This window comes from Adiantum capillus-veneris, chromosome 21, assembly GCF_014529385.1.
Source record: "Adiantum capillus-veneris isolate H3 chromosome 21, ASM1452938v2, whole genome shotgun sequence".
NCBI lineage: Eukaryota > Viridiplantae > Streptophyta > Polypodiopsida > Polypodiales > Pteridaceae > Adiantum > Adiantum capillus-veneris.
The window spans coordinates 97,040,359-97,184,537 of record NC_140951.1 but is presented as its reverse complement, the minus strand read 5'-3'; the positions used below and the strand labels follow the sequence as shown (position 1 = coordinate 97,184,537).

The following is a 144,179-nucleotide window of genomic DNA, read 5'->3' as shown; positions in this document are numbered from 1 at the left end:
GTGGTGCATTACCACTATGTCAGGGAGAGGCTCTTAGAAATAGAGATTAGCTTGGCTTATGTGCCAACACATGAAAACCTTGCAGATCTTTTCACAAAGGCATTTTCTAGTGAGAAGTTCAAAGCTTTTTGCAAAGCTTTTTGGTGAGAAGTTCAAAGCTTTCTGCAAAGCTTTGGGCTTAATCCCCTTAGTGGATTGATCAAGTCCTTGTTTTTTGGAACTTAGCACTTTCTAGAAATCATTTTCAATTTTTGCAAGGCACACAAGAAATTTGTTGCTACAAATTTGTGTCTGACTCCTTTCGTCATATAAACGCTACAATGCTTTTAACACAAATGCTCACATGTGATCAAAACTAGTGTTAATTTCTTCTCATGAGAGGATAGTTTAATTTCAATAATCTTTCTTCTTTGAAAAAGGGGGAGATAAGGTTGGACCTCACCCCCCTTTCTTTTCCCTTGTGAGACTCATGACGCTACCCATCTCTTTCACATTTATACATGATCAAAGAAACTATGGTCTTAGTACAAATGAGACAACAAATACAACCCTAAACAAAGAGGCTCAAGTTGTTAAATCTTTTCCTTGTTGTCAGAAGAAGATGTCCATCCAACTTTTAGTCATAACTAGACTCTTTTTTATGTGATAGGAACTGTTTATGTGGATGGTGTCCTTGAAATCCCCAATACTCAACTTGAGTATGGCTTTGACCACTTCAAAGCTAGGAATTAGCATTTTTGAACTTGTGTATACTATTTTTGTTAGCTCATTGATTGGTGGCTTTCCCGTCATTATCCATGTGCCATGACATTAGATTCCTTGGTGCATAAGGACCTATTATGTTTGAGCATGTGAGTTTGAGCCATATTTCTCTATATATGCTAAATTAGATCACTGCCAAAGGCAATCATTATTTTGTCTTATCCTCAGTCTTCTCTGTATTTTGAGATCTTTGAACTTCCACTGTAGAACTTGGTTCTAGAGTCAGATTCTTTGAAACACGTCCTTTGTTTTTCTTTTACGTCATGATCCATGACATTATTTCTTGTCTCACCTATTCTGCTTTCATACTCAGAAGTTTTTCTAGCTTCCTTCAATACCTTTATCCTAAAACAAGGAGTTATGTCATAGCCACTCTCCTCACAAAACTTCATAGGTGTTATTTTATTTATGCACACATCTAGAGTAACCAATATTTTCTCCCATACAAAGGGTTCAAATAAATTGTTTGAAAACAATTCTTGATTGTAAGCTTATCTCTCTAGGATGCCATCCCCTTTTCTTAGGCTCCCACATCTTGGATGCTCTACACATCAAAACATGCAATGGCTTCATCGGCCAAGCAGGCAATTGTGTTTTAGAATCAGTAGGTGCACCAAATTCTTCCATTGGGATTTGATTTACATCTCTATAATTATGTTCTTTATGTTGACCCTTATTGTGACACCCTTATGCATGAATGGTTATCCCAAAATAGCCTCAGAGTTGTTACCTTTTCCAAATATAGCAAATATATGCTTGTACTCTAATTTGAAGAAAGATACAATAATTTGTTCCAGGATTACCAAGGGTCTCTCCACATATCTATCTACCAGTTGTTGTAACTTCATGTACGTTTCCTTAAGAGCTGGTCTTCCCCATTTCTTCCAGATTCCCTTTGTAGAAATGGCTATTCGAGCCCCACAATCAAGTATAGCTATCACTTTTAATCCTTTGTACTCTAGTGGTAAGGTGGTGTTCCCTTCTTCTCCTTTGCAAGAGTCACCCACCTTATTCACTGGTATCAGTGTTCCCTTTGGTTTCTTGGATTGAGTGGTACCCATGTTTTCATTTGTGAGTTTTTCATGTGAAGGGATTCTTAATCCCATATTTTCCAAGTTTTTGTCCAAATGGTCCATAGATGAGGTCTAATTTTTAGCAACTCTAAGAGAGAAAGTGTGTACAATATAAGATACAACATCAATTTGTGCAAGCTTTTGGTATCCATCATTTTTGGTGTGGATTTCCACTGGGATGGTACCACTCTAACCTCAAATTTTTCTTCATGCTCTCATAAAGGAAGATGGAAAAGTCTGTAGAGAGTGTGGTTTGCTTTATTTAGATGCTATAGATCCGGCGTCCCCATATAGAGATTGTATATCTCTAGGATAGAACTTGTGTTCCATGTTGATCTCTGGGATAAGTATTCTAAAGTAGCACTATCATATTTTTTGTTTTTGATTATCTTCCATAAGGGTCATGGCCATGGCTTGTCCACTTCAGGAATTGACAGCATCTCATGAGACTTAGCATCGTCTATATGTTTGCCACTACCCTTGTATCCAATGGAATTTCATTCCTAGGTTTACTTGGTTCACTCATTTTGTTTTCTATTAGTTCTCTCTAATCCTCCTTTTTTGGTACAAGCACTACTTATTAAGTGAAATTCAATATTGTAAGCTACATTAGAGTGTTAGCTGTCTCTATGAGCCCTTTCACATTTTCATTTGTCTGGTTTCATTTTTGGATGTGGATATGTCAACAATATTTGTTCTAACGTCCGATTGGGTTTCAATATAGCCTCATAAGTTTGCAACATGGCATCCAATAGCTCATTAAATTTTTATACCAAGACGCAACCTCCCGATGAAATTTTGGATGATTTTTCTTTTTTCGTTCATTCATGTTTTCCTTTTCTTGTTTTAGCTACTCTTTGGTTTATTGCAGCTTGATTTCTAGGGTTCTTTTCTCTTTCATCCTTTTTTATTTCATTTTTTTCATTAGCTATTGGTCAGCTGGAAAGCCTCAGCATATTGATGCTAGCAAATGAGAACCATAGACACAAATTTGTCAATCTGTGGAATGTAGCTGACCCGACTAGTGCATGGAGGCTACAAGAAATAGCCAATATCTCAAAAAACCCAAGTCTAAACCGTTCCTACCTATCTTAGTCTCAAATGTGTGTCAGACATCAAAAGCTAGTTTCCTTACCGCAAGCTTTTTTTGATGATTTAGTACAACTACAAGTCTTTGAATGCAACAAAAATTTATGCCTAGCATGAGCAGAGTATCCTTGACACTCATGTACTCAAATGTCATTTCTGACATTCGGAGAAAATTGCACCTAAGCTAAACAACTTATTTTAGGTTAGTCAGTTCCGACCTGGTTAAGCACTCTCAAGATTCCTTCAAGCGTGCTCTACATATTCCTAAGGTCAAAAATCAATTCTGGTGTGTGTATGGTGCATAGTGAGCAAAATCACCTTGTAGACAAGAGAACTAAAATCACACTTTCATCAGAAGAAACTTACATAAAATGGAAGAGCTTTCACTTGCAAATGGGTTGGTATGTTTAGAATAACAATGCCACATCGTACGAGAGAGACACATAGATTCAAAGAAAACAGTAGACTCACGTTGAGCTTCTGCAACAAAATGCTTAACTTCACTACCCAAAAACTTAGGTTTTTAATTACAAAGGTTGGCTTTTATACCTTAGCCAAGGTTCCAAGAATGGATTGCTAGCTATTTGGGTTCAATGCAAGGCTTATAAATTGCATCTGATCACAAACTTGGATGCCCTCAATCCCCTTTAGACTCATTGGCAATCAATAGTATTACACTGGCTTTGGACTTTGCGGGATTTTTCTTTGATACATTCATTCGGCTCTAAAAATGGGTGGCACCCCTTTTTATTCTCTTTCTCCTGCTATTGTTAGCTAAGCAGCTAACATTTCTCCCCTTCCTTGTGTCATCCATAACACAGCTACTTACGACGCTAAGTATTGGTCGGGCTTCTTGAACACTATCCTTTGTGCGTGTTTCTCAAGACCCTGTTGGTATCTAAGTCGGAGTTCTTTATCTGTGGTTGACGTAAATTGTATGGTGACGTTATTTCTATGCTCAACTGTGGAGTAACGGATAAATTTTGCCCATAGATTGGTGATGACGGGGCCAAATATCTTAGAGCGATAAGTGAAGAAGCCTATTACCACACCCAACCCAATCCAAAGGAGCCTTACTTCTAGCCAAATTCTTTTCCTCACCTCTATCCTTAACACTACTCCGTTTTTTACGATAACTAACCCACCAAATTCTTTTCCTTACCTCTAGCCTTAATTAACACTACTCCGTTTTTTCCGATAACTAACCCATCAACAATCAAGATTTCATCAACTAAGCTCTATGATAAGCTCTTATTCAAAACCAATTTTTCCTCAAAGTTTGCTTAGGAATTAATCCTTGCCCCTCGCTTGTGAAAGATTAGATGTGATCATCTACATATTAGCCCCTTGTTGATCTTGTTCCATTGTCCCAAGTACTCTACTACACAATCTTTTCCTTTTATAGAAAAACTCAATTAGCCTAACAATTAAGATACTCATTTCTTTCTCAATCATAAACCCAATTGACCACTGGAAGTCATCTTTTTGAACACCCACATCGACAATCTTGTCAAAAATATCTAAAGTAAACCTTGAGTTGGCCTTGTATCCCTAGTAATCTACTCTTGGGGGTTTTTAGCCTCACTTTATCTTGTGTCTAGTTGGACGTCCTTGTTGAGACTGTATATTAACCTTGGGGAACATCTAGTTCATTACCTACCACCATTTTCTCACAAAAGTTTGAACCCATACTTAATGACTCTGTGTACAATGTGTACAAGAGTTATCACCCCTAACATGGAAAAATCAACTTTCACTTTCATAGTTTGAAGTTTAAAAGGAATATTCAAAGGCTTTGTATTAAACCCTGAAAAGCACTTTACCTAACCTCATGAAGAATTTTCTAATCTACCCAACCATGGTTAATTGTTGCAAACCTAAGGACCACCTCTATATAAACCAAACTAGAGATTGTATTCCTTTGCCTTGATGAGACCCACTTAGGGTCGAAACGAGTTGGCCCATAAGAATTGCAATCTCTTCCCTCCCCTCTCTCTCCTCCATTCCTTTTGTTTGTGTGGAAAGTTTCACACGTTGAAGGTTTACTTTTACTAAACTTGAGTTATGAAGATGATAACCATGCACTTTCCACATTTTATTTACCCTTAGCTTGTACCTTTAGATCCTCTATTTTATACCTATGATTAAGACTTTCCCATTTTGATAGCTTTACGTTGTTGGGAAACAAGCAAACTCAAACACCTCTATAGCGATGTCACCCAAGAGCGTTGAGAGAGAACTACAAGACACCAAAAGCTTTGCAAAATCCTTTTGAAACACCACAAGTCCAACAGGAGTAGACCCTTGGGAATTTACTAGCCGTCGCCCACCCAAGAGACTATGTCACATAGGAGCAAAACCCTGCCAAAACATGGATTTACAGCACACGCCGACCAATGCATATGAATACAAGATCCTCTCCTTTCACAATTAAACATCACAAACCCACAACTTCAACATCCATTCCACAATTCATACATACATACCCTCCAATTCTGTCAGCACACAATTTGCCACTAGGCTGCCATAGCCATAACCTTGCAGAGAACTAGTCGTAACCTGATGAGCACAACTCCAATTGGGGCACTTTAAAGCTTGAGAGAAAGCTTGAAAAATGACTGGCGAGAAAGCTGAAGATGACTAAAATTGATTCCATGCACCCCAATGAGAAAAATTTACGCGAACAGAGAGCTGTCCAAGCACGACTACATGTAGAGAAGGCTAGTCGGGGCAAAAAAACTGCATCCAAGAGCACCAAGGAGACAAAACGAGCTAAAACCTGCAAAATTATGATCTTTGGCTGAACGTTTTTTAGTTTGTACATGAGTTTTAGTTATATACAAGGCTCAATTCAAAAAACTCACTCACGGGCACTTACAGTAGCCCGACAGCTGTCACTAGACTAGCGACTTGCAGTGCATGTACATGTGCTTGCTAAAGCAAGCTAAAAAACCCACAAAACGAAATCCCACACACCCTTTTGACATCGGGCATCATGTCCATATGTACAGATTTACAAAAAACGGGGTGTCAGAAATGCGCCCAACATAGTTTGCCACACCCCAACCTGCTAGATCATTCATGATCAGCAGCACAAAAGAGATCCTGTAAACCACATGAGGGAGTCTTCACCTCATCTTCATCATTAACCACATGATCAGAAAATTCTTCAAAAGAAGGCTCATCCTCAATCACAGTCATCAACGTCCTTGCAATATATTTTTTCAACCTGTAGCCATTCACACGTGCTTTATGCGAGGTACCATCCAAGTCAGCAAGCTGATATGTGCCATTCGGAAGCCTGTTTAAGACCAAAAAAGGACCTTGCCACTTGATTTGAAATTTCTTTTGAAAAGTGCTATCAAGCTTACTATTGTAACGAAGCACCATGTCACCCTTCTTGATGTCCTTGTTCTTTACCTTCTCATTTGCCTTTTCTTGACTCTTCTTCAAGACCTGCTCATAATGCTCAAAAGCTAACACCCTATCCAATTGTACACATTGAAAATATAAAATTCTTTCCTTGAATGCATCCTTGGGATCTTCTTCAAGCTTTAGAATCATCTTCAAGGATGGTATCTCCACCTCAATAGGAAGTAAAGCCTCTTTGCCAAAAACTAGATGGAAGGGAGAAAAACCAGTACCTGATTTGATGGCAGTCATATAAGCCCATAAAGCACAAGGTAGCTCTAAAGCCCAAGTCTTCACATTGTTTCTTGTCATCTTTGTAAGCATCCTTATGAGCTCTCCATTAAACCTTTCATTCATGCCATTGCATTGGGGATAATATGGAGTAGTAAACCTGCAATGCACATGAAGCTTTTCACATAGATAATCCACCAACTCTCCCCTGAAACCTGGACCCTTGTCAGAAAGTAACTCCAATGGAATGCCAAATTTGTAGCAAATATCTTCATATATAAATAAGGAAACATCTTTACTCATGATGTGCTTAACAGCTTTGGCTTCGGCCCACTTGGATAGATAGTCAACAGCAGTAAGTATGTAACATTTGCCTCTAGCTGTCATAGGTAGAGGACCTATTGCATCAATACCCCACTTCTCAAACACATCATAAGCCACAATGGTGCCTCTAAATTCTGATTTGAGAACCCTATTTGCCATGCTTTGACACTCTTTACAAGACTTGCACCAATGATGAACATCACGTTGAACACTTGGCCACACATAACCCTCCTGCAAGACTTTATGCAAAGTGATCTTTGCAACAAAGTGACCACCACAATAACCCTCATGATTCTCCTCTAAACTTTTGTAAATTTCCTCTTTCCAAGGCACTTTCCTCATCACAAGATCATACCCCTTCATATACAAGGCATCACCAAGTAGAACATACCTTTTGGCACGACGTAGGAAGGCGTACTTTTTTGGCTTTTCCAACTCTGATGGAAGCATACCTGTTTGTAGAAACTCTTCCTCCCTATGTAAAGCTTCCCTTCCCAAATAAAGAGGAGAATCAGCCCTTATCACATACAATTGCCCAATTGAAGCTTGCGCTGCACCATGTGCTTCTTCATTTTAAGACCTGTCCACATGCCTTAAACTCCAAGCTTCAAAATGCTTAAGCAGATTCTTCACTTGAAAATACATATTTTTCAGCCTTGGATTCTTACTTTGCCACACCCCAAGTACTTGCTTCACTACCAAAAGAGCATCACCTCTTACCCTCACACGACGCATGCCAAGATCAAGGCAAAGGTTGAGACCTTTCTCCAAAGTAGCATACTCAGCTTCATTGTTGCTTTGTGCTGTAAGCTTCAGACTCCTTTTAGTTACCAAAGAACCTTGAGGATCATAAACTACCACACCTCCTGAAGCTTCACCATGCGATTTCCTATAAGAGCCATAAAAAAAAAATAGATAGGAATTGTCTATGTCAGGAGCTTCCATGTGTTGCTTCTTCACTGCATCCTCCTTAAGAAGAAGAGGGATTTCCTTATAGGTAAGCAAATCAGCCAATGTAGCCCTTGTACTCTCCTCAACAAGAAAAGAGAATTGAAATTCCTGTAGCTCCACAATCCACTTCATGAGCCTCTTTGACAAAGTAGGTCTATTCACCAATTGAGGTAGAAGAGTGTAGCTAGTGAGGAATGTGAATGGTTTAGGGAGAAGGTAGTGCCTAAACCTTCTACATGCATAAATCACACTCACCATAATGAGCTCCACCTCAGTATAGCCTCTCTCCACCTCTAGCTTCACCCTGCTAGCACAATAGATAGGCTTCATGTAGTGGGAATTGTTACCTCGTTGAAGAAGCATAGCTCCAATAGCATCCTCACCTACTGATGGGTTCACATAAAACTCCTTATCCCAATTAGGAGCTTGCATAGCAGGAAGAGAACCAAGAACCTCTTTGATACCTTGAAAAACCTCTTCACATTCATTTGTCCATTGTAGAGGATCCAACCTTGCTACTTGTTGTAGAGGATAAAGAAGTTGAGAGGACAAAGGAATGAACCTTGCCATATACTTCACCTTTTGAATAAAAGTAGAAAGTTTCTTTGTATCTTTAGGTGATGGGAGGAGCACCAAAGCCTTCACTTTGTCAGGATCCGCTTCAATCCCATTCTCTGAGATCATATGCCCCAAAAACTTCACTCTTGGTTGAGCAAGATGACATTTCTTTGGGTTGAGTTGACCTCCACTTTCATCATATTGCTTCAATGCCATCCCAAGATTTGCACAATGATCCTTTCTAGAGCTATAAATACAAAAGTCATCAATAAGATCCTTCACAAACTTGCCAAGAAAGGGAGAAAACACCTTGTTGACGCGCTTTTGATACCACGCACAGCCATTCATAAGACCAAAAGGAAGTACACAATAACAAAAGCATCCCCATGGCGTGATAAATGTGGTCTTCTTTCGATCTTCCAAAGTCAAGGTGAGCTGAAAATATACAGAGAATCCATCACATACGCTATACCTCTCATGCCATGCAATAGAATCAAGTATGTCATCTATGAAAGGAAGAGGGTATGGATCCCTCTTCATGGCTGTGTTAGAGGCTTAAAATCAACACATATCCTCCACTTTCCATCCTTCTTGGGTGTGACAACAACAGGACTCACCCATTCTACAGTGCTCACAGGACATATGAAACCTGCTTCAAGAAGCTTGTCTACCTCTTCCTTTAAAGCATTAAGTTGTACATGTCCCATTCTCCTTAGCTTTTGGTGTACGGGCTGAGCCCCTTCCTTGATTGGAATGTGGATTTACTCTCCCTTAAAGCCTCTAATTTCCTCATAAGCAGTGATGAATAAATCGGGAAATTGTTGTATCATATGTAGGTACTCACTCTTCTCATGACTAGTCAAGTCGGGAGACAACATGCCTTGTATCAGCTCCTGTTTGACATTAGGTTGAACTTTGGGTTGCATCAGCTCTTCAATTTTCTCATAAGGACCAGAGATATCCTCATTCTCCATAAGGCCAAGAAATCTTTGTTTCTCATAATGCTCTTCTTCAAGAAACAAGGAGGAAACATCTAGATCACTATCGCTGCTATCGTCCACTTCACTGCCCTCATCCCCATTGTCTTCTTCTTCACTTGAGTACTCTTCTTCATCACTTTTCTCATCAAAATCAGCATCCAAAGATTTCTTGCTGGCCATGTCAAACCTCTTCTTATCACCCCTTCTATTGTAGAGAGTGATGGTACCATGTCCCCAATCCTGTATAGCTTTGGTTGCCTGTAACCATGGTCTTCCAAGGATGAGAGGGAAAGCACCAATACTCGCGGGAATAACATGGCAATTGACCAGCACTTTAACATCAAATACATCCACCTCCAAGTCCTTTATAACTCCCAAGCACCTCACCCTTGATTGGTTGGCAAGCTTTATGCGAAAACCTGAATTCTTCACCATGTTGAGTCCCAACTTTGATACACAAGCTTGAGTAATAACACATACCTGTGCACCTCCATCAATATAAGCCTCTCCGATGCACTTCCTCTTATGTCATGCATCCATAGTAGGGCATATATCAGGTAGCTCATTCAAAGATAGGACTCTCACTGACCCCCTTGTAGGCTCCTTCTTGATGGGATTGACTACGTGCTTCCATTGACTTTTTAACTTGGGACACATCTCCATGAGCTGCCCAAAGGTAACATCAGCCTTTCTAACCACCAAATCAGCCCTTAAACTATAATTTGGTTGCCCTTCTCCCAAAGGAAAGTCGGATGCATTGTAATTTTTCCTGGGCTTTCTCTTCTTCTTCTCTTTACCTGTACCTGTTTCAACCTGTTTCCCTCTTTTATGGCTGGGACTTGCATCACTCATGTCATGATCTCTTGTAACACTCTTACCTACAGGCATGACCACAGCTCCCAAATCATCCTCTTTCTTCTCCAAACGGATTATGCTTACCACTTTTGTTTTGCCCTTCTCTTCTGCTGTCAATCCGCTTGGTCCTGCTTCCCCTTTAATCTCAATACCATAATCTTGAGCTCGAGAAGGAATTTGTGGAGGAAGAGGAAACATGTCGCCACCCATTCTCTTTGGCTTGTCACATTGAGGGCTTTTATGACCCCATTCACCACAATTGTAGCATTCAAACATATCCCCTCTTCCAGCCATGCCTCTTCCTCTACCACCTGTATAACCCTCATTGCTTCCATATCCATAACTCTTGATCATAACTTGGCTCCCATATGAGGACCCTTGGTTGCTCTACCACTTTCAATTCAAGCTTTGGCTCGACATTGATTCCAAGTTGATGAAGACGCTCTGCTTTCCACTCTTTATTCTTTGCAATTTCAACTGCCTCCTCAAAGGTCCTTGGCTGCTTAAGCTCTACCTTCAAGACTAGGTTACTCCTCAAGCTTGCAAGAAACCTGTCCTTCTTCAACATGGCTGGAGGAATTTCAGCCCCCAAAGATGTACACCACTTTGCCCATAACACATTGAATGCCTTGACAAAGTCTTCTATGGTTTGGCCTTCATCTTGTACTAAGCCTTGAATAGACTGCCATACCTTTTGTGGGTCTTCCACCTGTTGAAAGTGTGTAAGAAAAGCATGCCTTACCATTTCATAAGTCATAACTTGAGGAGGTTGGGCTGATTGTAGATCCTTTTCGTAGCCTTCCAACCATTCCCTAGCATCTCCCTTCAAACAGAAGTAGAAGATTCGTAGCACCAACGCTGGGTCTTGCTTGTCAGCAAGAAGGCAAGCAAACTCCATTCTCTCAATGAAAGCTTTGGAACTTTCATTTGATTTCCCACTAAACTCCGGAAAATTAAACGCCATGTCTTCAAAACCTGTAAATTGAAGGTAACTTGAAGCGATTCCTCGGTGGCGGGCACCAAAACACTATTGGGAAACAAGCAAACTCAAACACCTATATAGCGATGTCACCCAAGAGCGTTGAAAGAGAACTACAAACCCCTTTTTGCATACACCTCGCTAGTCTTGCTCATGCTAGCCATAGCGGATATACTACGCTTCATGCAATTGTAGTGCTTGCTTTCCTGCTACATGGATTCCACTCTTCCTATCTTCCATTTTTTGCCCTTCTCCTCAACCAGGGCTGTTTTCCATGTCCAAGCCAAACACCTTCTCAGTCGGCATCAGTTTCATGGTAGCTGATTTACCGTATGGGGATCCACCTTTTGCCGATTCTTACGATAACTGCTTCACCATATGGGGATCCTCCTTTTAGCACGTATGTATGAGATCAACATCAACGCCACCCCTCAACCATGAGATAAACACCAGTGCTACTTCCCATCATTCAATGCTAGCTTCCGTGTCCTACCTAGCCAATCACCTCTGCTAACTTTCATGCCTCCTTAGTCAGCATCAATTTTTCATGCTTGTTGTATCTGAGCCACAGGTTTTTTCTCCGGCTATGCATGTGTGCATAAAGGTGTTGTATGCCTACTTGAGAAGCCTTTCTTAGCTAGTGGTTGCGAAGGTTTTGAAAGAGATGGAAGGACAAAAAATTCCCAAGAGCTGGTCCTTTCAGGTTCTCTTATTCATTCCATGTTGCACAACTCAACATCATGGACAAATCTATCTTCGCCTTTCTCAATTTTGCAAATTACCACTACTGCCTTCCACACCCACTTAACTATGGGTTTTGTTGCCTAGCTTTTTTTCCCTTAATTGTATCACCCATCTATCTTGATCACGAAGAAGGTTTGATTTATGGCCTCTATTGTGTCCTCACCTACCCATCTTTTCCTACTCACTTGTGCTTTGGATCCTCAACTTCCTTATCTTTGGAGCCTTCATTGTTTGTGACACAAAGTACATCAACCTCATATATCCTCACACAGGTATGTGATGGGTGTGTGGATCGTCCTCTCTTAACCCTCTCTCTATGGGGAAACTATACGCAGCAAAGGAATCTCTTGCAACGATCTTTTACCTCTCCCAACCAAAGTCTTTTATTTTAAGGACTATCCTAGCTTTGAATCCCCCGCCTTCATTGATTCTTTTTTCCAATGAACTTGGAAATCTTGGATTGATCCACTATCATCCCTCATCAATTGCCTAGCTTTCCTCATTTAAGTGCCAGTTCCAAAACCTTCTCTATGCTCTCAAACAACCAACACCAACGTTGTCCTTGTTAGACATGGTTTACAAATTAACCTTAAATCATCAAGCCAACCATCTTCACACAACCTTTTATTCTATAAGGATGATTGGTCTCTCCACCTATTATCTAGAATTGCTCAGCTCATGCCTCTTTCATGCATGATGTGTTGTTCTCCTTGAGGATGTATTCCATCTACCCATGATGGAGTCTCTTGCCACACCACTCTTTGTTTATGCAGCTCCCTTTCAAAAAATGGCCCATCTCTGGTGTTACAGACTCCCTAAAGTATTGCCCGCACAGTCCCTTCCAACAACCACCCCATATCCTTGTTATAGATTCCCTAAATCCTTGCCTAGCTTACTGCATCTCCATAAAGACTTACCGATTGTACTGCATCTCCGGGAGGTTCTTTTTCCTCTATGAGTATGAACCACTTAAGAGCACCATGCTACCCCATACCAAACTCTCACCACAAGCCTCCTTTCATAGTTCTTAATGTGGCCATCACCATTTTAAAGGAATGTACTTTAGCCTGATCTTGGAACCTCCCTCATTAAATTTTTGATAGCAACATACATGCTTCATTTCACCTATTTAGTTGGAATCTTTCAAATTTTCTTTTTTTTAATGGCATCACCCTTGCAATTGAACATTGAAATACACCTCCAGAGCCCAACAATCAAGCTCATCACCTTCACCTCACGAGAGAAATCTCCGCTCTGAGATTCCCATTAAAGAAATTGCTTCAAATCGTTATCACAATGCTAATATCTAAACCCTTTTCAAATCTTTAGCTTTTTTAATGGCCACATCATCCTTGGAATCTTCCAGAAGATTTTGGCTCATTTGAACCAACCACCACCTTGGAGATAATGTCACATTGTTAGGCAATTGAGCTTCTTTTTAATGCTTGCCCACTAGCATATCCTTTCCTTTAGATTAATCACCCTTTTACACCCTCACCTCATGGGGAAGTCCCGAGTGTGCATTTGCTATTTCAGCCCTATACCCTCTCACAAAATACAAGATAATTGGTGTACTTCTTGACTTTAGTCTCTTCGTCATTACTACTTTGCTACCTTCAACTTTCTCTGAGTGATGGATACCTTTGCCCTTATCTTTCAACACCTATGCTTTGTAACCTCAAATTCTTTTGACTCGTCTTAATCCTTTCAACAAGACACCATTAACTTTCTCTCAGTGATGGATACCTTTTCCCTTATCTTTCAACACCTATGCTATGTAACCTCAAATTCTCTTTACTCGTCTTAAGCCTTCTAGCAAGCATTGTAGAAACCTTTGCTTACTCTTGAGACAATGTTGGTAGGTCTACACCTAAAAGTCTACCTCTATTGGGAACCTCAAATTCTCTTTACTCTGGTCTTAAGCCTTTCAGCAAGCAATGTAGAGACCTCTATTTCCTCTCGAAAACATGCTTGTAGGTCTACACCTAAAAGTCTACCACTGTTGACAACCTTTTTTACATCAACAAAAATGTTACCTCACCCAGCCCACAACCCAAAGGATCCTTACTTCTAGCCAAATTCTTTTCCTCGCCTCTATCCTTAACACTACTCCATTTTTTGCGATAACTAACCCACCAAATGCTTTTCCTCACCTCTAGCCTTAACATTACTCCGTTTTTTATGATAACTAACCCACCAATCAAGAATTCATCATCTAAGCCCTATGATAAGCTCTGTTTCAAAACCAATTTTTCCTTAAAGTTTGCACATGAATTAATCCTTGCCCCTCGCTCATGAAATATTAGATGTGATGCTCTACATATTAGCCCCTTGTTCATCTTGTTTCATTGTTCCAAGCACTGCACTACACAATCTTTTCCTTTTATAGAAAAACTCAATTAAACTAACAATTAAGATACTCATTTCTTTCTCAGGCCTAAACCCAATTGACCACTGCAAGTCATCTTTTTGAACACCCACATCGACAATCTTGTCAAAAATATCTAAAGTAACCCTCGAGTTGGCCTCATATTCCTAGTACTCTAGTCTTGGGGGTTTTTATCCTCACTTTATCTTGTGTCTAGTTGGACGTACTTGTTGAGACTCTATATCAACCTTGGGAAACATCTAGTTCATTACCTACCCCCATTTTCTCACAAAAGTTTGAACCCATACTTAATGACTCCGTGTACAATGTGTACAAGATTTATCACCCCTGACATGGAAAATTCAACTTTCACTTTTATAGTTTGAAGTTTGAAAGGCATATTCAAAGGCTTTGTATTAAACCCTGAAAATCACTTTACCTAACCTCATGAAGAATTTTCGAATCTACCCAACCATGGTTAATTATTGCAAACCCAAGAACCCGCCTCACGAGCATTTTAACTTTAGATTTGTTGGACAATAGTGTATTTGGATTGCATTGCCAAACTTTTTTTGTTGATATGATACATGATATAGTTTTGAGAGAGAGATTGGGGTGGTAAATCCCAATGTGTTGCACCTAAGTGTTGGGTGGCCATACACTAACCGGGACTAACCATTCATTATACATAAAACAATAACGACTCATAAACCTAAACACCATTGTGTTTGGAGACCACCACAACCTGTGTCTCCCCTCCTTCTCTCTCCTCCATTGTTGCACACACACACACACACACACACATGCTCTTGCTCATGCACTTCAACTGTTATCAGAGCTTGAGGATTGGAGAGAACCATTGGAGATCGACAAGAAAGCACACATGGAAGCAACAAAAACTGGAGCACGGTTTTGAAGATCTATTTTGGCCTGTCAAAAGGTTTTTATTCAGGCCAATTATCGTGATTCCTGACCGATTTTTCTTTCTCTTCAACTTTTCATAAGAAACTTTTCTCAGATATTCACCAATTTTGAGATACGTCACTCAGACTGCCTATAGATCGTCTATGACATGCTATAGATTTTGCAAGTCAATTCTCTCTTGGTTAAAATCAACATTTCAAGTTGATTTCTACATGTCTTAATCAATTTTGTGTGCTCTACAACACAAATTCTACACGGTTTGGGAGATATCCACTTCAGATAATAGGGTGGTCTACTTTTGTCGGTTCTTCTGCGTACAAGTTCTAGTTACAGACTTGAGTCTTACGATCTTTGTCACATGCATATTTTTTATGTAAGATCCTGAGTGTTTGTTAAGTCAGACAAACCGCCACGATAGTTACAAAAAAGGGTTTTTGTGGTTGATAAAAGATCGCTATTGACAAAAATGTGCAAAGCCTATTTTTGAGGGTCATGGTAACGTTTTATTCAGCTAAGGGATTCTCAAATGTGGAGATCCTTTCGATGATATAGGTTTTGGAGCGAGCCCCCATATCCCCATAGTTTTGGCATTGACATAGGATGTATGTTTATGCGATTAGTACAGTATTGGTGGGCATCTCTTGACCCACCATTGTTTGCATTGCTAACATGTCTTTATGCATATGCAATTGACAATGTTCAATTGGTCAAAGACACTCTTCTAGAGTTGGAGACAGTGATAATGACATTTTTTTGAGATTCTATCTTGCCAGTTTAGCCACTGTTTTAGTCATTGTACATGAATTGTTTTGGGTTCAGAAGTCAATTTTGTAGGGAAAACTCTACTGAAATTTTTCAGGTGTTCAACATATCTTTAACTTTTTTTCCTTGTCAAGTGAGGGCTTCAATATTGGAGAACACTTTATTCAACATTAAGAAGTTAGATGGCACTAATTTCCCATTTTGGAAGGAGTAGGTTTACAGTGTCTTAGTATAGAATAAGAAGATCTGGTTGATAAGAGGAAGGGGATAAAGCCTGAGGATATGGATGAATATGATTGGTAGGAGTTGGATGAGCTTGCTAGACTCACCATCATGCTGACATTGTCAAATGATGGGTATTTCAATGTAAACATAGAAAAGACTAGCTATGAGATGTGGAAAAAGGTATGTGACCTGTATGAGAAGCAAAGTGAAGCATCCCATCAAAGCAATGTTTTTACTAGTTACATTGCCAAAATGTTGGGATACTTTTTGCACAGTCTCAACACCTCCTGATGATTTAACATGTACTAATGTTGAGGAAAATTTTCTTATTGAAGATGTTAGCAAGAAGAATCTTGATGCTTCTCATGGCACTAGCAATGCTCTCATTGTTGTGGTCGATCATAGGAAAATGGCAAGAAAAATTAGAGAGGAAAATCTCATATAAAATCACATGGCAAAAAAGACATTAAGTGCTATCATTGTCACAAAAAGGGTCACATGTAGAAATTTTGTCAAAAGTGGAAACAAGAGGAAGGTAAAGACAAGAAGTAGGAAAAAGGCAAGACTAAAGAAAAAATTATTGATATTGAAGAGATGAACAATGTTTTTGTTGAAGGTTCTGATGGAGACATTTATCTTGCATCTGCCATGGATTCAACATTAAGTTGGTTGCTACTGCTGATGAGTATGTTTTACATGATTGGGTTCTTGAGTTAGGTGCATATTTTCATGTGACTCTTCATAGGGAGTGGTTTAGTACATATGATGCAGCCCATAAAGGTCATGTTCATATTGGCAATGATTTTGCTTGTGAAATGGTTGGTGTCGACGTTGTGCAGCTGAAATTTCAAAGTGGTTCTTCATTTATGGTCAAGAATGTGAGACATGTGTTGAAGCTTACCAAAAGCTTGATAAGTACAAGACAAGGAAAAGGCTAAAATGGAACAAGTGCCTTATTCATATGTAGTTGGAAGTTTGATGTATGCTATGATTGCTACACGTCCTGCTGTTGCTTTTGCAGTGGGAGTCGTTAGCAAGATATATGTCAAATGTAGGCAAGAAACATTGGGAGGCAGTGAAAGGGTTTATGCGATATTTGAATGGTACAAAGGATATGTGAATTTGCTTTTGACAAAAGGAAGAAGAAGAGGGTCAGATGACAAGGAGGAAGAAAGGATTCATGCATTGAGATGCTTAGAACACTCAAGAGGGTAAGTTTATCACCGCCGCTGGTTTTATTGGAGCCCTAGCCCCCTCAAGGAACATGTAGTGCTTGAGGAAAATTGTATTCTTTTTGAGTTAATATGAATTCTCTCAACTCACAAATGTGATTATGGCAAGAAAATAAGATAAAACCAATCACTTCCCAAATAACTGACGAAGAGAAAAAGAGTTACATTTTTGCAAAATAATGTTATAATAAATCTCATTATTTCTCTTTTTGAAGAAAAAAGCTAATCAATACTTTTAATTGGCATCTCTTCCATCATTACTTTCTTGGCTCAAATAAAAATCTCATGAGGATTTTGGACTTACCTCAAAAAAGGTGATCTAAAATGATGACTTATGCATGTTAAAACAAGTAAACCTTTCATAAAAAAGTTTTTTAGATTGTTCATTGTAACGAGATTAGTTTTCACTCTAAAGAAAGCATTTGTTAGGGATGGCAGCGTTTCTTAGGGATGGCAGCCCTGTAGGGGCTTGTGACAGCTTCAGGCTGTTTTTATGAGTTGAAATGATGTACAAGATGTATGGGTAAAAGGCCCCTGTAAAGCCCCAACTTGTCTCCAGACAGATTTGCCTCTTTGTACCGCCCTGGCTCGTGTTGAGCAAGGTTGTTGCTGTAAACTTTCTTGGTTTATTAATTTTACATACTCACAATCTGTTAGTTTTGCAAACAAAAAATAAATAAATGAATTTTAGATTATAAAATTTTCCTTTAAAAGTGCAAAAACCCTAGATTAAGTGAAGGAGAAGATGAAAGTTTGAAGGCATTAGAAATATGATTATCATAAATTTGAGTCTCCTATGAATGTATATATGATATAAGTCCATGCAAAATTTTAAAAATGGTATCAAACTGTTAAAAGTGTCAATTTTAGAAAATAGTATTAATTAATCAACAAATAATGAAAATTTTGAATTTTGTAGAAGAGCCTTAAAGGAAAATGTGTATTTTAAGTATATGATTTTTCAAATATAAATTCAAAAGAATGATGACAAACTCAAAAAGTGAATAAAACTTTGGAAGGTAGCCCTTCAAGTAAGACCCCACACATGAAACTATTTCCTTTTAGATTTTACTTCTTTCAAACCCACGGACACATATCAGACACCAAACACCAAATATGAACTACCTTTCATGCTTCTCATTTAGGAACAAGCCAAAAACATATCCTCTCCCGAAGCCAAAAAGTATCAATCAAGAGAGTTTGCAAGTCAAGTAATAAGTTTTACGCTTGTCTCACAAAAAATATCTCTGATTGTGTGAGATTAAGGTGGAAAAAGAGGATTGGTTGAAAAACGTAGTCACTACTCTACGAAAACACCCAGAGCAACCTCCTTGCCTATCCATGCTTCATGGGAGACATGCTGGAAAGCAGCAACTTGAACTACTTGGTTGGGGTTGAGTTGACAACGTCGTGCAACAAAAGCAAGTGATATAGTATCTTGTTTGTGCCCATTTGATGGCATTCCTCAATTAAAAACAAATCATTATTTTTCGTTCTCACATGTGTGATAGTAGGGTGGTTGTCCATATTTCCCTTTTAAGGTCATGTCCAATGCTCTCATCTAGCATCGGCCTTAGATGTAATCAAGTTTATGGTAGGTTGAAAAGTCGCTGCTAATAAAGTCGAAAGCCCATTTGCTATTTGGTTAAGGTTGTGTCGAAAATGTTGTGCAACAAAAGCAAGTGATGTGTCATCTTGTTTGTGCCCATTTGATGGCATTCCCTACTTTAAAAAAATATTTATCTCATTGTGCTTTGTGTGATAGCAGGGAGGTCGTCCATATTTTCCTTTTAGGGCTCTGTTTGATGCTGGCATCTAGTAGGGGCCTTACATGTGGCCAAGGTCATGTTAGGCTAAAAAGTGGCTGCTAATTACTACTACTTGATTTGCTCATCATTGCAGCCAAGGAAACATCACCTCTATTTTCATAGGGCTATCTTCTCTTTCAAATGGAACACTATCAATAGTCTCTCTTGTAAATAGTTGCATAGCTCTGAACCATACCCCTCAAGGAACATAATGTGCTTGAGGGTAATTGCACATTTCTTTATGGGTCAATATAACATCTCCACTCACAATTGTGAGAATGGAAAATAAAGATTAGGCAAGCAATAGGTGGGTTAAATTTTTTAGGGCTTACTAGTGACGAATCTTGCACAAGATGCAAATTGTGAAGGACAATGGAAAAAGGAAAGGGAGAATAGTGTGCATAAAGGGGAGATTCAAGGTCTATCACTTCTTGGAGGTAAACAATTGCCTACAAAGCTGTTTGCAGATGATTCTTTGCTCTTCATAAAAGTCATGTTATAAATGCTAAGAAGAGCCCTTGAGATTGTTCAACTATTTTTCTATTGCTTCCGACTCAATGTGCAATATTGAGAAATCAAGATTGATTCTCTCTCAAAAAGTGACTTGTGAGAAGACAGAGTTTTGTGCTCCTCCCCTTCCACAACAAAGCCACTATGATTACTTCTTTCATGATCCCTTACATTTCATTCGTATTTCCACTTCTAAAACTAAAGAAATCCAATTGGAAAGAATGTTTGAATCCTATCGAATGGTTCTCGTGGAAAAGCAACACTAAAGCCACAACCCCTTGCCAATGGGGAAGATGGGAATGGGTAGTGAGACCAAAGAATCAAGGCAACAATGGGATCATTGACCCATGGTGCATGTAGAGGCCTTGTATGTCAAACTAGTTGTCTCGTTTTTTTGACATACCAAAAGCTAGAATGGGCTATCATGGCATGGGATATGATAAACAAATGAGACCTTCACAAAAGGGGGCACATCGAAGGAGGCCACAATGCAAGAAAATATTTTAGCGCCTCTTTGGACATTCCTTAAGCTTGGTGGTTGCACAGGGGAGCTAGCACAAAAGTGTAACAAAGTAGCTTCAACCCTGGAATGGGGGGAAATTTTTAAATACTTCAGGGGATCCTCTCTCAATTGGTCTCCCTGGCTCTCCAAACTTGGAAGGGGTTCCTTGAACCCTTTTTGGAGGGAATTTGCATGCCAGGTAAGCAAAAAAGTAATTTCTAAACTTTCTCATCTTTGGGATCACAGAAACCTATGTTGGGTGGAAGAATGTGGAGCTCGTAGTGCTTCATCATAATTTGGGTTTGTACAAAAGGCTTATAATAAGTAGACTCTTGAAAGTGCTATCATACTCACCTTCACTTGTCCTCGGGCTAGAACTAGGTTGAAAAGCCTAACATTGATCGAAAGATAGAGTGTTCTCGCTCCCCAAGACCCATGATACTGATAGCCGTTTTTCGGTTATTCAAAATTATCATAGTGAGCTACCTCACCCTACAAAATTCACCCAAACACTATGGCTATCCCTACCATTTCACTGTATATAGGCGTGTGTGAGTTAGGGGACTTTTCCCATATTTTCTTAAAAAACCCTAAATTAGCTAGTCACTGGGCTAGTTGAGTAAAAAAATAAAAATAAATATAAATATTATGGCCCATTTGTGTGTAAATATTTCATTATATATGTGGCCTAAATATAGTGATTTTTATAATTATTTTGATATTTATTTAAATATTTATACCTAGGTGTGCGTTTTATTAAATTTACCTTCTTTCATCCTCTTGCATCATTAGTATATTTTTTGCCAATATGTACATACTCTAACCTCATATTTTTCCTTTATACAAATCACTCCCACATTTTCACCCTCACCCTCGTGAAAACAAAAATTTGATTTCTACTCATTGGTCACGTTTATTATATTATTTACTTGCATACCTTTTCCTCTTTCACCCAAAATAATACAAAGAGGGACCATATCATATGATTCCAATATCTTTGCATATCCATCATTACTCCATATTTTTATTATTATTTTTACTCATTATTCTAACACCATGTGCTCATTGAGCTAAAGTCCATGAATAGTCCATACACTAGTCCCACCATGTATATATTTCTTTATTCACCAATAATCCTCCTCCATGCATGTGTCAAGGTCAACTTGGATGTTTTGTATTATGATATGACAAAGGAGGGGCTCACTCTTGGATGCATTGTACAAATTCAACAAAGGTGGGGGCCACTAAAAGACTTTTGCAGGCATAAAAAACAGGCTTTTTGGTGAGATTTTTGGCACCCATCTCCACTCCGAATTTGGAGCGGTGGTCAAAAGAGAAAATGTAGCCAACGCTCTAAGTAATCACCTCAAAGTTTTTCATGATTTTTGGAGTAACCATCGGTGAGCTATGATTTTTTGAGTGGACCCCAGTCTGCCTAGTTTTCTCACAAGTAGCCCATAGTCTTCTCTCACCTCTTTCCACACTTCTACACACAAACACACACACATTTCTCTCAATCCCTCACTCAAACCTGCACCTTCAATGGTTTCTCTCACCTTCTTCACCATTAACCTCCCCACTTACTCCCATAGCTCTCATATGAGCTCTCCATGTACATACATCATCTCTATGCCTCTCTCTATTATCTCCAAAGTACAATTCCATCTTACTCCTTATATATATACATAAATTCAGCATGTGTACCATGCTTAACCTCTGTAAATCAATAGATCTCATCAACGGAATTACCATTTTCATCACGATAATCAACCTTGGCGGCGGTGGCGTAAAGAAGGGAAGACGAAGAAGAAGATCGATAGTCATTTTGAGAACCTACACAAGTAAGTCCAAAACTTCTTCAAGCTTCACCATCATAAGGATTTTCTCACTTAATTCGACCATCTTACTTCAACCATCCACCCCATTTTAGCCATTGTAAATATATCATTAACTTTCTAGTGATTACTAACACTAACCACTAACATACTAACACAAAATAGCATTGACCTAGCCATAAAAGACACCTCACCTCAAGACATGTACAAGTAACTCTCTCTCTCTCTCTCTCTCTCTCTCTCTCTCTCTCTCTCTCTCTCTCTCTCTCCTTACTTAAAACTTTACTTTCACCTTATCTACCATCAATAATGCTCTTTTTTGAGCCCACATCCATGACTCAAGCAGACAAAGAAGGCCCGCAATGTTTTGATATTCAAAAAATCATAATCCTGATTTGTTAGCTTGTAAATTAGGATTTCTAATAATCTTAATGAGGGGTCTCCAACCTATAAATAGGCCCCTCTCCTTCTTGTAAAACAACCTCCAATATCTCACATAGCACCCCAACACTCTATGCGTGAGGAGAGACTTAGGTGTAGAACAAAACTGCTAAACATTGCCAAAACACACACACACACACAGTCTTAGGGTGTGGGATACATCTCACCACAATACCCTCTTACAATGGACAAAAAACTGGCAATGAAAAACACACTAAAACACTTTCTAAAATCAAGATCAACCGATAAAAACTCAAAATACACAAGTCACCTTGAATTCACCAAACCGTATTGCACAAATGGAAGGACGAAGATTTGAACGTCGAATCACGCCTTTGATGCACCAAACCTCAATTTATTGATGATGAAGGAGCATATACAATAGTGGTTTTGAGATTTGTGGAACTCACGCTCTCTCACTTGCAATGTGTAGCTTGAAGGCTTCTCTCACATCAAGAGTGAAGCTCACAACCATAGCATCATAACGAACCATCTCCATTTGCAAGTCACAAATAAGGTATTATGCAAGATCCTTTCCTCTCTCTCTTCCCTTTGCTCTAGCTCTCTCTGGTCCATTTCATGTGTGTCTTGGTGTGAGGTTGCTTGTGTGTGTTGTGTGGTGCATCTTCTTGGTTGTGCCAAAATCTCTCTTGCGTCCTAGTTCGCATACCATAACTAGGTGGTGCCCCTATCTTGTTTGGGTTTGGTTGTGGGTTTGTTGTTGTGTTGTGCTTGTGGTTGCCCCAGTCCCAATTGAGCAGCACGGGAGCCTTGAGGGGTGTTTAGAGGTCGATTCTCTTGTTGCCCGCCCCGGACCGCCTCAATTTTGGTGCCCCCACTGAGGACGAGCGGTTGTGTTAGCATACACAAGGTAAGTCTTCAAAAACTAGTTGTGTTTACATGAACAATCCACCACCTCCTAATCCTGGTCGTGCAATTCAATTTCATCAGTTTCATTGGGTGCAAGGGATTAGGATAAATGTTCGCATTGATAGAAAAATCTTTTTTCAACAACGTATTGTATTCCTCTTTGGTGCCGAAGCATTAAGAGATATTCTACAATCTCCAAATCCTATTATACTCCCACTTGTAGACTATAATGTCTCTTTTGATGTACATGTGTTTATCTTGTTTTAGCTAGGGTAATGAATCAAGAGGACTTGTATCGTACATTCATTCCTTTGGCTAGACAAGACGTGCATGTAATAGTTGGCACAAAGTTACAATTTCAACGTGTTTTCCGTCGTATGTTTGAACCTAGGCAAGTAGCGGCTATCAATGCCTCAGTCAATCCGTTCATTTTGCCATTGATTCGCTATGATCTAAGATTTGACGTTTATATTTTCATTCTACTTTGAAATTTGATTTTGCAACACAAAAAATAAAAAAAGAAAAAGAAACTTTTGAGTAAAATCAGTAACATGGATACAACTAGGCAAATGAGTGGAGAGTCTAGGGAGGATGCAGAATTATTCTTAGCAAATTTCAAAATGTCTTGCCGTATCAAGAGGATAGTAATTGATCAAGAAGGTGTAGAAATGTTTGAGGTGGTCCTTAGGAAAGATGCTAACACTTGGTTTGACTCTTTGCCTGAGGAAGTTAAGGGCAATTACACATAAGTTTTGAATCGTTTCAAGAAATACTTCTTTGATCCCCAAAACACTCAAAAACTATGGCAAGACATTGTTTCTCATAAGCAAAAAGACTTAGATGACTACTACTTGTACAAACAAGAGTTTCTACGTCTTTGGGCTGTATGGGTAAGAAATGTCGCTAACCCTGGTGATGGTGCAGAGTTCCTAAAGAAGGAGAGGTTCATAGCCGGTCTCTTTCCCACACTCAAGATAAAAGTTGAGTCGGGTGCACCTGCTACCTTTGACGTAGCTGAAACTAGAGCTGTTGAGAAGTATAGGAAACTCAAGTGCCTAAGAGGAGAGGTTCCAATAGAGGGTCCTAGACCTAAGAGAAAATTACAAGCATCAACATCCAGAGAGATTCCGGAGGTAACAGCAGAGGTAATTGAAAAGTTAAATGAATCCTTAAGTAACTTGTCAATTCACCTTGCACAAGTTGTAGGTCCTAAGGGACAAGCAAACAAGTCAGAAGAGCGAGATCCACCACGACCTAGGAGAGTCTTGCAATGTTGGAATTACGGAGATTTTGGACATGGGATGTATAATTGTCCTTGGCCCCGTGGGGAGCCAGGGACACCTAACTTGAATTACCCAGTGATGAATGCAGGTGATGGAACTAGTCAACAACCACGGCTTCTACAAAGGCCAAACGGAGCAAGACCACCTCCACGAGGAGTGGAAGGAGTTCCACCTTTTCCAGATCCAAATGTGCATGTGCTAGAGGTGACAAATTCCAGTGAGGTGGACATGGAAACAAATGGCATTAAGCGTGGCCGTGGAAAAGGTAAAGAGAAAGAAGGAGTCATGTCACAAAGTGACCATGGACGAGAAAAGAAGGCAAAGGAGACCAAGGAAACAAAAAGGACTCGACGTCTTATCAACCTCCAAGACTTCCCTCTTGGACATGGTATGGCTCCGTACAACTTGTTGGAAGACATGAGAGGTAAGGGTCCTGATATCTCATGGCCTCAATTTCTTGCATTATGTCCACAAATTCGGAGAGATTTAAGAAAGGCAGTTAGCACTAGGAGAAAGGTAAAAGAGAGTGTGCCTGTTGTAAAAATTGCACAGGGACTCATGCAAAGACTAGGTATGCACATCCATGAGACACCTGAAATCAAAGTGAAGATGGCAAACAATAGCAAAGCTAGGTGTGTAGGCATTTGTAAAAATGTTTTTGTAGAGGCTTTTGGCATTAAGAAGGCGGTGGATTTTTATGTTATGTCGACCAAGGGAAGTGGTTATCCATTTATCCTAGGAAGACCATGGCTAATGAAAATGCAAGCTTTGCAGGATTGGGAGAGTGGAAAATTAATTTGCAGGAACGACAATTATAAGAAGGTTGTCGTTGACATGAAGGAGCAATGCCAAGAGGAGCTCCATGAAGAATCATCTCAAAGTGAGACGCAAGAAGATTGAACAGATAACACTTCAGAAGAAGAAAGTAGCGGCAACATTACTAAAGAGGAGTCTTCCATCGAAGTCATGGGGGTAAGGTTTAAGCCAACCAACCAAGAGACCTCTTGTCAAGGTTTGGAGGAGGTAGGTTTCCAAGAGAACCAAAATGTGGAAGAGGAAGGAATGTTAGAAGGTATGTTGTCTACAACACTTACAAAGGATGAAAGAGAGGAGTTCAAAGGTGTGTTAAGGAAATTTCCTAGGCTTTTGCTAAAGATTACACCGATGTGCGTGGAGTAGATGCTTTCCAATACAAAATTGAGTTGAAGCCAGGGGCCACACCTAAGGCTCAAAAGCTACAAAGGTTAGGAGTCATCAAGGAGCAGGCTTTACTCAAGGAGGTAAGAAAGCTTCTAGCAGCAGGTTTCATTTATCCAGTGGAGAATTCAGAGTGGGTCTCTCCCGTTGTTGTCACTCCTAAGAAAAACGACAAGTGGAGGGTGTGTGTGGATTACCGTCCACTCAATGAGGCAACAAAAAGAGATCACTTTCCCCTCCCATTTCAAGATGAGATACTAAATGAGGTAGCTGGTCATGAGAAGTACACTGTGTGTGATGGCTACTCAGGTTACTTTCAAATAGGTATCGCATTGGAATATCAATTGAAAACAACCTTTATCACTCCTTGGGGTTGTTATGCTTTTAGAGTCATGCTATTTGGTCTGACAAATGCTCCTGCAACATTCCAACGTTTCATGAACATGGTGTTTCAAGCATTCTTTGGAAAGTCAATTAGGGTGTTCATTGATGATTTCTGCATTTATAGCTCAAAATCATTGCATCTACAAAGGGTAGAAGAAGGATTGAAGAAGCTTTATGACATGGGAGGTCAACTCAACCCGGACAAGTGCCACATAGGTGAGGATGAAGTGATCTTGCTCGGTCACAAGGTTTCCTATAAAGGCATTGAGGTGGATCCTTCGAAGGCAAAGGCTCTTATTGAGCTCCCATCACCGAAGAGTCTTAAGGAGGTCATCTCTTTCATTCAGAAGGTGAAGTATATGTCACGCTTCATTCACTTAGCCTCAGAGTTTCTTCATCCTTTGCAAAAGTTGACACAACAAGTAGAATTTGCATGGTCTGATGAGCTTGAAGAGTATTTTTGTAACATTAAAGTCATTTTGTCAGAGCTACCAACACTCATGCCTCCTTGTTGGGAGTACACATTCTTTGTTAGCTCTAGTGTTGGAAGGGAAACAATTGGTGCTGTGTTGCTACAACAAGATTCCCACAGTACCAGGATGCGACCCATCTACTTTGCTAGTAGGGTCATGAATGCCTTGGAGAGAAGCTACACAGAAGCAGAACTCATGATGCTTTCTCTCATGTTTGCGGTGAGAAAGTTTAGATCGTACTTGCTACCAAAACCTTTTGTAATTCTCACTGCAGAAAATTTGTTTCCTTGGGTGTCATCTCAAATGAATCTTAGCACTAGGATCTCAAAGTGGATTATGGAATTGCAAGAGTTCCAATACTCTTTCAAGGTAGAAGATAGTGTGCGTGCACAATTGGCAGGGATCTTTACTTATAGGGTACATGAGAAGGTGATTAAGGTGCCTGAAGTAAAGACCCTACCATTACCACCACCTAAAAGTATTCCTAATGCTTTTACCTTATTCTTTGATGGAGCTTTTCGACAAGTCACGGGAAAATCACGGGGAGGGCTAGTATTGCTCAACCCAAGTGGAGAGGTGGTCATGAAAGAGAAGGTCAATCTACCAGGTTCAACTAGCAACAATGAAGCAGAATACGACACACTACTTCATGGTTTGAAGATGTGCATTGGCCAAGGGATAAATGTGTCATGGTAAAGGGAGATGCACTTCTCATTGTTAAACAGATTTTCGGCATTTGGGCATGCAAGAATGAAAGCTTAAGGACAAAAGTTCATGCCATTCGTAGGATGTTTAATCAGTCTGAAGAAGTGCAACTATATCATATTCCGAAGAAACAAAATGAAGATGCCGATTTACTTGCACAACAAGCAGTTACATGTGTTGAGAAAGAAGTGCAGGTCATCATGGTGGCAGCAGTTGTCAAGCAACCGAGATACCAAGGGTTGGAGTCATTGGGTCCCATTATTGGCTACATTTTGGAGGGCGAGTTTCCACAAGACTTCACTAAAGCTCAGAAAAGGAGACTCATGAAGAAGGCAAGTTTCTATCTCTTACTAGAAGGCTCCCTCTATCAAAGAGGGAAGGATCAAGTGTGCAGAGGAGTACCAACTATCGAAGAAATTCCAGCCATTCTAAAAGGTTTGCATGAAGAGGCATGTGGTGGTCATTTTGCCCAAGAATTAACTGTGAAGAAGATTTTGCTTGCGGGGTATGTTTGGCCAAGTTTGCATGTGGATGTTCAACATTGGTGTAAAAGCTGTCACAATTGTCAGATAAATGGAAATAGAAGGTTGGTGCATGGCCCGAGGCAAATAGTGCTTGCAAATGGACCCTTTGAAAAGTGGGAACACTAACACTTTCTCTAGTTGCTAATCAGATTTTGACGACACCCTTCATCTAAGAAAGTGCCCTGTCTCACGGGAGCTAACCGCTAAAGCTTGCAAATGGGTACGAAAGACTTGAAAGATTATCTTCCTTATTGATGACCTGACCCTGAAAGGTCGTGTATTCCAAAGCCAGGTCATTTTGGTGTGCACCCACATCGCTATATTTTGCTACTTGAATCAAATCTAGAAGTTTAACAATCTATTTGAGGCAAAACAGGTTGTTGCTCAATTTAATGATATTTTCTGTTTGATCACTGAGCTCCTCCATGGTGTAGGAGCAAAGGGAGGGACAACAGTCAAGGATAAAGAGTGGAATCATGCATTGAGTTTCCCGAAGCACTCAAGAGGGTTTTTGTACACCCATGTTTTGGTTTCTATTTTGTCTATGTACAAGCCCCTGGTGGAACCTTTGCCCCCTCAAGGCACATGTAGTGCTTGAGGGCGATTGCATTGTTTTTGAGTTAGTATAAATTCTCTCAATGTACAATTGTGAGTATTGCAAAATAAGGATAATGGAAAAAGAAAAGGGTGTGAAAACATGACGCGTTAGATAGGGGGGCATATTATGGGGAGCCAATGACACGAGACATTGACACAACTAATGGGATTTAAAAAAATAATTACCTCTTGAATGCATGTGCTATAGGTGATTTTTGGAAGGTGGGAACCAAAACCTCCCCCAATTCTTTCACCTGACATATGGACTTCAACTAAATCGAATATTTGACTTTGAAACTTTGAATTACCTTTTGTATGTCTTGATTAATATTGTTTGGCCCTAGTAATAATGGGTTTGCCTGGCGTTAAGAGTGATGATTGGGATTTTTTGTTGTTTTTGCAATACTTCCATAGTAATTTAGTATAATAAAAGCCAAAAGAATTAAAAAATTAAAAATTAAAAGAATTACAAAGCAACCATGGTTAGAATGAGCCATGATATCACCATAACACAAGAATACATAGCACAATACAAGATCACCATCCAAGATCCACAAAAACAGACTTCCAAATTTGTAAGTCAAAAAGTAAACAAAGACTTGAGAGGGTATTCCACCACAAAGGGGGGTTCTACCAACCTATCCCCATATGTCCACATCATCGATGAGCATACCTTCAATCCTATAACTGATCACATCATCATCAAGCCCATGATTACATCACCATCAACCATAATCACCAAGCACCAACCTTAACCAGTAAGAACAAGCCTCAAAACACCTAAATAGCATTAAGAATACACACCACATAGAGCAAATCAGGCATGGCACCAAAAGTTCTCCTCTAGTTAGAAGATAGAGGAATACCGCCTCCAAGGTGATGGTGCAGTAGCAAAGAGGAGTTCTAATGGTGTTGGGTGGCACATCCATGGACCGCCACTCAAGGTTTTTTATTATCTGCAAGCATTACACTTCACTGTCCCATCGAGATTTTTTATAAGATTCTCACAATTGTGCAAAATGTAATTTCTTATTCTTTAATCTATTTGTAAAGTAGTTGTGGATTTTGTTTTATTCCATATCTTGCTATTTGATTCTCACAATTGTGAAAATTGTTATCTTTTACTCGTTATTCTATTTGTCAAGTAATTGTGGATTTGTTTTTTTTACATGCTTTGTCGTGACATTATGTGCCACGGGGTCTTAATGACCCCAAGGTGGTGGGATCCATGACGCACAACATTTTGAGTGGACCTCGAAGAGTGGAGACGAGACAGGAAAAAAGTCAATAAGTTGACCCATCCCTCTTGTGTTCATGTTCTAAACCCAAGGCCTCACACATGGCAAACCAACACCCTAACCATGTGCCGCTGTGGGTTCTTGTCCCCTAAGCCTCTTCCATCCCTCATAAAGTGGATCCAAACAAGAAAATCAAAGGGAAAAGCGAACATGAATAAATTGAACGATGTTTGGGTTTCGCGAGAGATGCCGCTTGGATGTCCTTTCTTGAAGGCGCCAAGGGCCTATGCTATGATTTATAAGTCTAGCCCTTTGAATACGTGCTTCATGGGTTTTATGCTGGGGTGATGTTTCTAACATCCTACTACACATGCTTCTCCACTTATCGCTCTAAAATCTTCCCTCTACATAGGCTTCCTCACTTATCACTCTAAGATCTTTGGAGCCGTCATCACCAATCCGCGGGAAACAATTATCAATTACTCCGTAGTTGAGCATAGAAATAAGGTCACCATACAATTTATGTCAACCAAAGATAAAGAACTCCGCCTCAGATACCAGCAGGGTCTTGAGCAGCACACACAAAGGACAGTGGTCAAGAAGCCCGACCACTACGTCTTAGCACCCTAGATAGCTGTGTTGCGGATGCCACATGCAAGGGGGGGGGGGGGGGATGTTAGACAATAGCACAAGAAAGAGAATCAAAAGGGGTGCCACTCATTTTTAGAGCCAAGTGAATGTATCAAATCCCTTTGTATCACAGAAAAATCCCGCAAAGTCCAAAGACATTGTAATACTATTGATTGCTAATGAGTCTAAAGGGGTTGAGGGCATCCAAGTTTGTGATGAGATGCAATTTATAAGCCTTGTATTGAGCCCAAATAGCTAGCAATCCATTCTTTGAACCTTGGCTAAGGTATAAAATCCAACCTTTGTAATTAAAAACCTAAGTCTTTATAAAGTGAAGGTAAGCATTTTGCTGCAGAAGCTCAACGTAAATCTATTGTTTTCTTTGAATCTTCATGTCTCTCTCGTATGGTGTGGCATTGATATTCCGAGCATACCAATGCATTCGTAGGTGAAAGCTCTTCCATTTAACATAAGTTTATTCTGATGAAAGTGTGATTATAGTCATGTTATCTACAAGGTGGTTTTGTTCCCTATGCACCATACATGCCCAGAACTGATTTTTCACCTTAGGCGTAGGTAGAGCACGCTTGAAGGAAGTTTTAGAGTGCTTAAAAGTCCAAAATTGACTAACCTAAAATAGGTTTTTTATCTTAGGCATGATTTTCTCCAAATGTGAGAAATGACATTTGAGTACACGAGTGTCAAGGATACTTTGCTCATGCTAGGCATAAAGTTTTGTTGCATTCAAAGACTCGTAGCTATACTGAATCATCCAAATAAGCTTGCGGTAAAGAAATTAGCTTTTGATGTTTGACACACATTTGAGATTGAGATAGGTAGGAACGGTTTAAAATTGCATTTTTCGAGATATTGGCTATCTCTTGTAGCCTCCATGCACTAGTTGGGTCAACTATGTTCCACAGATTGACAATTTTGTGTCTGTGGTTCTCACTTTGCTAGCATCAATATGGTGAGGCTTGGCAGTCGATCGATAGCTAATGAAAAAAATGAAAGCAAAAGGGATGAAAGAGAAAAGAACCCTCGAAATCAAGCCGCAACAAACCAAAGAGTAGCTAAAACAAAAAAAGAAAGAAAAATAGGAATGAACGAAAAAAGAAAAATCATTCAAAATTTCACCGGGAGTTTGCATCTTGGTAGAAATAGTTAATGAGGAATTGGATGCCATGTTGCAAACTTAAGAGGCTAGATTGAAAACCCAATTGAACATTAGAACAGATGTTGTTGACATATCCACATCCAAAAATTGAAACCAAACAAATGCAAATGTGAAAGGGCTCATAGAGACTGCTGAAGCTATGACGTAGTCCACAATATTGAATGTCCCTCAATAAGTAGTGTTTGTACCAAAAAAGGATGATGAGAGAGAACTAATAGAAAACAAAATGAGTGCACCAAGTAAACCTAGGAATGAAATTCCATTGGATACAGGGTGGTGGCAAACAGTACAAACGATGCTAAGTCTCAGGAGACGCTGCCAATTCTTGAAGTGGACGAGTTGTGGCAATGACCCTTATGGAAGATGATCAAAAGCTGAAAATATGGTAGTGCTAATTTGCAATACTTATCCCAAAGATCAACATGGAACACAAGGTCTATCCTAGAGATAAACAATCTCTGTACCGGGATCCCGGATCTATAGCATCTAAAGAAAGCAGACCACACTCTCTATAGATGTTGCCATCCTCCATAAGACAACATGAAATACAATTTGTGGTTAGAGTGGTACCATCCCAGTGGAAATCCACACGAAAAATGATAGATACCAAAAGCTTGCACAAATTGATGTCGTCTCCTATACACTACAGACTTTCTCTCTCAAAGTTGCTAAAAATTAGACCTCATCTATGGGGCCATTTGGACAAAAACTTGAAAAATATGGGATTAAAAATCCCTTCACATGAAAAACTCACAGATGAAAACATGGGTATGATTCAATCCAAGAAACCAAAGGCAACGTTGATACCAATGAATAAGGTGGGTGACTATTAAAAAGGAGAAGAAGGGAACACCACCTTACCGGTAGAGTACAAAGGAGTAAAAATGATAGCCATACTTGATTGTGGGGCTAGAATAGCCATTTCTACAAAGGAGATCTGGAAGAAATGGGGAAGACCAGCTCTCAAGAAAATGTACATGAAGTTACAACAACTAGTAGATAGATATGTGGAGAGACCCTTGGGAATCTTGGAACAAATTATTATATCTTTCTGCAAAATAGAGTACAAGCATATATTTGATGTATTTGGAAAAGGTCACAGTAAGGGTCAACATAAAGAGCATAATTATAGAGATGTAAATTGAATCCCAGTGAAAGAATTTGGTGTAACTACTGATTCTAAAACACAATTGCCTGCTTGGTTGATGAAGCCATTGCATGTTTTGATGTGCGGAGCATCCAAATGTGGGAGCCTGAGAAAAGAGGATTGCATCCTAGAGAGATCGGTAGAGGATGAAGCTTACAATCAAGAAGTGTTTTCAAACTTAGTAAAAGTAAACCTTCAACGTGCAAAACTTTCTTAAAAAACAAAAGGAAAGGAGGGGGGAGGGGGGAGATTGCAAATTCTTATGGCCAACGCGTTTTGACCCTAAGTGGGTCTCGTCAGGGCAAAGAAATATAATCTCTAGTAAAAAATGCAAAACTTGGTGGGACTATGGCCCCACGCCCATTCTCATTGGTGTAGAGAGTATATTTCAAAAACATCTTTGACCCTAAGGGGCCCTTTTGGGGTTCCTATTTTCCCTAATGTACACGCTGAACCCAATTCAGGTAAATTTTGTAATTAAAATTGATCCAAGCTCTTGCTTCAAGAACATGAGTGTAACATTGACAAAGAAATGTTAGGCCATAATACATCCATCCATGGAGTGTACTGATATATTATGTCTTCTTGACTTCTTTTTATTCAACACTTGTAATTATAACTAGATAATCAAAAATTAACTTCCATGGGAGCTAAGGAAGAAAAAGCTTTGTGTGTGTGATCTTGCATTATGATTATTATCCCTAGCATCCAAGATGTATGCGTGCATATACAAACTTATGTTCCAAACTCCATATCAATTACACAATGTTGTGAGAATCAATATATTTTCCTCCTTCATATTCTCATGAAGGCATACCTACACCATAGTTCTAAGAAGAAGGAGTTATAACTTTATACTCGATAACTCCTGTCTACTTTGAATTCAAACTATATTCGGACAAATGATTTTGCAAAACCACTTATACTAACGGGTACACTCTCAAAAACAATTAATGTCTCATCTTCCACACATTAAGTACTTCCAATTTGAAATATGTTGCTTCTTTACTTAGCAATTGTGGTCTTTTCATGTTTGAATTCACCCTACCTTATGTCTATTTTAGAGATACACTTGCCACGCTGTCATAATTTTCCCTTACACCCATTGTCACTGTACATTACTACGCTATCTCCAATCAAAGCTCAACTTAGTTGATGGTTCTTAGGGACCCAGATCCCCCCCCCCCCCCCCCCCCCCCCGACCTCTTGTGTGAACTCCTTAAAACTTAGTTGATTCCATTCTAGAAATACATAGCCTTTTATTCATAACTAATTTTGTTTTGTTTGACTCCCTATGTGCATCAACTATGCCATCTAATTCTGAATGATTCTTAGCAATGGGTAAAAGCATACTAATGTGACATGCTTTTTGTGCTAGTTAGCATATCCTAAAAAAACTTAGGCGCACGGTAAATTTTTCGCAAATAATATCAAAATTTATTGGAGCTTGTACACTTAGATTCCTTGTTTTAAGAGCTTTCTGTTGATATGTCATATGTCATAGGTCTTAGAGATCTAGCTCATGTTATTATACTAGCTATCATATGTCAAAATTGTGCTAACTAGCACTGTCTAGAACAACCAAAAACATGTCACGTTAACATGCTTTCACACCATTACATGTCATTCTCTTTGCATAGGTTAAAGAAGTTCAAAGTATTCCCTTTCTGGTCGGTTTGTCCCACTCTAACGCATTCACTGGCAATTTCCAAATAGAAGAGTCACAACACTTAAGATTCACAAACACACCTTCCAAAACATCAAAATACAAACACACTAAGTGTGTTATATGAAAACTTTTCATCTCTTTTTAGTATCCCATTCTATATAGTAGTGGAGCCTATGGTGGCAACAGGGTGTGTGTGTGTGTGTGTGTGTGTGTGTGTGTGTGTGTGTGTGTGTGTGTGTGTGTGTGTGTGTGCATGTACATGCACACGTTGCCCTTACTCCCATAGTATGCTACTCCTAGATGGTCAAAAGATAGCTTTCAACTAAGAGCTCAAGCTACAAAATCCACTTACACAAAATCATGTCATTCCCTCTACATGCAACCAACTTCCTCAACCATCTTGGTTCTTGATCATTATGTATCATTTTTCAAATATGAACGAGAAAGATAAGAGAGGCAAATATATCAGCACACACACACACACTCACACAGTATAGAGCATGGGAAAATCTCAGAGGATCTTTCTTTGAGAATTACTCCACCTGCGCTGGCCAAATGACAAGCATGTTATTGTCTAATACACTACCTTATATTCATGAGCCTATCAACTTAACTTTTGATGTGGGACCCAACATTGCGTGCTAGGGAAGAGTCTCTTTGTGCATGCAAATTATATTCCTACAAGTTTGAGAGTCTGAGCATTCAAGTAATATTTTGATCACATTTGAGCTTGCTTACCTCAAGGTTTTGGCCAAGACCACCCCTACCTACCTCTGTCTCTCAATTTCCAACCTCATATCCATAGTTCTCAAGCATAGAGCATGTGACAAGCTTCATTTGGCACCATAGGTCTTATTTGACCTTCAAGGATGATAATGCTCTCTCTCTCTCTCTCTCTCTCTCTCTCTCTCTCTCTCTCTCTCTCTCTCACACACACACACACACACACACACACACACACACATTCGCTCATAGATAAAACTTAAGGCTTTTACGTGTCTTTGAGTGTGTAGGCTTTTCAATCAGGTCTACCACTATCAAGCCTACCATGTCAACATTGGTTTGTCACACTCACAATGGTAGCCATACTCGAATGTCAATGAAACTCACAACATCACCATACTTGGACCATAACACCCATCAACCAAGGCGGTACTTTCATTGCCATCGAGAAACTACTCACATAATGCATACATGCCTTCAAATTGCAAGCATAAATAATTACATTTGAGATAGGCCCTTCCATTTGCATCGACTGGAAACCGTCTAGAGCTAATTGAAATAAAATCAGCTAGAGTTCCTTTGCCCTGCTTGTATGGCACTCTGCAAAAAGTTTAATCTAAATGAAAATGAACGTGTTATGTTGTTCTTTTGGTCCTCTACCGCAACTCATTGGAAAATGAGACAAAACACATTGTCAAGAGTGATAGCTAGCCACCAGGATGCTAGGCTTCATGTGATACAACAATTAACATGCCTGACCATTTATGCATCATTCACATAGATGCGCATACATTGCATCCAAAACCAATTGGAGGAAAATCTAGGGATGGACTGTCCTTCTTGTATGGGATGTAATCTTTGAAAAGTGTAGCAATTGATCATTAAAAAATGTTTGTTTTTTGGTTCCTCCATCAAATTCTTCTTTCCCAAAAGAACATTGCTATACAACTTGCCATGGCGCTTGAGGCTTCCTTATGTGTCCTCCCCAACAAAGCTTCCCTACACTCATCACAATATGATTCTGGTTGTTTTGAGCTTGATGATGGATGCAGAGTAAAAATGCATCCATTTGAATATGGCCATCAAATTTCTCTAGCATTTTTTCACTCGTACCATACCCATTTGATTCCAAGCAAGGTTGCAGCTCGCGAGACTGTCACATAACAAACTCCTCCACACAGACACCTCTATGGAGCTTCACACTCTTGATTGCACCACATGCCTATTACATCATAAGCATAGGACCAAATTCAAATCACGACAGCCAACATCAGAAACTATGGCTATGGTGGTACCTACATTCTTTTACTTAGTGCCAATGCTGCTTCTTCCCCTCCTCTATGTGATTTTGGTCATGTTTCATTAAATTAACTTTCCAATAACTTCTTTGCATTTGAGGTCAATGTAGGCCTCACCTTTTACAAAACCACTGCATCTTTCTTCTCCAATTGCAAAGACTCAATGTGGGTTCATGCCTAGAATCAATCATTTAACCTCCTCTTCTCCTACCTACATAAAATATATCAACTCTACAGTTTCAACATTGATTACTTCAACTATGCATGGAAAGAAACTTCAAGTACAGATGCTCAACATCACTTATGGTGCTCACCCTCCAGTCAAATTTTTATTTGTGAATATAGATGCGTCGATCACTACATGGGTCTCTACAACCCAAATTGGATGGGACCTAGTTTGGCCTATTGATAGCTGCAACAAATACCAAATAATAGGTAGTGAATGTGGCTATGATATGCAATACAAAATTCAATTACTTCACTACTATCAAGCTTCAATCACACTGCCTTACTAGTTGTTGTGTCCCACCTCTGTCAATAGCAGCCATCGGTCGAGCTCTAAGAAGAGCTCTAGAAACTTGAAGAAGAATCTAGAAGCTTTCAACAACATCTAAATCAATCTAAAATGTTTTGGAATAATCCAACTAGTGTATCAAGTTCTCCTAATCAAGCTTTAGGTATCAATACAAGGGTCCTACTGCTAAGAGCTAGGAGCTAAGAGCGTGCCCCAAGTTCTAAGGCTAAGAGCAAGAGGCTTAAGGCCAAAATAGTGCCATGTGGAAAGATATTTCTATTTATAGCACTGGTAGGCAAGGGTTTGGGCTATATATGGATACAATAGGGTGGCGCTTTGGTGGCACAACTCCCTCTGCTTTATATTGGTATCAAAGCTAACATTCTATTCTTGGGGAGAAGAATTGTGCTTTGCATGCGTGCAAAGGGGGAGAGGTCGAGGAGCTTGGAGGAGTTAGAGATGAGCGTAGGCGCACACACACACACACACACACACACACACACACACACACACACACACACACACACACACACACACACACACACACACACTCTTAGGTGGATCATGTGCTTCAAAATGGCCACAAGAGGCTTCACAAGCTCGCAAGGGGGATGCGATAAATTTCATTTCTTGAGCATCTGTAACCAAGGGACGAGGAGGACACTAGGTTTCTCATACCCCCCTTATTCATTTTCATTGTCTCTACACCGTCAGGGAGTGGCTTGATTTCACATTTATTCAATTTTTGGTTGCACCAACTTAAGGGATAAAGAGTCTCTTCTTATGCTCAGAAAACTTGAGGCGTGTAGTGTCATTGTTTGTGAACAGCAAGGTTTGCAAACTTTGAGCTTCATATATTTGATGTGTTTTGAAATCTACAAAAAACATAGGAAATCAGTAAAATCTAAAGATTCCGCATATTAGCCAACGGGCCGTTACCATCAAGCAAAGAAGAGTGATTCCCAACAAGGTTCAAAGCCAAAGATTGCAACCAACACAAAGCGAAAGATTTCAACCAAGGCAAGGCCTAGTGTGGGCCTCATGCTTGAACATTTTTCAGAGACGAATATCTGGAGTAATAATCGGCTGATCTTAGCTAGTACGTTAGAGTTCAATATTCATAAAAGCTTCTCCAATCTGACTTTGGTATGGAAATTTGATTTTGGTAAGAAATTTGGGTTTGGGCAAGCTCTCAAGGTTTTCAAAATCATATTTCAGACATCTCACAAGCAAGTTCGGAGCACCGAAACACGCACGGCTTCACTTTTGCATCGGGATTGATCTAGAAACAGTCGTCTCTCGACAAAGGAATTTTGTTTGGAAAGGCTAATCAAATTCCATAATTTATTTTGTCTTTATCAACAAGGTTTTTTACGAATTTAGGTTTGGGCAAGCTCTCAAGATTTTCAAAATCATACTTCAAACATCTCTCGCAAGCTACTTTCGAGTAGTGGAGCTCACAAGGCTTCACTTTGAATCAAAATTGATCTTGACATAGTCATCTCAACATAGGAGTTTGATTTGGCAAGGCCAATAGAGTTCCATAAATTATTTTTTCCTTATCAGAAATATTTAGGACGGTGGATTTTATATAAGTAATTTTTCTTTTTCCTCTACCATGGATTCGGATTTTAGCCCTCTTGACATGGATCTTCTCAACCTGGATCTCCCCAAAGATCATCTTTTTGATGTTGAGATCAATACATATATATCCTCTCCTCCTCCATAGAGTGTCCTGGATATTCTGGTGGAGGATGACAGTGGTATGTATAAAGCACAGTAATATCTTATTTTGCACAAGTTAGTAGGATTTCAAAGCCCGTTATTGTAAGTTGGCAGTACATGTCTCTTTATTATCAAATTAAGTGGATACACTTAGCAAAGTTTTAACACTAGAATGGTAACCTAGCAGGACATAAAAGTGTCCTTTCAGGGTTTTGGGAAAAAAATCCAAAACCATAGTAGATCCACTCATTTTGAAAAATCCTATCATGAGCTTATAGTTCAATAACTACTACATATGGAAAAAATGAGAAACTTGTAATTTTTCTCATCCCTTGGTCACTACAAGCCTCCAAAGTTGATGGACTAGTGCATTTTGCCCAAAACAGCAATTTCTTACGGTTGATTGCATATAAATAAGAGTGGGGATTTTTGTAGGACATGAGATAAAATGACCCGTTAACTTCAATGGGTTGGTGACCAAAACGTATGGTTGCTTTTACCTCACTTTTTTTTTTGGGGAGGCAAAACAAATAGGTACAAAAAAGTTCCATTTTTTCCATTCTGCGGACCTATCATCAAAGTTTCTATAGTCACGCTCAATACAGATACTATATACACGTTTTCTTAGTTCCCTTTGGGCCTTTGGATTCAAAAGGAGACACGGAGCATGTCAAAAGGATAATGGATCTCTTACAATTGGAACCTTGGGGGCAATGATAAAGTGCTAAATACAGCAAACATGAAAAAACTGGGTTTAGCATTATGACCTCTAGAAACCCATAGAAACTACTCAATATCTAGCCAAGTTTGTAGTCTATGATTAGATATGGTTACTACCTACAAAATACACACAATTGGCCTAAGAAACTAGCAATATTGAGAAAGTTATACTTGCTACTCTAAAATGTATCGTATTCTTCTGCAATCAAAAAACTCAACCATCATCATATACTATGCTATATAGCATATTAGGTCCCCCAAAACTCAAGGAAGATTGCTTTATGTTATACATTACACTTACACAATCAAAATTGAATTTGGATATCAAGAAAGCCACCAAAAAAATCATAAAAGTGCTAATTTTGGCCAAAAAACAGGATTATGCAATTCTTGTAAACTGGTCATACCTTTCAATTTTAACACTTAGCTCTCCCTACAAGCATCAAAACATGTTGAGAACTATGAATGCCTAACCTCTAGCCATCTAAACCTCACAAACATGAAGTTTAGAGTGGTATAGTTGCCAAAAATTGAAAAAAAAGCCAAAAACAGGACCCGTTTTTTCACACAGTTTAGGTTCAAAAATGTTGTGCAAGAGTAACGTTAACACTAGGTTGGTAATGGGACACTTTTATGTCCTGTTAAGTGACCATTTTCCTTGAATTATGTCAAGAGTTTCAAAATGGATTTTGAGGTGCTATCTATCTAGAAAGTTGTCTCATGAGCTGAAAAAAACTCGTCATTTTTTTGGAATATCAATTCCATCTTTACCCTTGTCCTTGCACAACATTTCACAACCTAAACTGTCTGAAAAACCGGGTCCTGTTTTTGGCTTTTTTCAACTTTTTGCAACTATACCACTCTAGAATTCATGTTTGTGAGGTCTATAATGCTAGAGAACTATCTTTAGTAGTCCTCAACATGTCTTGATGCTTATAGGGAGAAATAAATGTTAAAGTTGTAAGTTATGACCAAATTACAAAAATTGTCAAATCCTGTTTTTTAGTCAATTTTAGCTCTTCTATGATTTTTTTGGTGGCTTTCATGATATCCAAATGCAGTTTTGATTTTCTATGTCCCATATTGTAACATAAAGCTAATATTTCTTGAGTTTTGGGGCACCTAATACCCTATTTTGCATCGTAGACAACGATGGTTGATTTTTTCAATTATAGAAGAAAATGAAACATTCTAGTATATCAAGTATAGCTTTTTCAATATTGTTAGTTTCTTGTGACAACTACATGCATTTTGTAGGTAGTAACCATATCCAGTCATAAGGATCAAATTTGGCTAGATATTGAATAGTTTCTATGGGATTCTACAACTCATAATGTTGAACCCAGTTTTTTCATGTTTGCTGTATTTAGCACTTCATCTTTGTCACCAAGATTCCCCTTGGTAAGAGATGTATTATTCTTTTGACATGGTCCATGGCTCCTTATGAACCTAAAGGACAATAGGAAACTAAGAAAACATGCATATATTATTTGTATTGAGCATGGCTATAGAAACTTTGATAAAAGGTTTGCAGAATGGTAAAAATTCAACTTTTTTGTGCCTATTTCTTTTGGCAAAACAAAAAATAGTGAGTGAGAAGCAATCATATTTTCTGATCACCAACCCATTGAAGTTAACAAGGGAATTCATCTCAAGTCCTACAAAAATCCCTAATCTTATTTTTATGCAACAAAACGTAAGAAATGACTGTTTTGATGAAAATGTACTGGTCCATCAACTTTGCAGGCTTGGTGTGACCAAAAGATGAGAAATTTTACAAGTTTCTTATTTTTTCCATGTGTAGTAGGCCTTGAACTATAACCTCATGAAAGGATTTTACAAAATGAGTGGATCTACTATGGTTTTGGAGGTTTTTTTCAAAACCCTGAAAGGACACTTTTATGTCCTGTTAGGTTACCAACCTAGTGTTAATGGTGAGATCGATACTCCAAAAAAAATGCTAAGTTCTTTTCAGCTCATAAGGCAACTTTGTGGATATATAGCACCTATAAATTCATTTTCATACTCTTCAAATAATTCAAGAAAAATGGTCACTTAACAGGACACAAAAGTGTCCAAGGACATAAAAGTGTCCTGTTACCATTCTAGTGTTAACCTCCTTACTCACAAAGGAAGAGCCAAACACTATCATCCAATGATTTACCCAAGGGGTAGCGTTATCAGACATTTATCCAAGTCCAAATCAATAGTAGATAACCTCTATGCCACTTGTGACCGGCTCCGCCAACATGGCAAAGAAGAGACTATCATCCATGGATTTTGAAAAGTCAAAGATGCAAAAAGTATGTCTCAATTTTCTGGGACCGCATCAAAATAAATATTTTCCTCATTTGCTTGGTCTATAAAACCTTCATAAGTGAAACTTCAGAAGATGCATCTAATTCTCTATAAATAACCATTCAGGTACGTAAGTTTTTGCTCAAAATACTTATTTACTAGTATATATATAGAGCAAGTAGCAAGGCAAGGCTTTGTAGAAGACGCTTCCCTCTTTCATGTTTCCTTTTGTAACATGTACATATGATGATTCTTTACCGATGCAATATTCATTTCCCGGTTGTTTGGCACTTTACTTTCATACATACTATAATAATTAAGTGTCAAGACATGGATGTTTGGATGAGATAACCGCTTGAAAAGCATACTGCTTAACTTGGTTGAATGGTGTGCATGGGCAGTGAGTTACTTGTTGCATTTTGGCTCCGAGTTGTGCACTTTAACATTGTTTGGCACTTTACTTTCATATGTACTTTAATAAGTAAGTGTCAAGACATGGATGTCTGGATGACAAGGCCGCTTGAAAAGCATACTCTTTAACTTGGTTGAATGATGTGCATGTGCATTGAGTTACACATTAATGTAGTTTTGCTCCGAGCCATGAACTTTAACATTACTACTTGACCTAGAATAGTAGTATACGTACATATTTTCCAAGTATTATGCTTCTTAAAATGCATGATCACTACTCTAGCAATGATCTTTAATCATACCAGTTATTTATTGATGCATATCTATTAGATGTCTCCTTTGTATTTAAGTGCATAGCAATAGTATAGCTACCCTATGAGCTACATTGTTATTCAACCCATGGATAAAGACTCTATAAATTTATGCTACATAGGAAAAAATAGTGCAATAGGAAAATATATGTGCATGGAAGAACTTTGTGTGTTGCTCTCAAAAGCTATATATTCCTTTCATGACATGATTTAGCAACAAGAATCTCATATGGAAATGTGGAACCAAGGCGTATGCATAGTCCATGGGTTCACATTATGATCTTAAAAATATTGTGCTTGTGAATACAATTCTTACCTATCTAGCTTCAATTGTGAATATGATTCTAGCTTATATAGGTCATATGTATGTTCAACCGGCATGTTATGCCTATCAATCAAAAGTATACCTTGTGAAAAACTAAGCTGATGCATGAAGCTTACTTCATGAAGCTTACTTCATAGATAAGCTCTAAAGAATATAACAAGTCCTAGCTAAGATGACCAACATTTTTTTATCTTCACTAATCTCTACTTTTAGTGTTTTAACAGGACAAAGAAATACTTGGCCCTTTGAGGCTAGGATTTTTGTAATGTACCTTTGGACTTGAAAATTGCCCTTGACATCTAGGTAAGTAGAACCTCATAGTAAGCATATAATTTATTTATTTTTCTTTCCTTTGTATGATTTAATTCAACTTTACAAGTGGGATGCATAGGCTATGAATCTTCATTCACTTAACTCTTTAGAAACATTACAAGGTCATGTATGAGTAAAGGATTTTGGAAGGTAGTGTACCAAGTACCACCTCAACAACTTGTTACTTTTGTATTAACTATTCATTTTGATAAAGTAGAGGGTTCACTCCCTATTGCAACGGTTATAAGCCTACAAGGTAGGGTTTCGTTTGGCACATGTTGTTAGTTACAAGGTGTGCAACATGGTCGAGGAACTCATGGATTTTGGTTGAAACGTGTGTGGAGAAAGATTTATGAGGGTACCTCTCACTCATGTTGTTGAGTGTTTCCAATTACATCCGCAGACAATTATTTCTTGTACTTGACAAATGTCACATTTCCTGACATCGCTATATGCGACATACTCCACATGTGGAAAATATGGGTCCTTGGGATAGTGATACTGTGCCTCTGCTTGACCACGACCGGGAAACCAACCATCCATCCGCTGACCACACTAACATTATTCTTCATATACCAAAGAATAAGCAGCTCCTAATTTCTTGGAGGTGGGCTATGCCCACACATAGTTCACTCTTCTCCTCTCTCCTTCTTCACACCACATCTCGCACACATGCATAGGCACTCTTTCAACTGGTATAAGAGTTGCGGTCTTCTACCTGCTTCTCGATGTGCGTGTAAAGGCTTCCTAGAAATCTTGTTGATTATGGTGGATCTTGGAGCTCCTTGCATGTGAAATTCAGCAAAAAGTGCAGCAGATCTAAGAGGCAATGTCTATTGAAGCTTGACAAAGCTAGAGCTTTGAGCGGATCAGAGATCCAAGAATACCAGCGTGTGTAGTCCCACTTGAGGTTCAATGGAATCTTAAGAGTTTTTTGGGGATCTCTATGTAGGAGTAAGTTGTTGTAGAGAGAATAATCGAGCAATTGAAGTCAAGTTTGTAGAGCTTGAGGAACTCTACAAAGCTTGGTGAGCATCAAATCCACAACAAAGTTGAGCAAATCTCGAAAGCTTGGGAATTGTCCAAGAAAGTGAGCAAAGCCCGATAGATCATGAGCAGTATAATCATGCAAGGTAGCACTATAATCTCATCAATAGGTTGCGAGCTAAAACTGGGCAGCCAATGTTTTTTGGAGTGTTGTGCAAGCAACACAGACAGAGCAATATTTTGAAGAGCTTTGGCATTGTGGATGTACAAAGGGAGAGAGAAGAGCAAAGGGAAGCTAACAGTTAGAAGAGGAAAAGTTTGTGTGTTCTTCACACACACACACACACACACAAAATTCAATAGAGAACAAAAAATTAAGAATATTTTTCCCTCCTCTAAGGGTGTGTTCACACAGTCACACACATAATCTCTGGGTTCAATGAGAAAAAAGAGGGAGAGTGCTCAGTGTGTGTGCATACACACACACACACACACACAGGCACTATGTGTGAGAATCAACGAGTAATCCCGACCATCCCCTAGAATTGCCCCGACACCACTCCAACAACTTGAGCATAGAGCAAAGGACCGAGAGAGAGCCCATTGACTCCTCTAACATGAAGATGGATTTGACTACCATGTTCTCAGCTTTTTGCGTCCTTCTCGTCAATGCGTCTTTAGCGGTTACAAGATCGGTGAGCACAGGTCATTCGGTGACCATTTCAGAGCAAATTTCCCTTGAGCACGTTCAGCTCTTGGAAAGCATTTACAACCACATGCAACTAGTTGTTTCATGTGTCTAGTTTTGGGTTTATGAGCTTTCTAACTAACGAGGTAGTGCGCACCAGATTCTAGGCTATTTTTTTCATAGGCTGCACGTTCTTGCGGTTGCAAACTATGCACCACAAGTAGTGCTCATGTATCACTATGTGGGTCAATCTAGAGCGTGTTTTGTAGCCCATTTTTGTGCAACTCATGTTGTGCATACATTTGCAGTGGATGCATCATGAGCTAGCTATAGCTTGCAAGTGGCAGATTCATAGGAAGTTTGAACAAGTACAGGTCCATAGAGCCACTTGTTTAGGAGTGAGCTAGTTTGCCAATCTCTTGGCAGTTTATGTATGACATAAGTCGTTTCTCTACTGAGACACTAAGTGTCTATTCATGCTTTATGCGATTCTAGTGAGATTTTTAAGTTTTTACTCATTTTTCAAGGCACACTATGTCATGTTTTTCCTAGAAACTTGCAATGTTTTATGCGTACTTGTAGTCTAACTTCCATTTTGGCAGGTTTTGTCAATAGCATATGCTCGGGTGACTACAGATTGCATGCCTTATAGGTTTTACAATTTTTGTAGATTTTTGTAGGCAATTTTCTTGTGAGATGCATTTTGGTCATCTTTGCCCACTACTTGCATCTATGGTTATGCTCTTTACGCTTAGTTTACTTGTTTGTCCTAGGTATGACTTACTTGGTTTAGTGATGTTGTTTATGCCTGTAGATTGTAGAGATATTTTATGCATATGCAAGCATCGTCCTTGATGGGATTCATCATGGTTTTGATGGTCGCGTTGATCTTCCACTTTGACATTCACTTATGGAATTTGACATGTGTGATAGTTCAAACTCAACAGTGATGACTCATGAGGCATCACTCTTTCAGACATATGAGGCAAAACAGGATATGTATGCATGATGCATATGAGATTTTGATACATTTTTAAGTGGTGGCTTCATATCCCAGTGATAATGATGTCACCTTAATCTTTAGTGTACCTCCTCCTCACATGTCTTAGAGAGGTGACACTTCTCCCCGAGGTGAGGATGCAGTTTTCTACATCACTCCACATTGTGAGTGGCTTAGCATGTTTTCTAGTTGGAGATTTGGTTGATGGTTTGGTGTTTGACATTGTAGGTGCATGATATATTTTCTTGTCATTGCCCAATGGTGCATCCTATATGCTACCACATGTGCCTTATATTCCTCAGATGAGATAGGGTTTGATCTTAGTGAGACTGTTAATAGATTGTGGCTGTCAAACAATGCTTAGAGAGCAGTCATTTGTGATGCAGTGCAGATCATTAGTAATTATCAGGGGTACAAGATCACACACTCTTGGTTTGTTTGTTGGCATCTATTGAGAAAAAGTCGAGACGTGTCTCCTTCACTTGTGAGCTCCACCATGATCATGAGATAGAGCATTTAGGTATGCAACATATGTCAATAGACTATGTAGAGATAGAGGTAGACCAACATTGCTCTAGTGAGACACAGTAGTTGTTTGGAGAGTCTGTGCAGGTAGAGGTAGAGTGTAATGGCTCCCTAGAGACACAGGTAGAGATGACATACATGGAGTTCTTTGATATGCTCATACTAGAGGTTATGAGTTGATGCTAGGACACACAATTCTAGGTTTGTGCTGATTTTGTCAGTGTTCTAGTGTACGACCTCTACTAGTATCGAGGCCCAACCTAGAATGTACAGTGGGAGAATTTGCAACAAGGATCTTCAGTCGTACAGTGATTGATACTAGAAAAATGCATTGTGGAGCTCTACAGACCCTACAAAGTTGTTTGAGAAATTTATATGTAGGCAATAGCATGGATACACATGCTCACCGATCATTAGAGTTAATATAGCTACATGTAGTGCGATTGAGCGAGCCAGTGGGCATAGGGTGACATATTCTCTCACCTAGTTTCTTGTACATACTATCATTTTAGCTAGTAGCACTTGTGTATTGGTGCATCACCTTTAAGTGGAAGGTTGAGGGGGTAAAGGTGTTGTGCCTTCATCCATAGCTGACAGTTGGACAACTGGTTTTCCACCCATTGACCACACTAAACTTATTCTTCATATACCAAAGAATAATGAGCTCCCCAATTCTTGGAGGGTGGCTCCACCTACACACTCTCTTATTCCCCGCACCACGCCATGCACACACGCACTTGGTGCATACACGCTTTGTCACCTTTTCCTTAATTATGTGTCACAATAGAGTCCCTACGCACTGTTCATATCCGTTTATTAGACCAATTTAAGCATGGGGTATGAGGAACAATTTCAGTGGTATGACTTGTTAATGTTACAAGTACTCTTACACAACATCATTAACAGATGGTTGTTTCAACTTTTAGGTTGCAATTCTTTATACCTATTATGTTACTTGTTGTAGTTTGACTACGTCATATCAATGAAAATGTTTCATTTTATTATACCTAGATATTGTTTATACTCACATTCTATTGTGGTTCAAATATATTAGCATGGCTCTTTAGTGCTTGTTTCATGTGAATTGCTATGTTTCAAGGTGGGAAGTATTTAATTCTTTGTATAAGATCTATTTACACATCTACTCCCTCAAGTTTCATGTATGCTATGAGCATAAACAATTTCTAATCATGGAAATGGAAGTTCATATAAGTTTTCGCTAATTTATGCACACTAAGTGTTATGGGCCCTAGTGTTTAGCAGCCAAATATATGTAGCAACATGCAAATTTATGTATTTGATCGCTTGTTAACAATTGTAGTATCTCTATAGATTTATTATAGGTCTATCAATCACCGTAGAAGGTCTTGACTTGGTATGGATAATTGTAGATAGATTAACTAGACTCCAAAGTTAGCCACATTGTTTGTTGACAATTTGTATAGGTCATAAAAATTATCCCAAAATATTGTGATTGATCATTCTTTCCAAGTTTAGCAGCCACATTGGGAGGGATGTGTTTAAACAATGGGAAACACAACTTAGTATCAATTATATGGTTCATTCTTAACTGGATGGGGACACTTAACATGTTAATCCATTTCTAGAGGATATGCTACAAGTATATGTTGGCAAGAAGGAATTAGCTTGGGAAGGTTATCTCCCCATTTTGGGGTTTGATTAGATTCTTGTATGTCATAAAATCTAATATCTAACCAACCCAAATGATTTTGTCATATTAAACTGATCATTTAATGTGAGAGAATAAACGGGAACAAGGGTTAGAATGTAGACATGTGCTTATGGATCTGTCTCAACATACGGCCAAGGGAGAATAAACGGGAACAAGCGTTAGAATATAGACATGTGCTTATGGATCTGTCTCAACACGGGGCCAAGGTTAAAGGAGTCCAAATGAGAGATGGTCTATTAAAGAGTAATGCTACCTAATTCCGTTATTCTCAAAGTTCATAGGCTATTTCCATTACATTGGTATCAGAGCATTTGGTTTCTCTTTTCTTGCTTAAGAAGAGAGGTCCTTAAGTAGCCTATTAACACTTGCTTTTGTTAATTATATTAGGGTAATTGGGATTGGGATCTATTATTGGTTTTGTTGAGCCCACTATGTGGGATATGGTGCACACCTCGAAGTCTTTGGTCTTAATAATGGGGTCTTTTTAGACTTACCTATGGGTTTACCATTATTGAGCCATAATAAGTCCAAATGGAGCTATCCCATGTCAATTTTGCTATGTTATATCCAGCCCACTAGTATCTATAATTAACCAATTCGAGCCGTGGGTGTAGATATTACTAAAGTTCTTATTTTCAAAGGCTAAGAGGAGTAGCACCTAAGGTTTTGAATCGCCAAAGAATACACTAAGTAAACACATAAGTATAATTAGCATGGCTGACAATAACCAAGAGAGTAGAATGAACATTGATAACTTTGATTTTTCACATGAAGGTGCTAATGATGATGCCCCCATGTTTATCATTCACCTTGTTACTAGGTTTCGTTAAGCTATGGGCAACCCTACTTTGCAAGCCAAAGTTACTCAGCAACTTCGTGCTTATGGGATTCACCTTCCTCTCCAAGAGGAGAGAGAGCTTAGGAGGCCTCTTGATGAGACCCCCAAAAGAAGACTCCCTCCCATACAAGAGGAGGAATCCAAAGAACAAGAAAGTAATGAATCCCTAAGTTCCTCTAAAGATGTGTCTCCACAAAGACGGTTGTCTATACAATCACCAACTCCTACCATGAGGAAACGGTCAACACACACTACAAGAGGCTATTCATATTAGCGACGCTCACACAGCGACACTCAAAAAAAAAATTCCCGGCGTCGCTATGAGCGTAGCAAATTTACAAGTAAATTTGCGATGCTCATAGCGATGCCGGCTGGGCTAAAAAAAAAACAGAGAGCGCCCAAAAACTCAGATCTCAGATCTGAGTTTTTTGGCGCCCTCAAGCAAGGAGCAGGTAACGCTCTCCCTCTCTCTCTCTCTCTCTCTCTTTCTTCTCCACACACACACACACACACACACGAGGAGAGGAAAGAGAGCCAGGTATGCTCCTTCCCCTCCTCACTCTCATGTTCCCTTCCCCTCTTTCTCTCTCCCTCTCTCTCTCTCTCTCTCTCTCTCTCACACACACACACACACACACACACACACATAGTTTTTTTTTGAGAGAGAGAGAGAGAGAGAGAGTACAAACATAAAAAAAACGCGCACACACATACATAAACAAAGAATGCACACACACATTGAGAGAGGAAAAGAGAGAGAGAGCATGCATAAACAAAAAACGCACACATTGAGAGAGGAAAAGAGAGAGAGAGAGCATGCATAAACAAAAAACGCACACATTGATAGAGGAAAAGAGAGAGAGAACATGCATAAACAAAAAACGCACACATTGAGAGAGGAAAAGAGAGAGAAAACATGCATAAACAAAAAAACGCACACACATTGAGAGAGAAAGAGAGAGAAACTAATTTAACGTCGTAGGAAACTAATTAAAATTAAAAGACCTAAAGATCTAGCCGACGAGGAGTTGAACTCAAGACCTATTATTCAAGAGGGAAATGGCATAACCAATCTATCATACTTGGCATGGGTGATAGAAAGGTTATACCATTTATCTCTTTTTATTGGCACACACATCCACACACGTGCACACACACAAGAAGAAGAGAGTTATAACGTCGTAGGAAAATATCCTAAAAGACGTTAAAGATTAGGTTAGATGTAGACTTACGTTAAATTAGATTTAGGTTTATTTAAGTTAAATTAGATTAGATTTAGGTTTATTTTTAGTTAGATTTAGGTTTATTTACGCTAGATTTAGATTTACGTTATATTAGATTAGATTTAGGTCTCCATAGACTGCGATGCCTGCATGAAGCGGGTGAAGAAAGCCCTCAATGGAATATAGGGTATTGCTGCCTTCACTCATGGTGGGCTCCGTCGATCCAAAAGTACTGGTGAAATGTCTTCAGAAGATAGGGAAGAAGGTGGATCTTCAGGGCGGCAAGAGTCACTACATCCCCGACAATGACCATCTAGACAACCTCTAGTCATTCAACAGCAACTTCAAAGTTAGTAACAAAAGCAAGAACGGTCCAAAGGGCCAATTGCTGTCATCAGATGTGGATGGAGATGAGGCAGCGTCACCGCTGGAAGTTAACTCTCACATCTTTAGTGATGAGAATGCCAACTCTTGCCGAGTTATGTGAAAAATTATGTGTTAAATCAGTTTTAAGGTTCTTATAATCCCTGTTAGTTTAGTTCTTTGTTTTTAATATAACATAATTTACGTTAGATTTAGATTTATGTTATATTAGATTAGACTTAGGTTTATTTAGGTTTACCCACACACACACACACACACAAGCAGAAGAGAGTTTTAACGTCGTACGAAACTATCCCAAAAGGCGTTAAAGATTAGGTTAGATGTAGACTTACGTTAAATTAGATTTAGGTTTATTTTTAGTTAGATTTACGTTTATTTAGATTTACGCTTATTTACGTTAGATCGAGTCCACGCAAGAATTACTTACGGTTTAGGGTTTAGAGTTAGACGAACAGTGAAAAGATCTACTGTAAAAAGATGTTAAGATGCTGTGAAGTGCTACAGCTAGAGAAGAGGCAAAGGGGTTTTGTCCACTACATGCAGTATCATGTAGACGTGGGTCTGTAGATTTCTTGTACCCACAAATATAGGTATTGACCAATAAAGATGAGATTATAACCCGATGGTTCTGATCTCCGTGCACCTCTAGACCGAGGTGTGCGGGGATTGGACATGACTAGAGAATGTGAGGTAGAGAGAGAGAGATAAGACGAAGAATTCCAATAGAATATTAAATTTGTTGTCCAGGTTGTAAGATTTTTATCCTCATTATGAGTAGTGACGAGGATGTGGGACCGTCCAACCGAAACACCTATCTCTCAACGAGGGTCTTATGTCCTTGTAATCAATGCAAGCATGCTGTGCGACGGACAAGACGTGTTTCTTTGCAGCACGTTCGCGAATTTGGCGAGTTCGATCCATCTATTATAGATCGAGTTGTTGCCAATTATAACTCGTCGGACTCTGACGCTGGCCAACAGGAAGCAATCTTGCAACCCAATAGACGTGTTCGCAGGCGCTTTGGTCAAGCAGCATATGTGAGGCCACAAGATGTAGCCTCTGACAGCTCGGGGGATGATCATGCAGAGCACATTCCCAACGAGGCAATGTTTGAGCAGGAGATTGATGAAATGATCGAGACAATCATGGATTCAGAAAGGCTTATCTATGATGATATGAAAAGTGAAGCCGATACGCCATTGTATAATGGAGCACGTATGTCTAGATTGAAAGCACTCCTGGTTCTTCTCAACATGCAGGCAAAGTTTGGATGGAGTGACACTAGCGTCACAGCGCTTTTCAGGTGATCTATTACAATTAATTTACTTTAATAAAACTCTAAATGTATAATGATCTGATAGATTTTTACACGACTGTATCGTATTTTTATGTTGTGTAGATTGCTTAAAGAGCACATACTACCAGCAGACAATGTGATGCCAGATTCCCGAGATGAAGCAAGAAAGATTTTGCGAAACTTGGGGATGTATTACAATTCTATCCACGCTTGTCCTAATGACTGCATTCTTTTCAGAGGGGAATACATAGACATGGAGAAGTGTCCGAAATGTGATTCCGAAAGATATCGAGTAGATCTCCACGGGACAAAAATTCCACAAAAGGTTTTGCGACATTTTCCTCTGCTTCCTCGCATCAAGCATTTCTTCGAATGTAAGTCCATGGCCGCCCTAGCATCATGGCATGAGGAGAATAAATCTTCGGATGGTGTGCTACGAATTCCTGCAGATTGCGCAGCCTGGAAACATATAGATGGAACATGGTCGGATTTTGCCAAGGAAGCTCGAAATTTGCGCTTAGGCCTGGCTATGGATGGTGTAAATCCATTTGGTCAAAGATCAACATCTTACAGTGTATGGCCCGTTGTCATCGTCAACTACAACATTCCCCCGTGGTTGACTACGAAGAAGGGGCACCTATGGCTAAGCTTGATTGTGCCAGGGCGATATAAAGTGGAGAATATGGATGTGTATCTTCGTCCACTATTGGAAGAGCTACAACAATTGTGGATTGGCATAGAGGTGGTGGATATGAGCCGACACACAGGACGACGGAATGCTTTGATTAGAGGCATTCTAATGTGGACCATGCATGACTATCCCGGGCTAACAGAATGCTCAGGTGATCTATTGACACTCCTCACTCAGACACTGTAAATCTTGTTTTTTCCCATAGTTGATCTATTATCATGTGTATACATGCAGGGCTTCAAACAAGCGGATACAGAGCATGTGTCACATGTGGACCTAGACTGAATGCACGTAGGGCTCCCTCACTGAAGAAGCAAATCTACGAAGGTCATCAAGCGTATCTTCCAGAGAATCATGTGTTACGCGACGGCTTTTTGGGAAGAGAGCCACCAAGGATGTCTGCACAAGCATGGTTAGAGCAGAAGGAGATGTGCGATGACGGATTGCCTCCAGGGATGAAGAGACTATCTCTATGGTACGAGTTACCATACTGGCCCCGACTCATGATCAATCACTTGCTCGATCCAATGCACATATTCAAGAATGTGGGTAATCTACTATGGGACCATCTGACCGGCAAGAAAGATACTTTGGGAGCCAGAGTTGACCTTAGAAATGTGGATCGTATGGAGCAATATTGGCCGCAAACAGCGTCTGATGGATCGATAAAACTCCCTAAAGCACCATGGATTTTCACAGGAGCCCAAGAACACAAAGTAAAAGAGACCATTCGATCTTTGTGGACCCCCACTGGCGTAATGCACTCGCTCCGAACGTGTTTTACTAAAGAAGGAAAGCTTACCGGTTTGAAGTCACACGATTGGCATAAAATGTGTCAGGTACGTTCATAGTGGACTTTAATATCATTGCATAAAATGTGGACTTTAATATCATTGCTGCACATACTTTATAGTTTATTTTACCGGTTGCCATTGAGGGATGTTTGTCTCTCGAGATCCGTAACACAATCTACAAACTTGCAAAGCTGGTGCAATGGATCTCACAAAAGGAGATCAACGTAGACTCCATACCATTCGCCAAACTAAATGCTGCGGAGCTTGTGTGCATGTTTGAGAAACATTTTCCTACTACCATGCTAACCATTCAGGTGCATCTTCTTGTTCACATAGTTGATGAGGTGGAAATAGCTGGCACAGTTCATTCCAGATGGATGTTCTTCTTAGAACGTTTCATGAAAACGCTTAAGGGATATGTGCGTCAAAAGGCACGTCCGGAGGGTAGCATGGCAGAAGGTTGGTCAGAGTCCCTAGTGTACATTGGAGAGTGGCTAGACGGATTTGATAAAGCCCGGGACACGCTATGGAGAACCATAGATTATGAGCGCATATCTGGGATTGTCATGTGCAATCTCGGTGTTGAGAAGAAGATGACGGAAGATCTAGAGGCTAAAATCAACCGATTTTTCATGCTTCACAATCCAGTGATGCAAAAGTGGATTTCACAATATGAGGATGCAAAGCAAGAGCGAAAAAGGGCATGAATCGAGTGGAGACGGGGAAGACGACCACCGATGCACTATCCGACGGTTCTGGAGAGCCTACCAACATTCATGAGCTTAAGATGGTTGCACAACCAATTGAAAAGCGCACAACAATGCGGTGACAAAGTGACTGAAGAAGAGTGGGAGTACTCTCGGGGTTGCGCGACCAAGGTAAGTTTGCAATGTACGACTAGCTAGCGACTTTATTTCTAAACGTTTGAACGACCACTCATAATCTTTGTTCGTTGTAGTATAAGTCATACACAGCAGCATGGTGTAAAGGTCGACATTTTAGGGTGGAACGGATCGACAAAAAGCGTTTTACTCAAGATTGTGGAATCATGGCAAAATTTGAACAGTCTAGTCGACGACGTTCCTCTGATGCAGATCCTGTGGTGGCGGAACTCACTTACTTTGGCACGCTACAAGAGATTTTGAGGATCGATTACAGAGGATTTTTTGTCGACTTGTTCGACGTGCAATGGTTCAAGATAATCATGGAGGGTTGCAACGCTACTATGCGTAGAGGAGAGTCTGGTTTTCTTGAGGTGGATTCTACTAAGAAATGGACTGACTTAAGAGACACTTTCGTACTACCCGAGCATTGTGAACAAGTATGTAAATAGTTAACATCCCCCTTTTACAAGTTATGTGCTTGAAAGCTCTCATGTAAGTTATGTGGCTCTGGCAGGTAATATTTCATCCTACACAGTCTACATCAAACTGGTGGTACGTCATAGAGGTAGCCCCTCGTAGTGCAAGGACGTATGAAGGCTACCATGTGCCAATCACAACGGCATCAATGGAGGAGATCAAAGAAGATGCTCAATCAGAAGCCGCTGCAGTGGTGCCAGACGAGCATCAAGATGCTACTACTCTATATGGGGTGCATGCAGAGGAGCTACAAAATGAAACAGAGGATATGTGTTTAAATGGAGAGCTCTATATAGATATAGGAAGTTATGCTGAGTTATGCGAGGATGAGAGAGAGATCTCTTAAAGCCACAAATATTGTATTTGAACAATTTTGCTCCGTGTTGTAAAAGCTCTGGCTCTCTAAGTACCTTCCATGGTGTATAACGCTCTTTTCTACTCGCGCTCACATCTTTTGATTGAAAATTCTGAGTTTTCGACTTGCCTCTTCTATCACTCAATTCATTATGTCATTGTATTTATATGCGTCATTACGTCATTGTATTTAATGGTCTTTGCGTCATTCTCTACTCTATTCATTCAATATTAAGTTTAAATATTAGTGTGTTTAATGCAGGTATGGATGATGAGGAGTTTCTTTCTTCTTTGTCACCGCAGCAGAGACAGTGGTACGTGGAGCGTCATCGCTCTGGCGCATCATCGCGTGTTCCTACTCCATCCGCATCTCCCTCTCTTTCGGAGCATTCGGCGCGCTCCGAAGCTTCGGCGTCGACGAGACGATCTTCACACTCGTCTAGACACCGGCGCTCGAGTGGTGGTGGTGGTGGTTGTTGTGGGGATTCCGCCGCTGATGCCTCCACACCGCCTCGTGTTCGACGAGGCTCTTTACCCTCCCCTTCTTTGCCCGCCCCCACACCAGCCACAACATCGCCATCTACGCTAGGTTTTGCGTGGCTGACTGTTCCTAGCAGCTACACACCTCTACCTACTCCGCCAGGAGCCACCTCAGTCGACACTCCTCGCTTCGGGGCCCAGACGCCAGTGGAGACACCTGACGTCCGTACCCCCATCGACACATCGCTAGAGACCCCTGCCGGGACACCCAGGTTCACGCGTCACCGGCCAGAGGGCTTGCCTTACTGTGTCGACTTCAGCGGCGGCATCATCATGGATGATGACGGCAAGAAGGTGATCTCGCGCATGCGTGGTCTTTGATCTCAGCTGTTTAGACACTACATACTAAACAAATGGAGTGAAGTACCAAGTGATTTAAAAAACAGAGTCATCAGCATACTTCATGATGAGTTTCCCGTTCCAACACGGGATCAACGCTTCAATGAAGACCTGATGAAGATTCGAATGCGCGAATACTGCAAACACAAGCGTTCCGAAGTGCAAAAAGCAATCAAGCATGGGTGGAACAGGCCAGATTGGCTGGCCAAAGAAGATTGGAAGAATGCGAAGAAAGCAGCGCGCGCGAATCCCGACAAGTGGAAGCAACAAAAGGATGCAGCCAGAGCGCGAGTAGAGGCAGGGAGCTTGCACCACTTGGGGAGCGGTGGATGGGCATCATTTGAGGCCGATTTTGTAAGTGTTTTCGCATTGCTCTTTATGTTCGATAGTTTAGGGTTTATGAGTTTTTTAATTCTAACATAATGAAATCTTTGTATGTTTTGACAGTGGTCGATGACAGGACGTGATCCCACACCGTACGAGCGCGAGTACGCAGGCAAGAAGGGCTTAAACACCCTTATGGACATTCTCAGTTCTCGCGGCGGCATGGTTAGTATTAGGGTTTACTCTTTTCTATTTTTTGTATTGTTTTATAAATGTCGTTATATGTTTATACTTACTGAAAGCTGTCTTATAGTCTTTTTTTGCAAAATCCGACAGATACGCCGCTTGGACGCGATGAGACGTCTGACTAGACGACGTCAGTTTAGCCGTAGCTAGATAGCATTAGTTTAGGGTTTCTCATAGCTTATGTATCATGAGACGGATTTTATACGTCTTTTTGAACCATGTATATTATTACATTTGTCACCGCAGTTCATTTTGCCAATCAATTCTTTATGCCTATGATGTTGTACAATTGTCATTATTACATTTGCCAATCAATTCATTTTGCCTATGATGTGTACAATTGTCAATTTTACGCTTGTCAATTTTGCAAACAATGCGTCTTGTGGGTGACTATTTTGGGTCTATTATCTACCCTTGCACTTTTTTTAAAAAGTGAATCAAGTACAATATGGTTGATGGGTGAATGCCTTGTCACCAAAAAAAAATTCTCTCGGGCGTCGCTATTACCGTCGCTATTTATGGCTCTGGAGCGTCGCTATGAGCTTCGCTATAGACTTCTGTGTAACCGTCGCTATGACCGTCGCTATAAGCGTCGCTATATAGCGACAGTCATAGCGACGCATATAGCGACGCTCTCGTAGCGACGTTGTAGCGACGCCGGGGGTTATAAAAACCCAGTGTATTTCCGTCGCTAACAACGTCACAAGAGCACACAACCTCTTGTAGTGACACAGTCCTTTTCCTCATCACTCCAAAGGGAAGCGAGGAAAGAAAGGAAAAAAAGGTTAAGAAAGAGGTCACCCCTGTTCACCTTCCTCCTCTCCTGACAAAAGTTATGGCTATTCTTCTAGAGAATACAAGAGGGGAGGACATCCCAAATCATACCGTGCATGGAAAAGATCACAAAAGTTCAAGAAGTTCAAAGAGGGAGGAAAGTGTATCTCTTTTTGGTTCCACCAACAAAGTATTGGCCTTCATCCAGCAATTTGATGTGGCCTTTGGAGACGAGGGCTTCACGGATTCCTCCAAGCTATGCCATGTAGCTATGCAATTCCAAAAATTGGCTCGCCGATGGTGGGCTAGCCTTCGTGGCAACAGTGAAGCCCCAAAGACATGGAAAACTCTACGAGTTCCATCATGAATCAATTCCTTGCAAGCGATGAAAAGGACAAGGTACTTACTGAATGGTGCAGTTTGAAGCTTCTCTCATATGAGTTTATTCAAATATGTGGACAAGTTTTGGGGTTTACATCTCAAGGCTACTGCTTCCAAAAGATAGAGTTTGTGGAGAAAAAGCAACAAGTTTGTGTGGGATTACATGAAGAAATGACTGAGTATGTCAACTCCCAATAGCCTGGTTTTATCACCGAAGTAATCTACCACACCATGGCTGCTTCCCGCATCAATTTCCAACAAGGGGCTATACAGAATGTCAAGCCCATGGAAAACAAAGACAAAAGTAATGAAAAGGGGAAAACCAATGCCCACCCAAGGCAATTCCAATAACAATAACAACAACAATCGGTCCAAGGAGAAGGGAGTTTACAAAGGTAAAAACAATATCTTTCATGAAGAGCTTGCAGCTTTTTGCAAGGACATAAGTGTTTTAAGTGTGAAGAGAAAGGACATGGCTATTGTTCTTGCCCCAATACAAATTCCTGCAGTGAGACTCCTAGAGCTTCCACCATTGAAGCTCCAAAAGAGGATACTCATTGCAAAGGATCACCTCTCTCCTATGCTTGGGGAAAGGTATATGAACATGATGCCTTTATCTTGTTTGAACCTTGCTCTACTCACAACTTTATATCAATGGAGTTGGACACCAAGTTGGAAATTCAAGCTTTTGAGATGGGAAATACTATAGCTGCTGACGCAACTTTCAAGGACAACAAGCCTCCGTTACTCCCTTGATTGGGAAGTTGAGGCTTTATGTCCAAAGCTATATCAACAAGGAATACTTTTTCATCTCTCCTCTCCAACATGAGGATGCTATCCTAGGGGCACCATGGTTCAATTGCATTCCTTCCAACATGAAGTTCCGTGAAAGGAGAATCTAGGTCACCCACATGGGAAAGAGCATGTATATAGATGCTAATGAATATGTTCGTACTATACCACTTGTAAACCAACTTTTGATAAGTCAATGAAAAGCTCCATTTTTGCATACATGATTTTTGTCAAAGAATCCACTAATGATGCTAATGATTTATCAAATGAAAATGGTAGGAATCAAGAAGATTTAGACTTGTCTACTTTTCTAAATGGATTCCAAGATATTTTTATCGATGATATCCCTATGGACTTACCTCCAAAACAAGGGGATGATGACCATCAATTTGAGCTCCTACCAGGAATTTCACCGCTTAACAAGCCTCCTTATTGAGTTTCCCAAGCTCAACAAGAGGAGATCATGAGACAAGTACAAGAGTTGGTAGACAAAGGGATGATGAGTCCTAGCTCCTCTGCCTTTTGTTCTCCAATCCTTTTAGTTGCAAAAGAAAGAGGTTACATACCATATGTGTGTGGACTATCGAGCACTAACCATATCACTATCAAAAATAGATTTCCCGTGCCTCGGGTAAAAGATTTTTTTGATAAGCTACAAGACTCTAGCTACTTCAATAGGATTGACCTCAAAAGTGGCTATCATCAAATAAGGATAGTGGATGAAGATATCCTAAAGACCCTGTTTCATACAAGGTTTGGTCTTTATGAATATCTAGTCATGCCTTTTGGCTTGACCAATGCACCAACCACATTTAATTATTTGATGGAGAAAATATTTAGACCCTACCGCAAGCTCATTGGAGTGTTCTCTAATGAAATCATCATCTACTCCAAGTCCTTGAAGGAACACAAGCAACCAAGAAGATTTATTGGTATGTGTGCATACTATAGATGCTTCATAGCAAAATTTTCTCAAATAGAAAGACCATTACATGACTTAGCAAAGAAGAACGTTAAGTATTCATGGACTACTAAGGAGAAAAATGCTTTTGAAAAGCTCAAAGAGAAGCTTACCTCTCATCCTTTCGGATCTCTCAAAGCCATTTGAGGTCCAATGTGATGCTTATGGTGATTGCCTTGGAGCAATCTTGCTTGTGCATCCAACACGGTGGTTAGCAACAACCAGAGACAAGGAATCTATTAAATCCAATCTCCTTGCAGTGTGACGTGATGGTCAGCAGCAACCAAGGACGATGGAGTTAAAAATACTAAACCCCAAGGACAATGGATTTGACAACCTTAAACCCCTCCATGCAGTGCGACACGGTTGTCAGCAACAACCAAAGACGAGGAATCTATTTTTTTAAATCCGATCGTCCAATAATGCAACACAATGGTCAGCAACCAGGAAGAAAAGATGTAAGATAGCTAACTCCTCCCTGTAGTGCAACTTGGTGGTCAGCAACAACCAAGGATGAAAAGTTTAATTGTACAACCTAAGCTACTCCCTGCAGTGCGACACGTAGTTCAACAACATTCAAGGATGAAGCATCTAAAGTCGCTAACCCCCCTTGCAGTGTGTCACGAGGTTCAACACAGTCAAGGGCGGGTGTCTAAACCTGCATACTAACACTGGGGTGCGAGCAAAGCTCCACAACAACAATGCTAGTAGAAAAAAACAAACAAACTAACACTGAGGTGCGAGCAAAGTATTACAACAACAGCGTTAGCAAATAAATTGCACGAAAAAAACATAAACCAGTACAAGAAAAATCACCTGCTCTCTCTCTGTCTCAACTCGTGCCTGCTGTGCTCTGCCTCTAGAACTCCATCAACTCTTTAGCTCTCTCTAGAAATCACAATCATGGCAGTTCGAACGAACTACCGCGGCGCCTTCTTTTATAAGTCTAATCATATTTCGATCGAAACTTATTTAGATCTAACTATAGTTGATCAAAATACATTTTATTTGAATGTGCGCGTATAATACAGATATACAACGTATAACTCCATAATATACGTACAATTTATAATATACGGACGTATAAATGCAACTTAGTTAAGCTGTATACCTTACATCCATCTAGCATCTTCAAAAGGATTAATTCTTTATCTTAATAAGATACCGTCAGATAATCTTACAATGTTGTAGTACCTTGTCTTCATGCCGAAGGATAGCTTCGGGTTGTAGCACCTCTTCTTGGTCTTTGATTTCTGGAGGGTCTTCAATAATTGGTTCTCTTGGTGGCTTTGCTTTGTAGGGATTAAGTAGGCTCACATGAAAAGCATTGTGTATGATCCAATGGTTGGGCAACTTGAGTTGATAAGCCATGTCATTAATTAGCTTCAAGATTTGAAAAGGACCATAGTATATTTTTGCTAATTTAGCATAATACTTTTGATGGCCGATAGGATTTTTGCCCATTGTTTGCCTCAATTGAGCCTTGGGAAACTTAAGTAAGACCCAATCATTTTCTTTGAACGTTAAGACCCTTTTGTACTTGTCAGCAACAAATTTTTTCCTTTGTTGAGAGATGGATATAGCGTCGTTAACCTTTTAAAAGATTCTTGTAGGTCACGGCTATACTCATCAGCAGCAAAGATCTTCCCGTGTACTTTAAGTAGCAAGGTACATTTAGGTCTTCCCTCTAAGATCTCAAAAAGTGCTTTTGCCGTAGTAGGATGGATAGTACTATTGGACGCATACTCTACAAGGTACTTCTCTCATTGTGATCGTTGATCTACTTCTGTAACATAAGTCTTTAGTAGATCAAGTACCGTAACATTGGCTATCTAACTTTGGCCACCCTTTTGTGGGTGATAGGCTGAAGAGAAATTCAATCTTGTACCTAGATTTCAAAGAGACCTTTCCAAAAACCACATTCTAGGATCTCTATCTGACACGATGGATCTTGGTAATCCATGGTGTTTGAAAATCTGAGATAGATGGTTGCCATTTGCTGTGCCTTAATAGTTTTTTTGACAAGAATAAAGTGTGCTTGCTTGCTAAACCTGTCGCGTATTTTCCATATTCTTGTATTCCCATGAATAGACTTGGGTAATCCAAAGATAAAATCCATGGATATACTCTCCCATGGTGAATTAGGGATTGGCAATGGTTGGAGTAAATCCAACTTTCTTCCCTCTATCATACTTAGTCTTTTGGCACACCACACATTTTGAAACATACTCTTGTATATCCACTTTCATGGTAAGCCAATAGAAGTACACCTCTACTCCTTGAGGAGTAGGTTGAATGCCTCTATGCCCATATAGAAAGGAGCATGGGATTCATACATGACTTTCTCAAGAAGGGAGCAGGTAACACATAGCCTATTTCCATGGAGAAGATAACCATCCTACAAGGTGAATGGTTCCTCTTTCTTCTCCAAAGCAAGGGCTAACATTACATCTTTATAGTCAGGGTCAGTAGCATAGTCATCTATCATAGAAGATAGATCATCGTGAGTTTCTATAGACACCACATTGACTTTTGGTCATCGTAAAAGCGCATTGGCCACTTGATTGTGCTTACCAACAATGTGAGCAATATGAAAATAAAATTGCGAAAGAGAATTTTCCCCCACATTTGTTTGTTGAAAATCTTGGTTTGCATCATGAAGTACTTGAGACTTTGGTGGTCTGTTCATAAAATGAAAATCTCTTTCTCATAAATGCCTCGTTCATATTGAGCCTTCGGGTCTCATATGCTATGGCATGCCCTTTTATGCTGGCTTGGCTGGTTTTTTGGGTGTTCTGATGCTTGTTTGTCATGAACTACAGCCGGTTCTTGCTTACAATGATCCCGGTGGTCGATGGATGGTGATACAATGTATGTTGCATGATCAAGTGTATGAGGTGGGTGGCATTTATGCGCATACAACATCTGGGCACATGGCTATCTTGTGGCGAAGAAGATCCTCCGTGGGGGTGCCAAAAGAATGTGAGCGGGATGGAAACACACACAACACCTCTATAATGACCCAACACACTCTTGGGATGATACACACACACACACACACACACACACACACACACACACACACACACACACACACACACACACACACACACACACACACGCACGCACGTACGTACACACACACACACACACATACTATGGGGCACCTGGCCGAGACATGGAACACACCGATGGAGTGAGAGGAGAGAGACTATCCATTTGTCCACTCAAAACAGAGACACACACACAAAAAAAACTCAGCTCAAAAGAGATATTTTTTATGTTTACATACAATTGAGCTTGGGCCAACACCAATGGGGCAAATAGCTCACACAATATGGATGAAATATGCCAGAACACACGTGCAAGAACCCAAAACTTTTGACTGACTCAATATCTAGAAACTTCAATGGAGCTCAACTTTAGATAAGGACAAACACGTGCACATCAAATGAGTTTTCATAATTAATCATCGGAATTACATGTTCAGGCAAAGGGCATTCGAGTATCTCTCTTAATCTTCTTGGCCCGAACATAAAGACTATGTGCTGTTGGAAAAAAATCTTCCTGGACACATGAACATTTATCTGGATTCTTTGAGTTAAATGAAAAGGAGTGAATTGAGGGCCATTTTGATCATCCATTAAAGTCAACCATGCAGCTCCCAAGAAAGCACATCTGTCTTATCCTCTGATCTTGCCAAAATTTCAGTAGCGTAACGGCATAAATGGATTAAAAGACCAAAAAACCAGCCATCATAACTTGGAAAAATTTTGGCAAAGTTTTCCCAGAAGTAGAGCAGTAGGAACCCAAAATATAGACTGTATGTATATGCATAAACTACCAACAATAGAACCCGAGCATCAAGTAGGAATCCCTAGTACATAGCCTATGGCGAGGTCACGAAAAGGGTGCTCCATCCACCTGTATCACCAAAAGGATCTCACATTTGAGAATTACCCAGCTCAATAAAGCCTCACGCTATCGACCCTCTCACGAAGGCTTATGCAAATTTCATATAGTCAAGTCTTAGAATGACTATCTTCCAGACCAAGTCTCAGAAATGGTTGGGATTGCCAAATAAAACCAAGTATGACTCCACAAAGGCATGCAATGGCAGTTTCCACAACTAACGTACAATACCAGCAGACAATGCGCTCAAACAGGTGCCAAATGATTCATACCCACGGCAATTGCAAGTGACTCTCATTGCCAGTGTATCACTCTACTCCACCTACCTGTACCTATGTGAATCAATTGTACCTGTACATGTCCCTGTAACTTGTAACGTGTAGTCTGCAACCCGAATCCCGAATCTCGAATCTCGAAGCTCAAAGCAGAAGGTACTCGAAGAAGATCCTCCGTGGGGGCGCCAAAAGAATGTGAGCAGGATAAAAACACACACAATGCCTCTATAATGATCCGACACGCACTCTTGGGATGATACACACACACACACACACACTATGGGGCACCACTCGGCTTACACAACCTACCTGGCCGAGACAGGGAACACACCGATGGAGTGAGAGGAGAGAGACTAACCATTTACCCACTCCACACAGAGAGAGACACACACACACACACACCCAAAAAAAATCAGCTCAAAAGAGGAGAATTTATGATTTTTAGATACAATTGATCTTGGGCCAACACCAATGGGAAAAATAGCTCACACAATATGGGTAAAATATGCCAGATACAATCACAAATTGGAGAAGAAGCTTCGCTCATAGGAGAAACTTACACAGTCAAAAAAACAAAAAAAAAAGTGAGAAATTTGGCAAAATGGACAGCTCCATCGCGTCCGGAATGGCCCAAAACCTTAGTCTACAATGTCAAAGTGCTCAAATCCGACTTCGGATGAGCAGTTTATGGCCAAAACAGGCTCCAAAAACAGCAAAAACACAGTTGGGGCTGTTCCTCCTCTTCTCTCCATGTTTTTTCTGGTCTTCTCTCAGTTTTTTTAGTTCCCACACTTCATTTTATCACTTGCGCACCCTTGGACTTTTCGTTGACCTCAAACGGACCCCGAACAGGCCAAAAACTGACCTCGCAGTGCATAGTTGTCACCTTTTTGCATCATCCGCACACCTAGCACTCAACTTTTTTCAATAATGCATCCCACAACCACATGAAGTGGCCCCAAAATATGGTCCTCATGATGACCTTTCTGCATAATTATCACAAGAAAACATACACGTTGTGTCCGTACTTATCCACGTGCAAGTCTTGACCCCATTCGACCTCATGACGCTACTAGATGCCATCTGACGCACCTACTTACCTCATGTCATCGGCCTGCGGATAGCTTCCTCAAGAAGTTTTACGCGCTACCAACTCCTCATTATTATGGGGAAAACACACTGATACTAGTGACGATGAAAATCGATACACTATGTACATGCTATCCTACCTGTACACATGTGGGCCCCACGTAACCACCTGGCTTTGGAAAATGGGCAATTCTTTATTTTATGCACCATGCATGTGTATATACATATGCACAATCCCTTGCTCCAGAAAACTCCTAACAAAGTCAGCTACTTACTTTTAGGAAAAGTTCATAAGAGGTCCTTAAGTGTTCTAGAACCTTCAACAAAAAGTATAAAAACAAGTCATCCATCTAGTTTCCTCTACAATGTTGTAACATTTTGAAAATACTCAAGCAAGTACAATCGGTATTTCATGTAAGCCATTGAAGAAAATGTTTACTATAGAACAGCAATGTAGTCGATCAAGGAGTTCTGGTTGATTTCATTGAGCTCCTTCTTTTATCTTATAAACTGGAACAAGTTCTAGATTTTGATAAGTTATTTAAATGGCATCAAGTTTTCCATCAAGCTTAAGGCAAGTGGAAGCACAAACCTAAACAAGGTGCCACTTGGAAAAGCATTAGCGTTCTTGAGGAGAAGTTTCTTGCTTTTGTTTTCGAGGAGGAAAAGCTCTTCCACAAGGGGCGAGTAATGTCCTCATGTCCAGACAAGGGTCTATGGCTAAGAGATGGGAGCTAAGAGCTCTTCCCTAAGCTCTAAGGCTAAGAGCAAGAGGCCTATGGCAAAAACAGTGCCATGTGGAAAGGGTTGCCTACACATAGTAGTCCTAGGGCAAGGTTTTGGGCTATATAAGGATACGAAACGGTGGAATTTTGGTGGAAATGTTCCCTTTGCTTTATACTAAGTCTTGTAATCAAGATTAAGTGTCATAATCAAGATCCAAGATCGTGTATATTGTGATCGTCTTCTCTCACCCTGCTCTAGCTCAAGATGTGCTCATAACAAATAGTCACCTTGTTGAAAGCATCTATCCATGGTACCCATTGCCTCCTTGAAGTCCATGCACTATCTCAATGCACCCACAACTCGATGGGGCATTACGTTTTACGTGGAAAGTGCAACCTTATCCGTCGATATCAACACCAATCATCGCCTTTCACAATATTCATGTTTCAATCAATATGTCGTACCAACGGATTCTTTGATACCTAGAAGCGCTTATGAGAACCCCACTTTACAGTAAGGGCCTCTTTCAATGACAATACTTAGCTCGCATGGTAGGTTTAAAGGCTTTGTGGGAGTCTCTCTCTCTCTCTCTCTCTCTCTCTCTCTCTCTCTCTCTCTCTCTCCCCCCCCCTCTCTCTCTCTCTAAACACACAGGTAGAAACACATAAAAAATATTGTGTGTGTGTGTGTGTGCACGTATATGTATGCAGGCGCACGCATGCAACACACACACACACACACATACGCAATATGTTTGATGTGAAAGCATACTTGAGAGAAATGTGTGAGGTAAGACGTTTGCAAGGCTATAATTAAGAACACAGGTTGAAGCTTGCAGGGAATAGGCTGGAGTAAGCAAGAACCAGGTGGACGTGCAATAAATTCGCAAGGCCAATCGTGAACATCCAAAGGAAAATTTCCTCTATGAACAGAGGAAGTAGATCTGTAGAGGAAATGTGTAATGGCAATCGTGAACATGCAGAGGAAATATGCAATGGCAATCATGAACATGCGGAGGGAGTAGATCTGTAGTGAAATCCATGGAGATAGAAGACCATGGTTTGCTAGGGATGGACAAAGGTTGAAGTGGTCCATGTGGGCAATGCTGTGGAGCCTTGGCCCTATTGCAATTGTCCAAAAGATTGGGGTTATGGCATGCCCAAGAGTGGAAATCAAAGAGATTCATGCACATATATGAAAGCCACCACTAACATCTCTCTCTCTCTCTCTCTCTCTCTCTCTCTCTCTCTCTCTCTCTCTCTCTCTCTCTCTCTCTCTCACACACACACACACACACACACACACACACACACACGCGCGCGCGCATGCACAGCTTGGTTTGCTCCTTCACCTTTGCTTGTCTTCATTAGGAAGAGAATGGGGTCTAGGAGGGCCTCCCTATTTGGAAGTTTAAGGGACTCAAACCTCTAGTATTAAGAAAGCAATCAAAAGACAACTTTTGAATTCAAACATGCAAAATGGATAGTTTATTTGAATTCAAACATGTAGAATAGCTAGTTTATTTGGATATAAAAAAAAACTTGGGCGCATGGTAAAATTTTCACAAATAATATCAAAATTTGTTAGAGTTTGTACAATTGGATTCCTTGTTTCAGGAACTTTCTATTGATATATCATATGTCATAGATCTTAGAGATCTAGCTTGTGTTATTGTACGAGTTAGCATATGTCAAAATTGTGCTACTAGCACTATCCGGGACAACAAAAAGCATGACATGTTAACATGCTTTCACTAACAACTATAGTTCATGTACATCCTTGAGATGGTCGTTGATGTCCACTAGAACCACTATGAATAGCACTTATTGATATCAAAGCCTAACCGGCTCATTGAGAAATAGAAATACCAATCCTACTTTTTCATAGTGAAACTCTCTCTCTCTCTCTCTCTCTCTCTCTCTCTCTCTCTCTCTCTCTCTCCCCCCAAAAAAAGACACACACACACATAAAAAGAGATAATGAAGCTTGCGCAAGAAGATTTTGATGTTTTTGCCCAAAAGGGGCATTTGCTTCTTGCCTTTTCCGAAAGTAGTCGAAAGGGTGAAAAGGTTAACGCATGCTGGTGCATCCTCTTCGCCATTATATTTTAGTAGTAGATACTTGAAAGATTGATTTGCAAGATATCTACACAATGGTATGTGTCATTTGGGCCAACAATTGGTAAGAAATGGGACATGGAAGATGGATTATTCTCATGATTGTTTTAAAAGACTAGTCGGATGTTTACACATAGACTGCGCAAGTTTGGGTTATAGGTGTGTATATGTCTCTATGGCTACTAAGTGCCAAACTCTGCTCGCTTGCACAAAGAGGGAGTAGCCCATATTCTTGGATAGCCGTCATTCGCTACAAGATTTTGGGTGTGTGTGTTTTGAAAGACTAGTAGGATGTTTACACATAGACTACCCAAGTTTGGGTTATAGGTGTGTATATGTCTCTATGGATACTAAGTGCCAAACTCTGCTCGCTTGCACAAAGAGGGAGTAGCGCCCCATATTCTTGGATAGCTGTCATTCGCTACAAGATTTTGGGTGTGTGTGTTTTGAGGGGGTGGGGGGGAGCACTGAAAGATGACACTAATTCCACTAGTAGGGCGGTCCTTTGAATGCAAAATGTGTTTTCTTTATTTTTGTTGTGAACCACACCCATCAATCTCTTTTGGGCAGAGCATTCACCTAATTAGTGTGCAGTTACTAGTTACCATTAGGATTAATGATATGTGAAAAAGAATCTAAGCTTTCAATCAACATTTATAAGATGATGATTCCATGGAAGTAGCTAAGTTCCCATAGATAGTCCAAAAAAACAGGATATTGATCATCGCCATTGGAAAACAAAGGACTGTGAGGAGTGGAACAGGAGCTTGGGCGCTGCAATGATGGACTAACATAGATGAAAGTGTGGGATATTCCTTGTCGTGGGGTGGGTCCCCCTTCAACCAATGTATGTATGAACCATTGAAGTGGTCATGGCTCGTCACGAGCATGGCAAGAATATGTAATTTTTTTGGGTTTATCAATATAATCTAGCTACTCACCATTGTGAGTTTTCAAAAAAAAAGAAAGAGATGATGCTCAAATTGGGTCCTACTTAAATAAAATTACTTTGTCATGGGGTGCTCCAAGGGGACAGAGACAAGGGGAAGTGTGTGTGTGCATGCACGTACTATGTGGGAGGACAATGAAACACATTGCGCCCAAGTAGTTCATAGACATGAGCTAAAATCCCAAACTTTTTTTTTTCCATAAAAGGCGATTGGAGGTTTGTATTAGAAAAGAAACAACATTACATGTATCTGGGAAGATGGGGACGGGCTAAACTTGTTTTGCCATGGCAAGGAGAGGAAAAACTCAGAATGCAGCACTTCAACGGCCTTCCTCTAATTGCGCACCTCCAGGATGTCCTGAGTTCTCTGCCGAGAAGTAGTCGGGTGCGATTGTAAAGGGATAATGAAAGACTGTTGTAATTTTTTGTACGTGAAATCTCAAACTTGTCACAAGAGGCTAGCTTTTAAGATTACCTCGTAAGCTTTTTACACAATTTGATGTAAAAACCTAAAAATCCTCCACGTTGTGACACCCTAACTGATGGGGTTTGAACTTTGACTGGTGTGACGTGTCCTTTTTCTCACTTGTTGCAGGAATTATTGTTTTATTTTTTGCTGGGTTTGTGAGTCGTGAGCCACTAGTGATCCAAAGATATAAAGATGGATAGCTCGAGGTGTTACATATAGGTCAAAAGAAAGGAATAGACGTTGAGTAATGAGTCGACGGTAGGACGATAGATGATCGGTGGACAGGCTGGATACGTTTTAACAACTAAGTGGGGCAAGCGGGAGCCAGCACTCAGCAGGCCTCACCAGGGGTTTGTGTTTTTTATATAATCAGCTCCCTTTCATGGTCATTGAAGAAAACAGGATCGGATCATACTCACAGTACTACGTAAGTGGGAAAAGCCGGCGCGGCCCGTGTGCTGAGTGCTCCTCCTCCGAGTTTGGCTGCTGCAGTATCATGGACTCTCATGATTCTCATTTTCTGTCGCGCCTTTTCCCCCGCGTCTCGTCTGCGTTAATCCCACATGGGCTGCTGCTTGCTGTCGTGCTTGGCGCTCTTCTCTGCTGCCTGCTGCACTTCCGACCCTTAGCCGAGCGGCGCAAGCTCAAACCCGGCGGCCATCAACTCCCTCCCGGCAGCCTTGGCCTGCCCCTGCTCGGCGAGACCCTCCAGTTCGCCTTCTTCAGCACCGGCCCCATTGGCACCCCTCTCCCTTTCTTCTCCTCACGCTTGCGAAGGTACAGCAACCTCTCTCTCTCTCTCTCTCTCTCTCTCTCTCTCTCTCTCAACAAATGTGCCACACACATACATGTATGCACGCACAGAGCTTATTGATACTCTCAACCCAATGCTTCTCTATCAGATATGGTACCATCTTCAAAACCCATCTCCTCGGCCGGCCCACCGTGGTGTCCTTGGATCCTGAGCTTTCCAAGTTTGTTCTCTCTCAGGATGATAAACTCGTAGACGTCTTCCTCCCCAAGTTCTTCCTCAAGATCTTGGGACCCACCATACACCTCCACGGCCCCAGGCACCACACCTTTCGCGAGCTGGCGAATCTGAGCGTAAGCGCCAATGCGGTGCAAAAGCTTCATGTAGACACAGTGCAGGAGCATTTCTTGAAGTCCCTCAAGTCTTGGCAGCAGAGGCCATCTCCGATTGTGGATGCTCAACAGCAATGCAAAGAGGTAGCTTCTTTTGTTACGTATTACATTAATAGGTATATTCCAAATTAATAAAATGACATGCTGTTGTCAGATGGAATATTCCTCTTCTAGTGAGCAATGCTGCAATGATTTATTTGCATGGTAATGTCATTGTTTTTGCATCTTATATTGTGAGCAGTGGGCCTTCACCTACTCTGTGAAATATTTTGTGGGTTTGGAGCATGACGACCCGACCACTGTGGCGCTAATGAGAGATTTCTTCATACTACCAACTGGCTATAACTCGATCCCCATCAATCTACCAGGAACCAGATTCTACGAGGTGCTCAAGGTAATTATTACTACTATTGATTGACACCTCAAGGTTATTATTACTACTATTAATTATTCCTCAAGGTAATTATTACTACCATTGATTGTAATTACAGTGGCCTACATATACATAAGGCAATGCTTAGCTTACCCCTGTTAAGAGGGAAAATGTTTCCGGCATTAGCTTCCCATCATCCCATGTGGCACTAATCGACAAGCTTTATCCAACGGTTCACAATTGCCCCCAAAGATTAACTCTGTCTAATAAAAAGAAAAATCTTAATGCTCAAACCTGAATCCTGAATGCTCTCTCCCTCCCCCTCTCCCCGGCGGCATCCTGCTTTACATGCAGGGCAAATAGAGGGCAAGTTGGCAACGATATGACAACTGGCATTCAGCAAGAGACAGAAGTTTCTATGTCAATTTCCGCCACGTGGCTCACGATCTACCTACGTGGCAAAGACGGGAGGTCAAATAAGGAAGAAATTCACACGTCCGTACAAAGTACTGTCGCTGCAGCAAATGTGTCACACAGGAGGTCCTGCAAATCGAACCCATGACTTGCATCACGGTCTCCTTGCCTTAGCGCCCTCAATTTTGATCAAGCCTTGTACATTAGCGCGAACGCATGAAGGGTTTGTTGCGGACGACATCTCATCTCCATTTCCATGCTGTACCAACCTCCACGAGTACAATTACCAACTCACTCCGCGGGGCTTCAAGCCAGTGCCCCAAGAAAAACGTCCCCTATAAATTTTCAGATTTATCATTATAGAAGGTGAGAAAACCTACTTCACCGGGTTCCAAAAACCGGGGTCGAGTGTATTTTAACCGGTTGAATTTCTTAAATCCCGGTTAGATTTTGAGCTTGCCTTAAAGAAAGCTGGGAAATTCTCACAAATTTTAGTGTAATTACCAACAAAAGCTTCAAAATTTGACCTGAAACCGTGAGAACTTCAAGTTTGCCCTTATTTTCTTGGGTTGAGAAAAATGTATTTTTTTTAGCTCTAATCCGGTTGCCCACTTTGGACAAGAGAGACAAAGTCAAACCTTCTTATAGGACCCTTTTGACCCCTTTGAGAGTCCAAATTTTTTCTAATGGTTCTCTTGCCTTCCCCTAATTAATTCAAAATGCACGTATGGTAACAACATGACCGTGTACAAGCTGTGCTAGCAAAGGAAGATTTTGCAGTCCGTCTGTCATTAGTGTGACATGGAAGATGATCTAGTAAGTTTAAAGTAACAGGGCCATACAAGGACACTTTTTCTTCACTTGAGGACAACTTCTTAAAAGCCTAACGGCTACAATATTTAAACTGGGTTTCTCTCATTGGTGTTTGAGTGGGTTCAATCCCTTGTAGCAGCCATCTTGGTGTGTCTCCTCACTGGAGCCGTTTTTTGTTACACATGATTATGCAAATCATGGCATAGTTTTCCGTATACATATCAAACAAGGAAAAAAACGATATCCTCTTGATGCCCTCGACAACACAGTTCTGGAGAGCATTCCTCACCTCAAAATTGAGCTCGACCGAAAAAGATCCAAGTGCATGAGGTGTGGCATCTCTGTAGATCATCTACCCTATGCAGGGTGCTTATAAAGCTTTCTAACTCCCATGTTAGCAAGCGTATTGCATTTTATTGAAAGATACTCCAACATTTTTCAAGAAAATAAGTGTATTTGCTGAATGAAGTGTGTATTCAAAACGTTATATTTCTGAGTACAAACCTATTTAGGTCTCCCAATTTTCGACAAATAAAAATCCTTTCAAAACAAATGAGGATCAATATAGGAAACGAATATCTCGTGAAATTGGAAAGTCAAAATACTTTGCACTTCTATAGAAAGAGGTGGTCAAATGTGCATGCAATGCGTGTCTTTATTCATTTTCTTCAACGTTTTTTCTTAAATTAAAATTCCCTTGCACTATGTATTTAATATTGAATTTATTTTTAAAGCCATTAGGATATAAATTAAAACAAATTTAGTTATTATATACTTGTTTGAGGGACAAACAAAAGATACCCATATATTATTACAATGATGGAAAGGACCAAAAATAGAGAAACAATAGTTTGAATTGTAGTCAATTAATCAAAATGTATATAAGAACTGACACTTGGATGTTGTTTTCTACTAGGCTCGTAAAAGAATCGATTCTACACTAGTAGGACTAGTGAGGGCAAGGATATTGGAAGCCCGCAAAGAGGCAAAGGATTTTCTTGATGTAATATTGATCAAGCGAGCTGATGAAGGTGGGGAGTATTATGGCGGGTTACATGTGGCAGATTGGATCTCTTCATACGTGTTGGCTGCCTATGAAAACACTGCTGTGCTTTTTGCAAATATATTGAAGTTCCTATCTGAGAACGAGCATGTGGTTGGTGAGCTCAAGGTTAGTCGCTCTCAATCTCTTTCTACAAAAATGTGTTTGAAAAGACATATGGATGTTGTACATGTATGTGTACACACACATGTGTGCGTATATGTGTACATGTCACTGTATGCAGATGTTTGTATATCGATATATAGCTAGATGATAGATACATACCCATGCACATAAGTACACTTATAAACATCGATATATATATATATATATATATATATCCACATACAATTGTCTTATGTGTACATACACATGTATGCATACAAAAAAATATACCTATCTCTTTAATATATGTGCTTGTATACATGTAGGGGCATACACAAAGCTCTCTCTCTCTCTCTCTCTCTCTCTCTCTCTCTCACACACACACACACACACACACATAGGTATCATGATGTATGTAATTTGCGGTTGGCATTCATGCATGTATGTATATAACACCAACACTCATACATAACATCTCACATTAGTGTAAATACCCATTGCCCTTTAAGAAAAGAAAGTGAAAAAAGTAATAAAATCATCATGAGGTCTGCCTAATACACCACCCCCACGAGCTAAATAATTATATGAATTTGTTAGATTTACTTCAAAAGGAGAAATGGTGATTGTACAAACGAGCCTATAATGCGCAATCTCAGAGAACAAGCATCGGGTGGTAGTCTACTATGATGTGTGGTGTTGTAATGACTTGCTTATTCTCAACGCCCTGGATTTTGGAGGACCTCTCTCTCTCTCTATCTCTCTCTCTCTCTCTCTCTCTCTCTCTCTCTCTCTCTCTCTCTCTCTCTCTCTCTCTCTCTCTCTCTCTAGCACAATATGTGCATGAATATGGGAGTCAATCGCTAGACCAGTGGAGCAAGGTGGTATCGGGATTCTCGACCCATTTGTGGTCTCAATGGCAAATCCAGACCGTGCATGGGCCATGATGACAAAGGACATGATTGACAAGGCAAAAATCTTCTCCCAATGTGGCTAGTGGAAAGAGTTAGAGGTGCATGACAAACTGCTAAGCCTTCGATGGTCCAACCTAAGACTAGGTGGCACAATGGGTGAGCTAGTATGGAAGTGTACCAAAGCAACCGAGGCTCTGGAGTGGGGAGATCAGATAACCAAATATTTTCAAAAATCCAAAGCAAGAAGAAACTTATTAAACCCATTTTCGATAGAAAAGACTAGAAAGGTTAATAACAAAGGACTTTAATGACTTTCCCATTTTTGGGACAGTAGCATCACGAGCTGGAAAGAAACATACCAACTTGCTACCAAGATTCACCTCAATGGTACTAAATTATTCTTGATTAATAGAGATATAGAAGGGCTAGACAATCGCTTGATGCCTGTATATGAATCTAAGTTTGAGTGGAAAGCCTTGGCAGTGGCCCAAGTTTAGACATTTATATAAACCACAAACCAAGGATATCTACCACACTCTAATGTTCAAGAGTGATTGGTTATCCCCCCTTAACAAGTAGTGGGGAAAGCAATGGCCAGAATCAAGATGGGTGGTGATAGAAAATAACATTTGGATTCCACAATGGGCGCTTTCGATGATGATTTTTTTGTGGAAGGTACTATGGGGTATTGGATCATATAGGTGCTCGGGGTGCAAGCCTACAAGTGAGGACCTCCCTCACTTATTCAAGGAGTGTCCAACAATGTGTGGCCTAGTGGACAAGATATGCAAATAGATCCAAAAGACCTGGAAGATAGGGTTCTTTAAGAACGATTTATTCTTAGGAGAGAAAGTGGTGAAAAGCCAAGCGCTTCCAATATGTACACAAATTGTTAGATTCTGCTATTTGGAAGGCCAGCTCGAATTGTCCAATTTTCAAAAATGTGCTCTCAATAGCTATCTTTTCAAACATTTTCCAATAAAAAAGGGATGTGATTATTGCCATTGGTAAAAGGAAGAACTCGGATGAGTGGAATAGGACAATCCTCCCGATCATGATCGCAAATTGCTATTGATTGTATGGGATCATGGCTACCACAAGATCATTAACCATCCACAGGGTTTTATAGGGATCCCCGAACTCACCTACAAATCACAATGAGTGCTTACAATCACACATCATTTCATTTTTGTTGTGTTTTAATATGAAATTGTATTTTTTACTATGCACACATAATCATAGATGCTTTATATGTTAGGAAGTGCCCCACTTGACACTCTCAAACAATCGCATTGGCTTCATCCCCACTTGATATTGTTTCTTCAGTAATATCTAGAAGGCCGGTAACTATCGTATATTTTATAGAGACCTCTCTGTGGCTAGCTTCTCAGAGATTATTGTAGAAGAAAGTAAGGAGATAATATATGTGATAGGTAAAAGGAAAAACTCGACTGATTGGCTTAGGATGACCCTTGCCATCTAGTCGAGCTTTGCTAAGTAAAGGATTGGGCTTTTGGTAATAGTACGTTACTAGGTACTTCTAATGTAACCATCTGTCCCTCAAGACTCGAATGAGTTTGAGGCTAATTTATATATTTCTTGGTGGCGTTCTAATACAATCACTCACATTAGAAAAAAAAAGAATGTCCCACTTAAACAACAAAGTGAAAGGATCACATTGGCATTCTAAAATTAAAAAAAAATCAAAACAATAACTTTAAAGCGAGTCTTCAACAAACTAAAGCAAAGGGATATTTTAATGCTTTCGTTGAAAAAAAGTAGGTCTAATAAGTAGGCCGGACGAAGGATGGGTGGCAATTGCAAAAAATATCTAGATTCCACAATGGCCATTGGTGATGAAGCTCTTTATATGGAAGGTGTTATGAGGACATGCATTGCCGACCAGAGTACGTAAAGATTCATGCTAGAGGGATTGGCTTAGTCAGATGCTCAACGAGCTACAAAATGAGTGTCCGATTATTAGCGTCCTTGCACAAAAAATGTGCCAAGTGGGTACGTACGACATATTCCTTGGAAGGATGGTGATGAAAATCCAAGATCTTCGAGTATGCACACATATTGTTAGTTTCTACTATTTTAAGAATATCTAGAAGTCCATGAATTGTTAGGTGTTTGAGGATGCTCTTGTAACTGCTAGCTTCATGAAGATCTTCCAAGAATGTAAGGAATTGATTGTTTCCATTGGTAAAAAGAAGGACTCGAACGAGTGGTATAGGGCCATTAATGCCGTGCTGACAGGACTAGAGACACCCAGAAGATGGTGCCTCTTTGTGAGGCCGCATGCTACCTGTTCGTTGTAATCTGATATCCCTCAAGGCTCGAAACGACCTTGAGGTTGCTCTTTACATTTATTTTGGTGAATAAAATACATCCTTTCGCTATTGTGAGTTTGAAAAAAAAGGTAGGTCTTATAAGTATAAGAAATAATAAAACAACTTAGTGAAATGAATCTTTACGAGGTCCTTCAATGGAAGGACTCTTTCAAAAAACTAAAATCTTTTTTAATCTAAAACTCACAATGGTGAGTAAATTATATTGACAACCACAAGAAATTAAAATTTATTGTCATGCTCGTGCCAAGCCATGATATCTCTGAGAGGTCACTGATACATCGGCTGAAAGGGGAGCCACCCTACAGAAAGCGTAGGGCCCTCATCAATGGGACTAAGCTCATGTGGTGCCAATGAACCTGTTCCGTTCATTAGAGTTCTTATGTTTCCCAAAGGTTATGATCGCCCCCCTGCTTTCTTGTATTATCTATGTGAACCTGGTTGTTTCCATGGTGTTGTCAAATATACGACCATTCCTAGCCTTCCAGACTTGTTTGAAGTAGCATAATCTAACAATTTTTGTTGCAATAAGCAACTCTTGGATTTTAAGAACCCTCACTCCCAAAGACAGATCATTCTTATAGAAGCCTAATATGTTCCATGTCCTTTGCACCCATTGCATATCTTTCTTGCTAGGCCTCTGATCACAAGGCATTCCTTGAAGAGGTGGGAGAGGTCTTTGCTAGTTGTTCTGCATTGACATCATCTATCCGGGCCAATTCCCCTGGCTAGAACCTTCACCCCAGTCGCTAAGGCTCCCACAGTACCTTCTAGAGAAAGACCTTCAGATTATTGAGCGGCCAATGTGAGCACCATATGTTCTTAGTGACTACATCCCATTTCGACTCTTGCCAATTGAGGCCCCACTGTTTGTTTAATAAAAAGAATCAATCCATCAAATCCATAAGTGGGTTGTATACTTCTTTGTCATTTGGGGCTTAACAAAGTTTCTGTCTTCAGTCCACCGCCATGCTTTCCACTCAAACAGAGACTCACAGCTAGGTAGGCACCAACTATCCATCCATTTTAGGGCTCTGCTAAGTAGTAGTCTTTTCACTCCCAACAAGGTTGTATTGGAGATCCATATGGTATGTTGTTTTCCATCAATTGTAGCTATAATCACACAGTTGGGTCTAGATGTCGGATACCTTTGTTATTGATCTTTCTAGCAGTTTCCCTCCAAAATGGATTCAGAGAAATTCTTCACACCTTAGACAACCACGGGGACCAATGAGATGCAGAGTAGTGACTATACCTTGTAAGTTCTCCCCACCCCAAAGTCTCCACTGCTCTTGTGCATTTCCTAATGTGCTTGCCCGTCGCACCCTGAGCTTCATGCTAGCCCACCGAGGGGCAAACAATTTTTCATGCATCGCGAGCCCTTTCCACTAACCACCTTTGCAAGCAGAGCTTGGAATTTTCCATCATAGCCTTGGCCATAATAGCCCACGATTGGTCTTGCTACATGAGTGTGACCACAAACTTAGCACACTAAGCCTCTGCGTGGACACTAGGGTTAAGAATTCCGAGACCGCCTTGCTCGATGGGTCTTGCAATTGTATCCCAGCTAGCCCACAGCCAGTGCGTCGAGTCTTTAGTGTTGTTATTCCATATGAATCTTTTTACCAATTTAAGGAACTCTTTCCAATTGCATTTGGCAAGCTTCAGAGTAGGGGACCACTGAAAGCTATATACGGGAGCATGAATGCGTTAATCACTTGCACTCTGCTTGGGAAGGGAAGAAGCACATACTTCCATCTATGCATCTTGCTTCTTATCTTCTCCATGACCCACGTGAATTTTTGCTCGTGGTTTACATCTACCCCTAGCGGGGCTCCGAGGTGTCTAAATATCTTTCCTTTTGACATTGCCTCCCCGGACAAAAAATAAAATCTTAAGAAAAAATTCAAGGCGTCAAAATCTCACATCATGGAATCAAACTCCTATGAATGCATTGCCAAATTTCTCTTAAAGCCGTCGCTCTTACAATACGAATATCAGTCAAGAGATCCTCATTATCGATGCGTCTAGGGCCTATAGCCATGTCACGTCTAAAGAAGGAAGTGAACAACTAGGAGTACACACATCTACAGATTGAGCAGGTGAAGCCACTGATTGCAGACATTCCCAAAACAGGTGCAAGACTAGGGTCTCATTCGAGTGTTTACATCTAATGGAGGTACCTTTGCCTAAACCTCTCGCTTTGACTTTTTCCCTAGTAGACATGGATCCAAATAGCACCGTCCAAAGGAAAATTACTTCGTCCCGCTCATCACATGATTTGACCTTCCAAATGTTTCCTACTACTTGGCTCCATTTGTATGAAGTCCATTTTTTAGCCCAGATTTTGTTGAGGTGGTCAATCCAGTCTTTAGAGTTCTGGTATTGGGTGAATGAAAAATCCTTTCCCTAGGCCACTTCGAAGCTTTTCAATCCACAGGTGTGAAGTAGGGAGGGAGGGTTATGCCAAAAAAGGGCACATTAAAATCTTTCCCGATTTGTAGGTTTAAATTTGAAACCCTAGCTGCGGGCAACTTTTGATGGAAATAGTGACACAAGAGGCCACATGTTGGTCCATCTATGGCACAAGAAGATTTAGAAATTTTCTCATGTAGGAAAACGGAATCTTTTAGAGTGTTTTTCATGCAATGAACAACATCATGAGCTTCTGCTCGAGAGGCACCGCATACCTAGCTAGGTACGATTGGGGGTAGAGGACCGCCGGCCCCCTCACCGGGCCGGTAGTCCCCTGCCCCCATTCGTACCTAGCTAGGTATGGAGTGCCTCCCTCACCAAAGCTCATGATGATGAGGTAAGTCCCCTACCCCCAATCGTACTTGAAGTAGTCTCGACTAGTGCTGGTTTATCTTGTAGCGGTATGTGTTATGTTGTCGTGTTGATCTTGTCTTGTTATGTTCTTTTTGGGACATGCTGCAACATGCTTACCGCATGTGGTAGCCAAGTAGGGTCTTGTGTGAAAAGGGATATTTTATCCTCATGGCAGATTTCTACATGGGGATTATGCTGTGATTGAAGAACATCGGTAGCTTCTTCGAGCTACAATTGTGCAAATTTAGCCCGTTAAAATACACTAAACGTTGGTTTTTCGCACTCATTCTTTCATGCTTTTGTTTTCCCAATCTCACATTATGTGAGAACTTCTACACACTCAACCAACCCATGCAGACATCTTGCCATGGGGACATCATTCTCTGTCATGCTTTATTAAGGCTTGAATCTCAGGGCTAGAAAAATACATTTTCCCTAAACCTGCGAAAATAAGGGCAAACTTGAAATTTTTGAAATTATCCCAGCTTTCAGGTCCAAATTTGAAGCTTTTGCTGGTAATTACACTAAAACTTGTGTGAATTTTCCGATTTTCTTAAAGCAAAGCTCAAAATCTAGCCGGGAATTTACAATTTCAACCGGTTCATAATACATTGGACCCCGGTTTTTTTCTAACACTGGGCTTGATTATGTAGGCCAAAAAGGAGAATGACAAGTGGTCCTCGATATAATGTTAAAGAAAATATAACAAAAAAGTACTTGCCAAGAATGCGACAAGGATGGCTTTACATGAGCCTCTTGTATATCTCAAGTTACCAGCCATTCAAAGATAGTTTTTTGGACTGCATAAGGCCTCAATAAAGGGGTTGCATTTTGGGTGCAATAGTGGACCATTGGACAAAGCTTCCTAACTAGTGCCACACTGCAATAAATTTTTTAAACTATTTTTTTGTGGGCCCTTGTGAGAGTACCTCTCTCTTTAAAAAGAGGGGCATTGAGTATCGCACACAATCTTTCTTATCTTCTTTCACTTTTTTTCCCTCAATTTATTACAATGCATCCAATGTTTTTTTAGTCATTAATTCTGACTAATACTAACGACGGCCCATCTCTCTCTCTCTCTCTCTCTCTCTCTCTCTCTCTCTCTCTCTCTCTCTCTCACTTTCAGCGTACAATGCTTGGACTCCAAGCCACACAGTTGGAGGTGGCCGAAGCAAGGAGAAGACGACACCTATCCGAGAAAGGGGGGCAAAATCCTTCTCCCTTTTATAATAGAATAAATGCTTTTGAAATATACTGTAATTTAAATAGTTCATGATTACACTTGTTAAGAAAAATAATAATATTTTATTGTGATAAATATTAGTGTCACTCCCTACTACTACTACCTACTCGGTCAAGTTTCATTAGCGAGAATCTTCTAAGATACTCGCTGTTGGCTTTCCCAAGCCCAAAGGCTTTTGCCTGCAAGGTCCTCCCAAGTATGCAACCCCCCCCCTTCCCCCCCCCCCCCCCCCCCCCCCCCCCCCCTCTCCCCCTCCACGGGCTGCCTCACCCTGCTCGTAGAGCCCCCTGCACTGCTCGTTGTTCTGCCATGTCTAAAAATTGCACAACAATGCGTGCAAAGCCAGTCTTAGTGCGAGCGGAGCTCATGTGTGCCTTGCGCTCCAGGTGATGCCCCATGATACATCACCTTTCCCTGCTCTTTGGTGCCTGCAATAAAACCCCTGGTCGTCGGTGCAAAATCCTAGCGAGAGAGAGAGAGAGAGAGAGAGAGAGAGAGAGAGAGAGAGAGAGAGAGAGAGAGAGAGAGAGAGAGAGAGAGAGAGAGAGAGAGAGAGAAGAAGAAGAAGAAGGCAGAGCTGCCATTTCTCCCCGTTCTTCGTGTCGGCACAAGCCCTGACATCATTCGACTGTCATCCCTACTCAGCTCGCGGCCTTGTCTGGTCTTTTCTGCACACACAGGGATGATAGTCGAATGATGTCAGGGCTTGTGCCGACATGAAGAACGGGGAGGAATGGCAGCTCTGCCTTCTTCTTCTTCTTCTCTTCTCTCTCTCTCTCTCTCTCTCTCTCTCTCTCTCATGGTGCCGTCCCCTGGTGCACCCCGCCCACATTCTTCCTTCTCAACATCACCTGCACAGCGGGGTGGATCTTCAGACAATGACCATCTTCCGCTCCATACAAATGATGTAGAGAGAGAGTATGGGGTGCCGCCCCCTTCTCGGCGCAATGTTGTGCTCCAATAGGCATCGCCCACAGTACCTCGGCTTGGCCCTATCTGCCGTTCATCGGACTGCGCTGGCAAAGGCACACACAAAGAGAAACAGAGACAGAGAACAGTGCTTGTGCATGGCTGCCTCACAAGTTCACCTCTCTGCGCGCAGAAATGAAAAATCCCCTAACCGTGCTTTTTGCCCATATGACACATAGGCCTAGAACCTCTCTCTCTCTCATTCTCTCCCCCACTTACTGCTTACTCACTTAGCATCTTGCCCTGCCTTTTCTCTTTCTCTAAGCTCAAAGGATCTTTCAAGATTCCTATTAAGAAGACATGCGTACATACCTACTTGCTCCATCTCGTCAAATCCAATATCCTGAATATGATCAGATTTTGATATTCCTTTCTTGGATCTTTCAAGGAAACCTTGAAGAAAACCAAGGCGAAGGATCGAATGCATACCATTTGTGTACAATTGTGAGAAGTTTGAGCCAAACCACTTGAGCCTGCACCTACCCTGGTCTGGTAGCATGGTGAGTTTTCATCCATTAAAAAGGAAAATCTGCCCCCCAATCCCAAGCAAGCTCCAGCTCTCTGATTGCCAACGACTAGCATTGCTTGGCGCTTTTGTTGTCACCCATAACCACCCCTAATTGACAATGTTGCCTACGACCACACGCTCGTAGCGTCTGTGCTCTTTCTTGCTCAGTTGGGCCACCGACCCTCTCATTTCAACTGCCCCTCGATCTTGCCTCACCCATCACGTAGTTGCCTTGGGCTCCCCACTTCACCCTTTTCCTTTCCACTTTTAAATAGCACGAAAGCATCTCCCTTGGATTCCACCTAATGGAGGAGGTCAAAAGACGTTTGTGCAACTTATTTATTTTCTCTATAACAAATAAGGCTCATTTTTTCTTGTTCCAATCGCACAAAACCCGTGTGAGTTGAAGCAAACATCCGTGAGCACTACCAACCTACCAGGGTCATTGGCTGCACTCAAACCCATGACTCGAATCACGACGATTGAGTGCTCAACTAACCAAACTAGTTCCTGTGAACCAAAGAGGGTTCCTTTTATTAAACTTCTCAATAGCCTTATGTAAGCCAAAGGAAACTTTTAGTTTTGTATACCCAATATACACAACGCATTCATTCAGGAAGTACGCTAGACAATCAATAAAGAGGAAACCTTCTCTATAAAGCCTTTAAAGTTTTCGCACCCCTTTTTTCCTTTTGGCCATAAACACCCAGAAAATAAATTAGAAAGTAAAAGAAGTTTTCGACCACAAGGTACACACGTCGTGCAAACAAATAAAAATTAAGGAGCTATGTTCAGGGAATTCAATAGTCATAACAAGGAGTCTAGGAGACGTCACCTGCAGGCTGCGTGGACCCAGTTACCTCTGTATACAAGACTTTATCTCGTAAAATACACCTTCCCTCCCTTTTTTGAGCCCCCCCCCCCCCCCCCCTCGCTCACACTTATGTGGTGCTATATGATACACTTTTGTAAATCCCTTCGTGGCTCTTTCTAATGGCTTCATTTTTTTCCTTCCTTAATTAAGCGGAGGTAGAAGGTGCACAGAAAGAGATTATTTTTTATTATTTTTGGGGACAAAGCTCACATTTGTGAGTGTAACATAAAGAGAAATTCTGTCAAGAAGCTTCACAAATGAAAGGAAATCATATATAGGAAGCACTACACGGGGAAAATTGGTGAATAGACAAAAGCCCTCCATGTTACCTCCTTTTTGTTGCAAACCTAGGTCTTTTTTTTTTTTTTGGCCAAACTCACAATAGTGAGTGGAGATATTTATTAACAAGACAAAAAAAATACAAGTACAACCATCTCCCCATGTGCCGTGGCGTCAACCAGCATCCAGATCACGGAACACGTCATACCCACAATCACTACCAAATACATCAGCTGATAAAGGGTGTCACCCTAAAGTTGACAAAAGCATAAGGGAACCATGACTAGCTTAGGGTTGCCACCAGGGAGATAGCCCTGCCACACTGGCACACCCCTTGACCACCAAACCACTACACCAAAAACATACTCCCGATAGAAAAGAAAAAATAGTTATAGACACCACTTTCTCTGCTTCCATTTAAGCAGACTAACAATGCTTTTCATATTACCCGAGACCGTCACAATATAGCTAGCCAGATCAAGCTTTATGTTTAGAGCATCTATTGCATCGCCTTAGGCTGACCATCATCAATGGGCATCCGAGCCTCTACATCTAAATTATCTACCATCTCTGCTTTATCTTGCAACCCATTGGCCGGGCTGATAGTTTCTTCACTTACGTGTGACAGGTTTCTCTTGCACCTTAGGTGATGGGCAGCCCATCTTTTCAACCATCACTTCACAAGTCGCTTCTTGTCCCCGTAAGTCTTTTCTTATGTCCTAGATGCCTCCGCTTGGGGTACGACCTCTCTATTGATCTTCCTCCAAGTTGTCCCGGTCCTCTAACTACGGGTTGTCTCCCCCTCGGGACAGTCTCTAGCATAGTAGAAGGCATTCGAAAATGAGGCAAACACCAACACGTGCCGAAAGGCGTCGTAGCTGCCCATACACAACTTCAGATATTTGGGAATGGGGCAAATACAGGTCTCTTATATCGAGTATAATCACAACACTTGTCCCCTTGGGATGACTCTCTCTCTCTCTCTCTCTCTCTCTCTCTCTCTCTCTCTCACACACACACACACACACACACACACGCACACACACATGCACACCCCTCTATGCTCCACATCCTCCACTTTATCGGCAGTGATAAAGTTTGCACAGTAAATATTTTTTTTCCAAACTCACAAATTATGAGTGATAAATGTATTATAAAACCAAAAAAGTTACATAGTAAGCCATGCTCCACACGAGCCATGGCATTTGCCCATAACTTAACCACACAACACCAGACACGTCAGCTAATAAAGGGCGCCACCCTGTGAGGAACTAGGCCTGACTTGGGGTTGCCACCAAGGAGAAAGCCCTACCACGACAAATTCCTTGTCTGCCAAGCTAGACCATATGAAACATAACACCGAGAAGAGTGACCATAGTCATTTTTTCCTTTTTTTTCTTTTTCTTTCGCTTGAGTAAACTGACAATACTAGTCATTGTACCCGAGATATGAGCAACATGGCTGATGAGATCCAGCTTCGGGTTGTAATTTGCACACTAAATCTTAGACGCAAGCATGTGACTAGAGAAACTTTTGGCTTGTATATCTATACTTTCTGAATGGCCAATGGTGCTACAATATGGAATCAATCGTAGATGCATTCTAGAGCTAAATGTGCTCGCTTGGGACTATAGTATGTGTGTGTGTGTGGGTGTGTGTCAAGAATCCCTTTTTTTGGGCCATACTCACAATTATGAGTGAATATTTCATTATAAAGGGATGTACGTGTGTAAAGAATTATTATATTTTTTTTCGTTTTGTTCTTTAAAAGAAAAAGAAAAACTCGCATGAGTGAATGAATTTTAAATAAGTAACCCCCAAAATAAGACCTTGCTCATATCAAGCCAATCGAGCCAAGGCACCCACTTGGAGCCTCTAAGTGGTTAACACTGCAAAGACGCTAGCTCCATGGCAATGCCCATTGTGGCCACTAATTGGAGATAACCATGCAAGGTCGCATCTATCTATCTATGTTCTCCCCTATTTCTAATGACACTTCCCTTCCCTTTGGCCATTGTAGCACCAACATGAGAACAATGGCGCTGCCATATCCTCTCCTCACGCCTCTTACAATGCACATGTTGATGCCCATCTGGCAGCTACAGCTTCTCTGGCTTTAAATTGCGGACATTGCCGTGTCTGCCCTTGAATTGTAGAGGCGCACACGTTAGTAGTGTAGAGACAGTGCAACCCTCATTGGCCTTGAATTACGGGCATTGCCGACCTCTTATACCCTTAAATAGCGGGCATTCGGCACTTCCCTCGACCTCATCTTGCAACTTGAAACACTAAGTGCCTAGAGTTGCAGGCACCCATCACACACCCAAAATTCAAGAGTATAGTGCTCGCTCTCTCTCTCTCTCTCTCTCTCTCTCTCTCTCAAATCTCAATGATGGAAGTGTGATGAAGAAAGACTTGGAAAAGCACGCATCAAATTTCATTAAAGCCATTCCAATATTGATACCGATTGTACTTGTTGCTCAATAACTTCTCTTTTTTTGCTGCCTCTCCACCCCGAAGGTGGAGGGAGTCTCACTTGTAATCGTTAAGTAGTTAAAAAGGGAGGAAATGACAACTGTAGCGGGCGAAAACAGAGCACACAACTCTGAAAAGATAATAAGCCCTAATAAGAAGCTCAACGCAAATACAACAAGGATAAATTTTCTTGCTTACCCCAATCCGGACACCAACTTTGTTTTATTTAGCAGTACTTACTCAAATGGTGAGTGTGGAGTGGCTATCCTCTCAGCTAATGTATCAAGAATGTATTTCTGGTATATGGGAGACGCCATGCTCGGTACAAGCATGGCTTCAATTTGTAAATTTTTGTGGTTATTCGAATATAATACACTCACCATTGTGAGTTCTACAAAATAAATAAATAAATAAACCCTAACATACATACAAATTTCCATGCTCACAAGGAGCCATGGAGCCTAAAACAATTACAAAGGCTCAAGTATTCCTAAAAGAAATGACACCATAGAGTCGTGGGCCCTAATATAGGAATCCTTGACCCATAGATTTCCTGGCCTAGCTACCATCAGCTACCATCAAGGGCTAGCCTTTTATTACAGGACAAGTATCCTCCCAATCATAAGAATCATAAACTACATAACAAAGCTTTGAAAATAACAAACTTTGTAAATTCTAACACTAGGTTGGTATCGGGACACTTTTATGTCGTGAGTAACTTTTATGTCTTATTAAGTTATTAAGTGACCATTTTACTTGAATTATTTGAAGAGTTTGAAAATGAATTTCTAGGTGCTATATATCCACAAAGTTTCCTTATGAACTAAAAAAAGCTTGACATATTTTTGGAATATTGATCTCACCATTAACCTTACTCTTGCACAATATTTCTGAATCTAAACTATGTGAAAAAATGAGTCCCGTTTTTTGTTTTTTTCAAAGTTTTGCAACTATACCACTCTACAATTCATGTTTATGAGGTTTAAATTGCTAGAGGATTAGCCTTAATAGTTCTCAACATGTTTTGATACTTTTAGGGAGGTAATATTTGTAACATAAAGCTAATCTTCCTTGAGTTTTGGAGCACCTAATACTGTATATAGCATAGTATAATGATAATGATTGAATTTTATAATTGCAAAAGATTACGAGACATTCTAGTGTAGCAAGAACAACATTCTCAATATTGCTAGTTATTAGGCCAATTGTGTGCATTTTGTAGGCAGTAACCATATCTAATCATAAACTTCAAATTTGGCTAGATATTGAGTAGTTTCTTTGGGATTCTAGAGGGCATAATGCTAAACCCTATTTTTCATGTTTGTTGTATTTAGCACTTCACCACTGTCCCCAAGGTTCCACTTGGTAAGAGATCTATCATTATTTTCAGATGCTCCATGGATCCTTTTGAATCCAAAGGCCCAAAGAAAACTAAGAAAACATGTATATATTATCTTTATTGAGCATTATCTATAGAAACTTTGATGATAAGTCCGCAAATTGGTAAAAATGCAACTTTTTTGTACCTTATTTTTGCACAAAAAAAACAGTAAGGCAAAAGCAACCATATTTTTTATCTCCAAACCATTGAAGCTAATGGGGAATTTTGTCATATGTCCTACAAAAATCCCCAGTCTCATTTATATGCAATCAACTATAAGACATGGTTGTATTGGGCAAAATGGAATGGTCCATCAACTTTGGAGGTTGGTTGTGACCAATAGATGAGAGATTTTACGAGTTTCTCATTTTTGCCATATGTAGTAGTCCTTGAACTATAAGCTCATGAAAGGATTTTCCAAAATGAGTGGATCTACTATGGTTTTGGAAGTTTTTTTCAAAACCTTGAAAGGACACTTTTATGTCCTATTAGGTTACCAATCTAGTGCTAATAAGCACACCTATTGCCATAGTAGGGAGGAGCTTGGACACTCCACCACCGGCTGCAAAGGGACTGTGCAGTGCTCGTCAAGAAGACCATGCCATAGAGAGTTCCACCAAGGGGAAACCCCTACCATTCGAGACCAACCCGCAGTCCTGACAAAGCCACTCAAAATCACTAGCAGGAAGACAACATCTACCGGCAGAAATACCCACCACTTTTGATCACCCCTCCCTTTGCCAAAAACTATCGTAGAGGTACTTCACGTTCGGGAAGAGGAAGGAAGGCGGCGAGGAGTCCCCACTTGGAACGAGCCCCGTCCCCATGGGATATCCAACACTTAATGCCATGCATCGCAAGTATCCCTGCAAGCGAAGTGCCCCTCGAAGCCCTGCCCAGAGCCTCCTTGCTCATGCAAGAGTAGCACACCATCTCAACCATAATAGGGGAGCTCCTTCTGTGATTCATCACTTTTTTCTTTGTATTCGAGTTGTGAGTGGAGATGTTATATTAACTCATCAAAGAATGTACAAAGAACCTCAAGCACTACGTATGCCTTGAGGGATCCAAATGTTGTCTTAGGCTATATAATTCATAAGAGGGAGATTCTCAGCTTTCCTTATGTGGCCGTTCTTGCTATCTGATAGCAGTTTGTTCTCCCCTTAGAACTAGAAATGTGGTTCATCACTTACATGGTAGAAATAGAATGATACATAATTATTTTGGTATGTGAGCATGGATTTTTCGAATTCACTTAAGATTAGTTTTTGCCATTGGGTCGCATCCTCTCATTACAATGCTCGAAGCCAGTGCTGCGCGGGGAGAGATTCAAGGTCTGGCATTGCCGGGCAACGATCAACTACTGGCCAAAATGTTCACAGATGATACGCTCCTATTCTCGAAGGTGTGCCCTCAAGTTGTCAGGAGAGCTCTGGAGATTTTGCAAATATTTGCCGTGGCCTCGGGCTCCATGTGCAATATAGAGAAGTCAAGACTAATCTCCCTGTCGGAGAACGACTCTTTTGACCCTGCAGTGTGGACATGAGAGATTATCATGAAAGGGAGTGTATTCAGACACCTGGGAGCCCCCCTAGGGGTGGACGTAACCCAAAATCAAAGATTTCAATGGGTCATTGAAAAAATAAGCACCAAAAGGAGAAGATGGGAGTTCCTTCTCCCACCCTTCCAAAGCTGGATTAGAGTGATCAATGCTTTTATGATCACGTGTAATGGAATTGGCCTATTTAATTTGAGAGTAGCGGAAATTAATGAGAGTACTTTTGAGAAATGACTTTGTGAGCATAGCGGGTGAACATAATTGAGGATAGCAACATAATCATAGTAATTAGTTAACTTGGCATGAACAATACTTTTGCAAGAGAGAGAATTTAGAGAACATGACAATAGTTGAGGACCGGATTTATGTGGAGCCGGTCCCCCCTCCAATAGGCATTTGTATTATAATTTCTCCCATTAAGAGAGACTTGTTACAATACAATCTTTGTGTTCCTTGTAACCTAGGTGATGCAATGAAGATGGAAAACTTCACGCATCACAAGCATAACCTAAACTTGAAGAAAGATTTAACTATCCCAAGCCTCAGTCCCAAGACCTCAAACACCTTCGAAGGTGGAGAGAGCTAGCAGGGAATGAGGGTAGGGGAGAGGAAGAAGAAACATTTCATAGGAGAAACAATTAGTTCCTCACTTATCATAACTCTCTTGCTAGCATACATAATAGCATACTAATGAAGAAGAAGAAGATGGCAAGCTTAAGCATTGAAGCATGGCTCTTGGTTGGATTTGCACTCCATATCCAAGAGTGTTGGTGTAGGCTCTCAACCTCTACTTGCTTGGAGAAGGAGAGGGAGCTCTTGCACTTTGCATAGCACACAATGAGAGTGTTTGGGAGTGTGTGTGGGTGAGCATACCCCCTAAGCAACCCCCTAAATTTCTTGGGTCGACCTCCCCTTGTAGCTCATGCTTGAAGCTCATTGGACCCCTCTAGGCCTAGCCAATCATAAGCAGGAGGCATTACAAGCAGCAAGGGTAGCCTTGACACACGGGTCCCCCTGTCCCCTTTGAGAGAGAGGGCTAGATAAATGCAAAATCAATTAATTAAATCTCCTAAATTATCATTTGACCCCTTGGGTGGCCAACCAATAGGCTTCAGGCACACCATGAGGGCAACATGAGAAGGAACTTGACAAGTATCCCTTTTGCTTTCTTTGTACCATGAATGCCTTGTGTGAGTGTGTGGGTGTTCTCTCTCATCCCCCCTCATGTAGGGCTCGCCCCCTCCTTGCAGGGATCAAATATTTGACTTTTTGACACCTCAAGCCCCTCATGCATAGGCCCAGTTCCCACCACAAGCTTGGCCGTTAAGCACTTTAAGCTTGGGGTAGGTTCTCACCTCAAGTGCAACCCTAGCATCTCAAGCACCTCAATCATCTCAATCATTAAGAACCTCAAGCACCGCAATCATCAAGCACCTCAAGAACCTTAGTCATCAAGCATGACAAGCAAGACAAGCACCTCGAGCTGGGTCGGGTTCCCGCGCCTCAAGGTCAGCCCTAGCTTACCTAAGGTCAAAGGACTTTTACACACATTATTGGAGGTCTTCAATGAAGCTAACCCTAAGGTTTTATGCTCCATTGGTTATCCTTGCTCTTTGATAGACCATGTCTCATTTCGGCCCCTTTACCATTGGCCCCGTGTTGAGATAGATCTATAAGCACATGTCTATACTTAACCCTTGTTCTCGTTTATTCTCCCACATTAAGTGATCAGTTTAATATGAGAGAATCATTTGGGTTGGTTAGATATTAAATATTAGATTTTATGACATTACCTCTCTCTTGAAATCATAGTCGTCCTCGACTATGAGGTAAAAGAGATAAAGCTTAGTCATTAGTCAATTTTACTTAGCGGGTAGAGGATCCCTTTTTACCCTACGACATCTTTCCAAGATGGATGACTAATCGATTTGGTGCTTGAGGGACATACCTGCTGCAAGCATGTCTGCTCTTTAGTCCATTTCATTCTCGCAAAGTAGAGTGACAAATTCTACTTGGTGTTTGAGAGACGTCGTCATCACAAACATGATTCTAAGCATGCAAACTAGTTAAAATTGTGCGCAATTAAAAAGAGAACTAGTCTTATAAGACAAAAAACAGGAGTCATTTAAAAGAAATTTGTACATTTGCTTACTCTAATGTAGCATTGTAAGCATCGCCAAGGTTCATACTATCCTTAAGCTGTATTCCTTGCATCCATCTAGCATCTTCAAAAGTATAATTTTTGAACTTAATAAGATACCGTCGGATAATCTTACCATGTCGTAGTACCTTGTCTTCATGCTGAAGGATAGCTTCGGGTTGTAGCACCTCTTCTTGGTCTTCAATTGCGGGAGGGTCTTCAATAATTGGTTCAGTTGGTGGCTCTCCTTTGTAGGGCTTAAGTAGGCTTACATGAAAGGCATTGTGTATGAGCCAATGCTTGGGCAACTTGAGTTGATAAGCCATCTCATTGATGGGCTTCAAGATTTGGAAAGGACCATAGTAGCTTTTTGCTAGTTTAGCATAATACTTTTGATGGCCTGTAGGATTTTTGCCCGTCTTTTGCCTTAATCGAGCCTTAGGAAAATTGAGTAAGACCCAATCATTTTCTTTGAACATTAAGGATATTATGTGCTTATCAACAGCAGTTTTTTGCCTTTGTTGAGAGATGGATATAGCCTCCTTAATCTTTTGAAAAGATTCTTGTAGGTCACGGCTATACTCATCGGCGGCGAAGATCTTCCTATGTACTTTGAGTAGAAAGGGACTTTTAGGTCTTCCCTCAATGATCTCAAAAGGTGCTTTTCCCGTAGAAGTATGTACATGATTATTGTAGGCATACTCTACAAGAGGTAAGTACTTTTCACATTGTAAGCGTTGATCTACTTTGGAAACATAAGTCTTGGGTAGATAGAGTATCATAAGATTGTCTATCTCACTTTGGCCATCCGTTCGTGGGTGATAGGCCGAAGAGAAATTCAATCTTGTTTCTAGATTTTCAAAGAGACCTTTCCAAAAGTTACTGGTCATTCTAGGATCTCTATCTGACACGATGGATGTGGGTAATCCATGGTGCTTGAAATATGAGATATGAAGAGAGTTGCCATTTGATGTGCATTAATAGTCTTTTTGAAAGGAATAAAATGTGCTTGCTTGCTAAACCTGTCAACTATTGTCCATATTCCTGTATTCCCATGGATAGACTTGAGTAATCCAAGGAAGAAATCCATGGATATACTCTCCCATGGTGATTTTGGGATAGGCAATGGCTCGAGTAATCCAAGTTGCTTCCCTCTATCATACTTGGTCTTTTGGCATACTATACATTTTGAAACATACTCTTGTATGTCCACTTTCATGGTAGGCCAATAGAAGTACGGATCTACTCCTCATAGAGTAGGTTGAATACCTCTATTCCCCGCATATGGAGGAGCATGGGATTCATACATAACTTTCTCACAAAGGGAATGGGTAACACATAGACTAATGCCGTGGAGAAGATAACCATCCTGAAAGGTGAATGGTTCCTCTTTCTTCCCCAAAGCAAGGGCTGACATTATGTCTCTAAAGTCAGGGTCAGTAGCATACTCATCTATCATAGAGGATAGATCATTGTGAGTAGCTATAGACACCGCGTTAACTTTTGGTCGTCGTGAAAGTGCATCGGCCACTTGATTGTGCTTACCAGCTATGTGAGCAATATGGAAATTAGATTGCGAAAGAAAAATTTGCCCACCCCATTTGTTTGTCAGAAAGCTTGGTTTGCATCGTGAAATACTTGAGACTTTGGTGGTCAGTTTGTAGGATAAATGGAGTCCCCAATAGGTAGTGCTTCCATGTGTCTAGGGCATGTAGAACAACTAAAAGCTCTTTCTCATAAATGCCCAAGACTCGTTCACCAGTATTGAGCCTTTGACTCTCATATGCTATGGCATGCCCTTCTTGAAGCAAACCTGCTCCAAGGCAATCACCACAAGCATCACATTGGACCTCAAATGGCTTTGAGAGATCTGGAAGCACGAGGACTGTTGGGAAGTAAGCTTCTCTTTGAGCTTATCAAAAGCACTTTGCTCCTTAGCAGTCCATACATACTTAACATTCTTCTTAGTTAAGTCGTGTAGTGGTCTTGCTTCTTGAGAGAATTTTTCTATGAAGCGTCTATAGTATGCGCACATACCAATAAAGATTCTTAGCTCATATTGAATCTCTTGAAGGAAGAATTTGCTTTTCTTTTGGTTGAGAAAAAGCTTATTCTCCCTCAATGCTTGAAAAATCACTTGGAGATGTTGCTTATGTTCCTCCAAAGGCTTGGAGTAGATGATGATATCATCAAAGAACACTCCAGTGAATTTGCAGTATGGTCTAAAATTTTTCTCCATCAGACGATTGAATGTAGCTGGTGCATTAGTCAAGCCAAAAGGCATGACTAGATATTCATAAAGACCAAACGTTGTGCAAAACGCGGTCTTTAAGATATCTTCATCCACTATCCTTATTTGATGATAGCCACTCTTAAAGTCAATCCTACTGAAGTAGGTAGAGCCTTGTAGCTTATCAAACACATCTTCTACCCAAGGCACGAGAAATCTATTTTTGATAGTGATATGGTTTAGTGCTCGATAGTCCAGTCCACACACATACGGTATGTACCATCTTTATTTTGCACTAAAAGGACTGGATAACAAAAGGGAGAGGAACTAGGACTCACCATACCTTTGTCTACCAATTCGTGTACTTGCCTCACGATCTCCTCTTGTTGAGCTTGTGAGACTCGATAAAGAGGTTTGTTAGGTGGTGAGCTTCTTGGAAGGAGCTCAATGAGATGGTCATCATCCCCTCGTGTTGGAGGTAAGTCCATAGGGATATCATCGATGAACACATCTTAGAATCATTTTAGAAAATTAGACAAGTCTAACTCTTCTTGATTCCTACCATTTACCTTTGATGAAACATTAGTATCTTTTAGAGACTCTTTGACAAAAATCATGTATGCAAAAACTGAGCTCTTCATTGACTTATCAAAAGCAAGAGGATTTACAAGTGGAATAGTGCGACCACGTACTAGCATCTATATACATGTTCGTTCCCCATTAGGTGAAGTAGATTCTCCTTTTAGGGAACTTCATGTTGGCAGCCATGCGATCAAACCATGGTGCCCCTAGGATAGAATCCTCATGTTGGAGAGGAGAGATGAAGAAGTCTTCTTTGTCAACATAGCTTTGGACATGAAGCCTCAACTTCCCAATCAAACGAGTAACGAAGGCTTGCTATCCCTTGAAAGCTGCGTCAGCCATTACCATATCTCCCATCTCAAAAGCTTGAATGCCCAACTTGGTGGCCAACTCCATTGATATGAAGTTCAGAGTAGAGCTAGGGTCAAACAAGTTGAAGGCAACATGCTCTCTTACCTTTCCCCAATCATAAGAAAGTGACGATCCTTTGCAATGAGCATCCTCTTTTGGAGCTTCGATGGTGGAAGCCCTAGGAGTCTCATTGCGAGTATTCTTCTTGGGGCAAGAACAATAGCCATGTCTTTGCTCCCCACACTTGAAGCACTTATGGTCCTTGCGAAAATCTTCAAGCTCTTCAGGAGAGAGTTTGTCTTTACCTTTGTAACCTCCCTTCTCCTTGGGCCAATTTTTGTTGTTGAAAGTGACTTTGGAAGTATTTTGAACATTGGTTTTCCCCTTTGTATCATTTTTGTCTTTGGTTTCCATGGGCTTAACCTTACGTCTAGCCCCTTGATGGAAATTGATGCGTGAAGCAACCATGGTGTGATGGATTACTTCGCTAATAGTACGAGGCCGTTGAGAGTTGATGTATTCGGCCATCTCTTCAGGTAATCCCGCACAGAATTGTTTCCTTTGCTTGACAAAGTCTATCTTTTTAAAGACAGTAGCCTTGAGATGTAAATCCCAAAACTTGTCTATGTACTTGTGGATAGACTCATGAGAGAGAAGCTTCAAGCTCGCCATTCAATAAGCTTCAAGATGCTCCATCCTCCCCTCTTGTATTCTCTAGGAGAATAGCCATAACTTTCATGCGAAGAGGAGGAAGGTGAAGAAAAAGGAGAAGAGGGTGACCTATTACTAGCCCTTTTCTTCCTTTCTTTCCTCTCTTGCCTTTCAGAGTGATGAGGAGAAGGACTATGTGTTGATATTTTCCTCTCGGGAGGAGTGGGCGATCGTTTAGACCGTTGTCTTCGTGGAGCAACATCTTCTGAGGAACTTAAACTTTCATTGATTTCTTGCTCTTTGGATTCCTCCTCTCGAGTGGGAGAGAGTCTTCTTCTGGGGGGTCTCTTCAAGAGGCCTCCTAAGCTCTCTCTCTCCTCTTGGAGAGGAAGGGAAATTCCATAAGCACGAAGTTGTTGAGTAATTTTGGCTTGTAAAACAGGGTTGCCCATAGATTGTTTCAACCTAGTGACGAGATAATTCATAAACATGGGAGCATCATCATTAGCACCTTCATGTGCAAAATCAAAGCTATCAATGTTCATTCTACTCTCTTGATTATTGTCAGCCATGTTAACAAAATTTATGTATGTACTTAGTGTATGCTTTGGCAATTCAAAACCTTAGTTGCCACTCCTCTTAGACTTTGAAAATCGTCTCTTTAGTATTTACATACACGGCTCGAAGTGGTTAATTATAGAGAGTAGAGGAGTAGGTCTAACATAGCAGAGTTGCTGAGGGCTAGCTCCTTTCGGACTTCTTATGGCTCAATAATGGTAAAGACATAGGCAAGTCTAAAAAGACTCCATTATTAAGTCCAAAGCTCCCGAGGTGTGCACCATCCCCTACATACTGGGCTCAAAAAACCGATAACAGATCCTAGTTCCACTTACCCTAATATAATTAACAACATCAACCATTTATATGCTACTTAAGGACCTCTCTTCTTAAGCAAGAAAAGAGAAACCAAATGCTCTGATACCAATGTAATGGAATTGGCCTATTTAATTTGAGAGTAGCGGAAATTAATGAGAGTACTTTTGAGAAATTACTTTGTGAGCATAGCGGGTGAACATAATTGAAGATAGCAACATAATCATAGCAATTAGCTAAATTGGCATGAACAATACTTTTGCAAGAGAGAGAATTTAGAGAACATGACAATAGTTGAAGACCAGATTTATGTGGAGCCTGTCCCCCCTCCAATAGGCATTTGTATTATGATTTCTCCCATTAAGAGAGACTTGTTACAATACGATCTTTGTGTTCCTTGTAACCTAGGTGATGCAATGAAGATGGAAAACTTCATGCATCACAAGCATAACATAAACTTAAGGAAAGCTTTAACTATCCCAAGCCTTAGTCCCAAGAACTCAAATACCTTCGAAGGTGGAGAGAGCTAGCAGGGAATGAGGGTAGGGAAGAGGAAGAAGAAACATTTCATAGGAGAAGGAATTAGTTCCTCACTTATCATAACTCTTCTTGCTAGCATACATAATAGCATACTAATGAAGAAGACGGAGATGGCAAGCTTAAGCATTGAAGCATGGCTCTTGGTTGGATTTGCACTCCATATCCAAGAGTGTTGGTGTAGGCTCTCAACCTCTACTTGCTTGGAGAAGGAGAGGGAGCTCTTGCACTTTGCATAGCACACAATGAGAGTGTTTGGGAGTGTGTGTGTGTGTGTGTGAGTATACCCCCTAAGAAACCCCCTAGCTTTCTTGGGTCTACCCCCCCTTGTAGCTCATGCTTGAAGCTCATTGGACCCCTCTAGGGCTAGCATACATAATAGCATACTAATGAATAAGAAGGAGATGGAAAGCTTAAGCATTGAAGCATGGCTCTTGGTTGGATTTGCACTCCATATCCAAGAGTGTTGGTGTAGGCTCTCAACCTCTACTTGCTTGGAGAAGGAGAGGGAGCTCTTGCACTTTGCATAGCACACAATGAGAGTGTTTGGGAGTGTGTGTGTGTGAGTATACCCCCTAAGAAACCCCCTAGCTTTCTTTGGTCTACCCCCTCTTGTAGCTCATGCTTGAAGCTCATTGGACCCCTCCAGGCCTAGCCAACCATAAGCAGGACGCATTACAAGCAGCAAGGGTAGCCTTGAGACAAGTGTCCCCATTTCCCCTTTGAGAGAGAGGGCTAGATAAATGCAAAATCAATTAATTAAATCTCCTAAATTATCATTGGACCCCTTGGGTGGCCAACCAATAGGCTTTAGGCACACCATGAGGGAAACATGAGGAGGAACTTGACAAGTGTCCCTTTTGCTTTCTTTGTACCATGCATGCCTTGTGTGAGTGTGTGGGTGTTCTGTCTCATCCCCCCTCATGTAGGGCTTGCCCCCTCCTTGTAGGGATTGAATATTTGACTTTTGGACACTTCAAGCCCCTCATGCATAGGCCTAGTTCCCACCACAAGCTTGGCCCTTAAGCACTTTAAGCTTCGGATAGGTTCTCACCTCAAGGCAAACCTAGCATCTCAAGCATGTCAAGCACCTCAAGAATCTCAATCATTAAGCACTTCAAGCATCTCAAGCACCTCAAGCACCTTAATCATCAAGCATGACAAGTAGGACAAGCACCTCGAGCTGGGTCGGGTTCCCATGCCTCAAGGTCAACCCTAGCTTACCTAAGGTCAAAGGACTTTTACACACATTATTGGAGGTCTTCAATGAAGCTAACCCTAAGGTCTTATGCTCCATTGGTTAGCCTCACTCTTTGATAGACCATCTCTCATTTGGGCCCCTTTACCATTGGCTCCGTGTGAGATAGATCTATAAGCACATGTCTATATCTTAACCCTTGTTCCCGTTTATTCTCCCACATCAATTGATCAGTTTAATATGAGAGAATCATTTGGGTTGGTTAGATATTAGATATTAGATTTTATGACATTATCTCTCTTGCTTTCCTCAGCCCCATGCTCAAGATGGCTAAGTGTAACTGGAAAGAATTCTGAAAACCAGTGAGAGGGTTTCTTTGGAAGAACAACACAAAAACCTCCCAGCCATGGCAGTGGGCTAGATGGAAGGTAGATGCTCGCCCGGTAGACCAAGGAGGGCTCGGCATTCTTAACCCTGTATCCCATGATGAGGCCCTTTGTGCCAAATTTATGGTCTCATTGGCTAAACAGAACCAAGCTTGGGCTATCATGTCCAAGGAGATGCTTGATGCAACAAAACTGGGATCGAAAGGGGGAAAGTGGAAGGGGGTTGTGATGCACGATAAACTTCTCGCCTCGAAGTGGTCTTATCTTAGATCTAGTGGAGTCTGAGGGGAGCTGATTTGGAAGTGCAAAAGTGCAGCTGAGGTTTTGGAATGGGGGGTAGTAACCAGATACTTTAAGAACTCCGTTTTGCACTGGTTCCCTTGGCTCTCTAAAATATTGGGGCCGCCGCAAAGCCCCTATTGGATAGAAATGGCCAGGAATGTGAATAATAAGGGGCTCGTTCGACTAGAGCAATTATGGGATTGCAACAAGAAGTACTGGAAAACTGATGACTCTTTAGCCATATCAACTGAATGTCTTTGAGACCTTACTACTCTACAAGGTGATGAAAGAGCTTGATAAGGTGGTGATGCCAATCTGTGAATCCAACTTGGAATGTGACGCTTGGAGATGGCCCGAGAGTAGCCTCTTCTGGAAACCACACTCTAAAGGCATTTACCATACATTAATGCACAAGGATAATTGGTGTAGACCCCTCAACAAATTATGGAAGAGGCACTGGATGGAAAAACGGTGGAAGGGAGTCATGGAGAACATCTGGAAGCCAAGGTGGCCTCAGTACATGAAGATATTTCTATGGAAAGTGATGTGGGGTGCTCTGCCGACGGGCGTAAAGATACAAGAAAGAGGCATTGGGTCCGATCGTTGCTTGGGGTGCAAAATAGCTAGTGAAGACCTAGCCCACCTTTTCATGGGATGCCAGGCAATCAGGGGCATGGCTGGGAAAATATGCAAGTGGATTCAAAGGACATGGAAAATTAAGTTCTTCAAGAATGATCTGTTCTTTGGTAGTAATAGGCTAGGAAGTCGTGCTCTTCTCGTCTGCACCCAAGTAATCGGGTACTACTTCTTTCACCATATTTGGCAAGCAAGAAATCACCGTGTGTTTGAGGGGGATCTGGGCGTGGCAAGCTTTTGTGAAATCATACAAGAGAGCAGAGTGACGATCCGCATGATCGGAGGCAAACAAGACTCAGAGGACTTGTCTAGAACAATACATAACATCTGGTAATAATGAAAGCCTAGGAGTAGTAATGGTTTCTCTGTCAAGTAGAAAACTTGTAATCCTTTGACCCTCAAGGCTCGGTCTGAGCTTGAGGGTTGGTATATATTTATGATGTTCTTAATACTATCCACTCACAATTGTGAGTTTTGCACAAAAAAAAAAGATTGATCTATGGTGTTACTGTGTACTCTCTCGAGATTGGAGTATGAATTTCCAAAGTGTAATTTTAAGCTCGTCTTTAAGAAAACCCGCAAAAATTGACAATATTTAGTAAAAAGCCTGATTAAAATGCTAAAAAATGTTTGGCTTTTGTCCTTGCCACTTGGATCCATTAGCTCGATTCAGCTTTTAGTGAGCATTGCTATATATCAACTTACATGTTTTTATGCTTTTTTTTTTTTGTGGTAAAACCAGAGGGAGAACTTTGCCCTTCGAAAATCGAAAAAGGCTGAGGAGAAATTGACATGGGATGACTATCGAGATATGAATTTTACTCGAGATGTAAGAAAATAATTCTGTTTAGGGTATTGTCTTACTAAGTTTTGCCCTTACCTTCTTCCCTTGTTGTGTGCTTTGCAAAGGTGGTGAAAGAGTCATTGAGGTTGGGAAGCATTGCGCAACATCTTCTTAGAGTATCACTTGAAGATATTCATTTCAAAGGTGATTTCATATCTTTTGGTCATTTCAAACCTTGTGATCTTGTGAGACTAGAAAAGAAAAATTGTCCGTTTGATTATTTTGTTTTTCACTGAACAATATCATTTGAGTTGCTTTGCTCGATTTTATTTTTCGAGAACGTGGACAACCTATATATGAGAAATTTAAGGGGTAAATTTACTATATTGAGGATTTACATTTCTCTAATTTTTGTAGGGTTTATCATCTCCAACAAGGTAAATCTCAAAATTTGTAGATGGGATTGCATTAAATATAGATTTTCTCAAGCACCATTTTCTTGTATAACATTAATTTCTAAACTAGAATAACATTGAACCCTAGTTGTTTGATAATCAACGGGCCAGTGATGATCTTACCTGCCATTCCATTTTTTCCGATAACAGCCCACGATGTTGATTAATATCTTAGAGAGGTCACCTAAATATATATGTGTCTATGTGGGGTCAACATAAGGATGCTTTTTATTCCCAAACAACTCACATTTTTGTATGTAGAGGGATATCATTTAACAAACTTCCAAAAAGAATAACCAGAGACAAGAGTCAGAATAGAAACAAGTGATAAAATAACAAGGCCTGCCTTGTTGAAATAAATATCTAAAAGAGACTCGATAATCTTTAAGAAAAAGAGATATGCTCATTTTTTTTCCTATCTCAACCAAGAATTTTACACTGTAAACGTGGTGAAGTCTTTGAATGTGACACAGTAGCATGAGAGATGTGCATCCAAGAGTTGGAAGCAAATTTAGGAAGTGGTCTAGTGGTGGATTTGGCATGGTTGAGAGGCTGGGTAGTAGTATTTCCTTTAGCAATGGCCAACACCCAAGGATGGAAGCACATAGATGGTGATATGGCCAGGTCCTCCAAGTGATGGACTGCACAAGTGGGCCACACATGAGTCGTTGATCAGTAGAGATGGAGATGAAAGGAAATGGAGGCAATTGGTGTAAACCTTGGACAAAGAAAGTGCAAGTTGGTACAAGCCACAAATGGCTTGCTCGGTTGTGACATTGGGCACATGGCGCAAATCAAGGTAGAAGGAGAAGAACTTGGTTGGTCTATACAAGGCCAAGGAAATATTGGGCTATGGCTGGTGGAGAAATGGCTATGGCAAGCATGGCTCGATTGGGACAGCACACCACACATGCCAAAAAGTGGCGTATGGATGTAGCTACATTGGCTCTCGGTGGTGTGAAGGCAGAGACGTTTGACATAGGAGGTGCAAGGTGCGAGTGGGGAGGCACAATACAACCCCACATGCCATGCTACCCATTCCATTATTGTCATCCAACAAGTTGATTTTCTTTCCTAGGCCATTGCATGTCGGGTTCAATCTACCCCTATGTGTGCCCTACAACGATGATGATCCTTGCATAGTGCACAAAACAAGCTCCATGACTCCCCTACTGAATTCTGCACCTCACTGTCGATCACTCGAGCGAGGTGGTCACGTGGGGAGGTGGTGGTGGTGGGGGATAGGGGTGAGGTAGACAGACTAGTTCGGAGATGCCACATGGAGAGAGAGAGAGAGAGAGAGAGAGAGAGAGAGAGAGCCAGAAGACTAGAGGGAGAAGAGAATTAACTCTTTGCTATTCTTTACACCGTGATGCGTTCAAGAACATAATTTTTCCACGAGAACGTGCTGGTATGGTGATTTTCACGGTGCTTTTCACTCTTATGTATGTGGAGTGTATTAGATGCATATCCATTTGAAATATACTACCCCCATGACCAAGATCCAAGGTAGGTCATCGTGGTGTTTTAAGTTAGATTCCCCCAAAAAGTAGGAGGCAAACTATAGAAACGGAATATGGTATAGCTAACAAATGAAGGTTATGAAATTTGTGGTTGTTTTTATCTTTCCCTCTCTCTCTCTCTCTCTCTCTCTCTCTCTCAGACACACACACACACACACACTGCACTTGTCTCATGTTGCGGATGAGGGGGCACTCGATGATTTTTTAGCTTACAATCTGCAACTTATTCATGTTGCAAATGAGGGTGCACTCGGCGATTACTGCCATCATGTCAGTTGTGCCCGTCAATCTTGTCGTCCCCAGCCCTACCTCTCTGTAGGTTCTCGAGCTTATAATCTACGATATCTTCAAAAATCGGCCCGACTTTGTCTTTTGATAGTAGTCGCGAGTTCAACCAGCTACATATGTATTGCTTCTTTGTAGATTTGGGCAATACATAATGTGCAATAGCCGACACACAATTGGAGGCCAAGTAGGAACAACCATTCATGTCTTGTCAAGACACTTGACACGCAACACACGGGGATATATACTTTGCACTCTCTCTTTTGCTCTCCCGTTCTCTGCCTCTGATCTGTGTGTATGCGCGCATGTGTGGTAGCTTCATAGGTAGCGTTGACCAACACTTTCTTTGAGATAGTGGGGTCTCCAAGATTTTTGCCATGGAAAGTAATGAGGTTGGCGTTGATGTCAACCAAATAAAGAGGCTCAACCTATTCTCCACAGATCTACCCATTTGGTCGAGGTTGTTGCACACCGTTTGGACTCCTTGAGTCTTCACCGTCCTCAAGCTCCATGTACTCATCACCTCTTTCTTTTGCTTTTTTTTCTTTCCAAGTAATCTTTGTACATATTTTGTTCATCCAAAATTACATCCCATCTTCAAGATTCCATAGGCAATACCCAAAGTCACCTTCTCCATAGCCAATGAAAAAACACTTTTTGGACTTTGCATCTAGCTTTGACCTTAGGCCTCTATCTATGTGCATGAAATCCTCACACCCAAACACTTTGAGAAATACATAATTCACCGGTTTACCTGTCCATGCCTCTTCTAGAACTGCCCCCTCCAATGCCGTTGAGGGTGACCGGGATATCAAGTACATACACGTACTTACTGCTTCAGTCCAAAGCTCAAGCGGTAAGCCTGCATGTAGCCGCATGCTTCGTGCTTGCTCTATGATTTTTATGTTCATCCTTTCAAAAATGCCATCTTGTTGAGATGTCCTTAGGGTTGTCCTTTGCTTCCAAATGCCATTGCTAGCTGTTGGTAGATACACCGTGACAGACGTCAGCACAACGAGAACTCACCTAACAAGATTTGTCAGCTAAGGACGAAGCTCGACCCGCAGACACGTGGAAGCAAGCATAGGGTGTCAATCTACACTCGACCGACTCTCGACTAATTCCTACAGAGGTCGCTACCCAATGTCTAAGCTACAGCCTTCAAGAGTGCATAAGAAGAGATTTCCTACAATGCTTTCTAGAGCCAAATACCCATCAAACGGTTTCGAAACACCACAGAACTTGAAGGAGACCCTACTAGCACCAATAGGTCGCTCTCCCTAAGGTCCATGAACCAAAATCTCAACCCAAAACACCTGGTGCAAAATCACGTAGGATGTATGGCGGAAATTTGCAGGTCATCGTTTCCAAAAACTAAAGTGCCTAATGTGTAGCTCTACTCAATGCGAACGCGTGGATATGCTGAAATGCAAAAACGGATAACGTATGCTCACCGAATCACCAGATGAAGCTCGTAGGTCGAGCTCGCAAAACCGTACCGTACGTGCGCAATGTAGGTATTGGCGCGTAGCTCTTGTTGGGGGCAACACGCTGCACTTCTCCGCACTCGATTCCGACCACCGGTGCACGCGTAGCGTCAAGATGAAGCTCTCACTCTCTCTCGTACACAGTATGCTCACTCACAGACTACTTGTTTCAAATGACAAAAGGTTTTTTCCATTAAGGTCAAAAGTGGTATAAATATCTTACAATCTCAAACCCTAATGTTCCAATTTAACCATCTACTCAATCTAAATGTCAAAACTGGGATACAATTTGAAAACTTCTCTAAGCCCCAATATTTACAAAGGTGAAATGTTGGGTTTTCTCAATAAATGAATAATTACAAAAAATAATAATCCATCGAGCAGTCATTCCATAGGGTGTGTTCAGCTTCTAACACTCCCCCCTCGTTGTTCATGTCGTCCCCGACATGGCTGTTGAACTGCTTCTTCAGTGTAGACTGTCTCTCATCTTGAGAAAAGACTCATATCTTGCATGTTGAGCCAATAGTGTCGGGCCGAATATGTGAGTGCTGATTGTGAAGAAGCCGGTGTAGAAGGCTTCTTCAAAGGCCTGGAGGTGATAGGATGGAAAAAACATGATCCTTTGATACAATGCATGTATCACCTTGTGGGATGGATGACTAGATAGATCGTATGCGCATCTGTATGTATCTTGAAAGAAGAAGATACTGTCTGTCGCCTGGCTTGGTTTGAATGTTTCGAAGACTTCCAAAAGTGTTTTACAAATCTTTCTCATCATGATGCAAGATAGGTCAGGCAAGCCAGTGAACAATTTGATGGCGCCCGTTAGGGTTTTCACCATGTATTGCTCACTTATTCTCTCGCCTGCCTTCGAGCCTGGCAGCTTTGGGTAATTTAGCCAAGTAGGTTGGCTTCTTTGCAATAGCTCATGGGCCTTCCACGTCCGCATCCTTGGTAGAGGGCAGAAACTTAGGTTATCTCTGATGACTTAAGGTGCCTCTACTAGATGGATTAGATAATGTGGATACTTTGTTAGCCATGCCTTTCTCCACCTTGTTGAGAGTCGACTATCAACTTTACCCCTTCAGGCTTGGAGATGTCTGATTTGGACATTGGCACTGTTGGCTCCTCTATGATCCGCTTGTTGATTGTGGCATCTTCATATTTCAGCAGAGGATATGGGAGAGAGGGCTGTAGCCATTCACGCAGAAGGTTTCTGGCATCTATCTTCTGAATAGTCATTGATTTAAAAACCCTCTGCTCCCATTCCAAAGCTTCTTTGGCTGTGTCTTTGACTGCTGCTTCTATTGCCTTTTGCAGCTTCTCTTCTTCTTCTTGTGTCAGATCTGTGGCTCTTGTGAGGGTCCTACAAGGATTTCCTCTTGCATGGTGGTGTCCAATGGATCTTCCACATTCTCTATGTCTATTCCCTCCATGGTTGCTGGCCCGGTGCTAAACTGCTCTTCTGTTTGCTGCTGGCCTCTTCCCTCTTCTATTTGATTCTGAAATGTCTTCTTTTTTGCTTCAGCTTGTTCTCCCATATTCACAAGGAGGTCGTTTAGATCTGCGTTTATCTTTTCCGCCTCCTCGAGCTTTCTCTTGATGGCTTCTAGCTCATTCTTCATGGCTGTGTTTTCTTCTTCCATGCGGTTTTGCATAACCACTGAGCCCTCAACCAACATCAGTCTTTGCCGCTTCTCTAGGGTTAACTCTTTTTGGAGCTCCTTCATTTTCTCTTCATATAAATTCGTCTCAGAAGTAGTGTGAATCGAGCTAGTAGCTCTGACTCTGGCAGGAGATGCCCGTAGCCGTTGGATGGTTTGATCTTTGACTTTCATCTGGTCTTTAAGCTCTATTACCTCATCCTGGCTCGCCTCATTCTCTAGATCTTCCTTTTCCTTCGCATTTCTCAGTGTTTCCACTTCGTTGGATTCTTTAGCAAGTTGTAGGGTTAGGTTGTCCCTTTCCCTCTTTGCATCTGTCAATGCCTTGCTGAGTTTTCTGTATTCTTCTTTAGCTCCTTGCAGTCTTTGAGCTGCTGCCTGATTTTCTCGTTCCATCTCTTGGCATCTTTGCAATGCTGTGGCTAGACTAGCTTGCAGCTCTGCTTTTTTCTCTATCTGCAATGATCAGAACTTCATTGGCTTTGAGATTGTCAATCTCACTTTCCGTGGCCAATGATTTTGCCTTGAGCGTGGTTAGCTTGTGCATCACCACGTCCCAGTCATTGGTGGGTGGCTGTAGGTCCACTGTATCAGTGGCCATTTCTTTCAGTTCCACTAACCGCAGGCTCTGATTCTGTTCCTTGGGCTGTGTGCTTGCTAACTCAAAGGCCACTATAGCTGCCTCTTCTTGTGAATACCCCGCAGCTAGTAGATCAAGGAATGTGCTGAAATTCTTTTCTTCCTGATCTATCTTTTCCTCTTTCTGTTCATGTCCTTCTTGCTGCTCTTGCTCTTGGATCTTTTCTTGCTGAAAATCTTCTTATTCCTGCTCCTTTTGTTGGGTTTGTGGAGGGCTAAGAGGAGGTGGTGATGGCGGTGGTCTGGACTCCCTGCTTGATGGTGGAGTTGCTGGATTCTTCTTAAAGTCCCTGTCTGCCTTTGTCTTCCTCTCTCTCTCTTGGCCTTCCTGCTCTTCTAGTAGTTGCCGTCGCACTTCATCCACTTCTGCTTCTGTGAAAGGAACATTTGGGATATTTTCTGTTGTAGCATCCAAAATCTCAAAATTCTTAATGTAATCTTCAAATCTATCTCTGTGCACCCTTCGGGATGATCCTGACATTGCTTCTAGTGAGGGCTTCCACAGCTCGCTCAAGTCTCCTTTTAGTGCTCTCTCGGCTCTGAAGCTTTCCATTAATCTTTCGAGCCGTACCACTTTCTGTGATTTTGTCTCTTTGATTAGCACTTGTACAGTTTCCTTCTTTCCCTTCTTCAACTCTGGCTGCTCCTCTTGCACGGTCTCTAAGCAGCGCTTCAATCGTGTGGCAACTCTGGGTTCTTTGGGCGGTTCCTCTTCTTTATCTTCTTTGAGCCTTAGCCAGTCATTCTGTGATGGAGGGTCATGCCATCTTCCCTTGGCGTGCAATGCCCCATAAACCACTTTTGTTATCAGCTCACCCGACACAATGTAGCTAGGGTTCTTGTTGCCCATCTTCACCAGATTGTCATGGATATAGGCAGCATAGTTGATCACCTTTGGCTTGCTCTTTTGCATTGCCCAGGTGAAGGTGGTGGCAATGGCTCGCGACGGCATTCTGTACTTTTGTGGCCGCTTTGTTCACATGTGGAAGTATTGGTTGTAAAGATGACTCATGACTACCACTTTTGGGTTTGCAATGTCTTCAAAGGTGTAGTTGTTTTTCTTTTCGGAGTACACCTTGAATTCATCTCTTCTTTTGGTTACACTATCCCCTTTGTTGGAGAGGTCTAGTGTTGCTGCCACTACTGTCTCTATGATTACAATCATAGTGTCTAGCTTGCCCTGCAGATCAGTAACTCTGGCCACTCCATCTTCTTTGATAGCAGTTACAAACTCCCACACTCTTTTGATGTCAATTCCTGCTGGCATAGCTTCAAAATAGTTATGGAGATCTATCTTCTCTAGGTACTCTGCCATCTAGCTTCTGACAAACTCATTGAGCTCCCGAGGTAGCATGGGTAGCTCTATTGCATTTCCTTCAGTATGTTTGAACACGCCTTGGTAGATCTTCAGATCATTTGACTCTAGCAAATCCTCCTGAATCCACGTGCTGGTTGGATTCAAAGTTCCTTCTAGGATGACAAATGACTCTACTTCTTCCAAGTAATCTTTTATTGTCATTCTCTTTTTCTTTGCAGGTGATTTTGCGGCTGCCATGGATCTTGTTGCACTTAGTAGTCCGAAGTTAGCGTTTTTTCCATATCAGCCGAGAAACTGAGTTTTAACTATCCAAATGACTTGAAAATTGAAAATAAAACTTAAAAGGAACTTGGGAAACCCTGCATGTGCTCATAGTGGCTTTCTCGCTAAAATTTATCATTTAGACATCTTACGCGTAGGATGTCTTTTTCATAAGTTTTTGGTGAAACTTGGCAGGCTGGTGGCCCTTGGCCTATGCAACATGGCTATGTGATTGGAATTGGGTTTGGGCATCAAAAAGTGCATTTTTGGGCAGATTCAGGCTTCAGGCTCAGAAATCGGGTAGGATGTCCACAACAAGTGGCAAATGATATTCAAATGGGTTGAAATTTGATATATGAGATTCTTGCACCATGTTAATGACTCCCATGATGTCGTTTCTTGCACAGAAGGTCAAAATATGTTGGAGACATCCTACGCGTAAGATGTCTAATTCATCAAATTGGCTTGAAATTATCTTTGTGGGTAGCCCTTGGCATGTGGAACATGGCCCTGCTTTTGGATTTTGATTTGGACAAGAATCGGTGTTGGTATGAGCATGTGTAGTGTTTTTGGGCTCAAAAAGTGCATCTTTGAGGTGTTGGGGACCAAAACTGATTAGAATGTCTTGAAACTTGATATATATATGCTCATGAAGGTGTGATAGAGAGATCTGGAACTCAAAATTGCAAGCTTGGGGCCAAAAATGTCATTTAGACATCCTATGCATAGGATGTCTATTTCATCATTTTTTACATGTGACCACACAGATTGGTTGCAATGTGCTCATGAATGTATTGTGTAAGTTTCATGTGATTTGGACAAGTTTTGGTAGGTCTAGGACCCATTATTGCCTCTATGCCCGGACTTTGCGTTTTTTTTTTGGTGCACATGAGATCAATTTTTGTCCAAATGTGATGAAACTTGGTGGCTAGCTTGTACATGCTATTCAAAAGCTTTGTGTGATGAGAGATGTTGGGGTTGGTGCCCAAAAATGTCCTTGAGATATCCTATGCATACGATGTCTCTTGATGAAAATTATATTGGAAGAGTTACTGGCACCTTCCCTAAGCCCCCCTAAGTCCTTTTTAAGCATTATTTCAACAAAAAAGTCAAATTGATAGAAAGAAACTCTCTGTGTGGTTTTCAGAGCCTTCAAGCCGTTTTCTGACTTTTGGAGTGCTTTTTGGCGAGCGATGAAATTTCTCAATGTTGGTCTTCATAGCTTCGTGATCCCTTGTGGATCCTTGCCATATGGTTTTTGTCGACTTTGGCTTCACTGGAGCTTCATTTGGCAATTTATCGCTCTAGAAGCACCCGTGGTTGCATTTTCATGTCTTCGATGACTTTTTGTGGTCTACCACCATAGGAATTGGTTGTTGATGGTCTAGGAAAGACGCTCATGAAGTTGGGTGGCAAACGGACATGCGGTTTGGCCGCAAGAGCTATTTGACGCTTTGTGTGTTTGATGCCGTTTCTGAAGTTTAGTGCCGCTTCGGGTCACTGTATGGCCATGTGGGCTATATACACTTGTCGAGCATGTCGAGATGCTCCTACCCATGAGTTTTGGTAGCATTTGGGCGCCTTTTGCCGATTTCCCATTTGGTGGCCTCTTGCGGGGCTCTAGGAATTAGGGTTTTTCCCCATGGTTTTCTACTGCCTTTGGTCATCCAAAAGTTGTCTCCTATGCTAGGGTAAGCTGCCGATGAAGTATCATTGCTTTTGGGTTAGCCGTTAGGTGGTCACTTCTACTTGTAGGTCTCTACTGGTTGCTTTTTGTGTGAACCCTACTCTAGTTTTCGCGAAAAAACGACAAACATGCGCGAAAAGCTCAAGGTGGTGAGCCTATCTCTCATGTCTGGAGCCTGTCGGGTAGTCGTGCGCGTCGTAGAAGTTGCTGGAAGTCCCGTTCGCTCTAGGTGGCAGAAGCTCTCTCTCAAAGATCAATAGTAGAAATGAGCTTAAAATGAAGTGAAAATTTCTTATAATGGGGGTCCTCGAACCACTTTTCATGAAATTTGACATGTGCTCCCTACTTCTTGCGAGATGCGGTTTAGGCTCAAAAATATCTTGATTTGGACTCCATTTGCCCAGTTTCTGAGAAATTTGACGTTTCGGTCAAAATATCGCCAAAACACGCTTTCCGCTCCATTCTCATAGGTTGTCCTATAGTCACTGATCATCCCCATATTTTTTGTTTTTCATTACGACCGTTTTTCACCTGCTTTTTGTATTTCTGAAGGTTTTTTACCGAACATTAGTAAAATTAAAAGGAAAATAGTAAATTAAACCCAAAAAATCCCAATAATCATAATAAATCAAAAACATCACCTCAAAACACTATATACACTCACACAATTTTTATGACCGGATTTCTTCGTTTTTTCAATATTTTGCCTGAAAAATGGCTATTTTTACTTATATAGACACACCTAGAGGCTTGATTTGGAGTTTGGCCCCATATACTTGTCTATTCATGCTGAATAAGAGCATATGTACTTGGGTTAGTACACAAAATTTTGCAATCAAATGACAACCCTTAAAATAGTCAAAAAACATGCCCTTTTTTGCTCTTTTTGCCATTGGGTCCGCATTTGAGAATGCCTCCCCCCCTCCTAGCCGGAGTCCTCCCGGACGACAAGGTATCGCCTCGGAGTATGTGCCGTGCATGGGTGAAAACTCGTGCTAATGCTTGTCCGTGTAATGTGGCTCTATATAATGCATACTCGGTCAATGCATGGAAAAAATTAATGCGGAGGGTATAAGCAATATGCTTATTGGCATTCGCCCTCGAGGTTTTCTGTTTATTGTTGATTTGGTTGGCAGCTTTTCTTTACAAGTAAAAGTTATAACTCTACCGCTCGCTGTTTGATCGTTTTTCTTGAAAAAGTCGCTTGGTTTGCCGCTATTGTCAATATGGCCGTAGTCGTCTCCTTGGAGAGAATTTGTGTGGTGAAATTCGTGGCATTCGCCCTCGAGGTTTTCTGTTTATTGTTGATTTGGTTGGCAGCTTTTCTTTACAAGTAAAAGTTATAACTCTACCGCTCGCTGTTTGATCGTTTTTCTTGAAAAAGTCGCTTGGTTTGCCGCTATTGTCAATATGGCCGTAGTCGTCTCCTTGGAGAGAATTTGTGTGGTGAAATTCGCCATAGACTTTGTCTCTTTTGCTTTCCATTTGTAGCTTTGCTTTGGTGGTTTGTGTAGGTTTATTGCTACTTCCGCGGTTGTCATTGTTTTGCTGCTGATCAGCACCCACATGGATCGGTTTACCGGTTTCCTATGTTGTGTGTCTTCCGATGTTGCTTGTACTGAAGGGAGTTCCTTTTGCTTTGGTTTCAGGATCAAATGCTAGTCGAACTTAAGTTATTGCTGAGCATTTTCTTTGGGATCCATATCTGTCTTATTCCCTTGGTTTTTGGTTGAACTCTCTGCTTCGGTTGACTTCTTCTGTTGTATTGTTGTTTGTCTGCCATGTCATTTCTATCCTTCTGCACCCATACTTGTGTTGCTAACCTTGATCTTGACACTGCGGTGTGTTTTGTTGTATGTTTGTAGTGAACATGGTTGGGATTCCCTGTTTGTTTACCATGTTGTTCTTTAGTGGCACCCATCCTTTGGGTTCTTTATCCAGTGATTGTGTTGCTTCCATCTGGTTCTTGCATGGTTGCTGAGAAAAGGCTATCACCTGTTGTTCTTGTGCATGCTGAATTTTGACTGCATCTGCATTCCAATCTATCTGCACATTGTACTCTTTTTGCCAAGGTTGTCCAAACAACATGGGGTGTTGTGTGCTCTCATCCTCAACCATATAAACTTGTGTGGGTAAATATATTGATGTACTTGTACATGCAATATAGTCCAGCCAATGTTTTCAGCGAATTTGATGTAATACTTTCCAGCACTTGTGGAGTAGGATGTAGTTGACCTGTGGGCTTGAGTTGGTTGTATAATCTGTAAGAGATTAGATTTTCTTGAACTCCAGAATCAAGCAATGTCGTCGATTCAACTTGATTGCTACCCACTTTGACTGCAATTATTGGCTCCATTGTGTCTTCATCAAAATTCGTTAGTCAAATAGCATATATTTGCAATGGTGATCCACATTGTTGTTGTTGTCGTAGAAGCCGTCTTTTGGCAATGCATTCTTTTGCTTGTGCTTGAGCTTCTTTTCGTACCCTCTCTTTCTCTTTCATCCGTTGTTTTTCTTAATGAATTTGTTGAAGCATATCCTGTGTTAGTGGTAAATGATATTTCTTTAACCGACACCCACTAATCCAATTTGGCATTTCTTCACCTGCTAATGTAGCAAGCTTAATAGATCCACTTTGTGATAGGTCACTAATCACAAAGGGTCCCATCCCTCGCTTTTTAAGTTTCTTGGCATGTTGCTTCAAGGTATAAACAAGTACATAATCACCTGTTTTGAACTCTTTCGTGGGTACATGCTTGTCAAAAAACTCTTTTTGTCTTCTCTTTTTAGCATAGATCGAAGCTACAGCTCGTAAGTGAAGTTCATCTAGCTTTTCAAGATCATATATTCTTGAAGAGAGCTCATGCCCTGTCCATTCTGGGTCTTTTGTTGTTTCTTGTTTTGATTTTTGAGATTTTTTAAATTTTGTTTCTGTTTTAGCTTTCCGTACTTGTTTTATTTCCTCTTGCGTTCATTCCCTTTGAACTGTTGAGAATCTTCCTGATATTTGGTCTTTTATACAATCCTCTGCTTTGACAAGCATTAGATAGTGAGTTTTATCTTTTATCCTGGGCATCAGGTTCTCTCTCTTTTTGTTTTCTGCTCGTTTTTTCCTATAGCGTTCCTGGTGTCTAGGGTACTGATTGGCAAAATCACAAAACTTGATATTCTCTGTTTTCTCCCCACGCTCGCTTGAGCTGTTCGAACACTCATTATCTGCATCGTTATTTACCTCCAGATGCTCATAGGAGTTATAAAACTCTTCTTGTTCTGGTGGTTCTACAATCTCATCCTTCTAGTATAAGGCTTACCATGTAATAGGGTAGCACATCATAGCCATCCTTATCGCAAAATTTTGTCGTTGGGCTATCTGTAATGGTACAGACATCCAATGTTGCTAGTATGTGTTCCCATTCCAGGGTTTCCAAGGAATCTTCAGGAAAAGGTTCCGAAATATAATCCTTGTCCTCAATAGCTCTTTCTAAGACGCATTCCTCTCTTTTTAAGCTCCCACAATGTGAAGATCCACACATCCATAGCTCTTTTTGTTGCCCTAACCATGCTGGGCGTTCTGACCCTGCTAATGTAGCTGACTCAAACTCTTCCACTGATGTCTGGCTCACATCTTTGTAACTATGGTCTTTTAGGTGTATTTTGGTTGTAGTCTCGCCATGTCTGAGGTATATGTGGTCATAACCCCAATGTTGGACAATCTTTAATTGTCTCATGAATGGTCTTCCCAAGATGATCTCGTAATTCTTTTTGTCGAAATGGACTATTGCAAATGTATGCTCATACTCGATTCTGCACTAAGTGACAATTACTTTTTCTAAGAGTCCTAAAGGCTTTTCCATGAACCCGTCTACCAATTGCAATTTGTCATAAAATCTAATATCTAATATCTAATCAACCCAAATGATTTTCTCATATTAAATTGATTACTTAATGTGGGAGAATAAACGGGAACAAGTGTTAAGATATAGACATGTGCTTATAGATCTATCTCAACACGGGGCAAATGGTAAAGGGGCGCAAATGAGAGATGGTCTATCAAAGAGCAAGGCTAAAAAATGGAGCATAAGGCCTTAGGGTTACTTCATTGAAGACCTCCAATAATGAGTGTAAAAGGCCTTTGACCTTAGGTTGAGGTGCTTAATTATTGAGATGCTTGAGGTGCTTGACATGCTTGAGATGCTAGGGTTGCACTTGAGGTGAGAACCCAGTCCAAGCTTAAAGTGCTTATGAGCCAAGCTTGTGGTGGGAATTGGGCCTATGCATGAGGGGCTTGAGGTGTCAAAAAGTGAAAGATTCAATCCCTACAAGGAGGGGCCGAGCCCTACATGAGGGGGGATGAGAGAGAACACCCACACACTCACACAAGGCATGCATGGTACAAAGAAAGCAAAAGGGACACTTGTCAAGTTCCTCCTCATGTTGCCCTCATGGTGTGTTTGAAGCCTATTGGTTGGCCACCCAAGGGGTCCAATAATAATTTAGGAGATTTAATTAATTGATTTAATATTTATCTAGCCCTCTCTCTCAAAGGGGAAAGGGGGACACTTGTCTCAAGGCTACCCTTGCTGCTTGTAATGCCTCCTGCTTGTGATAGGCTAGGCCTGGAGGGGTCCAATGAGCTTCAAGCATGAGCTACAAAGGGGGGTAGACCCAAGAAAGCTAAGGGGTTTCTTAGGGGGTATACTCACCTATACACACTCACAAACACTCTCATTGTGTGCTATTCAAAGTGCAAGAGCTCCCTCTCCTTCTCCAAGCAAGTAGAGGTTGAGAGCCTACACCAACACTCTTGGATATGGAGTGCAAATCCAACCAAGAGCCATGCTTCAATGCTTAAGCTTTCCATCTCCGTCTTCTTCATTACTATGCTCTTATGTATGCTAGCAACAAGAGTGATGATAAGTGAGGAACTAATTCTTTCTCCTACAAAATGTTTCTTCTTCCTCTTCCCTACCCTCATTCCCTGCTAGCTCTCTCCACCTTCGAAGGTGTTTGAGGTCTTGGGATAGTTAAATCTTTCTTCAAGTTTATGTTATGTTTGTGATGCATGAAGATTTCCATCTTCATTGCATCACCTAGGTCACAAGCAACACAAAGATTGTATTGTAACAAGTCTCTCTTAATGGGAGAAATCATAATACAAATGCCAATTGGAGGGTGGACCGGCTCCACATAAATCTGGTCCTCAACTGTTGTCATGTTCTCTAAATTCTCTCTCTTGCAAAAGTATTGTTCATGCCAAGTTAACTAATTGCTATGATTATGTTGCTATCTTCAATTATGTTCACCTGCTATGGTCACAAAGTCATTTCTTAAAAGTACTCTCATTAATTTCCGCTACTCTCAAATTAAATAGGCAAATTTCATTACACAATTTCATTCTGGTAGCTCTCAAAGCCGGTTTTCCCCATTTTTTTCAGATTTCCTTGGTGGCGATAGCGACTCCTGCTCCACTGTTTAGAATAGCTTTGGAAATTACTCCCTGGATTTCTACTGATAGCGTGGTGTTTCCATCTTCTCCCTCGCAATATTCTCCAACCGTGTTTAAAGGTACTGGCCTAGTGTTTAGTTGAGGCCTGTCCATTTCTCTGAACTCTTCTTGAAGCTTTGAGGTGTTCACTCCAAATTTTTCTAAGCATTTGCCAACTGTGGTCCACATGTTTGGTCGTAGCCTTAGGAGTTCGGCTAATGTGATTGTACATGCCACCGGGGTGGACAATAACTCAATCAACCCTTGTGAAACCATCACTCTGCTAGAAGAAAGTATTTGAGATGTGATTTCTCTCACCTCAGACTTGGCTTCATACTCTCCTAGGTAAGAGGGTAGAGTATTCAACGAGTCTGGTTGGCTGTGGCCGAACTAATTGATCCCTGGTCTCCTCCTTCTGAATGTATATCAAAGTTCATTTGTGGTCTTGCCTCAAATTCTTCAATAGGAGGTAAGATCTCATTTTTCTCTTTTCTCGTGCTGTTCATGTGGTAACTCACCCTGTTAGCTTCGTTGGCATCACGGATATGCTTCCACAGGTCATCTAGACCGTTACAATCCTTACCCATTTCTACCAATTTTTTAGGCTGGAACTCGTCACTTGCCTCATCTGTTGTATTTGGCACTAAGATGGGCTCTCCCCTAGACTCAGAGGCATTCGTGAGTCTCTCCTTTGTTTCTACTTGTTTCTCTAAAGCTGGTTTGATAGGGGTTGGAGCTGGTACTTCATGCCAACTTGCAGGTTTACCAAGCGGGTTTTCTATCAAAGATTGATCTGTTTCAATCATCTTTCTACACATTTCCAACCTCTGTTTTTCTATTTCCGCATATGGATAAGTTATCCATCTTTGCTTTTGGGTTTGGTTCTTTTTGAGTCTGGCTTTGTAAGCTTTTAGAAGTGCGTCTAACTGCTCATTTACCTTTTCTGCAACACAGATCCTCCTGACCTTGCACTTTTGGGTTTTGCCATTTCCTTGGTGCTATGGTTGCCGCAGTGTGTAAGCTTAGACTAGCTAGATCCTCTAACCGCTCTAATCTATCCTTTGTGTGTTTTAACTCCTCAGATAGAGCCGTTTTCTCTCGTTCTCTCCTGGCTTTCATACGCACCTTTCTAGCTTTCCAAGTGCTTCTCTGATTCTTCACTTCTAAACATGGGGCATCGGTTTTTGGCTCTTCAATTATGGGTTCATTCGTCATTCTTTGAGCTTGGGCTTGTGTCACTGCCTGAATAGGTATTATTGCCTCGTTTTCTGACCCTCCACTGGAAGGCACTGCTTCCAGTATGTTCAAGTTATTTTTTGCTCCTTTGCTCGGGTTCTTAGGGAAACCCAGAATCAAATGAGTAAGTCCACACTCGGTGCAATATGCGTTGACTCTAATGATTTCATCATGAAGACAGTCTCTTAGACAATGGTCTCCACCACAATTGTAGCACGGTCCCTTAGGCTGTTGAGGTGCTCCTTGAGCTCCTCTTTGTTGGTATGCATGTCTCTGCCCGCCCATGCCTCCGTTGGCTATGAACAACAATGTTCGCGCATCCAAGATATATCTTCCTTCTCCTGCTGCCTGTGCAGCTGTTGGTGGTCCTGCACTTCCTGTCATACTCCATGGTTATGGCGTTTAGGGTTCTTCTGGTGGATAATAGGCAGGATGTGTAGCATATCCATTGGGATCTCTATAATATGCATGCATAGGTACCAAAGCCTTCTCTTCTGGTTCGGTTACTGTTGGTGTGTCTCTTATGCCAACTGGTCATAATCCTGGTAGGGGTGGTTGCTGCCCCAACACTGGTTGTGGTCTTTCTATACCTACAGGTCCTGGTAGGTTTCCTGCTTGATACCTAGGCATCAGTGGAAGTGGAGGAGATGCTATCTGATCTTGGGGAGCATAAGGTCATTCTCTCACATACCCCTTGTTGTAATAACATTCCTCCATCCCATGGTTTGTCCATTTTTATTCAATATCACACCATTTTATGTGTTTAGCTTGTGGTTTGGCGTACAGGTTAATCTTTTTTAGCACTTCCTCTACAAGTTGCTCCTGGCTTACAGCTACTTCTCCTTTTGGTGCTGTCTTAGCGGATTTGCTTCCACTTTGTTGTGAGGATGAATCGTCATCAAGATCCTTGAATTCACCCTCTTTATAGACCGCACAATTGTCTACAAGGTAAAGAGCCTCCTTAGTTAACTCATTTAACGTCGTGCTCCTCTTCATATGTAAGTCCTTCTGGAGATCTGCATTCCTTAGTCCTTGGATAAATATAAGCATAAGTCTGGACTGAGTTGGCAGTTCTTCCACAGGACAGAACTTAACATATCTTTTTAGTTGTAGGGCTGCCTTTCGCACATATTTCTCGTCTTTTTGTTTGAATTTATGGATTTGTGAGACTGTCTTATGAGCTATTCCCCTTTGTAAGAACTCCTCAATAAACTTGTCAAACACTTCCTCCATAGACTCAAAGTCTCTATGCTCCACAGAGTCAAACCAATTAGCAGCATCATCCTCTAGGGTTAGTCCAAACCCTGCAAATTGGGTAGGGAAGTCTAACACCTCTTCAGCTCTAATTACACGCACAAAGTGTGCTACATGATCTCTAGGATCTCTGTTTCCTGTGTATTTCTTGTTTATCCATTTTTGCACTTGAGAAGGTCTAATTCTACGATGGTCTACAACTCTCATCATTGGATCTCCTCGTCCCAATCTATATATCTCCTCTGGCCTTCGGTAGTAGGCGTGTTCCTCTCCTAGTTGTGCTCCTAAGATGTAATTTTTGATGGTTCTTGCAAGAGATGGTTCATCTCTTCGAACTCGTTCTATGGGTGGTCTTCCAGGCTCTGTTGACCCTTGATTTTTTGGCTTACTCTCTCCTTGATACCGTGAATAGAGTGGTGGTTCTTGTAAATCCCTTAGCCCTTGTGCGGCTTGATAACCATCTTGATTTCGGTCCTGTTCTAATGTTGCACTCTGTCGAAGCCACGCCTGATGACTGAGTTGCTGGTTGGTTTTGGTTGTTGAATGTCTAATGTCGGGTAGAATGTGAGATCGCATCGTAATCTTCTGAAAAGGGATTTGTCGACTTGCTAGGGATGTAGGTGGCTCTTGGCACTTCATCGGGGGCATATGTTGATGCTTTTGGAAATGTTGCCTTTTCTACCTCCTCTGGGAGAATACGTTTGTATTCTCGTCCGTACCTATCAACGAAAACAATATCCTTCCCCATAGCAATTTCATAAGAGAATAAGTAAAGAACCTTTTCTTTGCTTAATTCGTTTGGGTAGGGTTCTTTGCATCGGAAGTAAGAGACTATTCCGTCGCTCTCATGCTTGTAAATCCCCACATTCTCATTATAGGTTGATACCCTAGTTGTTTTCTTATCATACATAAAAAGCGCTCAAGGTCGATCAATGTTTGGTGGCGGTTCTTGAGTTTCTGAAACCATTTTCCCTTTTGCCACGTTATCTCCATATCTGTTGTAATCCTCAGGGTTACTAACTATCAGATAGTGGTTTCCCTTTTCGTCTTGGAATCTATCTCCATCATCATAGACTCGAATTATCTCCAGTCTCTGAGCCGGTCTTTCTTCAATACAAATACACTTGCGTGCTCGATAGTCAGAATAAACTAGGGCTCCCCTCGAGTTTGTTCCTTCTAAGAAGATTAATATGAACTTGGGATCGTTCAAAGGATTTAGGGAGGTGTTTCCTCGTGGCATTGGTCCTTCATAGGTGAAACCTCTTGGCTATTGACTACCCATCATGAAGAAGGATTTATCGGATGAAGTATCATTATCACTACCCTGCTCAATAATCGGTGCTAGTGGATCTAGCCTTTCCTGAGTTACACTCTCCTCAGTGAACACTAATCTACCTTGATCACCTGCCACCTTTTGGTCTCTAAAAATGTATCTTCTTGATCTTAAATTCATCAAACTTAGCAATGCAACTTACACAAATCCAACCACTCATCTAGAAAAGGATCAGTTTCCATACAACTTCTTGCTTTGCCGCTGAATATACCTGTACACAAGCGTTTAATTTCGGCAATCGAAACAAATCATTTAACCGCTAGCGGTGATTTTAGTAATGATTGGTATAACTAGAGAGTTAACCTCAATCACTACTGTATTTATACACTTCTAATGTTCTGGATTAGGTCTGCTAGTTTGGAACTGTACTTTCCTCGGAGGTCGGTCAATTTATCTGAAAAGTCTTAATTCAATATTTGCTCCGTCAATAGGCCAAACAAGGTCCAAATTCACTTCTGAAAGAAGTTCTGGAACTCTTAAGTCAAATGGAACATCACTGTATAACCTCAATCAAATTTTCTCCTTACTAAGCCCTAGTAGACATCCTATGCGTAGGATGTCTCCTACTTTGTTTTGCTTGGATTTTTGCACTATGGATTCCCCTTGATGTGCTGAGTCCACAACTGTTTTTACTTTTTGATTTGGACACCTATAAGCTGGTCAATGGATCAGAAATCTGTTCCGATAGCCTGATGTTGGTCTGGAAAGTCAAATCAACTCCAATTTGGACCAAAACTGACTAGGAGGCTTGCCTTAGGCTATACAACACCTTGCTATGCCTACAATCAGTTTTTGGCTTGAATTTCATGCATTAGATATTCTACGCGTAGCATGTCTTGTTGCTCACAATGGCTTCAAATGCAAAGCATAGACTCCTCTTGAGGTGTTGATCACTTTGGTATGCTCAAATCTGAAATTGGAGTGCCAGATCACCCAAAACACATCCTACGCGTAGGATGTCTCTTTGGCCTGTTTGACCCTTGACTTGTGCCACAACTTACCCTTGATGTCAGCAACTCAGTGCTATGCTTAAATTTTGGTTTGGATTTCAAAAGACCCCAATTTTAGCTATTCTAGCTCTTTTCAGTCAAAAGTGCTAAAGTCTGCTTAGAACCCAATTTTCTCACCCAGATGAGATGAAAACTTCCTCTGTCACTCAATACATCATGTAGATCATGCTTATGCAGCCATCCTATGGTTTTGGTCTTAAAATAATGCCTTGGCACAATTTGGGTAGGATGTCTGGCAATTTCTGTCTATCTAGCCCTATCCTGTCAAGATATGGTCAAATTTCCACTTTCCAGGCGAAAATAGGGTAAAACCTACCTTCTGAACACACTGGTGAACTCAAAATTTCAAAATTCCCACCAGATCACCCTGTAGACATCCTATGCATATGATGTCTCTTGGCTTAAAATTTATTTTTTTCCTGATAGAAATGCTTCTGATGCTCTGTAGCTCTATCAGAAACACTCAGAGAAATTTTTGAACTTCACTTCAGCTTTCAAACACTCTTTTGCGTCTTTTACAATCTTGTGATGAACCTAACAACAAGTATGGCATGAATGAAGTGCTCTAGATCATAAATCATGATGTCCTACTTACCCTACTCCTACTCATCATGTGAAATGGTGATAATGGTGTTTTGGTTGCTTCCTGGCCTCTCCGGACTCTCAAGATCTCCTTTCACCGCTTCTACCTCTCAAACTCCTACTCATCAACTCAACTAAAACCTTAAACTATCTCAGTCTTCCTAAGTCTACGTAAGTTGAAGGATCTAGGCCAGACACATGCTCCCTAGACTCCCTCTAAGACCTAAAGAGTCCTCCACCCTCTGATCCTATCTAAATGTAAAATGAGACTCTGGCAAGCCAAAGAATCCCTATCCTCAAGGACTAGTCTCGATCACCTACCTAGGGTTTTTGTCCTTGGTAGCGGCGCTAATGTTGGACGGATACGCCTCGACGGACCTCAGCACAACGAGAACTCACCTAACAAGATTTGTCAGCTAAGAACGAACCTCGACCCGCAGGTGCGTGGAAGCAAGCATAGGGTGTCAATCTACACTCGACCGACTCTCGACTAATTCGTACAGAGGTCTCTACACAATGTCTAAGCTACAGCCTTCAAGAGTGCATAAGAAGAGATTTTTTACAACGCTTTCTAGAGCCAAATACCCATCAAACGGTCTTGAAACACCACAGAACTTGAAGGAGACCCTACTAACACCAATAGGTCGCTCTCCCTAAGGTCCATGAACCAAAATATCAACCCAAAACACCTAGTGCAAAATCACGTAGGATGTCTGGCCGAAATTTGCAGGTCATCATTTCCAAAAACTAAAGTGCCTAATGTGTAGCTCTACTCAATGCAAACGTGTGGATATGCTGAAATGCAAAAACGAATAATGTATGCTCACCAAATCACTAGATGAAGCTCGTAGGTCGAGCTCGCAAAACCGGACCGTACGTACGCAATGTAGGTACTGGCGCGTAGCTCTCGTCGAGGGCAACACGTTACACTTCTCCGCACTCGATTCCGACCACCGGTACGTGGGTAGCGTCAAGATGAAGCTCTCACTCTCTCTCGTACACAGTACGCTCACTCACAGACTTCACTTGTTTCAAATGACAAAAGGTTTTTTCCATTAAGGTCAAAAGTGGTATAAGTACCTTACAATCTGAAACCCTAATGTTCCAATTTAACCATCTACTCAATCTAAATGTCAAAACTGGGATACAATCTGAAAAATTTTGTAAGCCCCAATATTTACAAAGACGAAATGTCGGGTTTTCTCAATAAATGAATTATTACAAAAAATAATAATCTGCCGAGAAGTCATTTTCTGTAGGGTGTGTCTAGTTTATAACACTAGCAAAAAAGCTTGGATACAATATTCACCTCCATTATTGGATTTGAGGCATTTAACCTTGGTACCTAGTTCATTCTCTACAAAGTCTTTCCACCTTTGAAATATGGAAAAGACATCAGATTTTTTTTCTTCATGACATAAACCCATGTTTTTCCTTGCATCGTCTATGAATGTTACATACTACAATGAGCCATCATGGGATGGGATACTTGCAGGACCCCAAACATCAGATTGACCTAACTCAAGTTTCTTTTTCTTTCATTTCTTGATTTTTGAAATTTTACCCTGTTTTGTTTACCGTAAACACAATCTCCACTGAATTCTAAGTCCACTTCTTTCAAACCTGGTAGAAGATTGAAGGATTTTCATTCCTTTGGCACTCATATGCTAAGCCGGTAGTTCCACACCGCACTGTCGACTTCTGTAGCTATTGCACAAGTTGAAGATTATGTGCTAGTAGTACACAAGTAAAGTGTACCAACATTTTCTCCTTTGGTAACCACCAAAGATCCCGTTTGAGATCTTCCACCGTTTGTTTTTGAATGCAATGTTGTGACCTCCCAGTGGATTCACCATGGAAAACTTACCGCAGAACGTAAGTGCAGGGGAGGGTTTTTTTTTTACAAGTTATGTAAGCGTATAAGTTAGGGGTAGGCTCCCAATAATTTATCTCCTAAGCATAGAAATAAGGGAGGGGGTATCATATTTAGGGTGGCAGGGGGAACTGAGAAAAAGGAGAAAAGGAAAGGATTTTTTTGTGTTTGAAAATCATGGCTTCCAAAAAGAGTCTTCCCTCAAACTTGTGAGTCAATAGCTACCAAGATACATGCAAGAACCAACACTGCTTTGTAAGTATCAATTTCTTTTTTTGTTATTATAGTTCATTTGTTGAGGGATGAAAGCTATAAATAGTTTGCATAGATGCAAATTTACATGGAGAACCTAACACAACTTTATAACCGTGTTTTTTGAGTAATTTAGACGGGTCAAAATTGGACGAGTAGCTAGAGTGCACACTGAATGGGCACATAGTTTGAAAGTCAAACTAAAACACATTGAGGGTACATCTAGTTATGCCAACAAAAGTGGTTCCTTAGTACATTGTCAGTCACTATGCTACACGCTCTTTGACTAGTTTTACTCAGTTAGATCATGTGAGACCTAAATTCTATATGTAAGATAGGGGTATGATAGTTTTTTACATTGAATTTTGTATAAGCATAAAAGGGGGGTCATATCCCTAATATGAGTCATATATAGGGGTTTTATCAAAGTTTTCTGCTCGTAGGTGACGTCCCGTTTCGTATATAGAGTGAATCCCCCGGATGTGGCCTTCATCGTCCAATTGTCCTGTAAAGATCAATTTTTTGCGAAGAGAAGGAACATGCCTAATATCTTTAAGCTTCTATTCATTTCCATTAGTGGTTTTGACTCAAACTGTACCTTTACCGACAATTTCACAAGTTCATCATCTCCCAAGTATACATATCCAAAATTACCTTTGGTGTAATCTTGGAAATGCTACTTGTGTGATGTCGTATATCTACTATCCAAGAATTAGACACATTGTCTGATGAGAGAAGTAGAGCATCTTGCTCTACTTTACCTGCCACATTGGCCTACGATGTTGGCTTGTTGTCTTGAGACTTCGACTCCTTCTTCTTCTTAGACTAACAATCCTTCTTGAAGTGGCCCTTCTTGACGTATTCCAACATTCAAGACTGACTTTGTGCGTGACTTGCTTTGTTTTGAGCGATCACGACCCTTTTGGTTTTTGAACCTCTCATCAGGCCTTCCTCTTGTTTCAAATGACAATGCAACACTTGATGATTCACCTGTGCTTCTCCTTCACATTTCCTTGCTTAGAAGAATACCCACAACATCATCAAACTTTAGAGTATTTGTTTCAGAGATAGAGTTACTTACATCCATCACAAGGTTGTCCCAACAATCAAGTAGAGATGATAGTATAAGGAGAGCTTGCACTTCGTCGTCGTCGAAATTGATTTTCACTGATTAAAGTCGACATATGTTGGTGTTAAAGTTGTTTAGGTGTTTTGCAATGAACCATTCTTTGCCATGTTTAGATTGAACAAGCGCTCATAAGAAATACCTTTTTGGATGCCAATGGTTTCTCGTAGAGACCCGTCAAGTGACTTCATCAAGTCCTTCATGGTCTTCATCTTCGAAACATTGAAGGCCACCATCGACTCCAAGCTTAATCGGATGGTTAACAGCTCCTTTTGGTCAAGGATATTACATGTTTCATCTGACATTGTTGTGAGTTTCTTTGCAAGACCGCCGAGTGGAAAATGAAGGTCCTTCTGGTAGAGATAGCCTTCAATCTGCATCTTTCAATGATGGTATTTTTTGTTGTTGAACTTATCGATCTTGAGCTTACCTTCCTCCGCCATTACTCTCAATCAATTCAAGAAATCTTTTCCTTGAGATACTTTAGCTACGAGCAAACCTTGCTCTGATACCAGTTGTTAGGAAATAAAACGCAGCTAAATAGATAGTAGAGTAGCTTACTAAATGGAGAGAGACAAATTTTCACACACGAGAGATTATAGAGTAGAGAGAGAGAGAGAGAGAGAGAGAGAGAGAGAGAGAGAGAGAGAGAGAGAGAGAGAGAGAGAGAGAGAGAGAGAGAGATAGATTTTATTATCGAGAAATATGACCTATGGGACCAAAACATGTGATGTAGTATGTGTATGGCTGATGAGTGACTCTCGATGCTCCAAAATTGTAGTGATGAGAGTCGCAATGGAGAGCCCACACTTTGGCTGGGAGAGGAAAGTGTGTAGGTCTAAGTTATGGCTGAAAATGTGAGAGAAGCAAGTTCGGATGTGATCAAAAGCTGAGCACTCTAGTAGTGTGTGGTACTCAGACTCTCGAACTTGCAGTGAGCATAATGTGCACAATCGATTTGACTCTTCTCCATTGCCCCAACGCCCTATCTCGCATCGAAGGAAATGGGAGCTAAGCCGAATTGCTGTGATAGTGCGTATCGCGGACAAGGGAATAGGCTCAAGCATGTAAGTGTGAGTACGGTTTCCTCTCTCAGCAAAGAACATGGTTTTGTAGTTGGGGGCAATATAGGTGGTGTAATGTATGAAGCGTGACCCACCGGATTTCTCCCAAGCCGTAATACATTGGCATTGTAGAAAAGCTTCATTCACTTGAGAGTCAATTGAAGCATCATGTAGCAAGTGTAATGCATCCCATCTCCCAAACCACTTCTTTATGTCTTGCATCCATCCCGTGCTCAAGATCTTGCTTTTATGCGTCTTTTGAACTTTTTTGCTTGCTTCCCATGCAATTGTAGGAAGTCGATGTGAGGGGTTTTGACGCATCTTTATCATGTACTCCACAACCCTTTCCATGCCCATAACCTCAATTGGAAGAGATCCCGACTCAAGAAGTAGGAGCATATATGGTGTTTGTGTCTTAACTTGGAGAAAGTTTGTAAGAAAACGCTTTTGGACATTCTCAAACTCTTTCCAAGTAGACTTTGAGATGCTCCCGCCCCACACTTCAACTCCATAAAGAAGAACCGGTGTCACCAATGCATCAAAAAGATACTTCTTGAGAACCCAACACTTGATGTTTCCCGCATTACACATGTTCTCAAATGCATAATATGCTCTCTTTCCCGCTTCCAAACGACGCATAGCACATTCATGCCACTTGTGGTTGGATGGAACCTCAAGGCCAAGGTGCTTAAAGCTCTCAACAACTTCAAGTGTCTCGTTGTTGTACACAATGCATGGCTTCTCCTTATGGTTGGTTTTCACAAGCATAACCTTTGTTTTGGATTCATTTACAATCAACCCACTATGCAAGCAAAATTTCTCAAGGACAACCATAAGCTTTTGTGCATCTTCTAAAGTGTGTGCTAGAAGCACTACATCATCCGCATACAACAAAAGCATGATTACCGCATTGCAAATAGTGACCTCTTCAATGCCTTCTTCTTGCATAAAGTCAAGTACCATTTGTTCCAATTGATCGATGCATAGACCAAAGAGAGTTGGTGACAATGGACATCCTTGTTTAACCCCAATAGTGCTTACAAAAATTTCTGAAATTTCTCTTCCCATGCGCAATTGACAAATCACCTTCTCATAGATTCGAGAAACCGCAAGCATAAACTCACTTGGCACTTGGAGTTCTTCCATCCTTCTCCACAAATTGTTACGTGGAATCATATCAAACGCTTTCTTAAAGTCCACAAAACAACAATACAATCGCTTGCCTTTCAACCGACTTTCCTCCATGAGAACACGAAGAGTGACAAGATGATCAATGGTGCTATGGCATCGACAAAAACCCGCTTGTCCCTTTGCATGCTTGTCATTCTCTTCAGCCCAATCACTCAATTTCATCTCCATTATGCACCCAAACAACTTTGCCATAAGAGACCCAATCATTATAGTCCGGTAGTTGCTTACATTCTTTACATCCCCTCCTTTATGCAAAGGCTTAACCCAATTAGCACTCCAATCATAAGGCATACCATGTTGAAGTGCAAGGTTGAACATATCACACATCCACTCATGGGTAAAATCTCCCGTCCATTTGATCATCTCCGGCTTGATACCTTGAAGATCTCCCGCTTTGCGAGTGGCCAACTTTTCAAGCCCACCGCATACATCCTCAATAGTAAAAAAAGACGGCATACATGGGAGTGAACCATAAAATGACATTTTTTCAGTATTTTCTTGCTCATATAATTGCCTACAATGTGTGTACATATCCACTATACTCAAGTTACCAAAATTCTCAACCCGCTTGCCTCTCAAGCTTCTCCAAAATCTTCCACATGCATGTGCCTTTTCTTGGACTTGAAATTCTTGTTGCTTTACTTCCCATCTTCTTCTCTTCTTTTGAATCAATGCCTTGTATGTACGCAAATGACTTTGATAGTTGTCTTTGTCCATAGTTGCATCAAGCTTTATCAAGGACTTTCGAGCATCTTGACATTTTTTATCAAACCACCTTTTGCGTGATCTATCTTTGTTGATACCATGGAGATGCTTTATGGCAAAGCATTCTTCCGCACAAGAACAAATAGCTTTCTTGAAAGCTTCCCATTTAGTTTCCAATGGTGCATCACATTGAAGCTTTGTCATCCATAATTTTTGCTCAACCATTTCAATGTACATTGGTGCCCGTTTGAAATCCATACATAGTGATAACTTCTCTTTCCTTTGGCTAAGATTATCATGCTTAGTTGCTTCTCCACATGAAAGGTCAATACATAAGGTGCGATGGTCCGATTCCGGGGTCCTTTGACCAAACATAAAACTCTTTATGCGATACATGATGGCTTCAGAGAGTAGCATATAGTCAATCACACTATCCCCATTATGTCTTCTACATGTAAATCCATTGGTTCCACTCCACAAAGATACACCATTGGCAATGAGCATACCCGTGCTATTACACATGTGTAAAAGTAACTTTCCATAGTGATCTGGCTCTTTCTCATCCATTGAAGTACAATCATACAAGTGAACTTCCTCCAACTCCCTTGAAATGTATGGCATATCAAATTGTTGAGTATCATGTTGCAATGTTTTTGTGCGAGCATTCATATCCCCAAATACAATAACATCACCTTCATCTTTGAAATAAGCAATGTCCTCTTCCAAATCAGAAAATGGTTGATCTCTATCCATGCAAGCATAAAAGGGAGAATCATGATGAGGAATGTAGCAACCGGCTACAAAAATGGGTGCTCTTTTTGGTGTCATAATTTTCAGCCATACATAACGTTTGTACTTGTCATCTTTCACAATTGATACAAAATCTTCCAATCCTTTCTTAACCATACATGCTAACCCTCCTTGTACTCTTCGTTGCTTGAGATTCTTTGACCACATCAATGAATGTACATTGTAATCCTCCAAGCTGTTAATCCTTTGTGTATCATGCTCCCAAGTTTCAACAAGAAGTACAACATCGGCTTTGCTTGTTAGTTCATCAATGCCAACCCCCGCATTCCATGGGTATCCATTACAATTCCAAAAGCATATTTTCAATTGTAACTCGGTCTCATAGGTCACGCATCCCTATTTGCTTGAGAGACTTGCCTCCTCCTTGGGCACATTTTCTTCATGAGAGATCTCCTTGTTTTTATTATTCTTTTTCTCATATGCCTTGCGACGCATATTTTGTTGCTTAATAGTGCGATCTTCACATACAAAACATTTTGTATCCCTCAAATAGATCCAGCTATTATCAAGGATAATCTTTCGCTTGGTCTCATCCGGCATGGTGCATACAATTGGCCGTTCTCCCGAGGGAGGAGCTCCTTGCTTCCCCACTCTATGTGCTCCATAGACCATAACTCCGGACATGCCAAAGTGGGTTTTGAAGAAATCTTCAATAACAATGGCAAGAGAAGGAGGTGTCTCTAACTTCTCTTCGGGAATTCCATGAATAACAATGTTCTTGGAACGTCGCTCCCGTTCCTTCAACTCCTCCACATCCACATTCTCAACATTCTTTGTTTTAACCATAGCTTGCATGAGTGAGGAATTAGAAACCACATTGCTACCACATACATCAGCCCAAGACTTGTTTGTGCATACATTTTTCATGTTGCATACATCCCGGCTCATAGTGTCAAATTTCTCCTCTTTCAATACATGGTCATGCTCTACTTTGCTCATCCGCTCCTTCAAAGCATTCAAGTCCACAAGAGAGCGTTTACATTCCTTGACTTCCTCTTCAAGTTGCATCAAACGTGTTGTTTGCATCTCAAGTGTCCTCTTGAGATTCTCATTTTCAACCAAAAGTACCCTTAGTGTGCCATTCTCCATTGCAAGTGCTCGTAAGTCTTCGCCTTGTTTGTTTACGGTCTCTTGCAATGATACCAAGTACGCCATGATCATGGTTTCCGATGTCGTTGGTTGGGTGGTTGTGTTGCTATTTCCATACTTAGGAGATTTTGGATCATTTTCCACAATGGTTGTGGACCTTGTTGAAGAAGAAGAACCCTTGCGAGTGCCGGAAGACATTGTATGTAAAATAGGAGATGAGAATCAATTTTGTTGAACCTGTTCACTTCGGAAATGCTGCTACAGAAACGCCTTCCATAACTATGAAAATTTCTGTCTTTACATCAATGCGTAGAGGACTTCGTGCTCTTCGATTGAGGCTATAGATCACCCAAATCGGAGTTCGGATGAAGAAGTTATGATCAAAAGAGTGGACTACTGTCTACTAGGTCAAAAAACGGCTGCACTAAGAGAGAGAGAGAGAGAGAGAGAGAGAGAGAGAGAGAGAGAGAGAGAGAACATATGATATACATGGTTCACCCAATGCGGCCTACATCCACGAGAAAGTAGCCACTCAACGGCTTTAGTACTTCAAACAAGAAGTAGATTACTTTTGATACCAATTGTTAGGAAATAGGATGTAGCTAAATAGATAGTAGAGTAGCTTACTTAATGGAGAGAGACAAATTTTCACACAAGAGAGATTTTACAGTAGAGAGAGAGAGAGAGAGAGAGAGAGAGAGAGAGAGAGAGAGAGAGAGAGAGAGAGAGAGAGCACAATATACGTGGTTCACCCAATGTGGCCTACATCCATGAGAAAGCAGCCACTTAATGGCTTTAGTACTTCAAACAAGGAGTAGGTTACAAAGGGATTGTACCCTTTTGGAGCTCCCTTCTTGCTTCACTCTCACCACCTCACATACACCTTGTTGCATTAGCTTCACTCTCCAAAATGTGTGTAGAAAAGGCCTCATTTTATAGGCCAAAAGAGCTACCCTCTCTCATGAGAGACAGCCGTATGTAGCCACCCTTGTGTAGATAAGTCCGAGTTGAGTTCTCCCATGTGCCCATGTATGACCGCCCTTGAGAAGACAAGTCCAATTTGAAATTGGCCACCGGCCATTGAATTCGGCCGCTGGCCATTGACTTCTGACCACCGGACAACCGATTGACTATTTCTATTTGCTTGAGACTGGCAGTGAAAATTTTGGTTTTCGGTGAGTGATTTTTCTTCACGCATGATGGCTTCTCCTCATACAGGGGCCTTATAAATGTGCATTTCTAACATAGAAAATTACAAGGGGTAAATCAGGCTCCATACTTAACAAACTACTAATCAGTGAGTTGGAAAGATAGGGGCCATCAATATTGATATTTATAACATGCCAATGAACTCCAATTCTAGTACCATGAGTAATGAGCCTTTTATCCGCTTCCTCATGCCAGTCATAAATGTAATTTATCTAGGGGATCAATGATTTGGGCTTGATCTCTCAATACTTCTACTGATCAAGATTAACCTCTCATATGATCTCTCATCCTCCAAGCATCACTCAAAATTGTTGTACAACTTCTATTCTCCTAAGTTCTTGGCAAAGATATCTACAATATGTTCACTGATTCTTATGTATTGAAGGTTAATGTCGCTAGCCAAGGCCCGATTTCTAAAGAAGCGGTAGTCAACCTCAATGTGTTCCATTCTCATGTGAAACACTAGGTCTCATGCACATTGTATGTTGTTGATTTTTTAATAATTAGTGGAAAATTTCCTCTAATACTGTAAGCCCAACTCTCCAAGTAGCATCTACAAGCATGCTACCTCACATATCATGCATGTAGCACCACTTTTGATCGATAAAGAAGCTATAGCTTTATTTTTGCTCATCCATGTGATGATAACACTCCCAATTGAGAGCACAAAACATGACTAGATTGCCAATTAAATAGATCACACTCCATTTTGCATGTTTATAAACATAAATATTTAACTCTAGAGTCTATACTAGCCTCATAAGAGAGTGCAAAATCCAAGGTAGAACTCACATGAAACAAAGTGTATCGTATTACCTCCAAAAGTGGCTTCTTGGGAAGCCCCATAAAGTGACCGTTCAGTCCAAACTCATCTTTGATTGTGACATTATTGGGTAGATCAAGATACCAACAATATTGATGTACATGGTGTCATTCTCAAGCACTTCACCTTCTTTACACTTTGATCCAAGGGAATAACAATAGGCTTAGAATCAATCACAAAACTTTGACAACATATCTAACACAATTGCATCCATGATAAACATTTTCCCTCTTCTATGCATATAATTTCAATGCTCAAAAATTATTGCGGATCCATCTGAGCATTAATGTCTAATTTTTTCTTCAAGATGGTATTTATCTAATTCACTTTAGAATCATGATTAGATAGCACTAACCTCATACAATACCTACTTGATTCTCTTATGCATACGCTAAGTAATCCACATTTTGCATACAAGGACCTATTGTAACCAAACATGTTGTGAGCTTTTCACACCAAGCTCTTGATGTTTGCTTCATTCCACAACAATTTTCTTTAGTTCACAGAGAATTGGGGTGGCTCACATCCTCATATCCCTTTGGTTGCTACATATATACCTCTACTTGATGCAAAATCCAGCCTTTTAATGTATTCAATTTAATGTATTCAATGAAATATTTAATTTTCTTTTTGTTTAAAACTATAGACATCTTAGCCACAAGACTAAATGTCTCCTCATAATCAATCAAATAAATTTGTGCATAGCCTATTGTTACTAATGTTCAGCTAATGTGCATTTGTCACCTTCTCTATGTAACAAGATATACATCATGTTTGTACCGTAGGGATGTTGAAGGTAAACAAAAATCAAAATTTGTATACATAGAAAGGCATAGGTTGTTTCTCATCACATGATTATGGGAGATTGTCATTACTATGCTAATTCAACTCACAATAACTTGTGCAGATATAATAATCCCCAAAGGTTGGCTACTTGTACTAAATTTCTCGATGGTGCATTTTAATTCAAATTACTACCCTGACCCCCTTCAATTTGATCCTTGGCGTTGGATGGTAATTACTTTTAAGAATTCAATTACAACTACTATTTTGTAGAATCTTTAGTCTCGTTAGATTATTAGAAAATTATGAAGAGAATATGTCTCTCTTTTTTTGGATGACCACTAGGATTCTGAAAGGAATAGCCCGGACTTCTTGATAGCATTTGGCTCAGGCTCGCGAAGGTGCCCAGGCTCAACATTGACAATATTTGAGGCATCCGTGTTCCTTCACTATCTTGTCACTCTCTACAAGTAAGTATTTTTGGTGTAAGATTTCAAAAGAGGTGCAATGATTCCAATTTTGGAGGTTATGGATACTCAGACATATCATAGTTTACTTAAATAGCTCTAAAATCACAACAATGTAGCATCAACAGATAATTTATAGATAGTATAGGTTTGGTTCTTTCATAGATATTAACTAGAGTTGTATCTTACTAATTGGAGAATTAGAGAACATGCCATGCTGCCATGCTTTAAATTATAGGGCTCACATGTTGTAGGTGGAAACGAGTACATGTTACAGACAAGATGTGTGACACCGTGGATTGCTTGAGCCAACCTATTATGCGGAATGGCTTATTTATCAGAGTGGAAGCTTATGATTCCAACACTCATTAGCTAGTTTTCGTAAGTCCATTGATTCATTATAGAAAAAGAGTCATTGCATGAATTCAATTCTAGTTTCTGATTAATTTTGTGACCTATCAATTTTCAGGGAATATGACACATCTTTTTTTTTCTTTAGCTAGATTTGTACATATTGCCTGTACAAACATCAAATTCCTTCAACGATTATTTTTGGTAAGTTTTCAAAATAAGAAGTTCTCTCATGGCTATGGACTCCTCACTCCTCCTCTTCCCTAAGTATCCATTTGAATGTACTGAAATAACACCCCTAAAGCAAAAGTTGTACTATATGTTTTTCTTGGATACGAGTGAGACTTCCATCACCTCCGATAACAATGTTACCTACGAAAACAAAATAAATGAGACTTATTCAAAGTCATCCAATTATGTGTATTTCAATTTTGAATCACCTTTTTAGACCCCCTTTTTCTTGTAACCCTTTTGTCTACACAACCTTCTAGTGATTGTGTTTGTGAAAAGACTCTCATCCGTATGTCCCTCAAAGGTCTTAGAAGAGCATCATTTTTTCCCCCTTTTTGGCAATTTTCACATTATGAGAGAAGAGAACCTACCATACGGCTCTAGAAAGAAGAGCATCTAATGCTAGGTCCTCCCCTAATACCATGGTTTTTAAGTGGGATTCCCCACAAGTAACTACATATATATATATATATATATATATATATATATATATATATTGGCCATACTTGCAATTTTGAGTGGATGTAATGACTTCACTATAAAGAAAAGTATAATAATTTCAAGATAAGGATGAACCTTGAGGGGCCGCAAGATACATTAAGGAGATACATAGCCCCACACTAAGGAAGTCCATCTGGAAGAGTCCTTACACTATGTTATCTGGTTGTGACCATGATGGCTTGTATTGCTTGATTCCAGTCATCAAATTTCTTCATTTCTCCAATGGATACGATCAATACCCTGCTTTTTTGGATAATATATGTGAAGCTAGCTATCGAAAGTTTGTTTTTGAAGATTCGCCGGTTCCTAGCCCTCCAAACTTTCTTAATCTTAAAGAAGTAGAAGCGAACAATTTTGAGTGTAGATTAAAAGAGCTTGGTTCTTCATAGTCTTTCCTAAATTAAGATTTTCTTCCAAAATACATAAGCCCTTTGGAAGAGAATTATAATCTAAAAAATTAAACCTTAGATTAAGATTCTTTGGAACCATGGCACTCTAGCAAATGGAACCCAAATTGAACCATGGCAGTCTAGCAAATTCACTCTAGATTTAGAAGACTACTTCCAAGCTATTCCAAGAGACCTTGCTGTTATAGAGATGGATTCTAACCTAAGGGGACTACCATAAAAAATATGTGATGTGACCAAGAGGATGGACATGCTAGTTTCTTCTTTGTTAAACTATATCTAGAGGGTTATTAGAATTTAGTAGAGCTCCCATAGCACATTGGAAGCTAATTGCATCTTGATTTGCTACACCAATATGGAATAGCTTCCTATAACTTTAGTCTTTGGGTGTAATTAATAGTTGTTGCTCGTAGAGTACATAGGAGGCTTGCATTACTTGTTTTATGGAAGCCTGTTGGTGTTGAAAATTGTTTGGATCAATGGGTGATGACATGTTTGGCTTGTATGGTAGAAAAGGACAAATTAGAGGCTGGCTATGAATACAAACTTGAAGACATTGTAGATCCTTAAGAGGCTGATGCTCGGCATGTGATTGCATTGTGGTTGTGAGTATAAGTAATTCAAGAGGCCCATCAACAAACCCCTCATGGGAATCAATGTAGCCTATTCAAACCACATGTTTGCATCTTCTTTATTGCCTTGCCCATGACACATCTTAGAATGACATTATGACCATTCCTAGGTCCCTTGTGCTATCTACATTTGAAATCAAATGAGAAACCCAAATCTCTTGAAAGGAAGAAAAATCACCTAAGCAACTGGGAGGTTTACCTCTAAAAAATTCAAAAACATAGAAACATAGAAACATAGAGAGAGAGAGAGAGAGAGAGAGAGAGAGAGAGAGAGAGAGAGAGAGAGAGAGAGAGAGAGAGAGAGAGAGAGAGAGAGAGAGAGAGAGAGAGAGAGAGAGAGAGAGAGAGAGATAAGATGGAAATGCTTTGATGGACAACAAAATCCAGAAATCACACCATAGAATAGACAAAAGTTGCTCCACTTGCCAAGTAAAGGCCAGTTGCACCATTTATATTTTCTTTATCCAAAAACTAACTCTTTGCCCTTGTACATAATAACATGTCAATCTTGACAATGCATGAAATTGAACCCACAACCTGGATAGTGGCAATGATGCATTCAACCTAAACCACTTCATCATAGAGCTACCATGATAGCATTATCACCCCATACCTATAAAAGAAAATCTGACCATATCCTCTCGTACACCTACTACATCTCCAAGCCACTTGCCCCTAGATGCTGCATTTTGTCACAGGAAAACTATCCATCTGCTACCACCTAACTGCCGTGCTTTGTGCTTTTTCCCACCACCGACTCTCTCCACTTCTACTTCGTGCCATGCTTCACAGTTTTACCCTCCAGCTCATCTCACAACCATCAATGCTAGTCTTTTCAACTACAAATTTCCCAACTGTAATGACAGGTACCTCCCCTGTAGGTTTTTTGATTTTAAAACCTGTTTTGACTAACACATGTACTACAGGTCTTTCACTTGGCTCCACTCTAGATTCAAGAAACAAGTCTCTAAATTCCTTGTCTAGATTTACCTTAACTACATCCAAAGATTCCTTTTTTGAATAACCTATACACATCAAATTTTCCACATCCTTTGTGTATCTGCACTATCTTTTGTTCTCACTACAATTTTTGTATTTTTCCTTTCCGTGGTGCAAATCCTAAATCTTCAGTTAATTGGCCTGGTATTAGAAAACTCTTTCCCAATTTACATACTGAAAAACTACTGCCTAATATGGTTCCACTTTTGTTGTTTTATCAATGAAATGTTTGCCACTATGACCATTCAACCATGTCCTATGTCCATTGGCCATTTACATTTGCTGTAAAGACTTTTTAACATTATATTATTTCAAAACCATGGTCGATTAAGGAAACAAATGGTTCTTCAAGGTCACCTACCTTGACCAATGTCTCTATAGTAGCTCGCGCCTAGTGGATTCTAAAATAGTGCTTCCTAGGAATGCCTTGAGTTTCTTCCCCATTTTCATCAAATTTCACTTGTCTTACCTTCCAAGAAGATTGGTAGCATCCTACCATAGCTTCATCACCTTCTTTATCTGGAACTTTTACTCCTTGTGCCTTCATAGTATCGCCTTCAACTTGTGGGAAAATAGCCTCTCCAAGTGTTTGTCTCTTTCTCTTGATGATGTCAATAATTTCTTCATGGAATTCATGCTTGTCTACTCCAAGCACCTCCCCAAAAGTAAACTCAGCCTTGATTTTCAAAATCCTCTGTTCTAAAACTTTCTTCAATTCTGTAGCAAACTCAATGTCAGATTGTAGTTTGTAAGTTGGTCCTTTTGGGTTACCTTTTGTTGGCTCCCTTTTCTTCCCTGCTGTAGACTCCTCCATGGTCACTTTTGGTGAAGGTGACTCTTGTGTTGGTGGGGCTCACAAAGGTGTTGCATCATTCTTTCCTACACTTTTTGTAGCTCTTATTGAAGGCCCTTCATCACCATTTTCACGCCTACGATTTTCTTCTACTATAGCTTCATGGATTTGGTAGTTTATAATGTAGGCATGCACGGACATTGTGTCCACTGGATCACTCCACCTGTTTCTAGACATATACAATCACCTCCTTCATGTAGAATCTCTTTCCTTTTTTAGCTAACTCCATGAAATTTGGCCAAAGTATACCATGGTGATCATTCACCTCTTCATCACTAAAATTCTCAATTTTCACTCCATAAGTAGCTCCCTCAATTGAAGAGGTAGCATGGTTAGCTGCCATATCTTCAACTAAGGTTTGCATTCCCCTTGCCGCTTTTCAAGTAGTGAGATTGCATGTTCAACATCATTACGGTTAGTCTTTAGCGCTTTCTCCGCATATTTGTCTTCAAGTAGAAGCTCCGAGTTTTCTTGAAGTTCTTTTCTTGCTGCTTGTAGGAAAATCTATGTCTTCACTGACTCCAGTGTGGACTTTTCCATCCTTGTTAGTTGAGAATAGCGTTGCTCAAATTTCTTGAGCAGTTCTATTGGAGAGAGTCCCTCCTTTGACTTGGCTATCCATTTCAAAAAAATTCTTTTTGTCACTCACTCTGAATTTTCCATGAAATACTCCTCCTTTAAGGTCAATTTTAATGTTTCCCAACTTGCCCCATTCCCTTCCCTAATTGCTCTTACATGATTCCTAATTCCAGGAGTCACAACCAACTCAAAGCTTTAAATAATCTCACCTTCTGGTACTCGATGCAGTTCCATTTCCTTCACATATCCACGAAGGTACTTTGTCACATATTTCCCATCAACTGGTCCATTTTGTTGACAATGTCCTGAGTAGCTTTGGTTGTTGAGGCCTCCCATCTTTCTAAATCATATTGATATTGCATGAATGAGGTAAATGGTTGAAGCATTTGCATTGTTGCTGGGTCAAAATGCATACCATGTTGCTCCGCATGATCACCCCTGGTTACCCACAAACTCTCACCGTGGCACATTCTTGGCGTACTCATCAAAAATATGTTGAGAAGATGGAGTGCTTTCTAGGAAGGTACCAGACCTCTGGCTTTGAGAGATTGTGAGGAGGTAGCAAAGGATTCACTCCATGAAGTGTGGTGTTTGGTGGTGAATACTTAAAGTACATCCATAGAAGACTCTCTCACGCTCTCATGTACTCTCTCGCTCTCTCGCTCTCTCTCTCTCTCTCACTCACACACACACACACACACACACACACACACACACACACTCATGCACACATAGAACTCTCAAAATCAAACAAAGATGAAAACATCCAAGCTTTGATCATATTTAATCAAGGTAGTAGGAAAGGATTTATTGATGAATTTATAGCAGATAATCTTTGTCTATTAAACACACCCCAAATTGTTCTTTGAAATTTTTATTTTGTACTCACAAAGATGTATATATATTGTCTGGCGATTAAAATGATTTTATATAAGTCTTCATGGTTCATAATCAATCAAGACTCACCCTCTAGAGAAAAATAAATATGTGCACATCGAATGAGTTAGAATAATCCAAGAGTGGTGGATTAATGGGAGTGGAGAGAGAACAATTTCTTGTAGTCTTTCACGTTAGAAAAGAAATACAATTCTTCGTTCAAAGTGAATTTTTTGACTTAGATACACATAATCCCTAAGAGATTGTACATTATGGAAAGGATAAAAGTTGTCATCATGTGGGTTATTCATTCAAGATAATATAAGCATATAGAAAAGGATCTAGTTATGGTCGGTATCTAAAGATAGAGGTAGAGTCTTATGTAGAGAAAGACTAGTGATTATGGAGCAAGATAGTTAGAGAGATAGATTAGCAAATAATGTAAGGGACAGAGAGATATATTTGGTTAGATAAGGAGATAAAGTTAGGGATATAGGTTGGATTAGAAATGGAAAAGAAAACAATAAGAAAACAATAAAACATCTTACTTGACAAACCCTTTGGGAGTTATTCATCATTTTGATGGATATAGAAGAAGAGGGAAGAATTCAAGCCTTGATTGATGCATTAAGTTCAAATCCTTCTTTGACTAGAGTTGATCTTCCAAATATTGCTAATAAGATTGGCTAGTCTTCCTCAAGAAGCAAGTGTAGACTTAGGTTTATGTTTATGGCTAAGTATAATTAGGCATTAACCCTCTCTCTAATGAATGGTTTTCAAGGAAGAAGGGGTCCCTTTTTATAGGTGAAGGAAACCCCCAAGGGTGCACAAGAAAGAGAGGAGCCAGTGTGAACAAGAACTGACAAAGTTTGAAATGGGTTGTCCTTGCATGATGAGGGAAAATTGGGGTCCACCATTTTGAGCTTATCTCCTCAACCATGGATCCAAATAAAGAAATAAAAATAGGGGCAAAAATTTCAGCTCATAAGCTATGACCCCCATTTTATAAATATACTTTTTTCAATTCAGATTGGAACCATGTGTTAAAAAATCATCAAAATAGAGTATCTTTCTCACAACAAAAGTCTTCTTGTGGTCCCCTTAGCCTAGAGTTTCGTTTGATTCCCATGGACACCTCATGCAATATGAAAGCATAGCATTGCTCCTTGACAAAGTTTTGTAAGCATCCTTTCAATAATGCATTAAAATAGGAGTATCATTTAAAATCATGCAAGTTAGTGTCCCACTAGGGTTTGATTTTTTCCTAGTAACTATAAAAAAGAAATATAAGAAAATGATAAGAAATACAAAAGAAAAATTTTCCACTAACATCATTAATGTTATGTGCTACTTAAGTACCCTTTATTTCTTCAAAAAATGGTTTAAGTCAAAACCCATTCACTAGCTTGGCAATTACCCTACGTCTTACTCATTAGCCAAAATAAACGTATTAGGCCCCACATACCTAACTATTTGAAATGGTCCTACATACCTCAGTTTTAGTTTGCCAAGTCTTGGTCCCAGTTTACTATTGTAAACCATCACCCAATCTCCTGCAATAAAAATCTTGAACTTTATATTCCTATTGATCCAAGCTTGCTTCTTTGCTGGATAGCCTCTGTAATATACATGCTTCTTCCAGTTTTAGTAATACTTTCTTTCTACAGTTGACTGACTCTTCAGGAGATAATTTTTGCTAAACTACAACCCTAAGGCGTTTGGTATTAAAAACTCTATAGGAACTACTACTTCCAATCCATACACCAACTTGAATGGTGTCTTGCCTGTAGTCACCTTAAATGCTGTCCTAAAAGCTAGAGTGCTGAATCCAACTTCTCATCCCAATCTGTCGTCTTCTGATTCACCAACTTCGTGATGATTCTGATCAAGATCTTATTGGTATTCTCTACTTGTACACTTTCCTTAGGATAATACATTGTTGATTTCTTGTGCAGTATCATGTGTAGTTTAGTCAGTTTACTGATGATGTTTTGGATAAAATGTCTTCCTTGATCAAAACCCAACTCAATAGGACATCCAAACCTGGTCATAATATTTTTGTACAAACATTTGACCACACCCCTTGCTTTATCATCTCTCAAAGCCACAACTTCCACCCATTTTGTGCAGTAATCAATTGCAACCAAGATATACATGTTCTATGTGAACCTTGCAAGTAGCTTGATAGGACCAACAAAATTTAATCCGCACTTCTGAAATGGTTCCAAAGGTAAGATAGGTTGCAAGGGAATCCTATCTTCATTCAAAGGTCTGCCCTCCCTTTGGCACAACAAACACTTCTTACTGAGTCATGAGCATCCTTTATAAAAGTTGTCCACCAAAGTCTAGATTGAAATATTTTTCTTTCAGTCACATCTCTTGAAAAATGCCCTCTTGAATTACCCACATGAGCCTCTGTCAATACTGCTTTTTGTTCAAACTTAGGAAACATATCATGATCACTTGATCGATTCCTCTTTTGTACAAAACTCTTACTATAAATGTAAAAGGTTTACTTCTTAATGCTAGTATTTTTCTCTAATCTTTAATCATTGCTTCAAGTAACACTCCTTCAGTCAAGATATGAAGCATATCATCATACTAGTCCCCTGACTAGTCAGTCACATGAACTAGAAATAGCTCTGCATCATGCAAGTGATCAGGTACTCCTCCAAAATCTTCCTCTCCTATTTCCAATCTACTCAAATCATTGGCTAATACATGAAGTCTGCCTGGAGTATATATCACCACATAATCAAATTTCTACAAAAGTAGTATCCACCTAGCCAACCTCCATGAAAGGTGGGGTTCATTCACCAAGTAGATTAATGCCTCGTGATCCACATGAAAAATTATCCTATCTACCAATAAATAATGTCTGAACTTCTACAATACACAAATTATTCCCAAGCACTCGATCCCTCTCAATAACTGTGTAATTCTTCTATGTAGTTGTCAGTACCCTGCTTGCATAGTAAATAGGTCTAAACCAACCTCTACTATTTTATTGCATTAATGCTGCACCCACTACTACATGAGATGCATCCACAAAGATGTGAAATGACAAATTCCAATAAAAAACAATCAAAACTAGTGCTATAGTCAGCATCTTCTTCAAAGTCCTGAATGCTTTGATCTGCTCTTCTCCCCATTTAAATACATTATCCTTCTTTGTAAGCTTTGTTAGTGGTATGCATACATGAGCCAAATACCTCAAGAATCTGTTATCCCACTTGACTTGGCCCAAAAATCTGCTCAATTTGTTTGATTGTTCTTGGTTTTGGTGCCTTACTAATAGCCTCCACCTTTTTGGTATCAGTAGACATCCCTTCTTCAAAAATCACATGCCCAAAAATAACTTCTCTTTTAACTACAAATGGAAATTTGGCTGGATTTAATGACAATCTGAATTCCCTACATCTTTAAAAACACAACCTCAAGTGTTCAAGATGCTCTTGCTCTTTCCAAAAACACTAAAATCATCCAATAAAACCCTCATGAATGTTGTAAGAAATTCAACAAACACACGTTGTACAATTTTTTGATATGTTGGTGGAGCATTTTTCAAGCCAAATGTTATCACATTGCTAGCATAAACTCTCCATTCAGTCAGAAAGGTTATTTTTTCCTTGTCTTCAAGTGCCATTGAAATTTGATTATAGCCACTAAAACCATCTAGAAAACTATAAATCTCATGTCTAGCTACTGCTTTCAGTAGTGTATCACACAAAGGTAAAGGAAATGGATCATTTACTATAGCAGCATTCAGTTTCCTGTAGTCTACACACACCCTGATCTTTCCATTCTTCTTTGGAACTACAACAATTGATGAAAACCAAGTAACTTCATCCAAAGGATAAATGAACCTACAACCAACATTTTGTCGGTGCCTTCTTTAACCTGTTTGGTATAACTAAGATTCATCTTGTACCTCTGTTGTACAACCGGAACTTCATCTGTTTTCAAATTAATTTTTTGTTGACAAAAGTTAGCATCTACTCCTTTCATATCTGTGTATTTCTATACAAAAACATCTTTGAATTCTAGCATATATTCCTTCATTTTTAGTTTAAATTACTCATCCATATATGTTGATACATTCACTGTTTGTGGTTCCTCTTGAGTGTTCAAGTTTAGTTTGTGCAGTTCATATTGAGTCACCCTAGCAGTTCTTGCCATCTGATGTTCAAAGGCTCTCTCTGCTTGCTTCACTACCTCAATGGCTTCAACCTCTTCTTTATTTTCAATCTGTAGATTCTTTCAATAGCTCATTACCCATCTTGTTAGTTGATTTCTTACTCTCCTAAGAAAGCACTGGTTTTTGAGCTATTTATTGTATCCATCACCTTCTAACTGTAGCACATACTTGGTTGCTATCTTTTGCACATCAACTTCAAATATAGGTACAACTAATGAATCGGTTCAAAGGAATATTTCCTCTACATCCTCTCCAATTTCTTCTACTATATTCAGTCCTTCTACATGCAGTGCTCTGAAACCAAGTGATATTACCTTTCTTGCATCCATTTTCATTATGACTTTGTTCTTTCCTATTTCGATCACTAAGGAGTCTACTCGCCATAATTGATTTACTCTTGCTGCTCTTAACCAGGTCCTTCCCAACATCATTGGATAAGAGCAAGTAGACTCTTCCAACCTAAGAACTACAAAGTTGGCTACAAGCTATAGTCCCCCAACTGAGATCTGCAAATTCCTCAAAATCCCCAAAGGATGCACCCATCTTTGGTTTTCCATCTTCACTTGAAAAGGTGTTGGATCCCATTTCAAGAGATTCAGACATTTACAGGTTGACTCCAAGAGAATATTCACTCTTGACCCGTCGAAATACTCCTAGAAAAAAAATATTTCCAATAGATACCTCCACTAATGGTACCTTGTAATTTACATCCATTGGTAGGAATTCACGTGCTTCTCCACAAAAAAAAATCTTCAGTTTCCCCACCTATTGCTTAATTTTTTCCTTCCACTTCATTAGTCAATCTTTTTAACAATTGTTGTGAAAATGCAAGTACCAACCTCACATTTTCTTTAGAATAATTGCTATTGGAGCTGACAAAAAATATTTATAAAATTCATCGCCACTACCGTGATCTTTCAGATCAGTGTCTTGCTTTTCTCTAATGCTCTTTTTCCTTGGTGAGCCAATGATCCTACAACAAACTCCCATTCTTCAGATGTGATATATTCTCTCCTTGGGACTCTTGTACTTTCTTGAGTTCTTCTATTCTCATTGCTTCTCTTTCCTACACAATTGCCTTTCTTGGATTTGATTTTGACCTTGTTACAACCATGACTTCAGTGCATCCACTACTCTCAAGATTATCCTCAATTTGGATACATGCTACATAGTCACAACTGTGATGCTTACCCATTCCCTAAGGGAATTGACACTCGTATACCTTCTAATCAAGTTTATGTTCTTTGTGATGAAACTTTACCCTCTCCTAAATCCATTCTTCTTCAATCCATTCCCCCAACATCACTAAATTATCATGACTTGGAGGTCTTTGTTACTGCTAGGGTGGAGGTTGCTGATTTTGTTCTTGAGGCCTCCTATTATTGTTCTGATTGTTAGTGTTGTACCTAATGATAGGGATATCTCTATCATTTTTGTGTCCACACCACAATTCACAATCACATCCTTGTCTATGTCCCACTACTCCACAACATTGCAATTGTTGTATATTGTTTTGACCTCTATTTTGGTATCCCCAATTATTTGGGTTCTAGAACCTTCTTTGAGGTGCAGGTCCCTGATATCCCCTACTAGGACCTTGAGGAGATACCACATTTGTAGCTACCTCCCTCATTTTTTGACTACTACACTCAAGTCTTTTTCCCTTGAAATCTGGATTATAATAACAATTTTCATACTCATGAACAAACCTTTGATAAACCTAACAAAATGGTTTTCTTGACATTCCAAATTGGCTCATTCCAATTGTCTGCAATTTATCCTGAATAATTTTTTTGACTGCATCTATAGTTACTACTTCCTTTCCCTACTTCTTTTCCTTATTTTGCCTACCCTTATTCTTCTTCTTCTTATTTTTTGACCAATCTTCATCATTAGTATCAATTTCCTCTTGAGTATCTTGATTTGAATCTTCATCTTCTGATTTTGAATCATTTGACTTTGAGTTTGAATCCTCACTCTGTTTTTTCTTCTTTTCCTTTAGCTCTACCTGGCCTCCATATCTTCTTTTAGATCTTGCAGCTGCTTCAACCAGATCAATAAAATTCCTGTGCATTTATTAATGGGGGTCTTCCTGCTCCTGCACTTCTAGATTCCCTTTTTAGTACCTTACAAAACTAGTCTCCCAATTGCTCCCTAGAAGGATATTGTGCTGCCTCTAGTCTATTGTTCAAATTTCCAAATTTTTGTGCATAATCTTCAACCAACAAGTCTTTCTTCTTCAATCTCCTCAATTTCTTCAAAATGTCGTCAGGTGTTTTATCCTCCCCAAACCTTAATAAAAATCTATGCTTCAAATCATTATAATCAGCAAAGGTTTCGATGCAATGTTGCTGCAAAATGATCTTTCTTCACTACATCCGGATGTAATGCCTCATATCCACTTGCGGACCACCTTGTTTGAAACTAACCAACGTGGATGTCAGCATCTTGGGACTTTTTCCCACTGAACTTTGCCATTCTCACTTTGGAATTCGGTGCAACCATTGGAGGCATTGGAAGTGCTCCAAGTGCTCTTATCGGGAGTGGATTGAAAGGTAAAGTAGTTGTCCCTGACGGTACAAAGTGCGACTGTCTTCTTTCCTTGAATATTGTCTTAGTTAGTAATATATTAACGAATTGTCCCAAAAGTGGTTCTGTTATGTTGGCCTCCTTGATTTCCAGGTGAGGTCTCCTGCAGCATGTGTTTAAGTTCTTGCAATTCAGTCCACAGCCCAACAATTTCTACTCCTACATCAACCGCCCTTATAGGGTCTTCTTGGTCATCACTACCAGACTCTTCTTCTTATCTTTCCCTTGCAGAGAATTTTCTCCTCATTCTAAAATTTATGCCATATGAGTGCTGTAGTACGTTGGACCGTTGCCTTGAATCACTCATGCATTGCTTCTTGTCTTCTGTCCTAAGTGTTGTACCAACACTTTACTTTCATACAAGCTCTAACATGAAGGCAAATTGCAGACACTAAAAGGTAAAAATAATGTAGCTACCTCGTCAAAAATTGCAATTTTGATTTCTCCTGGCAGGTTTAGGAAGAATTCCTCTAAGAACTTTGTGGCATATTCCTCAGACTCTTCATGCAGGGCTACCCAATTCAAGAATTCCCTCAAATGGTCTATTGCAACCAGCATGTAAATACCATGATGTCTTCCTGAATGCCATATGGTTCAGGAATAATTCCAAACAATCAAGGGTTTCCAAAGTGTTAGGGTCTCACAATCCTAACAGAGATTCAATAGTAGACATACAATGCAGCATAAAGAGATGACAATATACTGCACATTAAGTCACAAAACTACGAAGCACATGAATAAGAAACACCATGATTGAGAGAAAGAAGGTTCTACTTTACTGTGCATTTTTCATCATCATCAAACTTGCAGACCCAAACAACAGTCGGTTGCCAGAAGCTTAACTGCAAACTGCCGTTGATTATCCAAAAAACTGCTACATGCCATAAGACAATTTCAATATTTAAAACTACCTAGGCACTAGGCACTTGTGTAAACATGCACATACGGTTTAAAACTAAGACCTTAGTTATAATAAAAAAAAGTAAGTACCCTAACACATTAGACATTAATAGGGATGTCCCTGCCTGACACACTCAGAGATGGGCTCTTCACTACAAACTCTCTTTCAACACCTCAGGGTAGAGATCTAGCTACATGCACCCTTCCCATCACGAACACTATTGTGAATCCTTAGTCTCACATCCCATTGCCCATCATAGCGGACCATCTACTGCTTTACGGAGCAATAGACTGCTATTCCACCAAAATGTGTTTGTTGGCTCTGGATCGCAAGGTATCCCACTACATTCACCCACTTTTGCAATGGTTGCTATTGCACCCCCTGGAGGGCCAATCGACCATGGAGGGATTGGACTAGGAGCAACCCTTTATAGAAAAAAATGCATTGAGCCCTCCTCCACCAAAGGGAGTCAATAACTCCCAGCCCCAACTGTTTCAAGTTATGCATAACTTTTTTGTGCATAATATTTAGCAAAATGTGGATGTGCCTAAACAACATGGAGTTGGGCATAAGGAAGTAAAATATGCTCATTCTAATGGGAGAAAAACCCTTACCTCACCAAAGGCACATGCCAACATTCACGTTCCTCCAAAGTATCCCCAATCCTTAATAAGTAACTTTGAGAAAGAAAAAAAAAAGAAGAGGCCGT

The 144,179-nt window shown here is 40.5% G+C and overlaps 1 protein-coding gene across 3 annotated transcripts; it reads left to right on the top strand.

Moving 5' to 3' along the window:
- The first annotated feature begins 69,191 nt into the window (after positions 1 to 69,191).
- Positions 69,192 to 131,155, top strand: LOC147431400 (cytochrome P450 85A-like). 3 transcript variants are annotated; one of them, XM_086494017.1, is made up of 10 exons: positions 69,192 to 69,601; positions 69,727 to 70,051; positions 70,209 to 70,361; positions 72,484 to 72,738; positions 98,701 to 98,787; positions 98,868 to 98,946; positions 130,011 to 130,117; positions 130,232 to 130,356; positions 130,608 to 130,734; positions 130,857 to 131,155. In XM_086494017.1, exons 1-9 carry the CDS (start codon positions 69,207 to 69,209, stop codon positions 130,723 to 130,725), a joined length of 1,644 nt encoding a protein of 547 aa, XP_086350143.1. In that variant the 5' UTR covers positions 69,192 to 69,206; the 3' UTR covers positions 130,726 to 130,734; positions 130,857 to 131,155. The 3 variants fall into 3 exon arrangements, with proteins under 3 accessions (XP_086350143.1, XP_086350142.1, XP_086350141.1); XM_086494016.1 differs by having other exon boundaries at positions 130,853 to 131,155; XM_086494015.1 differs by having other exon boundaries at positions 130,823 to 131,155.
- The last annotated feature ends 13,024 nt before the right edge of the window (positions 131,156 to 144,179 follow it).

What these genes read in the sequence shown, in the direction of transcription:
- LOC147431400 (XM_086494017.1), top strand. Translation starts at nt 69,207, where the DNA reads ATGGTCATTGAAGAAAACAGGATCGGATCATACTCACAGTACTACGTA. An exon ending in TGAAGATATTCATTTCAAAG is followed by an intron (nt 98,947 to 130,010) that starts GTGATTTCATAT and finishes TAACTTGTGCAG; the next exon opens with ATATAATAATCCCCAAAGGT. An exon ending in TTGATCCTTGGCGTTGGATG is followed by an intron (nt 130,118 to 130,231) that starts GTAATTACTTTT and finishes GATGACCACTAG; the next exon opens with GATTCTGAAAGGAATAGCCC.